Below are 121896 nucleotides of genomic sequence, written 5' to 3' on the forward strand. Positions count from 1 at the left end.
TGTGTATACTCATATGTGCTGTTTGTTAATTTTTTGTTCTTTCTTGTCATTCGCTTGTCAACTTCGCTTTATTTTTAATTTAATTTTTTAGTTATTTTACTTCGTTTCTAGGGCTGTCAAACAACTAATCGCGATTAATTGCATACAAAATAAAAGTTTGAGTTTGCCTAATATATGTGGGTGTACTGTGTGTAATTATTATGTATATATAAATAAATATATAAATACAAATACATTCATGTATATATTTGAGAAATATTTACAAGTATATTTTTATATAATTTATATTATATATAAATAAAAATATTTTGTACATAAATAACATATTTCTCTTAAATGTATACATTAATTTGTGTGTATTTATACATAATAATTACACACACAGTACACCCACATATATTATGCAAACTCAAACTTTTATTTTGTATACGATTAATCGTTTGACAGCCCTATTTGTTTCTACTATGATAAAGAGACATCCACTCTTGCATTGCCTGTTTGTGCATTTTGGGGGCGGAGCATTGAGGAGAGGGGTGTGTTTTAGGGCTGCAACACCTAATTTAGAAGTCAACATGTAATTCAAGTATTTTATTTAGAATAGTTACTGTAAAGGGGTAACAGCATGTAATTGAATATAAATTTAAGATGTTTCTTACATTTACAATAAAGAAATGACAGTAACAGGTTACTGTGTTCAGAGTGAATGTGTGTTCCTGCTGAACATTCCTAACACAGAGTTTGTGTTTTTCTTTGTTATCTTCATTTTTAATGTAGGGATTTAAACTTCTGCTAAATAGCTCTTTTGCATATACCATAGATAGAGATATATTCACTATATATGTTTTCATAGCATTCAGTCAGCACGTTTGTTTAAAGGACATTGGGTAGGATATGGAGTAGTGTGTTTTGTCAATAAAATAAAATTAAAAAGATTTTTTTATCCGATTAATCGAAGAAATAATCAGCCAACTAATTGATTATGAAAATAATCATTAGTTGCAGCCCTAGTGTTTGTTTGAGTTTATTTAAAATATCAACAGTGTTTGCAATGAAACTAAATGGTTGTAAAATTGGGCTTCAATTTTTTATACAACTTTTTTAAAAAATATTCTTGTTTTTTCTTTTGATTCGAAATGAACTGTAATACAGATATAATATCTAATCTAATAAGTGATTTTATAAACATCCACTAAAACTGTTTGATAAAGTTAGAAACTCTTTTGAACTTCTCCAGTGTCTCAGTGTCTACACACACAAAGTAAAAATCCCGTGGCTCTATGCTCACAGCTAGCACAACTCAACAGAGACTTCACTGGATTCACAGATTCATGGTAAACACTCAAAAGGACATTCTCCTTTACTAGCTACTACAAGCTGTAGCCACACTCGAAAACATCAGATGGCTGTTGTCTCTTTTAGTGTAGAGATGAGCATGACATGTTTTCCTGGCAATGTCAGTGTAAGAACTGTGTTTTGAGAGTTGTAGGATGCATGTTTTATGACTGCGTGTTACCTTGCTGCGTTATGACCAGTCAAACAAAGAGTGAACAAGGGCTCTAGTTTCCCACAGTGGTAAATTTAATCATTACAATTGTTATTTTGGTTAGTGGTGGGTAGATTTAAAATCCAAAAGCTGTGAGGTTTGGACTTGTCATCCAAAGAATAGGAAAAAAAAGATTTTCCAATACTCCGAAAGAACTTTGGAACCACTTAAAGCAGCCATACCGGTTTTGATGTCAGAATTTGCAAAAACATTTTCATGCTCTGACACACTAAGTCTGAGAGCCAGTAGTTAAATGCTCTAAAAGTCTCTGGGAGTGTCCAGGACCCTGCTCTATTTATAGCAGCTTGATTACGAAAAGAAAAAAAGGCACAACAACAATACTCTCATGTCTTGAATGCCAAAAATACCAGACAATTCCTGAGGGGTGATTCAAGCGCTGGCCTTTCACAGCCTGGCACTTGAGTCACTTGGTTTTATCTACTCAAGTCTAAAACTGATAAATCACACCCTTTTACCAACTAGTTAGAGAAAAGTAGTATGGCACATCTACAAATATATAAACTAATCCTAAAACACATCCTTGATTTTAAAAAACAGCTCTCTTTAGCTCTTCTCCAAATCCTAGTGAGCTGCCTAGGTAGACAGCACATAAAGCACTACAAACTGTTTTAACAACAAACAATGCTGACTTAAGTTCTAAAGCAGAATCACATATATCTTTCACATGGAAGGCCCGAATGCATTGCAAAAAAGCAGTGAAAAAGTAATTCAGGGGACCTTTTACCACAACTTAAATAAATGCATGGTTGCAAGTTAAAAATTCTAATTTATTGTTTTGATTAAACCTTTTAAGTTGCAAACATTATTTTGTAGAGTTCTGTTAACATAATTATGTTGATCATTACATCAACTTAATATCATCTGAATTTAAACTCAAATTTCTGCTTTAATTGGCTTTTTTTTTTTTAATTAGGTTGAAGTAACTTAATGAAATTGTCTTGATAACTTTGGAAATTAGGCTGTGGATTTCTAGTTCCCAGCATGCTTTGCATAGGACTGGATAAGGAGAATAAATGTTGAAATTAAGTGTTAATTTGTTTGTTTTTAGTGAAGGGAAAGACCTGTTAGTGTTTAATGCTTTTATGTTTGACATTTAAAAGTTTCAGAGTTTCTGTATTGTTGAAGTTTTTGTGGTTACCATTGTGCTGAAGAGTAGATACATGAATGTAAACAATGTAAGACCTTAAAATATGTACAGTCTTCCCTGTCTCATAAATCACTACAGCTTCTTAAAAAAAAAAAAAAAAAAAAAAAAAACCCTCAACCACCAATAATAAAAACTCAATTTGGGTGGATAAAAATTGAAGTATGGATGGAGAAAAGAGGGAGCAAGAGATTTGAGCACAGGAGGAAAGAATGCTTTCAAGACAAGATAAGCACTGCAGCAGGAATGAGACTGTGAACAACCAGAGCTATACTGAATACCAAAATCTCTCAGTTCACGTCTCAGCTATGGAGTAGTTTCCAGGCAACTCCCAGGTCTGTCAGTAGCCTCTATCTCCTCTAGTTGATGGATTTCAGTAGCGCAGACATGTCCCCAGTGCTGTAACACCGGGGGAGGTTGGCTTGTGCACTTTGTTGGGAGAACAAAAACAAAAGGCTGGGCTCAGCAGTTGCTTTTGTCACCGGTTACTTAGTACACTGAAATTTTAACTGGCCCTACAGCTGGGGCCTATTCAGGTATAACAACATACCACTCACTCACTCTCTCTGCTATCTACAATGTTTGATGACAAGGATCACATGTCCACTAGATTTTATGACATTTGCTGAACTTAAAGGGAAGTAATTTTACCCACAGCCACAAGTCTGATTACTACTTTAAATAAATAGTTTAGAAATGGCTTTGACATGATTCAAATATAACTATTAATGATAATCCCAAAGCAATGCTGTTGGAAATACAAAACAGTAACAATGTGTTTCCAGACGAAGATCTTTTGTTGATTCTGGAACATAAATAATGTCAAACAACAATTCTAACCCTAATCCCAAACCCTCATCCAAACACAACCTCTAATACAGAGGTGTCCAATCCGGCTCCTGGAGGACTCAACAATTCCTGCAGAGTTTTGCTCCAATACTAATCAAACACACCTGAACCAGCTATTCAAAGTTTCCAGGATTAACATAAAATTCCAGGCAAGTGATTTTAGGCAGGTTGGAGCTGAACTCTGCAGGACACCGGCCCCTCCAGTAGCAGGATTGGACACTCCTGCCCTAATATCATAGAGAAATTATACAGTTTAAAACAAATGTTGTTCAAAAGCCTCACCTAGCCCTAAGCCTAACCTTAAAATCTGATTGGTTGATGAAAATGTTGGTTTATTGGCTGCCCCCCAAAAAAGTTTTCAATCAATCAGCATTTGATCTCATTTTGGCATGTTTTGACCAGGTCCAAAGTCTATCATTCAAGAATCTTTCTCACATTCCAAAAGTAATTCAACACCATTTTGAATTTCATAATGACAAAACTCATAATGTTGTACTCTGCCATCAAACAGTGAATTCCATTGTGTTTTATTCCATTTCAATTTTAAATGTACAAAAACAAAAATAATTAAAAACATAACTGATCAAAATGCACTGTTCTCACAACCCATGAACACGAAACCGCAAAAGCTGCTCAAACCGAAAGCAAAGATTCATAATGCATTATGATGTCCAGGCAGATGTTGAGCCAAGTCTGAATTCCTGAGTCATTGGAGAGTCCTACAGAGATGGAAAAGGCAGACGTGCCATGGTTCTGTGGCTGGGTTTGGTAATGGTCTGTTGGAGCAGGAAGCAGACGGGCACGGATATTGTGTGGAACGTGGCAGGGTGGAGTGGCCAAGCCCTTCTTATCTCCCTTTCAGAAGCAGATGTTGCCAGCTGTGTGGAGCAGAGATAGTGATCGGGGTGCGCCTCCTGTTGAGATTTGCTCCACTGGACTGGAGAGCGGAGAGATTGGGGGAGAAAGCGGGATGCAGGAATACTAATTTACAGGCTCAACCACAGGTACTGAGAGCAGAGATTCTCCTGGCTTCCAAAAAAGAAAAAGAAAAATCAAGACATCTCCCTCTTTGACAACCAATTCACCCAAACTAAAGTCCGTCCAAACTTTGTTACTTAGGGGCTGTTTACGCATAGGGAGTGTGTGACAACATTGTCAGCTGTACATGAAAAACGCAAAGGAAAAAACATTTTCCATTTTTAGTACATTGTTTTCGTGTAAACGTACCCTTAAAATGTTCAACATGAACCTGGCATTGATTCAAAAACAATCAAATTAAAATGGGCATGCTTGAATATGATATAAATCATATCTCAGCCAATTCCAATCTAAGTGAGATTTTGGCATGGCACTGAGTGATAACTGTTTGAGACTTTTTGGACAGAACTCAACTGTGTATCTGACTGAACCACCAACACTAAGGTACACAACAATCCAACACATCAAACTGACTATATGTCCATGCAGAGTTTTCATTCGAATCAAATGAAATATGTAATCTACCCCTGACCTAAGCCTGTTAAAACGCTACACATTTCTCAGGTAATTACCTGCATGATGTACAACGCACAATGGTTTTAGAATGCAACAACTGCTGTCAACATGATCAAGTGCACTTAAAACTAACTGTACGTCAACACCTCCGGAATGAACAAAAGCACAAAATTTTTCTTCATGTGAAACCAGTTTTTCTGTCTGTGAAACCATGAAATGTCTATCACGAAATGTCTGTCTGTAACGGCAATATAATCTTATTACAGTGACAACCTGTCTGGAGCAACCTGGAGGGCCTTACTCAATGGCACAGCGATGATAATAAGGGATGCATCGATATATCGGCCACCGATATTTATCAGCAGATTTTTGCTCAATTTACAACCATCGTCATATCGGCTGTAGCAGGAAAAAGGCAGACATAACAAACCGATGGTTTATAAATTAACTGACTGAAGGCGCTGAGCCTTATATTGTCTGTTGCGTAATCCTAGCGCTGCTGTCTGAGCTTTAAAGTTAATCAAATAATAAAAGATCGCACACTATTCTTGACTAAATAACTTTTGTAACTTTCATAAGTGTAGCGGACCCCATCCGAATGATGACCAAACCTTTACTGATGTTTTATAAAGTTTATTGCGTCCGTTTTCACTCCAAACAAATCACCACAAAAGCTAAACATTACAGAGCACAAGAAGTGTGCATTAAACTCTCTCTCTCCATTGCATTATCATCAACATATAGCGAACACTTATTACAACTAACAGTAAACAAATACATACAGACCTTATGCCTTATTGGGGGATGCCTAATAAACGGACAAACTTTAAATCTGCAAAAAAACTCTGAAGAACTGCGTGCTCTCCTTGTCCCACCTTAGTAAAGGAGATGCAGATCTCATACATATTTAAACTTACAAAAAAATTGTAAAATGTATACAAAAAAATTATCAAAATACTAACAAATATCGGCATCTGCCAATAATTGTTTGTTAATATCGGTATCGGCCCCAAAAAATCATATCGGTGCATCCCTAATGATAATTTTAGTGGGGATTGAATCAGCAAACTTCCGGTTACCTGCCTGCTTAATGGCATGGTGGATAGTGTTACCAAAGGGCCGGGTATACTTCAAAGTATACTTTGGCCTTAACAGTGTTGACAACACTATCTCCACCAGTGAGGTATACTCCTTTCCCATCAACTTACCCTGGATCACCAGTGCCCTTAAGGCACTACCAAATGGCAAGAGACCCTTAAAGAAGGGGGATTGGAAGGAGATGAATGCATACGAAGAAAACTTAAACCCAAGTTGAGGAGGAGCAGGGACTCCTACAGGAGAAAGGTGAAGTGCAGCTGCAGGACAATAAGGTGAGGGATAGTTTTGGAGGGATAATACAGGAGAATCTGGAGATGGCCAACAAGCAGAACAGGATAGATTCACCATCCAACCCCCCATGGCCACTGGCTCCCTGAGACCTCACAGCTCTAAATGGCTTTTGCCTCCATTCTCTCTGAACCTTCAGCTAGTAAGCAACAGCCTGTCTCACTATCAACCCTGCAGCTGTCAGACTTTCACACCTCTTCCTCTGGCACCGGCAATCCTGACAACTCAGTTCAAGCTGAACGTCACAGCAGACCAGGTTCAGAAGGAACTGGCACCTGTTACCATTAGTCCCTTCCTGGAGAGAGTCCTTGTACTCTGGAAAACAACATATTGGGTCCAGACACCAAAGCACCCCACTGTTAACCAACCAGTCACTGAACTCTTAACATTATGAAGACTATGGAGAGGTACAGTCAGGCATATCTGGTTAACCCGTTTGGCTTGACAATTCTACAGCTTCTTTATTAACCCTGCGATTGTGGGATTTTGGGTGCACAAGTAAATTTGTATCTGAATTCACATTGACAACAACTTAAACAACTTAATTGAAAACACAATTATCTCCCTTAAAAAAATGCAAAAAATGCCCATAGGGACTTCATTTTTTAGTGATGACTCATGAACTGACGAAAGTTACTTCACTGAAAATGTTTTAAACAAACCAACTTCCTAAAATAAATCCGACTTGAGGTTTCTGAAAAAGAATTGCTCATCTGTGCCTCTGCCTGCTTGATGTGTTTTGTGCAATATACGATTTGATATATGATCACAATTTAATACATCACAATGCATTACAATATCATAATTGGTTTGTGATTAAAAATGTTGCAAAAGCACAAAAGAGACCCAGCGTGTCTGCAAGAGAAGAATGTGTGGGTTAAGTTTTAATCTCTCTTGTGCCTCATACAACTGGCTCTGATTGCACCAAGAAACATCAAGTATGCACTTTAGACATTAACATGAATAAATGAAGAGTATGACATGATATGAAAGCAATAAACAACAAAAACTTGGGTCACACTTTATATTAGGGGTCATATTTACTTGCATAAAAAAAAAAAATTGTTAGGTACAACGTACTTACTATGTTCATTTTGCATTGCAAAACATTTTTACTGCTATTGAGGTGAGATACGGGTAAGGTTAGACAGGTTTGGTAATTATGGTTAGGTTTTAAATATACAATATAAGTACAATAAGTACTATGTATATATTTACACAATAAGTGCATTGTATCAAATAATTAATTTCAATGTTAGTAGTATAAGCATAAAGTGGGACCACAAGTTGTTACCAGAAAAATTAAGTTACTCCAAAATCCCTTTCAAGAAAAGTCTGTTCAATCTGTGGCCATATTTGCAACGCCTCCGGGCAGTTATTTTGGGCATCCAAGGCTAGGACCTATCTATTTGAATGGGGGAATCCTGAAATCTCAGAAATTGCTTGGCAAACTCACAATTACATAACATTTCAAATCAGAAATAGAATCTGACATGAACTGTCCCATAAATGTTGTTTCTTATGCTTAAATAGCATTAAAAGAAGCACTTTTTTTCAGGCTAGACCAGGGGTAGGCAAGTTCGGTCCTAGAGAGCCGCTGTCTTGCTGAGTTTAGCTCTAACCTTAATCAAACACACCTGAACAAGCTAATCAAGCACTTCAGGATTACTAAGGCTATAGGCAGCTGAAGGTTTTTCTTCAGGTTTGGAGCTAAACTCTGCAGGACAGCGGCTCTCTAGGACCGAACTTGCCTACCCCTGGGCTAGATGAGCCAATGTGCATGTGCAGTCCTAAGCTCGAGTCTCAGGTTTCTATGGGAACTGGAGATTCTAACAGCAGCTGCAGTGACACGATGACTTTACCAATCAATGATTGGCTCTTTTACTTAGACGGCGGGACGTATTCCGCCATATTACGCGTTGCAGTTTCTCCCATTCATAACTAATAGGAGTGAACTGTCTTTCTATATCTATAGTCTTTAGTTACTACCAAACAATGCACCAAAATTCCTTTAAGTTAGATTAACATTCAACATAGTCGAGTTGCCACTAAAACCAAATCCTCTCATGGTCCTATACCACCAACCAACAGAGCCTGGTCTTGATTTTTCAGAGCATAACAAAACCTTTGTTTTCACAACCTATGGACACTTTTATTTTCATCCAACTGTGTATATCTTCACAGCACAGCTTGCATCAAACTCTACATTGTCTGATATAACAGGCCTCTTTAAACTCCTACAGTAAAAACATTTCCAGGTCACATTATAGCTCAAAAAAGAAAAAGGAAATATATTTTGTAGTAAGAAAGGACCATTTTAGGAAGATGTGTTTAAAAGGTCTTGCTGTTGACAGATCTTCAACTCTTAGGTAACAAGAAAACTGAGGTTTTGACCTCAACTATTAAATTACAGCTAAAACGGCATAATACAGTCAGTCAGTGTCATGACTCATGACTCATTTTGGCGGCATAGTGGCATTTTGAGGCTCTAAAGTCTCTTGGCTTTGGTCTGCACTTTGGTCTCATACAACATGGATGACCTTTGCCAATCCATAAATCCTCTGGCTCCGAGGCTGATGCTTCTAATGAGAAAATTGGCAATTCAAAGCTCATTTCTCGTAAGCTCAATTTTCTCTCATATTTTTCCACACTTACAATCTGTTATAGACAGAGAGGCATCAGATCCTTCTTGAGTGACACACACTGTTGTCTATGCTTTGACAAGACTGATGTAACTGACCTTTCACATGTCTGGCATGCTGAGGGAAAAAATCACAATTGTGAGACAAAGTTGAAGCATGACATGCAAAGATGATGGAAAATAGTATAATAGAAAATACATTTTCCAAGAGGAAAAAAAAAAAAAAAAAAAAAAATCAAGATAATGCTTGAGTAAATGTTAAAAAAGTGAGTTTTTGCAGTGATGTAACTTTTTCCTTCCCAACCCTCACTATAAAGCCCGGGACACACAAAGCCGATGTTAAAGAACTAGCAGCAACAAAAGCAACTGACTGTGTTGTCACTTCTCTGCCAAAACACTGCGCCTGAACGCACCAAAAGGACTAAATGTGACTGTCAACTAGCATGTGCGTTCTGCACTTGCATGCAAATAAATATCTGCCAATAACAGCAGCTCTCAATAGTCTATTTTCATCATTCAGAAAGGGAAACCAAAACTAAGACTCCAGATATACAGACTTTATACCTAGCAACATCGGTGGTGATAGCCTCGTGGAGTGGACAACGCACTGACATATAGTGCTGTTGCGCTTTGGGCAACACGAGTTTGATGGTAAGATGACGTAAAATTATAACAGCCTTCTGTCTTTATCATCTTGACTTTGGTCATGCACTGACTTGTTCGCTAAGCTGAACAGCCAATCAGAGTTCTCTCTCTCACCGACAGAGCTGATTCAACATTCTGAATCGGCCCTAAAAACCCAGACACTATGTGACAAGAGCCAATGGTGCAGAAAACACAGGGAAAAACTAAGCTGACCGACGCTCAAAAACAGCCATTGCCCAACAGCCGACCGTCAGCTTGGTGTCTAAAGATCTAGTGTAGCTGATCACAGATCAGCAGTGAACTTCAACAATCACCTCATCCCGAGGACTTTAGTATGTCAGCAGGTTGTTAAGCTGTATAGACGGCAGTCAGCAGCATGGCAAAAGGTTGGATCTGAGGAGGTTGATTTCTTTCCTAACAGCTAGTCTGGCAAAGGAGGATGGGAAAGCTGCAGCAACATTACTTGCAGTTTCCAAGGTGACGCAGCTGGGAGAGTCAAAGGGCCTGTCACGTGTGTGTAGCATGAGGACTCTGTGTGCTGTTCTGGCCCCAATAACTCCAGCCTCCAAAAGCAGACGGGCTCCCACAGCCACTTCCTACTTTTTCAACACGGGTCTTTAACCCCGTCCCTGTCTCTCTCGTTCACTCTCTCTCCCCAGCCACACTTCCTGTGGGAACTGTAGGCAGCAAAGCCATTTAAGAGATCAACATCCTACAGTCCTTTCAATTTAAACAGGCCTACTGCTTTAGTTATTAAACTAAAATGTTAATTATATAAACACACACTGCCAGTTAGTAGTATGATGTCATTGTGTACTGACCTTACTCATAATAAAGAACATCCAGCTTTATGCAAGTACAAATGGAAAAAGACATTTTCAAAAAAATAGGCCTGTCTACAATTTGATTTTTTTTTTTTTTTGTAACTATGCGTTAGCTGTTTAGCTAAACTATGAAAACATGGGAACAATTCATTCTGAGTGTTATGTTTAAGACCAGCAGCTCTTATTATATAAAGGATCTTATTATATAAAGGACCGCTAAGAAACATGTCCAATCAGGGTCCAGTAAAACCTGAAACCAGCCTATTCGTGGCTTCCATAATGGCAAATAGTCTAATTGTTGTTGAGTTAATGCACTGATTTTGAAAATTTTTAGTTGCTTGAATCACTAGATTGTAACTATTTGCAACTGAAAGGAAAAGGAAAAATAATTTTGGAGGGCAGAAATCCCCTTTCCCAAAGATGTGTTGAAACATGAACTGTTTCAAATATGTTTTTAGTACCTTTATGGATCTTGAGAGGTTCAGTAACATTGCTGGCAATGGAGACCTCACTGAGCCATTGGATTTAATCAACAATATCTTAATTTGTGTTCTGAAGGTCTTACGGGTGTAGAACAACATGAGTGTGAGTATTTTTGGGTGAACTAACTCTTTAATAACAACAACATTGTGTGTGTGTGTGTGTATAGTACATATCCAATGAATACATCAAAGTTTGGGGAGTAAAGGTCTATTCACACCAAGGACAATAACTGAAGATAACGATAACTATATTAGCATCCATACCTACGCATGACAATGTTCTGTTTTTCATCTGTCACTTTCAAAGCTCTTTAAAGCAGGATGGATTCTGATTGGATAACAAAGTTATCAGCTGGAAAAAAATAGTTTAGAAAGTAATTCCAACGATGTCATTCCCCTTTGCCGTTACCATTATATAGTTGTGTTGTGGACTCTGCTATTCTTTTAAATTTAGAAAGATTTTTTTAAAACTATATCTTTATCGTTATAATTATCATCCTTGGTGTGAACAGGCCTTAAATTGCAGTAATGCTTTGCACATATCCCCTTCGACAGTGCAGTCTGAAGAACCGAGGTGTGACATTTATCAGAAATCCCAACTATAATATAGTCTAATATAGTTTAATACAGTATAAATCACCACAACTTTTAAAGCCATGACATTGTGTCACTTCCCAGAGTACTCAAGGTCCGCCCTCCTCTTCTACTTCTGTACCATGATACACTATGACCAGAGTGAGAGTGACATCTCTCTACTTTCTCCCAATTCTTTCCAACAGCCCATGTTTACTCAATCATACTTTATATTTTCAAAAGCCTTCCGAAACACATTTGTTCTTAATTCAAAAATGAAAAACAAAAAGCATTTGTGAGTGAACTCATCTCTTCCAGTGTCTGGCTCACTGGGGTGTCGGCCACGATTGGTACAGGTTTCTATCTGCTCAGCAAGCTGAGGCACGTCAGACGCACTAAGAAGGGCGATTTAATTAAATGTGCCAAAATTACCATGTGGAACTGCTCATATATTACTCATCCTTTCTCATGATATTAGTATTTACTGTAGGTGAAATATTCAAGAATGCAGGTCTATATTATTTATATGGTCATACACAGTCCCAAATGGGGTACAATTACTAACAGGTAGTTCTATCTCCTCCAATACACTGATGCAATAGCTATATTCAGAATACTATATATAAATCCAGTATACTGTTCACAGCAATGTTGTTCAGAATTCTGTTTTTGCAGCAATACAACTCTTTATGCCACAATTCAATGCACCCAGATTGATCTTTCATGAACATTTTATACAAAAAATGGATTAAAAAAGACAAATAAGTAACATTTTTTGTTTCCAAGATGAAAACTGTTAGCATACTACTGTTTGCTGCATAATGCATACTGTTTCACATACATGAAACATGATTTTTTCCCCCAAACCAGTTCAAGGGTTATTTCACCCAAAAAAATGAACATTTTGTCATTATTTACTCACCCTCATGTTGTTCCGAACCCGCAAGACTTTCGTTCATCTTCGAAACACAAATGACGATCTTTTTGATGAAATCTGAAGCTTTCTGTCCCTTATAGACCGCCTTCACAACTAGAACTTTGACGCTTCAAAAAGTTCATAAAGGCTCAGGTTTGGTTTGCTGATCAAAGTTTATATACGAGTAAAAGCCTAAATTAAATCGACTCTCTTCAGAAAATTTGGAGTAAACCACACAATTCATTTGGATTAGTTTTATGATCTCTTTGTGAACTTTTTGAAGCGTCAAAATTCTAGTTGTGAAGGCCGTCAATGGAGAAGCAGAAAGCTGTCAGATTCCATCAAAAAGATCTCCATTTGTGTTCTGAAGATGAACAAAAGTTCGGAACGACGTGAGGGTGAGTAAATGACGACAGAATTTTAATTTTTTGGTGAACTAACTCTTTCAGCGTAAATGTCTGTAACCTTAGATCAAATCTGGATCTTTGCCATTAAAACTGCAAAGAAAAGCTTGAAAAAAAGTGGAAGATTAGATAAGATCAAAAGCACCAAGCAAGAGCTATAAATCATGTCTGTCCCTGAACAAGAAAAATAAAAAAAGATGATCTCATGTCATGGTATTTAAAAAGATCAGCATTACGGCATTATTCAGCACATCTGTTTTTCAAGAATTTCTCAAACTCTCACAGACAAACACGAACACGCTCACACGCATTTTTTGCACAGCCAATGAGAGCGGCACATAAAATGCTGACTAGGGCTGCTGACCATCAGCTGACCAAACAGAGTAAAGCCTGCCGTCCACCAACAAAACCAGCATAGCTGGGAAAAGCTTAGCAGGTCGCCCTGCTCCATACATCTTCCCCATTCACTCATTTTAAATCCATAAAACTAGAAAATAAGGGAGTCTTCCTTTAGGATGAACCAGTTTCACATAATACACTCCCTGCAATCTGTCAAATAGATCTGGTTGGTTATAAGATGTCACATGAACAAGTCTAAAACTGATTTGTCAGACACTAGGTACCAGCAGACTTGCAGGATTAGTGTCAATGTGATTTTATATGGAGCAAGCACCTGTCATCATAGCAGGATGTTCCTGATGGTATCTTTCCCACAATCCTATGTCATGTGCTGAGGGTCTGATCTTTCAGATTCATAGCTAAACATGGCTCCCCTCCAACTGTTTTTCCAAAATGTTGTATTGGTGACAAGTCTAAGACTTATCATCTGATAAAGATCAGAACATACAGTCAAAAGCTAAAATACTGGGTCAAATTCTGGTCTGTGAGGATCATAATCCTGAGTCTAGGTCTTGTACAAGAATTTCATGTGACAATATTATTTAAAAAATAAATAAATGAATATATATATTTATTATTATTATTATTATTTAGTACTACATTTTGAAAAGTGTTTTAATCTATTTAATCTATTCTCTAATTAATAAAGTTTGGCAAAGAGGTAGGCAAAAAATTAAAGTTAATTTACACGTCAATAATGTGGTTTACTATTGAAAAAACTGGGGTTATCAAGCAGAAGTATTGTTAAAAGTGTTTAGCTATAACCCATTTAAAAAAAAAAATAAAAATTGATTTAACAACAGCCTACTGTTTAAGGTGTTACATGACCTTAATGTCAGCTTAAGGCCCCGATATACTTCAAACGAAATCGAAGAACGAACTGATGTGATGTAATTTCAAACAAAATCAGGCCAAAACGAAGTTCGTTTTGTGTTCTTTTTGGAAGTTTGAAACGGGAAAAGTTTGCTCCAGCTGCAAAACACCTTCGTACTACCATTGGTCCGTGACGATAACGTAATAGGTGGTGTGCGCCGAGGCTCCACCTTCATTTCTGACTCATTTCATCTTTAGAGATTGTTGAGGTAAGAGCTCCGCAGGTGAAAACATGAACACACTGGATAGCCGCTTTATAGTACAAAATGAAGTTGTGCTTCTGATGAAATGAGACACTGACACTTTTTCATGTTTGATACTGCTTGCTTTTAAGCAATCTATTGAATAAAGTGCTATACAAATAAACGTGACTGGAGTGCTATTTTGTAGAGCTTGTGCTAACATACCAATGTTGTTATGATCAGACGCTTTTCTTATGCTTTCTATAAAAATGCTTGCAGTTTTCTCATTTTTGTTGTGTTTATTTTATTACTGAGAAGAAAGCATACAGCACGTATTTACATATTCGCTCTCAGCAGTGTGGGCGGCGCAAGATGTCAGATATCGCTGGTCACGCATTTCGAACTTCGTTTTACTTCTAAATGAAGAACGAAAAAGAAGTATATTGGGGCCTAGTATATTTGTAGTGAAGTATATTTGTTTGAAGTATATTGGGGCCTTTAAGCATAATCAATGATTATACATGTAAATGCACTTATTGAGGTTGCAATTTTCTAATACTTTCACATCAAGTTAGAAATTTAGGGTCAAGAATTTTAGATTGTTCTGTTGTTAAACTTGTTTGACTCCATTGACGGATTGATGTCTAAAGAACCAGTCTGTATCTTAAAGAATGAATACTATATATTCTGCTAAACAACAAATATTTGTGCCATTCTCTGCATAACTAAATGTGTTAGTAATGGCTGTATGGAGGAGGCCTGTGCTTCACTGATGTTTTTTTAATAATGAAATGCAGTGGGCTGCGGTGTTTACAGTACTTGCAGGTTCACACTTCTAACTTGATTAATGTAGCAGTTTTATTGGCCTGTTCAGACCCGAGGTTAATCATAAATTAATGAATCCATTATATCTTGCCACAAGGAGCACATTAAAACAGACTCAATATTTTAAGGCAGTTAAAAGCTAAATCTCCTTCTTGGCCTTGTTTCACATGGTAAACGTAATGTGATACGTATACAATCTTATACACAAACTAGAGCTGTTATTAACGATTATTTTGGTAATCGGTCTATTATTATTGATAAATCGAGTAATCTAATTTATTTTTTATGGTAATTAAAATATACCACAGCAAACAATAGCTTTAAAATTACTTAGGCAATCATTTTTGGTTAAAATTAAATATCAAAAGCAAGTAATCATATGGTTTTATAGAACAGCACTGTTAGAATACATAAAATATAAACAATCAATGTATGTACATTATGTATTATAACAAATGCCTGCAGAGGATGACAATGGCCTTCTTGTTGTTACACTTTACAGCAGATCAAATTCTTGTTTAATATTGGCCAAACAACATTTAATTCAAATGTTCACTTAATTTTTAATATTTGGCCACTTCTTTATGATAAAAATGCTACATCCACTGTAATTTCTTGAACAAGAATACGTGGACATCAAAACATGCAAGCTCAGGGCAAGGGTTTGAACTTTTATTTTGCAATCGCGATGAACAGTTCGCATATTTAGAAACATATTGATGTATTCTCCTCTGTTGGCGTAGGTTTATAAATGATTTGTTACAAATCTAATGAATGGTGCACAAGCAACCCAAACTCACAGCATATGCAGAGATAGAGTTTGAGATGCTCTACGCATGTAAATGATAACAGTTCATGTGGAGCAGCATTTACTGTGAACGGAGAATCTCAATTAAAGTGCAGGGCATATATTAATTTAAATGAATTGCTGCTTTTGTGAATTCACAATAGCAGTATGCTACAAATAGTTTTAAATGGTTTTAATACATCGTGCAGCCTTAGAAAATGGTCTAATAATGTGGTTCATGGATTATCGTCCATGGAATGTGCCACTTCTGGTATTTTGCCATTACTCGACACGGTAAAATTGCAATTGAGGATTTTTTTTTAAATTGAGTATTTGAATTTAATTGAGGAATCATGACAGCCCTAATACAAACATACAAATAACATTCCACTAAAGGCCATTTTAAACTGCCAATATGGCTCTCTTATTTGAATTCATACAGAATGGCCATGTCATAAATAAAGTAACAAAGCAGCTCAATTTCTTCCCATGATGCTCTGCTGGTGGCCGGCAGCTCTGTCAGGAAGAGCTTGTGGCCTGGCCCAGTTGACAGACATTGTTTATTAGTGATGTCACCACTTCCCGAGAGGGCCTCGGGGGTTACAAAAAAAAAAAAGGGGGAAAAAAAAGACCACAGATCAGCGAAATAGTGTGACAAAGAGCAGGCTGTATGATACAGCCTTCAGCAAACATTCAGTGCCATGATACTTGCCACATGAATTCAGATACTACAAATAAGGACAAAACATTTTTTGGTGTCTATTTAGTTGGTGTTAGTGTAGTTAGATATCATTTCAGCTATAACCGTCTGGGAGGTTATGAGGACTCAAGATCATGTTTGCAATGTTACGTATATTATTTAGTTGATGTTACAGGATGGAATACAGTATTACCGTAATACTGTATTCTGTACTGTAACATCAACCAAATAGTAATACGCAAACAAGAAGCCCAAAGGGAAACCATTTTTTTTTTTTTTTTCTTATGTTAAGTTCTTATACACATTAGGAACACCATAAAGATGAGTGAGTAAACAATTACAATTTATATATATTAAATAATTCATGAGTAACATTTTCCCTTAAAAGCTACAAACTGTAGCAATAAGTCTGATTTCACAATCTAAACAAAAGTGCTGTACACATCTGAATTTCACAAACAATAAAAATTATGTCCCCATCAAACAAGCATTATCTACATTATCTTCATGAGCTGTAAACAAAAAGTAGGACCCAATCAAGGCACAAGGAAAATGCATTTAGTCATTTAAATGATTAGTTCACTTTAAAATGAAAATTACCCCAAGCTTTACTCACCCTCAAGCCAACCTAGGTGTATATAACTTTCTTCTTTCTGATGAGCACAATTTGAGAAATATTAATAAATATCCTGACGCATCCGAGCTTTATAATGGCAGTGTGTAAGGATCAACAAGTATGAGCTGAAGAAAGCGTTTCTATCCACATCCATCCATCATAAACATACTCCACACAGGTTATTAAAGGCCTTCGGAAGAGAAGCGATGCATTTATTTAAAAAAAATATCCATATTTAACAAGTTATGAAATAAAATATCTAGCTTCCACCAGACTGCCTTCCGTATTCAAATTATGGAAAAAATGGAACTGGCGTCGCGTCAGGTAAGTTTTTTTCGTAAGTTGAATAGGGAAGGTGTAGGACGTAGTGTTTTGAATTGCGAGAATCTTTTTTTTTTTTACACAAATTCATCGCTTTGCTTCAGAAGGCCTATATTAACCCCCCCGGAGCCGTGTAGAGTATGTTTATGATGGATGTGGATGGAGACACTTTCTTCAGCTCGTACTAATTGATCCCGCTCACTGCCATTATAAATCTGGGATGCATCAGGATATTTATTAATATTTCTCCGATTGTGTTCATCAGAAAGAAGAAAGTCATATGCACCTGGGATGGCTTGAGGGTGAGTAAAGCTTGGGGTAATTTTCATTTGAAAGTGAAGTAATCCTTTAAAGTAATTTTTCCATGATTTCTAGTGAGAAATAAGTATTGTAGTCAACATTTGTTTGGATATGACTAATTCTTCAAATTAATTTGTTCTAGATCATTAGACATGCAGTTACGGTGTCTGAACCTAGGTTCCTTATTAGGCGTTTTCACACAAAAACACCACCTGTGAAGTCATCAGGGCAGTGGCCTTATGTTTTGGACACAGCTGTTGTGTTACTATGAAACCCAACAGATACATAACTTGACTTGCTTTTTCACATCTGCACTATTTTTAAAAGCACAAAAAGCTTTTGTGAAGCGTTGAGATTAAAGTGGTGTGGTGACGTACAAAAGCTTTCCAGAAGAAGGCGGCTTCTGACTCACTCGCTACTGCCAGACAGTTATTCAGACAAATGACGAGAGGTGAGCAGAGCTTTGCTTTGGTGAGACGTCTTCAGAAAAGAGCCGGGAGAAATTTTAATATAGCCAGAAGAATAATTCTCTAAAAATGCCAATATGCCCTCTGAACTCACTGCCAAAACAGTCTAGAAATGCAGCAAATAAAAGTCATTGATACAACACCCAACTCACTGTCTGCCCATCAAGTATGTCAGGTCATCTTATTTATACAGCGTAATATATTTATGTGCAACCACCATGCTACCATTTATGTGCATTTAAAATTTATTACTGACTGACCCAGATCTACTATCTTACTGAAGTATAAACACATGGTCCAAAATTATCTAATGAATTTATGCCATTTGGAGGATTGGAGGATTTCTGTCCCTCCATTGACAGCTACGCAACTACCTATTTGATACTTCCAAATTTTCATAAAGAGATCATAAAACTAATCCATATGAATTGAGCAGTTTAGTCCAAATTTTCTGAAGAGACACGATCGCTTTATATGCTGAACAGATTTAAGTTAGGCTTTTATTCACGTATAAACATCACACATTGGTTATGATAAAAAAAAAAAGCTCAAGCATGTTCGCTTGAGGATAAAGTATTTAAGGATAAATTTAACAATAATAATTAAAATATTTATATAATATTTTTATTTTACAGAAACCTTGTATGAAAAAATGTGTGGTTATCTGTTAACATGCAAAGCAGCCTATGACTATAAAAAATTAGAAAGGTCTAAGGATTTATTATAAAATTAAAATTATTACGATAAAAATCTGTGACAGTAAATTCTTTATTTTTTTTTTTAAAGAGGTATGCAAAATCAAAAATAGAGTCAATGTATTTAATATGAAATATGTGCCTCTTATGCATCCACTATAGAGAAAAAGAAATCTCCTGTACACTGGAGAAAAACATACTAATTATATGTTTCCCTCTAAGTGTTATTTTTACACAGAATAGGATGGAGTGAGCATTACTTTTTTTTTTTAATCGCGATTAATCGCACACCTTAATCGCAATTAATCGCTATTATCCCACACTTATCATGAAATTAAGCATACACCATTTTTCTTGTTTAACACATCCATTTTGCCATCACTGTCTATATCCATGCGTGCTTGTGTACGTCACCGCAATCGTCTTTACTTTGATTGCAATCCATCAAAACTTTCATAGCAAGAAGCTGATTTGCTTTATCCAGCCGAGAAACATAGTTTTCATATCATCTGGCCATACAGCGGAGGGATGTTTCGACGTTCCGTTCAGACAGGAACAGCGAGATGCGGGAGGGCTCGCGCTCTTCAGATACAATGACACAATATGACAGTTTGTGTTTTAAAGAGAAACAGACACTGGAATGAATAATTCTCTCTGCCATCTCTGATATAATCAGCATGGACTTTAAGATCATCTAACTGCGTGACGTAAATTATGTTATGACACAATTTCGCATGCTTCTATAATTTTTTCTCGTTAAATGCGTTAAATTTTGAATTAATCACATACGTTAATGCATCAGAATTGACAGCCCTATTTATAATGCAATCCTAATCAAAATGTTTTTTTTCAAACACTCGACTGACGTTATGAAGTGAGTTATGAAGTGAGGTTCATAAATGCTTCTAATGTTTGGAAAGTTTGTATGTTTGACTTGTGTTGCTTTTTCAAATGCAATGCTCTCAGATGGAGCATTATTTACTTATACATATTTATATAATAAAAGGATGCAATATCAATCACACTAAGCCAAATCGTGATTTCGGTTCAATTTCGATTAATCATGCAGCCCTATTACACAGCATGTTTGAGCATCAGCAAGAGGTTTGTTCTCGTGTGTCAAACAAGTTTTGTTGAGCTTCCGTTTATATTCACCGATCAGTGTTTATACATGAATATAAGCCTAAATTCAATCTGTTCATCATATAAAGTGATAAAGTGAACTACCCCTTTAAGATTACTGACTAACTAGCAGGTTATTTACTAGCCAAAGCCTGTTTATACTCACATTCAGTACTTGGCTATAGCGTTATATGTGGATGCTGTGCATAAAGCTTCCATAACAATACAGATCCACATCAATTTATGTCAATTGCTAAAAAAAAAGAAATTTTTTAAGACTACACTATTAGGAAATAACAAAGACATTGATCATTCAACTTGACTACATTTTAATGCTATTGCAACCACACCACAATTTTAAAGGACTCCATCTGTGAATCTGAACCTGTGCAGCCAGTTCAATTTACAATACTCTAGCAAAAACAATACAAAGTTTCAGTGGCAACAAATGTTGCTAACAAGAAGCATCTTTACACATGATGCTTACACACTGATGCTTATCTGAACTTTCCTTTTCAAAATAAATATGAAATAATGCAAATAAACATCCATCTGCAAAATCCTGATAGTAGATGGTAATGTTTAGCTGAGAGCAGGTGGCCAGTTTTTGCCTCTGAAGGAGAAAACCTGTCTCTCCTGTTAACTGTCATTGAACGTCACCTTACAAAACCAGCTAGACCCCGACACATGAACTGAGAGAGCTTCAGCCCTGCTGTGCACTACATCTGTATTCACACAGTTTGCAAGACTGATATAATCAAAAAAGCATGCATTGGTGTCAAAACACAATGTCACACAACATGCACCAAAGCACAACTCTGCACACAGATAAGATGACAACACATTAGATTAACCAGCATCTTGTGCGTTTAGCTCTTTGAAATGTGGCGAATAGCCGAATAATAGAGGTAACAACTCAAAAGGTGGAAAACCACAACACATTGAGTCTTAGGAGTAGCATTAGCAGAACATATCAAGCATATCTAAAGTGTTTCCTGTCACAAGCTGTGTGCTCACAGGCAGTGATAAATGGTCAATCATGAACAAATTGTTCATTTTCATTCCTCTAATGTGGCAATTAAAGGATTACTTCAATTCAAAATTCAAATTTCATGATAATTTACTCACCCCCATGTCATCTAAGATGTTCATGTCTTTCTTTCTTCAGTCAAAAAGAAATTAAGGTTTTTAAGGAAAACATTCCAGGATCCAAGGTCCAAATTGCAGTTTCAGTGCAGCTTCAAGGGGCTCTACACAATCCCAGATGAGTATTAAGGCAGGGTTTCTGCAGGTTTCATCAAATCTAATTTAATGCTTTTTAATGCCATTTTTTTTTTATTTTTAATGCCATATATGTCATTAAATATCGATAGATGACGTCATATGGCAATTGGAATATTCATCATGTCACTGTTGCATTCGCATTCTGCCAAGTGTCAGCCCTTTACATTTGTTTGCTTCTTTGCTGCTACCCCTTTTGCTCGCATAATAGATTTTAATACAGCAAAATTCCCAATAAAATTGTTTCATCTATATATTTTTTCTGTTTTTGCTGTCAGACAATCGACATTAAGCCTTGTCATTCACTTGTACGAGTAAAACAGTTGCGTGTCTGAATTTTTTATTTTTTTTATTTTGTGGTGTAAATATAAATTAAAAAATTTCTGAAGCAATATCCTTTCAGAATATTGCAGCTTGTGATAGATTAGTGAAATCTTTGTGTGATTTGTAAAATGCCTGATTCATTTTTCATTTTAAATTCTTAAATTCAATCAATAAATTGAATTGTTTAAATTTAATGTCCCAGCCCGCCGCTGTCCAAAACGACGTTACGGCAATTTTGCACCGACCGGAGGCAATTACCAATTTGGTTCCATGTGTGTATCACACCAATGTACACATTTTGTGACAGCAATTCAAAGTTATTAATTATGAAGGCTATATTCAATATTTTTATTTTATATATTTTAATTTATATAGAATTATTTTTTCTTTTTTTTAATGATATACTTTTTAACAACAAATGCTCGTCTTGCATTGCTCTGTGATGCGCCACACTGGTTTATAAAGCAAACATGCAAAGACTAAGTCAAAGGCCCTTTACAAAAAAAAGATAAAACAATTACGTCGGAGGAGTTTTTCACCCTACCGCGGTACATCCGTCTACGTCACGCGTGACCTTTCCAACGTGATTATGTAATGTGTGCTCTGCGATGCAAAGAAGTGCAGGATAAGCATTTGATTTTGTGGATAAAAATTATGTAATTTTTTTTATCGTTTCACTAGAAAAGACCCTAATTCCTCGGTTGGGATCGTGTAGAGCTCTTTGAAGCTGCATTTAAACTGCAATTTGGACCTTCCACCCATTGTACCCCACTGACGTCCACTATATGGAGAAAAATCCTGGAATGTTTTCCTCAAAAACTACAATTTCTTTTTGAATAAAGAAAGACATAAACATCTTGGATGACATGGGGGTGAGTACATTATCAGGAAATTTTAATTCTGAAGTGAACTAATCCTTTAGCAACTCAGACCAGTCAAAAGGTGAACTAATCAATTCTGCTTCCTGTACTAGCATATGCGGCTGTGTTGTGACAAAATAAGGAATGACTCAGACCAGAAGACCCTGAATTAATCATAATTTGTCATTGGCTGCATTATGATTTTTCAGAATATGATCAATGTTTGTGTCAGTAGATGTGTTGGGAGAATCTGGCTATTGAAAATGTAACATTTAACTTAATTCAAAAAGATCTTCCCATCACTCACAGTCCTCCGGGTTCTTCTGAGTGACTAATGCATCACCAAACAAACACACAAACCACACACGCAACGAAAAGTGTTTTTGCTTAGAAAAATATTCACATACATTGAGTTTATCTGAAAGGAAAACAAGTAAATTTGAGCTGCAAGGTCATAAGGTCATCAGTTTTCTTATCAACTCGACAATTTTGTGAGAAACAGGTTTGACTGCATGTCTCACACATGAAAGACCAAAGAAAACAACTTCAAACTGGATCATTACACTTGTTACCCATCATGCTCTTTAAGATCGGTTCAGCGTTAAACACTGAACATTAACTTAGGTTTGGCTTCTGTATGGGGATTTCTTGCTCACCCATTTCAACAGGTGACTAACTCGGCTTACATAAAATATACACGTACCATGGTACGTTGATGTGTATCGAGATATTAAATAATTAGCATATTCACGTGATGCTATTTATATAGTATTCAAAGGTATTTCAAAGAACACCATGGTACTACCAAAAACAATGAATATTTGAGTTCTTTACTATAACAACACCCATGCTACAGTTACACCATGGTAATACCATGGCACTTTGATAATAAACCATAGTAGAAAATGACAATTATGTTCATATACCAAAGTTTTACATAGTATCCCAAGATAGTTATAATGAAAAAAATGTTTCTGTGTATTCCCACAAGTACCCATATAGCCTATATTTTGTTGAAGCCTGCCAGATTCGTCTCAACAATAGGCTATAGTGTTTAGGAGATGTATAAACAGTGTTATAAACCTAAGACAGGTCACTATCATTATCATAAACACAACCTTGTAAATATTATGTCATCATTTACCTCTCAGCAAGCGTGGACTGTGTGCCGCTCATTGGGCTTTCCTTTCTTGATTTTCTTCAGCTCTTATCCAATTAGCATTTTACCATGGTAAAACACCTTTGTATTCGAAAGAAAAATAATAAACAACAACAAAAACAACAACCGGGTGGCACTTCTGAATTTTGACAGTTCCGTCTTGATGTTTACGGGAGTGTCTCCTCTTGAATGGAGAGAAACAGAGAGAAACAATCTTATGTTTTATATTTCCACGGTTTGTCTGTGTTGGTTTTAGGACGCTGTGTCATTTGACTGAAGCTCTACAGATCACAAAGAGTTAGCAAAGCAAATCGATGCTAAAAGCAAACACAGATGATCAATGGAGGAAAACTCTTTCTGTCTGTCTGAGACGCTTCATCATTTTCCCAGCCAAAATGCCACCACATAGACCGACAGGCTTCCCCCTCGCCTCCGTCTGGATACAGTCGCCTTTGTCAATCCCAAACCACGACTGGAAGTAAACTCTGAGAAACAATCTTGTTAATATGTTGCCTTACGAATGAAAGAGACTGTCCGGTTGCATTTCGCGTCAGTCCGAAAGCTCTTGGCTCATTTTACAGTCCCAAATGTTACTTCGTACGTCTCGGCGGTTTTCTATCATTTCCCCCACGAAATACTTCCAACTCGGCATTCCTAAACAGAAGCAAATCCCATAGGCGAAATCTTCTCTACTGTAAAAAAAAAACAAGTTTTCAGTACAGTCTACACCACCAATTGAATTGGTACAGTAAAGTAAGTCTGTAAACTAAATATACATCCTTTTTAGGCCCCTTACACGCTGAATGGACTTTTTCTCCATAAGAATGTATCCTGTCCTCTCCAATGTGTTGAAATCTGGGAAATTCACTCAACGGATGGATTAAAACAGCCACACGGTTCAACCTTTCATTGCAATTCCTCTCCAACCTAGTCCAACTTCCAGAATTCCCACATTTTCCACTACAAAATTGGTAGAAAACTTTACAAATCGTTTGATGTTTGCGCTAGAGGCAACGGTATAGTTCCCCAATTCAGGAATTCCGCTCAAAAAAAGCTTCGTTTCAAAGCGGCAATAAAATACAATCCAAACTTGACGGATGTGCAACACATATTTCCTCTCGCGAACAGATTCCCTCTTTTCGTGGAATAGTTTGTTTGGAAACTTTGGTTTAGTCGGGTCCTTCCCTTCTTGTCTCCATGTTTTCCAAAATTCAGTAGTTTTTAGCCGTTCTTTTTCCACCAAAATCTGTACACCAAGAATTCAGTCTCTATACAACCGCGAATAAAGAAAACACACGCATATGTGTTGTCACATGTGTCAGTTTCGCGCTGTACGAAGCTAAAAACGATTAAGAAAAAATCACAAAAATCCAGATAATTCCTGACTTTCAGTAAAATCACATCCCGGATTCCTACGCCTGCTGCGCCGCTTCACCTCCTTTTGCGTATCCTTCCGCAAACAGCAATATCGCCTCCCAAGTGTTGTAGACTAGCCTACTAGTTGTCAGTGGCAAATTAACAACATTACTCACTCACTTAAACGAGTAAATCAAGTAAGCTGGTTTACAGATTAGCCAGAAACTGCAAAGAATAAACAAAGCCACTATGTTAATAATGATACTTTCGAAAGAGCAGATCAATAGTTAAATTAGTGCGGAAATCATAGGCTAACTTTAGATAATATAGGCTACATTCATATGTATCATATATTGTAATGTAATATTCAACAACACCAAAAAAAAAAAAAACATAACCTGCTATTATTCATGGCCATGTTGTCGTGTTGTGTTAAACAATAACAGATGATTTATAGGCTATGATATATTTATGATAAGACCAAATAGTAAGGAGAAAATAAAAGAAGTAAAAAATATGGAATGAAAGACACATACAATAGAGCTTTGATTTATTGGTCAAAAGCGATAAGGAGCATATTTAAATCTTTTGCGCCACCTAGCGGTTAAAATGTTTTGATCATGTCTGAACAGCAGACATGGTTGAGAAGAGGTTGAGGGCAAAATTGTGCGAGCGTGTTAAGAAAAGTTTGGTTTTCTATCCAAAAATTGCACATTTGTTTCAGTATTGGCTCCTTTCTGCCTGCTGAGGAAATACAGTACCAGCTTTTGCAGTAACAGGCTCAAGGACACATTCTGGCTCAATAACATTAGCAGATGAGCACCGTGAGTGGATGTCGTTGTACTTCCGTTTGTTGCACATTCGTGTTTATGTGTAGTTGTGTTTTTGAGCACTTTGCTTTGGTGTTCGTAACACACAGTTCATTAAAATACACATGTATGCGGTAATTTTAAAGGTGTGTTTTCCAGACCTTGGAATGTGTATCAAATATTAATATGTCATGGAAATGAATTATGTGTTAATATGATATGGAATGACAGATGTCACAGAAATAAGTCATGGAATTTAAAATCCTAATATGTCATTGCAAAACTTGTGGACATTAAAGGATTAGTTCACTTTCAAATTAAAATTTCCTGATAATTTACTCGTCACCCCCATGTCATCCAAGATGTTCATGTCTTTCTTTCTTCAGTCGAAAAGAAATGAAGGTTTTTGATGAAAACATTCCAGGATTTTTTTCCATATTATGGACTTCAATGGAGCCCAAACGGTTGAAGGTCAAAATTACAGTTTCAGAGCAGCTTCAAAACATTCTACATGATCCCAGACGAGGAATAAGGGTCTTATCTAGAGAAACCATCACTCATTTTCTCTCTCTCTCTCTCTCTCTCTCTCTCTCTCTATATATATATATATATATATATATATATATATATATAAATTTTAACAGTAAATGCTCATCTTGAACTAGCTATCTTCTTCTTCTCTATTTGAATTCCAGTAGTGTAGACACTGCTAAGTGTATTACTGCCCTCCAGAGGTCAAAGTTTGAACTAATTGTTATATACTTGCACTGGCATATTGTATATGACAATTTAGTTCAAACTTTGACCTGTGGAGGGCAGTAATACACTTAGCAGTGTATACACTACTGGAATTCAAATAGAGAAGAAGACAGATAGTTCAAGATGAGCATTTATGGTTAAAATGTATTAAAAAAATATTTTCTTAGATAATGATCGATGGTTTCTCTAGATAAGACCCTTATTTCTCGTCTGGGATCGCTGTAAACTGTAATTTTGACCTTCAACCGTTTGGGCTCCATTGAAGTCCACTATATGGAGAAAAATCCTGGAATGTTTTCATCAAAAACCTTAATTTCTTTTTGACTGAAGAAAGAAAGACATGAACATCTTGGATGACATGGGGGTGAGTAAATTATCAGGAAATTTTAATTTGAAAGTGAACTAATCCTTTAATTAATATCTTAAAGGTGCAATGTGTAAATTTTAACTGCAACTAACAGCGCACACCCCTCCTTTTCGCAGAAGCTACAGTGGCCATCTGGCCGACACAACACAAAGATATCATCGTCTGAGACAGCAGAGAGTAGCCAGTGTGATGCAGTGAGGTTTCTTCTTACTTCTAACAAAGAACGGTCTGTGCTTCTAATTAACCAGACGACTACTACTACTACTTCAAGTGTATTCAACTAAGTGACGATGCAAGCTGCATCTAGAAACACCAATGTTCATAGAGACAAAACGCACTCTGTAGAGCAGTTTGTCCATTTAGGGTTATTGTAGAAACATGCCAGCACATAATGGTGACTTGACATGGAGGGGGGACCCGTGGTGTATGAGATAGAAATGGCTCATTCTAAGGTAATAAAAACATCACATGTCATTATGTAAGGTCTTTATACACCACTGAAAACATAGTTATGTATATTATATTGCATTTCTGTCAATAGATCCTCCCAAATTTTACACATTGCACCTTTAATATGCCATGAAAAAGTTGCGTAAATTAATAAAATCTTAATATGTCAAGGAGTAATATATTAATGTTATGAAATTAAATGGAAATTAATAAAATCTTAATATGTCAAGGAGTAATATATTAATGTTATGAAATTAAATGGAAATTAATAAAATCTTAATATGTCAGTGAAAAGTCATTAAAAATAAAATCCTAATATGTCATGCAAAAGTTGTATAAATTAAAAACTTAATATGTCAGAAATTCATAATACATTAATATGTTATGGAAAAGTCGTGAAAATTTAAATTGTAATATGTCATGCAAAACTTGTGGAAATTAATATCCTAATATGTGGAAAATAGTAATACATTAATATGTTATGGAAAGCAATGAAAATTAATAAAAAATCTTAATATGTCATGGAAAATTCATTCAAATTAAGTTAATTAAGTCTTGCAAAAGTTGTGGAAATTAATAAAATCTTGACATGTCATGGAAAAGATCTGAAAATGAATACAATCTGTCAATATGTTATGGAAGTTGTGGAAATTAATAAAATCTTAATATGTGGTAGAAATGAACAAAATCCCAATATGGCATAAAATTGAAAAAAAAATCTTTATATGTCATGGAGAATTTGTGTAAGTGAAAGTCTGGAATCTGAAATAGAAAATTTTTCTAGTTATGTTTTAAATATTTCACTTTTTATGAGTGCAACCTATGTAAATGTATCCAGCAAAAAGTAATGAAAATTAATTGTTGAAAAAAAGGTGTAGGAACTGTATTAATTAACCCAATCCTTCGAGCTACATATATCAGCAGTTTAGATTTGCCATTTTTTCACAGAATGGCCTATTTCAGTTTATCAGCACGTCCATTAGAATCCTCCAGCTTGTACTGTTCCTTCCATCGCCTGTATTTGGAGCGGGTTTTCCTGCAGGCAAAACGTGCAATGTCCACCATGAAGATCCAGGAGAGAGTGTAAATAGCCACCCCACAAACTTTCACTATCAGCGATGGCCTTGGAGAGGTTAATTCACAGTACAGCATTCTGCTGCCAACACCGATCCTCACAGAGGCAAACAGAAGAATGAAGAGCAGGTCCACCGCATCTCCAGCTAAACTGTCATAGCGGCCCATGCGCTTGAGGAACCAGCGGGCCTGCAAGAGCGGGTTGGTGATCTCGCTGCCGAAGAGGACAGCGCAGGTCTCGATGCCCGACTCGCCAAGTCCCAGTGCCAGCAGGATTCCAAGGATGCTCATGGTGTGGTGGGCCAACATCACTGGACCCTCAGTGCGGAAATACACACACCAAACCATGTCGAAGAAGAAGTATCCCAAGCTGAGAACAAGAGCCAGGATCTGGAGAGGGGTGTTTTCAGTGCCTATCAACAAGAGGAGAGTCAGAAGTCTAATTCATTATTAAAGACTTCATATTTCTATTATTATTATTTGTATTATTTCCGGAATTTATTTTTAATTATTTAAATTTAACTGATATATTAAAAAAATATTTCATTTGTTTTGGCTCATAGCCTAAAGATACTCAACAAAGGGTTTTTTCCCCCTTTTTCTCTTTCTTTATTTTTTTTTATTTTATTTTATTTTTTTATTTTTTTGGCTAAAGGCTCAATAAACTGTTCCAGAAGATTCAATAAACTGTTCCAAAAGTTGTAGAAATTAATAATATTTCAATATGTTATGGAAAAGTTAAGTTAAATGTTCAGATTTTAAAAAAAAAAATACAGTCTCTGTTTTGACTGTATTAGTTAATAATTTTCCTTGCTTTCATATGTTACCATCAGTTTCCTGTGTTCATATGCTCATCTCATGAATACAGATAATGTCACACAAGGGGTTCTTTTTGCGTTGCTTGTTATCTCTTGTATTTAAGGATACGTTTACACGACAATGACAAAACCAAAAGGTTTTTCCTTTGCATTTTTTGAGTACAGGCAACAACATTGTCCCTGTTCATATGGAACCGCAAAAACAAGTAAAAAATGCTGTATAATGCTGCCAGGCCAGTAGTTGGCGATGTCACTTTGTAAAGAAACACTAAGGGGCCGTTCACACGGAACGCGTTTTTCTATTCCAATGCGCTACTTTCCCATTGTTTTTCTATGTAAACACGCGCTTGACGGATGTGCATGACCGTTACGCTCGCGTCTCGCGTCTTTTGCAGCGCCTCGCACATGAGCGCTGCGTTTTTAAGACGCCGTGTCAAGTTAAAAGAATTTCAACTTTTACACGCAGCGCCGCTCATCAATGTCAGTTCCAAAACAGTGGACCAATCAGAAGAACTTGGAGGCGGGGCAAGCGTTGCGGGTTGGCATGACAACTGGAGGCACTCATTATTATCTTATTTTCTTTTTTTCAATGTCAAAACTTGTATCTGTAAATTCTGCAGTTTGCCTATTTCTATTATTTCCGTTATTGTCGTTATTGCATCACGTCTCAAAGGCGCGTCTCGAGACTCTCGCGTTCTATGCTGCGCTTTTTTTAAAATCACTTCTGAGCGCTGCGTCATGCGTTTTTAGACGCAAAGACGCGTTCTGTGTGAACGGCCCCTAAGGCCTTATAAACCGAACACATAATACACATGTGCATGACATAACCGTTTTCACAAATCCGTGTTTTTGTATTTTACACGGACACGATCAAGGTATCATTTGTAAAAACGTGCACGTTGAAACACGTTTTTCAAAGGTTTGCGTTTTCAGGCCCCCAAAACGCTGTTGTCGTGTACAGCCCAAAGTATACTTCACTTTTTATGTATACGCGAGAGTCAGTGTACAGTGCGCGTGACGCAAATTTTTTGCAGTAATTAATGTATCCACAAAGTGGCAACTGTGCCCTGGGCCTGGGGGCGTCGATTCACAAGGTAGTCAAAGAAAAACTCCATAAACAGAACAGACGGGAACACATGCAAGCTACAATAATGACGGAGGCCTACATAGATAAGGGTTTGTTCAAGTTCCTTGTTTTGTGTTATCTTAGCATATGTGTTTATGTTGTTGCTCTGCTGCTTGGATTTTCTCTTATTTGGATTACCCTTATTTGTTTTATTGTGTTAAATAAAGTATCTTAATTGGGAAGTGATCCATTTCCTCACATCTAATCTCCGAACATAACTGCTGGTAACACTCTTGAAACTTTTAATCCAAAACTATATGAGCCATTAAAGCCTTTCTTTTTTATTTTTTGTCTAAAGGTTCAATAAACTTCCATTAAAAAAAAATTAAAAATCTGAGTATTGTTTCATGCTTTATAGGGTCATGCTTTATAGGGTTCAAATCTGCAAGAAATAAAAACTAAACCTATTTATTTTGTTACCACATGTCTTATGGTGAATAATCTATGCATGCACAGCATTGCCTTCAGGCAAAAGAAAGTTTTCTTAAGCCCTATGTTTAGTAAATTTTTCTTTAAATGATTACAACCAATTAGAAATGTCGAGAAAGTACCAAAGAACAGTCCAGTAAGGTGTGGGAGTGACTCACTATCAAGAACCATTTAAAGGTGGGACATCCTGCTCTGACACATGGTCACATGAGCACATGGTGTGAGAAGGCAAGATTATTTGCTTTAGTAATCTTATTTAAAATGACATGAACTGTACATAAACAAATATGTGTGTGTGTGTGTGTGTGTGTGTGTGTGTGTGTGTGTGTGTGTGTGTGTGTGTGTGTGTGTGTGTGTGTGTGTGTGTGTGTGTGTGTGTGTATAGAGAAGCCTTTTGTCAGGTTTTATGAAGTTTTTGTTCAGAAATTCAGTTTCTCTTTTCGTTGCCTCAGGGCAACGTTGTGTGATAAGGGATACTTTTCGAGGATGTTTTGGACAGTACCTCACATTGGCCATAATGTATTATAAGAAGGGAAGATGCAGGGTTCCTGGGTGTGCAGGAAGGAACACCCAAAGTGATGTGAAAAAATTGTAACATACACCTCTATTTCACAGCAGAGAAGAACTGCTTTTTAAAGTTTTGTACGCAGTGAAATCTTATTACATGAAGTACATTATATGACATGACACACTACATGATACAGACCTATGCATGTCAAATTCAATATATCAATGCCTTTCAAATGTTTTTCCCTTTTTACTTAATGATTTCTTTCATTTTTTTTTATTTTTTATTTGATTTTGATGATAATTTTCTCTATGATTCTGTACCATTGTTGCACAACGTTTCCCTGAGGCAACGAAAAAATATTTTGGGGTGGGAGGAGGGTGGGCCAAAAATGTTTTTTATCAATAAAATGTTCCCAAATTAACCAAAAAAAATATGTGGATTTTTTTTTTTTCACGTGTCATCAACATGTAGAGTAGACGTTCTCAGGAAAAAAAGAACAAAAAAATCAAGTCAAAATCTGAAAAATTTGCTTTCCCTCAAAAATGATGTTCCTTTTTTGACAACATCACTCTGGCATCTTGGGCAGAACATTCTCATCCACCCCCCTCCAATCATCAGTCTGCTGCAAGCTAGATGCACTAAAATCAAGCCTTCTATTTTATTCACATTCAATATTTCATTTCATTCAGAAATACATCATACAAAAAATACAAAAAACAAGGTAGGATAACTTACCTGGGTGTGTGAAAGGCCATGGCCCAGCAATGAACCCGATGTAGGCAGTCACACAGACGCTCAGGATGCCATGGAGCAAAGTTACCAGCCTGCAGTTCCACTCATAATCTCTATCACTGTTCAAGTGACACAGCAACACATACAGAAACAACCAGCCAATCAGGCTGCAACTAGTCTCAACAATCAACAGAGGCATTTCTGCACTGGAAAGACAAAATACATAGAAATGTTAATAAGATATTATCAGCAAATATTAGAAAAAAATAACTTTAACTGAAATAAAATAAAATAACACACACATACTTGTATGTATAGTTTACAGGGACTCTTCATAGACGTAATGGTTTTTATACTGTACAAACTGTATATTCTATCCCCCTACAATACCCCTACCCCTAAACCTACCCATCACACAAAACTTTCTGCATTTTTTTGAATTTCAAAAAAACACAGTTTAGTATGATTTTTTAAGCCATTTGTTTTACATTGTAATATGTCATTATACACATTTGTGTCCTCATAAACCATGTATATAAGAACACACACACACACACACAAACAAAACTTATTTTATTCAAGCAGCATTCCTTTTAAACTGAAATAAAAATGAATAAACACTCTATGACTCTATGACCCCCCCCCCAATTCAAAATATTAATAAGAACTATAATAGTATCTAATCTCAGTAATAATAAAATAACACTGGCATCCAATCAAGACACTTTCTTTCAGAAGATTTGTCTCTATTTTTGTATTTGACAGTGTTTAATACAGAAGAGGATTAGGGCCAAGCAATAATAAAAAAATAAAACCAACTCGAGATTAAAGTTGTTAAATTTCGAGAAAAAAATTGTTAAATTTCGAGAAAAAAGTCATAAAATGTTGAAAATAAACTCATTAAATTACGAGAAAAAACTCGTTAAATTACAAGAAAAATCTCGTTAAATTACGAGAACAAATTTGTTAAATTATGAGAAAAATGTAATTAAATTTCAAGAAAAAGGTTGAGATAAAATGTTGAGAATAAACTTGTTAAATTTCGAGAAAAAAAGTCGAGATAAAATGTTGAGAATAAACTCATTAAATTATAAGAAAAAAAGTCGTTAAATTACGAGAACAAATTTGTTAAATTACGAATTTGTTCTCATAATTTAACGACTTTTTTCTCGTAATTTAACAACATTTTTCTCATAATTTAATGACTTTATTCTCAACATTTTATCTCGACTTTTTTCTCGAAATTCAACAACATTTTTCTCATAATTTAATGAATTTGTTCTCAAAATCGAACGACTTTTTTCTCGAAATTTAACAACTTTAATCTCGAGATGGTTTTATTTTTTTATTATTGTTTGGCCCTCATCCTCTTCCGTAGTTTTACACCTTAAATAAGAGATAAGTTATAAAAAAATCCTAAAGAATATCATCTCAAAATACATATTAAGATATACATAACCTGTTTAGCAAATATATTACTGTCTGCATTAGCATTTGTAGTTATGGTTCTAACCATAAAAATATAGTTTTTTTGTGACTGAAATAAAAATAAACATTAACTGAAATAAAATATTAAAAAAAAATTATTATATATATATATATATATATATATATATATATATATATATATATATACTGTATATATATACATATATATATATATATAAAGCAAAACTAATAAAAATGACAAAAACACAACAAAATTACTAAAGCTTTAATTCACATTTAAATTAAAATAGAAAAAATGAATTAAAAAATATCTATAATAGCATTTTAGTTATACTAAAAAAAACTGGTGTGCATACAACAAAGACACTTTCTGTCAGATCAATTTTTCTCTATTTTTGAATTAGTTATTAAAAAGTGGAGTGACTTAACTGTTCAAATGCATTTTGCATGTACAAACCTCAGATACAACTCAAGCGCATGAGCCTAAACATCCCGGTAAATCCATGAAAGCAGCTCCAGGGTTCTCCTCAACCCACTGCACTCTCAATGCACTGCAGCGTCGTGTCGGGACGCCCAACTGCAAGTGACATCTCCGACAGAAAAATCCTTCCTCTCCCAAGAGTGGTGTGACACGACAGACACAATCAGAGTGTAAAACTACAATACTTCTGGTCCCTCACTTCCTCTTCTCCATGCGGCCTCAAGCAGCTTGAGCCTCTTATGAGATTAGACTCCTTACTCCCAATATACCCATGGATACATTCCAAACTACATGGAGCCATTCATCTGCCCATCCTATGACCTAACATCGGGGTGATGATTTGTGCCCTCATAAACTTCCAACTTTAATTTCACTCAAGATGTACTGTAGTAAGAAGAGAACTGGGCCAACGAGGGAAGTATTGTTCAACGTTTTAATGTCAGGTGCTGGAGGACGTCAATAAAAAGACACAGGATTAGTTTGAGTCACAGTGTCTAATCAGACTGCTAATAGAGAAACACATGAATGCCAATCATGCATGTTGCATTACAGTTTTCTGAACAATGTAGTAGTATTTCATGCATGTCTTTTTTTTATTTTTTTTTATTCAGCATGAAATGGAAGTTGCAATAGTCTTTTCCTCCCAATTGTGACACCTATATGAGTGTAATAGCTTCTCAAACAAGAAAAAATGTTGATTTTGTCCATCAGGAATTGATTGGATGGTTGTGGTTTGCTATTGCTGTGATGTCATGTGAGTGACAGGTCGTCCCGCCCTCGCGCCAGTAAACAAGTCATCAGAGAAGAAGGAGGGGAAGTTATTTTGATTAAAGATTACAAGGCACATGAATTAAAAAAATAATGATGTGCACAGATAAATCATTTATAACAAATACTGCGATGTCCTATTAAGAAACAAGAACTGTCTATTTTGATTTCATGGTGACTGTAAAGGTAAGCATGTTTTTAGGTACTTCCTTGACAGACTTATATTCAGAACACTTGTTTCCGGCATCCTTTCTTTACCCTTGAAGAGTGTCCTGAGGATGGGGACGGGTATCTGAGCCCCAGTATTAACCCACATACAGCTTAGCTATAATCTGAGACCGAGGAAGGTTATTACCTCCCAACAGAGACCTGGAGGAAATAACCTGCAATTCTGAAACTTATATACATACGTTTCGGTCGTATAATGTGAATAAAAACATCAGGATGTAGTCATTTTTCCAAGTTCAAACAAAAAGATTTATAACAATTTATAAACTAAGAAACACATGTACCTATTGAAGTCATGTTAGCATACATTTCTTCTGTTCTCATAAATGAACACTAATTAGCCCTAAGTATCTTCAGTGTCCAGAAAGACATAAATGCTGTGATGATAATAAAACTATTAAACTAAATTCTTCTCTGGGCTGCTCTCATGCACATATATATGAAATTAAAGCATATATTAAACATGATAAAATATTAAATTGGCTATATAGAATTCAGATATTGTTATTAGCGAAACCGGTGGTCATTAAGTGAACTGCAGCCATACTTGTGCTCGCACCCGTGCACATGAAAAGTACAAGAGACTGAATGTGTTTCATGGTTTCTTGGCTCTGCATTTCACTGGATTCATGTCGACAGACAGTTAGGCTAATTAAAATGCTGTTATGATCATTTGACTATAAAGTATATTTGAGACTGTAGATCTGGCTATGTGAGACTAAAGTTTTTAATTAGTAATTAATCACTTTTCTTTGCAAACTGACATTACAGAATGGCTCTTTCGGCATTATTCTGAACATTATATTAGCATTTATTATTGTCATTTAACAGAAGAGAGTCTCTCGGAAGCTTGTGTAAACGTCACATCCTTTGATTTTCCCGGCAAAAACGACCCGAGTTCTTCACATTAAAAAATCAGCCTCTTGAAAATTTAAAGATGTAAATTATATTTGGCATGCTCTCAGGTATTTTGCACTTACTTCTAGAATGTGAAACTTGCAAATTATTATGAATTATTTGTTTGTAGAACATGTACATTTATTTATTTATTGGTTGGAATATTGCCAGAATTGGTAATTCGTTTTATATTGTTGTTGATTTTTCTAGTGTCATTTTCACTTCATGTTAGTCTTTTGTAACGCCTCTTTATTTATTTATTTATTTATTTATTTATCTTTTTCATTAATGCTCAATATACAATATATATAACAGACAGATACAAACAAAATTAAACAAAGGACAAAAAATTATGCAATATAAATTGAGAATATGTAGTTTTGAGAATTAAAACAGGAAAATAATTACAAACAGACTTTAAACAACTCTAAATCATACAATTAGACAATTAATTGACTGGTAACTGCCCTTTATCAAAAACCAGGTCCTTCATCATCATGGAAGTTGTATATTTTTTTAGGAGCCTAAACAAGCAAAAACACTGGATTTTATGAATTCTGTGATGTTTTGTGGTGTTGGTTGGTTGGTTTGTATCAGACACATGACATTAATGACACTAGCACTAGCTAGCCCTCATCAAAAAATATATAGGCTACACTATCAAGAAGCGACACTCAATAGAACGATCCATTGAAACTCCGGCGCCCAGCAGCAGCCCAGCGTTTCCGCCATTTTGTGGTGAAAGTGAGTCAGCAGCAGTGATGTAGTCTACGTGATACGCAGGTATACGCCGTATACCCACTAGGAAAGATCAAGGATTTCCGTATACCCACTTAAAAAAGCACAAGGATACGTAACCATCCAATAAATCACAATAAGATTTGTGGTTTGTTGCTTTTGACATGAAACAAAGTTTCATATTTCAAATTCTGCCCATTTTACAACGAAAAAACAACAACAACATAAATACCGTTTTGGCGCTCTTTGATGTGTAACGCCTTATCAGTTCAAGAGAAGCGGTAGCGTAAAGCACACATGAACTGACCCTCTTCTCCGTTTTCATACCAGTTTCAGAGTTGAATAAACATGAATGAACTTCTAAAGGTATGTTAAAAGATACAGAACAACTTAATGAAATCCATATCATGTCTTGTGTATTCGCATAATCGGTGTTTCAACTGCGGAAAGACGTTAATAACAGCTTGTAAACAATGTCACGTAACGTCAAATTTAGGCTAATGTTCAGGCATGAAAATCGGTGAACTGCGACCTGCGATTCAGTGAACTGTGAACAGATGCGCGTGCCAGAAGGGCGCGCGAGTGCATGGAAATATTAACGCGAAGGGCCTTGCATCACAGACCACCATCAGAAGCTGAAAGCACTCCTGGCCTCGGCGACTTACCTGACTGAATTTGGTGAGTGATAGCAGGGCTCGACAGGACTGCCCGATGGCCCGGGGCCAGTGTGAACGACGCTCGGGACAGTAGACGCACCGGTCACTTGCCCGATCGGGCCAGTGCTGTAGGGTGTGCGTATCGTCTATCGTAGGCTAATTGTTGATTTAACGATCTGAAATTATCGAGTATGTCCCTCACTTTACAAAAACAGTCTTATGTTATAGACACAGCATAGTTACCTACGGTTAAAGTGTACGCTTTCACTGCGTGATTTAGTCTATTAAAATGCCCCCAAAATTCAAGATAAGGGGCAAAAATGGCCCTGTATATATTTCATATATAATTTAATAAAGTTAATCAATATTACACAAAGAGCTCCGTTTTTCTCCAAATATTAGCATGATTACAAATGTGATATTGATTTTATTCAGCATACAATTTAATGAACAAGAACTTAATATCAAGTGACTTACATTTTAGACACCAAATCTTCTGTTTCGCTGTATTTCACCAACGAAAATAGTTCCAAAGTCCACAGAATTGTTTTGCGTCTCTGAGCAACACTTCCTGAATGAATCAGCCGCTTGAATGAATCGGTTGAATCTCAATGATTCGCTCATTAACAGTGATTCGCTGCCACCTACTGGCGGGTTAAATTTCACATTTAAAGTGTCTTCATTTTTAAAAATGTAAAATGACAGTATTTAACGTTTTATATTTTGAACATTAAAAAATGTTTATGCATCTGCAACTGCTCTTGATTAACTTTAATAAAGTTATCTATTCTATAGTTATACATTAGATTACAATTTCTGTACCTGAAAATCTTCTGTTTAAACCTACATAAAAAACTTGAAAAGCACCATTTCATTTATATGTGTGTTCTGTTGTATTTATTTGTGCTATTACTCGTAATTTGATTATTTGTTACTATTTTACTACTTACTGTTTATTTGTCTAATAATATTTAAAATAAATCTAGTAGCTTTTGGTGTCATAACCTTTATGTATTGTGGTTAAATTGATCAAAAACAATGAAAACAATAACTATGCTTATTTTATAGGCCCATTTTCTTGTCTTTTACTTTTATTAATTTTTTTGTTGTGGGGCCCGGAAAATTTCGGCGGGTCAAGTAAAAATTTGAACTACTGGCTCAACTGGGCCAGCAGAAAAAATCCTTAGCGTTGAGCCCTGAATGGTTTCAATAATTTTAATATTTTCTGGTATATAAGTTACCCAAGAGCTCTGTTGACATAGACTTAGCTAACGTTAGCTACAACTTGATGAATTGAGTCATTGAACACAGTAGGAGAGAACACAACGTTAGCCAGCTAGCTAAAGCTCCGGTGGAAATCTATTAGCTAATGCTACCGTTTTTGAGGAGTTAGATTTTGAGGTGAGGGGACTGACAAGGCAGAAGGTAAAGTGGTCCACTGTTCTAATAAGCAGACCTGCCAATCTGTACACAATTTACGTAGCGGATACGCATTTTGACTTCAAAGTACGCTGGTACGATTTGTAACTCTAAACTACGCAAAAACCTGATGACGCCTCTGTGCACGCGCAGTCCTCAAATCAAGCAACAGCAAAAGAAGAAGAGTTCGACCAATCATAGCGTTAGGTTCTTCCCCCAAATATACTGTAAATGTTAGACCCAGTGACAGGCTGGCATGAAATGGCTTGCATAATACTTAGTAAGGAGGCCATAATCATTTTTGACTCATGGCTGAAGTTAAGTTTCTCCAGCTCTCCCCAGGTTGGCAAAAAAAGCATCTCAAAATGCATCAGATTGATGCTTTAAAATGTGGAATATTAAAATTTTTCTTCCAGGGGAGCATGCGCCCAGACCCCCCTAGAGGGGTAATATCCTTCTCACCTTTTTCACCCCTGACCCGTTTTCATGCCTGTAATGTTACCTCAGAACAAATTTCAATATTCAGTGACCATAAACTCGTGACCAAAAATGAACTCTTGAGAGGAGCATTTAGCTAAATGTATGCACCATATTACATATTAATTATAATTTTTAATGTTCTTCAATAGCCTATATAATGACTGTTTGAATAAATCCATCAAGTTGGCAGCCACCATTTAAATGTTTATATTTCAAAAAATACATAAAAAAAAAAAAAAATATTAAGTTAGGCCTATTATAACTTAATTATTACAATATAATATGTTGGGGGTTGGGGGGGGGGGGGGGTGTCACAGTATACTCACTACAAAAAACTAGACTACACCACTGGTCAGCAGTCCACTAGTTTATATGCCAATATCAGCTGCTTTGATAAAACAAAATGTAGGCTACATTAAAGCTGAAATCCAACCTGGATGATGACAACACGTAATACAATAGCCTACTATAACTAGTGATCATCAAATCCTTTTTACAGTTTACTTTACACTTTTTTTTTTTTTTCACAAAACTTTGCTCTCTAGAAACCCAGTCAGTTTGGGTTAAAATTCTTTAAAAGGCTTAGGCCTATAAACACCGAACTATTACCAACATACGAAATTAAATTAAGGATATGCATCAGAAAAATTGGGAATGTTGGATAATAAATATATGAATAGCGCCTATAACAGCTTGATTTTGGAGTGTTGTCTATGTCCTTTAAAGCAAAAGTGTCCAAAAGTGTGAATTATGCGATAATGGACACAGCAATGCATCATGTATTAAAAGATTATTATGTTTGTAGCATGATCCATTAACGTACAATATATATATTTAAATTCAGACCTAGTGATATATTCATATTATTACTCCACTAGGTCTGCTCTATATTGTTTGCTGCAAACATGATGCTCTTAAATGTATTAATTATGAATTTACTATTAATAAATGTACGGTGTTCATATTAGGACTTCCTCACACCTCAGTCATACAACGAAAAGGCGTCATGCCTCAGACTAAAAGGCTTCAGTCATCGGACAAAACGGCATCGCGCCTCAGACTGAAAGGCTTCAGGTCTCAGGAAAAACAACGTCAGGTGTCAGGTCTCATACAATTAGGCATCGAACTAAACAGCCTCAGACCAAAAGGCTTCAGACGAAACGGCCTCAGACTAAAAGGCATCAAACTCAAAGGCATCAGACAAAACGGACTTAGAAAGATGCGAGTTGCCCCGCCTCAATGTGATGTCACGTGCACGCAGTTTTCAGTTAAATATTACACTGAGTTGTATAAAACATATCCCACTGAGATTATTTTGTAAATTTGTATTATTCACTAGTTTTATTTGCATGTAGGCTATAAAAAGTTAGCAAAATAACACATTGCAACTAGCTTGCATTGTGAACACATATGAAAATTAACCATGGTTAAAAGTGTTAACTATGATTTTTTTTTTTTTTTTTGGATTGATAGGCTATTTGTATAACAATAATTTTACTACAAATACCTTAAACTATAGTATAGCAAAACCATGGTTAATTTGTGGTTACCATGGTTAACTACAATAACCATTTTGTTTTATTTGTAGTAAAACCATGGTTCATTTTTATAAGAGAGGTAAAAAAATAATATTTTGAGCTATTTGAATGCGTAGTTATAAGTTAAGCTGCTTTGTGTACGTAGGTTACCAAGGAAACGGCTTTATTTCTGCTGTTCCAGCGGCACCTACTGTCAGAGAATCGATTAGGCAAGGCGATTTTATTTATTTAGCACATTTCATACACAATGGTAATTCAAAGTGCTTTACATAAAAAGGAAACAAATACATAAAAATAAAAATGGAATGCATAAAAGATTACAATAAAAACAGAATACCACTATCTGGTTGGAAGAGTCACATTTACATTTTCATTCAGCCCGTTGCTGTTTTTCTGCAGACCAATGTGAAAATCGGCATGTTCTTTTCTGTTCTTTTCTTTTCTTATTCACATGAATACCATCAACAGATAGATTCTACATAATTAACATGCACACATACACACCTTAAATTAATTTGGGAATAGTAACAGTAAAGAAAAAGACAACTGAAGGACGACATATGATGGGATAAAAGCCAACAGAAAGTTAGGCTATAAAAAAAAAAAAAAAAAAAAAAAAAAATGATGCCTTTTAGTCTGATGCCTTTTCGTCTGAAGCCTTTTGGTCTGAGGCTGTTTAGTTCGATGCCTAATTGTACGAGACCTGACACCTGACGTCGTTTTTCCTGAGACCTGAAGCCTTTAAGTCTGAGGCGCGATGCCGTTTTGTCCGATGATTGAAGCCTTTTAGTCTGAGGCATGACGCCTTTTCGTTGTATGACTGAGGTGTGAGGAAGTCCTAATATGAACACCGTATAAATGTGTAAAGTTGCATCAATAAAGTTGGCTAACTACGTTACCTCAGATGGTTGAGTGATTGGATTCCACAACTGGTAAAATAAAACATATATAAGACAATACAACATTTACTGTGGGAGCCATACAATTTACTTTTTTTTTTTTTTTTTTTTTTAAACTGTTCTATTGCACTTCTGATTTGGCATTGAAATTCGCCGATTTTGGGTGTGTAAGACGAAGGATTCTTTGGCCCAGTTAGTATTTTCACCCCATAATGGCGGCCGCACTACCGGAGCGTCATCTAGTGGCTGTTACCCAAAAAGTATCAAAGTGTGGCCTCTTGGGCTCTTTGCCCTCACGCAAGCTAACTGTCAATCTCGATCATAGGCTAACTCTAGCTTTTATTTAACCTATTTATCCTGTTAATTTTATGACCATAATGAAAATAATCAAGAATCGTTTAAATATCTGGGCTTAATTGCCAGAGCATAATCTGGAAGTCTGCTAAACTCCTTTTAAGGAAAAATTCTTTAAATTACAACACATATTCATTTTTTATTTCCATTTTTGTTAAAATTAGTTTTAAAATGACAGCATAACTGAAATGCAAATGCACGGACGTCTCGAAAATGTTCGCCTCGTGAATCCAAATGAATCCTGATTCAAGACAGCTTGAGCCTTGTGTGTGATTTAAGTGAACTGTAGAGGGCAGACTTCCTCTATTTTTCTTTCAATCTTACCCAGTTAAAAAACTAAGCAAGTCTGAAAAATAAATTAGGTTGAATTACATTTATTTCTTTATTTTGGTGACGTCTTTCAGACATTTCTGATTACTGTTTAAGCAAGAAGTTCTATAATTTTTGTTATCATTTCATTATAACAATTATGTGTCTGGAGTTTGTCTTTTTCAGCACTACAGAATTAAATTGAAATGACACAGTTATTAAGAACAATATATTTAGTGAGTCTGAATGACAAATGTAAATGTGGCCCTTTTCAAGTAGTAATCTCAATAACAGATATCATGGAAACTGTGATTTAAATAAAACCAGGCCAGATTTTGTCGGAAGTGCTGCCGGATGCTTCCCTTCCAGCAGCTGCAGAGACTCCTCTCCGGTTCTGGATTCAGATCTGCCAGAAGAAACACGACTGGACACCTGGAGTAAAGACCAGCTCCTAAATTATCTATCAAAACTGAAGGTTTCCAAGAAGCTGGAAACAAACACTGAATGTAACATATCTTTATTTTTTTTTGGCCAAAATTTATATAAAAAAAAGCAAGCATCAAACGCATCAAACCACAAGTACTTAATTTACATCCAGAAGTGAAATCAAAACATAAAACATTGCGTAACTGTTTGCGAAAAATCTACAATGAGAATGATATTTTGCGCTATTACAACATAATTTGCTCACAAGGACAGGCAGGGAAAAGGTGCCAGTGTAGAATGCAGTGGTTCAACAGTGTTCTGACAGTCTCAAATGGCTCGCACTTATATTTAAACAACGTAAAGATTATTAAAATGCAACTTTTGACACAAAAATCAGCCTACTTTTTAGATTTTTTGATGGTATTTAACTAACACTGAGGCTAAAAGAATGCATGAGTACACACTTGTCCAAGTGTGGTTTAGTGTTTTAACAACAGTCCTGAAGCTATTAGGTTCAGCTTCCTCAAGCACTGATGTAGATAACATGTGTGTGTCATGATGTCCTTACTGAACAAATGTAAAAGCCAAAGCCATCATGTCAGCCACACTCAACAAACATGAAACAAGAAAAACTCTGTACATTAGAACAAATCGCATTGACGACTGAATGATAGTAATAAAAGTCTAAAACCAAACGTTTTCAGGTTAAAACATACTGCGCCTTTTTATAAAACATATAATTATGTGTGGCATTTATGAAAACAACAAAACTTTCCCCTCACCAAATACAGAGACATGCGAAAAAACGAACAGGACATACACAGAGGTTTCAGTGTAACTAACATGGATGTGAAATGAAGACACGTTTCTGCAGGCACTGCAGTAGAGGCAAAAACAGAAGGAGCTGCAATTCCCCTCAGCAGTCAAAACACAAAGAGCTACAATTTCCTTCCCTACGACTATTTACAAACAGTGAATGAGCTCTGCAGTAGTTTGAGTTGGACCGTACACACTATTAAGTGTCAGCTCTGTTTCATTGGCTGAATCCTGGTCATGTTTATCCATTTCCCCGGTTTACTGCCAAGTTGAATGGGGTTTCTTAATATTGTGAAGGGCTGTGTGTATATGAAGACTACACATCTGTTATTCTCAATATCTTTACGTGGGTTTTTTAAGTAACAGCCTTTGAAATGGAATTTGCATTTATTATTTGGTCCATTGGGATTTACTGGAATATCAGAAGACATGAAACTGTTCTGTACTGTACATAGGAAACAAAATTCGCCATATGAAAATCAAATGGTTTTTTTCTTTAGCATTATGCAAGGATTGCAAAACTAAATATTTTCTCAACAGAGCTTAGAAAAGCACAACTAGAATGAAATGGGTCACAAATAGGATCAATAAAACATATTTATAATATATACATTTTTGTGGTCTAAAATCAAGATGTCCTCACTGCAGTCTGTATCGCAAAGATGTAAGTAGTGCAAAGTGGACGTATGATTTTTTTTCCCCCAAACCAGGTTAAGGTTAGGGTGTAGGGTAGGTTTATGTGTTAGTGTTTGTTGTAGTGTTGTGTAGGCTATCAGCACTGTATGTAATGAAATCTTTAGAATTTAGTTTGTGCTAAACTGGTTTGGGAAAAAAAAAAAAATCACAATGGATTTACGTCATTGTCTACTGGCTGCAGCGAGGAAAGTCTCTCTAAAAAATGTCTCATTCGTTAAACAAGCAAAATGAATTTAGTCTGTAAAAGCATTCTTACATTTGCCGCAATCTGTGTCGTGTCGCATCGCAAAAGCTTGAGGCTGTCTACATTGGACGCGCCAATGTGAATGCTCCAAATCCACTTTTCCTGTTGAAACTAGCATAAGGAGTATGCAGCACTAGAACGGGCCAACCGTTTAATGACGGCGACTCTAAGCCCACACTGTCAATTCAAATCTGATTATTTGTATATACAATTGGAATCTGATCTAAAATTATTGACTGTCCACACTGTGTATCGCAACTGTTCAGATACGATTTGTGTGTCCATACCGCTTTTTCGTTTTCCCGAAAATCTGCATTGGTTTCTTTGGCATTGAGGTTGCGTTGGTAGGCATATGTCAAAAACAACAACAGCAACCAAACATGGAGGGGTTTGCAATACAGATGTTGTAAGAGGCTGGTATGCAACTTTATTGTCTGTGTCGGTCTCAAAACATGTCTCCGTTATATTGTCATTTTCTGCATGTCCGGCACTGTGCAACAACACAACCCTGTTTCTGCTGTGACTTTTAGCATGTTTCCTAACAACATCTAATATTTACATTTTACGTGGTGTGAGAAAGTCACATAAATCACACGAAATCCGGATCCGGAAACGGATTTGCAAAAATGTGATTTGAATTTGATTTCAAACGGATTTGTAAAAATCGCATTTCATGTGATTTTTTTTGCCATTCACACTTGCTAAATCTGATTGGATTTCTATCGGCACAAAATTGGAGTTGGACTGACCGTCTGAACATAGCCTAAAGCCTTCAGACTGTCAGTCCAAACTGAAACCTGATCAGATTTAGCAAGTGTGAACAGCAAAACATCACATGAAATGTGACTTTTACAATTGCGTTTCGATCTACATTCATACGTGGTTTGAAATCATATTCAAATCGCATTTCTTGAAATCCGTTTCAGTCTGACTGCTCTGAACGGATTTTGTGTGGTTAATGTGACTTTCGCACACCACGTAAAAAGTAAACGTCAGACGTTGTTATAGGAAACATGCTCAAAGTTGCAGCAGAAACAAGGTTGTGTTGTTGCATAGTGCTGGACAAGCAGAAAATGACAATATAACAGAGACATGTTTTGACGACAGCACGGAACATATCAGCCTCCTACATTTCTACCGCTCCATGTCGCAGTTGTTGTTTTTGGCGTACAAATGCAACGTCATTTCCATAGAAACCAATGCAGATATTCCAGAAAACAAAAGAACGGCATGGACACACAAATCGTATCTGAACTGTTGCGATACATAGTGTGGACAGTCAATCATTTTAGATCAGATTCCAATCGGATACACAAATAATCAGATTTGGACTGACGGTGTGAACGTAGCTGAAGCTTTGCATCCAGTTTAGCCAGCATCAATGTGGACAGGTTGTAAAAATGTTTTTATGAACTTAGAAATTCACTTTGCTTGTTTTTCATGGAAACCTTTAATTGGTCAGTGGTTGAAGAAAAACATTGGAGAAGAGTAGAAAATAGAGAACAATCTTCCTTTATGGATGAGCTCGCTTACGTCCCTTTTATCCAAGCATGAATACTGCTGCTCTCACACAAGATACAAAAGTACAGTCCACTTTATCCAGAGGAGGTGGCTGTTCCACAAGAGGTCCTCCAGCTCTTAAGACTTGATTGTTGGGTCAGCAGGGAGGTACAGACAGCATCTTTAGGCGCCGACAAGCCTCCGTTTATGAGCTAAGGGTGTTGTTCTTTATTCCAGGAAAAAGCGGCATATAATAAAGTTAAAGAGATGTTCCTCATGGTCATTTCATTTTGATAATTGTTATGTATTTTGAATAAGAGTATAAGTGTACATGGTTACCTGGTCATTAAGAGGTTTCTTTTCCCCATTGACGCCCTTCAATAGCACAGACTCCTCTGTCTTTTTTGCCTTCATCTCTACGACAATGTCATCTTTGTTAGTCTTCTCCTTGGTGCTGTAGGCATTAATGCTGTAGAGATTACACACCAAATAACACACCGATACACCAGACTGCACCAATGTGGCTTGACAGATGTTTAACTGCACAAAAAGACCATGCATTATGCTATTTTAAAAAGCCTTATCAAATGACCCCTAAAAAGGTTTGTGATCCCATAGTGAAGTCATGGTACCAGACAATTAGGTCTTGGACAAACTTTGGACAGAATTTGTTTCTTATGATCGTAAAAACTATTTGATCTAAAGCTGCCCGTCACCAGCTCAGATTTCAAGACCTCTGCGATTACGACAGGAATATATGTGGAAAATAGAAGAAAACTAATCGAAGCGCAGAGGAGAGAGAACTTGGCTGCAGCGAGTTTTGGAAATAGTGCTCTTTAGTCTGTTCGTTGGTGTGAGAAAATTAAGCGAAATATGGAAAAAATTGTTTCCAATCTTTTAAAAAGCAATTTCTTTTAACGGTGTAAGCTGTATAACTGTCATTCTTTTCTACACGTTTTCACTCACATACACATTTACTTGTTGTTTTAACTCTTGCCTATATTTTCGTTCATTTCTGGGTGTTCTTGCTTATTAATAAAAATTCACCTTTTGATTTTTACTGTTGCCCATGTTGTTACTCAAGTAATTCTGTGTGTGATTTTAATTTTCAGTGTTTTTTGGGTTCATTTTAAGCCAGCAATATAGTAATTTTTAATCAATAATTGAGTTGAATAAAACAACCCAGCATGTTGGGTCAAACATTTAACCTAACCAGCTGGGCAAAAACAACCCAACGCTGGGTTTTTCCAATTTTGACCCAGTGCTGGGTTGCCAAATGACCCCAATTGGGTTGTTTTTTAACCCAGCATTTTTTAGAGTGAGGGACCACTATCCTAAAAAGGGAGCTATATATTTTCATGTGTAAAACCCAATTTATACTATGAAAAATGTATATTCTAAATATGAGTAAAATATATTATTTGGAAAATATTTAGTTTTATTATGCTACATTATTATATTTTTGGTTCTACTTACTACAATACATTACTGTTTGGTTTATTAATTATTTATTTTAATCACTTTTTTAAAAATTATTTTAATCAAATTATTAATTCATTTGATTGAAAGGGGTCATGAACTGCATTATTTTATTGTTTTATAATGTCATGATGTTGCTTTTTACATAAATAGGCATTTTTGGCTAAATAAAAGGCATTTTTCCCTACCCTGGTTTTAGCCCTCTGATTTGAATGCTCTGTTTGAAGGGGCGTGCCTGCTGTGAGACTTCAGTGTAAAAGCCCACTGCTGTGATTGGCTGACATCTTTGCATATGAAATAGTTAAGTATTACTCTCTTGAAAACTTTTAGCATGTTTTTACTTTCACAGCTCTCAAGGTTAACTAATTGTGAAAAGTGTTGATAATAGCATTGCATTTAAATCTATGGCATTATATTTAGATCGTGGCATGAAAGGTTGCAGTGATGAACATTGTAGCCGATCACAGACATGTTGTTGAGCGCATGAAAGCTGTGATCTCCCACAGTGAAATGTACTGAATACAAATAAATAATGCTCAACTGAGACATTCACATTGTTGAAAATAAATAACCATATTCCTAGCATTAGGATCCTATGAAAGGTAATGTTGCTTTTAGTCCTGTATCGCTCTTCTCTCCTCGTCATCTTACTAACACACCAGTGGGCAGGACTAAAGTTGCAATGATGAAGTAGGCAATGAGTTCTTCTGCGGAGGTGGCGTTTCACCTATCTATGACAGGCACATTCCGGGACAAGTCATTCGCTGGGCCTGGTGTCAGTAAAAGCTTCTATTGGATTAACAAGGAAGTTTTCAGTTCTGAAACTTACAGGATATTCTTACAGAGCTCAGCGTAAATGAGTACACCCCACTGAAAGTCTCTGGAGCAAAGCTTAATTTTAGACTACAAATGTATTTTACTAATTTAACAAGAATTCAACCACAGGTGAGTCTAATTATTCATGACACATGTGTCCAGCAGACAGATGACTATAAAAGGGTGTTAAAACCCCTTCCCATTTCATGCTGTCAGCAATGGCACCACATGGAAGAGAAATGTCACAAGACCTGAGAAAGAAAATAATTTCTTTACTCCAGAAAGGTGAAGGCTACAAGAAGATCAGCAAAGCTTTACTTATCAGTCAGAGTATTCTAGCAAAAGTGGTACAAAAATGTAAAAAAGATGGAACTGCAACCATCTCACAGAGACATCCAGGTTGTCCCTGGAAGTTAACACCTCGACAGGAGCGTCTTCTGATGAGAAGAGTTGAAGAAAATCAGCATGCAAGTTCACTGCAGTTATCTAAAGAAGTAGAAAGCCAAACTGGGATGACTCTTTCCTGTGACACAATACGGCATACACTGCAGAGGAATGGCATGCATAGGTGCTGTCTACGAAAGAAGCCTTTCCTAAAGCCCAGGCACAAAAAGCCCACCTAGAGTTAGCCAGGACCCATGCTGACAAAGATGAAGACTACTGGGACTCTATACTCTGGAGTGAAGAGACCAAGATAAATGTTTCTGGAACTGATGGCTTCAAAACTGTATGGCGTCGCAAAGTTGAGGAATACAAAGAAAAATGCATGGTGCCTACAGTGAAACATGGTGGTGTCAGTGTCCTTATGTGGGGCTGCATGAGTGCTGCTGGTGCATTTCATTGATGGCATCATGAATTCACAGATGTACTGCTCTATACTGAAAGAGAAGATGCTACCATCACTCCGTGCCCTTGGTCGTCGTGCACTTTTCCAACATTTCAATGGTCCTAAACACATTTCTGAAGAAGAACAGTAGTTGTCAAGAAGTTGTCAAGTATGTCTCCTGATCTGAACCCAATCAAACACCTATGGGGAATTCTGAAGAGACAAGTTGAGCATCACTCTCCATCCAGCATCCAGTCTCTAAAAGAGGTCATTCTTGAAGAATGGAAAAAGATAAATGCTGCAAAATGTTGCCAACTTGTTCAGTCCATGCCTAGAAGAGGCATCATGGAGAATCATGGAGGCCATACAAAGTACTAGATGTAGTAGTTTTTGTTGTGGGGTGTACTCATTTTTGCATCACCCTAATTTGAGTAAAACTGAAAAATGTGTAATCTAAGTTATATTTTTAACCTTACTTTCATGTTATAAGTTAAACAGATGTCATATTAAACTTAGTCTTGTCAACATTTTGGAAATTGTTTTTGTGTTCATTGAGATATTGTTTAAAATGTTACTTTTCGAAGGGGGTGTACTCATTTACGCTGAGCACTGTAATATGATCTTATACATCAAAAGCACAAGGAAAAGTTGATTTCTCAATTCATGACCCCTTTAATGCATTTTTTTATTTAATTGTTTTTAAAAAAAATGTTACACTGTTTTCCTCTAAACTTTTCCACAGACCCTCTCGCACTCCAAAGCAGCCAGTTTGAAAATTCCTGTACTAATGTACACGAATAAACTGGATAGAAGGGGGAAAAAAGTATAACATACATTTCTTGCTTCCCTGAGCGTCCACAGGGTAACTTGCCCTTTTTATACAGGAAGTAGAAGACACTGCCCAGGATGGCCAGCAACAGGATGCTCACAATAATCACCACAATGATCACTCCACTGTTATCGACTGCAAAGAGAACAAGAGACGTCAACATTAGCATGACTGACTGATATATAATAACCTATAAATCATTACCCTTTCAACAAGACTGATTAAGACTATATTAATTCATGCTGAAATGCAATAAATGTGCTTTCAGGCAAAATACAAAAGTGAAATACCATACCAGATCACGAAAAGAACATTGAAGGGCACATTACACTGCACTTTTTAACAATGGCTGGAACATTTGGATTCAAAACATGTGGCACATGTCAAGGACGCATTAGAGACGAGTTTGGTATATGAAACATATAATTAGAGTGTTTTAGTAAAATGGAATAAGAGACTCATATTCCTCAGAGTCAAATAAAGGAAATTAAGGAGCGCCATTCAGAGGAAGCGTCATCAAATGCTATAAATAAACACTGAGAGACGACAAACAATTGTCTGGGAATGAATTTTATGAGTTAAATCTACTCAATAAAACAGCAGGCCGCCACCACAATGTTCACCATATTAATTTAACAGTCTCAGTTGCAGCCCAGCACTTCAAAACATTTGTTAAAATATTCACATAGAACTAATTATACATTCATCTTGGAAAACATTCAGCGCTAGATCTGCCCCTGCTATCTGAAGTAATGTCTGCTTCAATTTTTGCTTGCTTTTTTTTTTTTTTTTTTTTGCACTATGACTTTTCTTCACACAGAATTTTAAATATGCCCAGAGGCCGACACGAAGAGCCAAGCTAACCAAGCTGCTGTGGAGGCTTCGCCATATAAAATCTATGAATTATTCAAATAAATTAGATGATCCTTCATTGTTTGGTTGGGATGGATTTTGCATGGATTGAATGGACTGAGTGTTGATTTAAAACTTACGATCTGTTCTGACTGACATACAGAGCGACAGAAGATGAAAAAAAAAAATTGTTACCTGAAGTTTTTCTAGCTGTTGGAGTCTGGGAGAAAGGAACTGGGAGAAAACAAGGGACAACGTTAACATTTTTGATTCCAAACAGCCGGTATTACCAATGAAATCAAACAAGCGACAGTAAAGTCATTTAGAATGTTACAATTGTTTTTAACATAATAAGACATGCACCAAATCAGCATATCAGAATGATTTCTGAAGGATCACGTGACACTGAAGCCTGGAGTAATGATGCTGACAATAAAAATATATTTTATTAATTTATATTTATTAATATATGTCAATATTTTTAAATATATTAAATAGAAAACAATTCTTTTAAATTGTAATAATATTTCACAATATTACTGTTTTTACTGTATTTTTGATAAAATAAAGAGCATAAGAGACTTGTTTTTACTGATCCAAACTTTTGGACGGTAGTGTATGTACAAATTTTATAAATTAATAAAAATTAATAAATTATATTAATCTGAATAAATAATTTTATTAATTTTATATATTTAAGGTAAAAATAATAAATAATGCATGTATATAATTTTACACAATAATGTGTGTATAGATATTACATCTATACATTTATAATTATACAATACATTTAGTCATACAATACTTTTAGTTATATCTAACTACATCAAAGTTAATACAATTAAATATATTATATATAATAATTATCGTCATCATCCTGATTATTTATAGCGATTATGTCTGATGATTATCAGTGTAAACAAGACAAATCGACTCTTACTGCTCCTTATGTTGTAGGTCTTGGTCTCTATTCCAAAGTCATTTGTTGAATTGCAGATAGCAACAGTGTCAGTGGTAACTTTAAGCGTCACAACGCTGTGGATTTGCTCCTCCGTCTCTCTTTTAGCAACCTCACGCCAGCTCTGAGAGTACAACACATACATACAAGACAAAGGCATCAATCCAAGCTCTGTGTAACATGAGCAGAGGGCTGAGAGGAAATCTGTGTGTTACCTGGCTGCCAGTGATGCTCCAGGTGATGGAGGGTCTAGGGTGACCTCTCACCTCACAGCTCAGATTTAACCACCCCCCAACTTTTTCTGTCAGCTCAATTTCCCTCTCAGCATCCTTCATCTGAGGTGGCCCTAGAGGAACAGATATGGTAACAACTTTAGAAATATACTACTACTTAATGTAAAGCTCTTTTCAGCAGTGTATTATGCCCTTTTAGACTTACTTTTGTTTTTGGAGTCTACTAGAATTGGTTTTTAGGACTGAATGTAAAAAAAAAAAAAAAACACACAATTTTTCACATATTTTACATTGTTGCAGCACCTCTCTTCCCAGACTGTCAGTAATGCTCTGGGCTGCATTTCTCAAATGCTTTGTGAGCTAAGTTGATCATAGAGATCATTGGTTGCAATGGTTCTACAATCAACACGTTTCAGGGAGTTCAGAAACAGTCAGGGGTGTCACTAGGTCCATTTTAGGAGGGCTTCAGCCCTCCTAAAACTCCGTGATATGTACACTAATCTGCCACCTTAAAAAAACTCATGTTAAAATGGCGGCAGGCTTTGGCTCCTCCCCATATTTTAGTCTGCCCGTTATTCAGTGTGTTCTTCAGTTCACAACAGCATCAGAAGCATAGAACAACGCGTGTGCTTTTATTCATAGATTCTTATGATATCTGCATCTGTGTAGTTCTTTGTCATAAATGCAGTTTACATAATATGAAGCGGGAGCAATAGGCTACAAGATGGTTTCCCATCCACTGTAAAATCTGGGCTTATTTATTTATTGCTCAAATTGGTCATAATATTCATTTTATAATAAATCCAAACCTTTGAAAAGAACTATAAAAGGGAGAGGAAATGGCAAATGAGCTAATGAGTAGTCCTCTGCAGCCATCTACTGGTTATAGTGGTAATTCCATGTCATTTTCATGTAAAATTGTTTTTGTTTTCCACCAGGTGACAGAAATCCTCCACTAAAGCATGGCACATTTTCTGTTATCTCGATGAATGAAAACTAGAAATTTAGATCTTCTTTAAAGTTAATTTTACTGCACAAATGTAGAGATAAAAATTAGCATTTAAAAAATTACATCTTAAAAAAAAAAAAAAAACACCCTAATATTGCCAATTTAGACAACTACAGTAATACAGTGGGTACGCAAAGTATTCAGACCCCCTTAAATTTTTCACTCTTTGTTATATTGCAGCCATTTGCTAAAATCATTTAAGTTCATTTTTTTCCTCATTAATGTACACACAACACCCCATATTGACAGAAAAACATAGAATTGTTGACATTTTTGCAGATTTATTAAAAAAGAAAAACTGAAATATCACATGGTCCTAAGTATTCAGACCCTTTGCTATGACACTCATATATTTAACTCAGGTGCTGTCCATTTCTTCTGATCATCCTTGAGATGGTTCTAGACCTTCATTTGAGTCCAGCTGTGTTTGATTATACTGTTTGGACTTGATTAGGAAAGCCACACACCTGTCTATATAAGACCTTACAGCTCACAGTGCATGTCAGAGAAAATGAGAATCATGAGGTCAAAGGAACTGCCTGAAGAGCTCAGACACAGAATTGTGGCAAGATCTGGCCAAGGTTACAAAAAAAAATTCTGCTGCACTTAAGGTTCCTAAGAGCACAGTGGCCTCCATAATCCTTAAATGGAAGACGTTTGGGACGACCAGAACCCTTCCTAGAGCTGGCCGTCTGGCCAAAGTGAGCTATCAGGGGACAAGAGACTTGGTGAGAGAGGTAAAGAAGAACCCAAAGATCACTGTGGCTGAGCTCCAGAGATGCAGTCGGGAGATGGGAGAAAGTTGTAGAAAGTCAACCATCACTGCAGCCCTCCACCAGTCACTGAGGAGTGGCCCGAGATAGAACTTCAAGATAGAACTTTTTGGCCTTAATTCTAAGCGGTATGTGTGGAGAAAACCAGGCACTGCTCATCACCTGTCCAATACAGTCCCAACAGTGAAGCATGGTGGTTGCAGCATCATGCTGTGGGGGTGTTTTTCAGCTGCAGGGACAGGACGACTGGTTGCAATCGAGGGAAAGATGAATGCGGCCAAGTACAGGGATATCCTGGACGAAAACCTTCTCCAGAGTGCTCAGGACCTCAGAATGGACCGAAGGTTTACCTTCCAACAAGACAATGACCCTAAGCACACAGCTAAAATAACGAAGGAGTGGTTTCACAACAACTCCGTGACTGTTCTTGAATGGCCCAGCCAGAGCCCTGACTTAAACCCAATTGAGCATCTCTGGAGAGACCTAAAAATGGCTGTCCACCAACGTTTACCATCCAACCTGACAGAACTGGAGAGGATCTGCAAGGAGGAATGTCAGAGGATCCCCAAATCCAGGTGTAAAAAACTTGTTGAATCTTTCCCAAAAAGACTCATGGCTGTATTAGATCAAAAGGGTGCTTCTACTAAATACTGAGCAAAGGGTCTGAATACTGACCATGTGATATTTCAGTTTTTCTTTTTTAATAAATCTGCAAAAATGTCAACAATTCTGTGTTTTTCTGTCAATATGGGGTGTTGTGTGTACATTAATGAGGAAAAAAAATGAACTTAAATGATTTTAGCAAATGGCTGCAATATAACAAAGAGTGAAAAATTTAAGGGGGTCTGAATACTTTCCGTACCCACTGTATAAGGTTTGTCTATATTCTTAATGAATATTAGCTGGTTATTTAAAATGATTAGAAAATAAATTAATATGGGACTGACTTGACAGGTAGTGTGTAACCTTCTGTATTGTTCATGCCTACCTTAGTATACAAACAACATATTAAATGATTTTTACTCTCATACTCTCATTGGGGGTGGAGAATCGCCCCTGGAAACAGCACTTACTGATATAGAGAATAACTATTTTTGCAGTTACTTTGTGCTTCGTAACTTGGCAAACCTTTTTCATGCTCAAAAAGCAACATTACACACTTAAGAAAGTTGAAAATGTAAAAAGACAGCATAACAGGTCCTCTTTAAATACTTGATGAGTTCTTCCTTACCCTGTACGATGATGTGGACAGAACCGCTGGTCAGCAGGCCTGGAAGAGACGGTACAGTCACTTCACAGTCATACTGTCCAGCTGTATCAAATGTGGCGTCCAGCAGCTGCATTGTGTGTCCTCTTCCGACCTCAATCCCATCCTGTACACAAACAAACGCGTGCAAACAAATTTAGCAAGGAACAGATGGGGTGAAAAGAAGCTCTAAACAGAATGTGGAAGACTAAATGAATGTGTCTAGACTGCTGAATGATGCGTGAATCACACTGCAGTGTTACCTTAAACCACACAGTAGAGGTCTCTAAAGACGACAGGGCATTGCAGGTGGCTATCAGACTCTCTCCTTTCAGCATGATCTCTGAGTCCTTGGGCATCACCACAGCTGGGTCCAGATCTGCACACATACACACATAATTATCTTATTGTAGTATTTTTCTTGTAATCTCCACTGGCGTGGCTGAATGCTATTCACGAAAACGAGCTGTGATACGTCCAATCCATAACTTGTGAAAATCTATAGTTACAGCGCCACTTATCAGTCAAGAGCAGAAATGCATATGCTGTACCAGCAGCGGCAAAAGACCCATTCTGGTTGAGTACCATCCTTAATGATCAATAATTCAGAGTAAAAGCTTTGTTGTGAGACTGGCATGAATTATATAGCTTTATTTAATGAGGGTGAGTAAATGATGATGAATTAATTTATGGACGAATCATTTCATTCATACTGCACCAGCATTTTTATTTATTCATTTATTTATTTAATTATTTCTGGATAATATGTATGTATTTTACATTATAGAAAGTATATATAAAATGCAAAATAATGGTCTAGTAACCTTTTTTTAATAAACAGAGTAACTTCATTATTCAACAAAAAGTTCACTGCTAATAAATTTGGCTTCTTTATATTAATTGAATTCTTTTTTCCCTCATTTATAAATCACTTTGGACTAAAGCATTTGCAAAATTAAACAGTTTGGGGATAGTAAGGTTTTTTTTTTTTTTTTTATGTTTTTGAAAAGTATCTTATTCTCACCAAGGCTGCATGTATTTGATCATGAATAGAGTAAAATAGTTATATTGTGAAATATTATTCAAATTTAAAATAACTGTGTTCTATTTTAATATATTTCTGGATTTTTAGCGCTAATTACTCCAGTCTTCAGTGGCACATGATTTGATGAATAGAAAGAACAACATTTATTTGAAATATAATTTTTTGTTAAATTAAGAGTCAAAACATTTGTCAACAGTACATCTCAAGTAAAACTGTAATCTCGTTTTATAACTCATTTATTTAAACAGGCTTATTTATGACTGCACATGTATTGAGCAATACCTTATTCTTCAGTGTCTAATGTATATTATAGTATGATATTGTTGTTATACTAATGTTTTTAGGAAGATTTGTGCGGTGACCTTGAGTGTCGTGAAAGACGCCTATAAATAAAATGTATTGTCTATATTACATATGGATGATAATATTATGGTGGTGGTGTGCAGTTTATTTCTAGATTCATAATCAGGGTGTGAAAAACTGAGAAGCTGGATGTTTTCACTTACAGTGCACAGTGAGCTGTAGGGTGTCCACCACCTCATCATGATTCACTGCATCCAGTTCCAAAGAGTGACATTCATACACACCGCTGTCTGCCCGAGACACCTCCTTCAGGACCAGCAGCCCATGATATGAATCCAGCTCCACATCTGACTGTTATGAGCAGGACAGAGAGAACAATCATACTGACATTACAATTTCCCTTACAACTCATTAAATGATCTTAAGTTTGTTTATAGAATTTCATCTAAATGGTCATATGAAAAGAAAAAAAAAACTCAATGTGTGCATTGGTGGACAAATCCATGAATTATTTTTCAAAACCACTTGTCGTATAGCGTTGCAAGGATTCTGGAGCCTATTTGTATAAAAAATGAACTTTTGAAATGAATGACTTTGATATAAATACAAAATACTATGAATAATTTGCACGAATAATTGTAAGAGCCAGACTGTATGTCAGTATGTTAACGTCTGGAGCTGTGCACAGCTGAATCATCAGACTAGGTAAGCAAGCAAGGACAATAGCGAGAAATGGCAGATGGAGTGATAATAACTGACATGATCCATGATATCATGATATTTTTAGTGATATTTGTAAATTGTCTTTCTAAATGTTTCGTTAGCATGTTGCTAATGTACTGTTAAATGTGGTTAAAGTTACCATCGTTTCTTACTGTATTCACAAACTCATTCAGAATCAAATGTAAATATCCAAATAAATACTATACTTACACGATTAGACATGCTGCATGACGAACACTTTGTAAAGATCCATTTTGAGGGTTATTTTAGCTGCGTGAACTAAGGCAGTCGTGAGCACCAGGGGCGGGGAGCTTGATCATTTAAAGGGGCCGCAGCCTGAATTGGCACATTTTTAATTATGTCCCAAAATAGGCAGTTAAAAAAATGTATTAAAAAAATCTATGGGGTATTTTGAGCTGAAACTTCACAGACACATTCAGGGGACATCTTAGACTTATATTACATCTTTTGAAAAGACGTTCTACGGCACCTTTGGTAATACAATCGTCAAAGTAATTCTTTGTCATTAGTTATTCATTTCTGACTAATGAGTGTTAATTTTCATTGTCTCACTTCAGTAATATAACATTATTAAACAATGACATTTATGCGGTTGTTGTTAGTATGTTAGGGTTCAGTCCAAATGTTTTAAAGCTAGAAAAGAGTCAGATTAATAAGATTCGTTGGCTAAAAGCTGCAAAATAATGACAGAACTGTAACTTGGCAAACTGATAGACTGGCTTTTTAAACATAAACAGCATTGAATAAAGAATATTTTACAAGCTGTTTTGAGGTAGTTGTTAGATTTTCCCTGATTTGAGGTTTTTGCTTTACTGTTTCAGTGGTCTACCACCTTACACATTTGAGAACCACTGTTGTAAAGTAATTTAGTCATACTGGGCCTCATTTGCTTTATAGGTTATTTTATAGCCTATAGACTGTCTTAAGTAATTTACACATGTGGAACCAAAGTATGCATACCAAATAATTGAACTTTAATGCTTTATAATTATGCTAACAGGGTTTTATTATTATTATCATTCCTGTTTAGATTTCCAAATACCTGCAGTACTCCGGCTGCTTAGAACCTGACATGGCACTAAGCACTTTTCCAGGTCAGAGTTGGAGTGGATTTTAGTGTATGCGCACTCTAAGATCAAATCTGTGCATACACATGTTTTATAAATGAGGCTCAATGTTATTAATGCAAATGCATATGTAACACTTACATAAAGCTGGAAGTCAGTAATAGTACTGTTCTGTCTGTGCATATCAAACACATTGTCTGGGCCAGACGTCTGCTATGTCCGCTTCGTCTCAATGCTTTACAGCCTCCCATTCAGAAAAAAAAAAATGGGTCAGAATAAAGAGAGAAAAAAAGAGGCTATTCTCACTTGTTCTCGGTTGAAAATGATGGGTGCTGGGGGGTTCCCATCGCCTTGGCAACGGATCTCCACTGTGTCCCCCTCTTTGACCAAGCCCTCAGGCGATTCTTTCCATATCTCCACGCTGGTTGTTGGATCTATATGACATACGGACATACACAAAGACCAAGGGGCCATGAATCCTAATTTATTCATAAGTATCTCGCCAACGCAACATAAAAGTCACACTTATTTATTTAGTCAAAGCTGACAAAGCAGAGACTTTCATAGCTGTGTCATGACAAACACAACTCACAACTAGAGTTTACCATTACCTCTGACGTATTGAAGCTATCTGAAATATTAAAGGATTGATTCATTTTCAAATAAAATTTTCCTGATAATTTACTCACCCCCCCATGTCATCCAAGATGACCATGTCTTTCTTTCTTCAGTCGAAAAGAAATTAAGGTTTTTGATGAAAACTTTCCAGAATATTTCTCCATATAGTGGACTTCAATGGAGCCCAAACGGTTGAAGGTCAAAATTACAGTGCAGCTTCAAAGGGCTTTAAACAATATCAGATGAGGAATAAGGCTATACTTCCTATGCCTTCTCTGTTCTACTTATGGAATAAAATGGAACTGGCACTGCATTCGTTCCATAAGTAGAACAGGGAAGGCATAGATATAAAGCTTAAGCTTTTTGAAGAATACGGAAATGTGGTTTTGGTCGGTAGCACTTGGAAGGTGATCATTTGTTTATATAAAGCATATCCATTTACATTTTTTTTCGAAAATGACCGACTGTTTCGCTAGATAAGACCCTTATTCCTCATCTAGTATCGTTTAAAGCCCTTTGAAGCTGCACTGAAACTTTGACCTTCAACCATTTGGAGGCCATTGAAGTCCATTATAAGGAGAATAATCCTGGAATGTTTTCATGAAAAACCTCAATTTCTTTTCGACTGAAGAAAGAAAGACATGAACATCTTGGATGACATGGGGGTAAGTAAATTATCAGGAAAATTTTATTTGAAAGTGAACTAATCCTTTAAAAACATGAAACAGGAAAATAAGGGTCCTTTCATCTAAAACCATGTTAGACATATCAGATCTGATGTGATCTTTAAGCCTTGTGTTCTCACCAAGATTGTCATCAGATTCAAATATATGTTTTGTCCACAATGAAAGTGAAAATACTATGTGAAATTATCAAATCAATGCCAGTAAAGTCAAATATGATGTCAAATGTGCAGGTATGTTAAAGTAGGATTTTGGACCAATGAGATTTCACAGTGGGTGGAGCTATCTAGCACAATGCAACCATCAAAATTGTTATGTAGCTTGTTCTATATAGAACATTAAAGGGTTTCATATATATAGAACCTTTCAGGGGTTTCATCATGTGATTATTTTATGGATTTACTTTTAATTTATTTTTCATTTTAATTAAACTTTATGAATTAAACAGCTCATAACCATACTCTATCACTAGAAAAAAATGAAATAACTCATTAAACATGAAAGTATTATTCAATCATTTAAGACATTTTTCCTTATATAGAAACTTTTGGGGCATAAAACTGAGTCAAGAATAAAGAAATCCATTGAATACAGAACCCATTCTATATAGAACCCATTGAACATTTCTTTCTAAGAGTGTGGTTAGAACACAAATTCTGATTGTCATGGAAAAGATTGGATGTATCACATTCTACTTCATCAAAAACTCTCACTTATAATGGGACTTACAGTGAACTGTAATATTGATGCCTTTGGACTCAGATGTCCTGACAGCTGCTGGGACAAAGTAGCTGACTTCACAGGAAAAGTGGGCGTCTTTGTCTTCCTTGGTCACCTTATAATGCAAATCACTCTGTACTGTATATAGACCACTGGATTCCCTTGTCACTAGTGTTACCACATTCACCACTGAGAAGAAACACACACAGCCAGACATATAATACACATTAGTGGCAAATATTTTTCATACTTAGGGCCAGAGTTACTAATAGCTTGCATCAGTGCAAACCCTCTTTTGAGGTTAAAAACTACTGTCGGGAATTACTAAAGACACGCAGTGCAAAATTAGCGCTGAAAAGGCGTGGGCTGAGTTGTTTTTGCGGCTGACCTTATTTCATATGCATATGTAGGAGTTTCCCTTTCAGACGCAACATTTGTGAGAGGAGAGTATTTAAATGAAAAAAAACATACAGACCCCAAACTTCTGAACTGTGGTATAAAAATGCATATTAAAATTATATTAATATTATTATTATTAAAACTTAAAATTCCTGAATTATAAAGAAAAATGAATGTGGACTGATGTATATATTATAATGATGAGGTCCCTGTGGAGCATATTAATCTTACTCACAGCCGTTAGCAGGGTGAATGGGGATGTGATCGCGGTACCATGTGATGTTTGGCTTGGGAAAGCCGTCTCTGGTCTCACAAGATGCAATCTAACCAAATAAGACATGTGTCAGCTAAAACCGAGCATATGTAACTGACACAAACATTACATGTGCACACAGGGAGAATTTGAGAGCATGATGTACCTTAGCTGGGGAATCACTGGACACAGAAACTCCAGAGAGGACACCTTCAATGACAGGAGGCTCTGGGGGGTCTGAAAACAGCAAGTTAACATATTTATATATACAAAATAAGCCATTTAGAGAGGATATTCAACTGACAGGAGGAAAAGACTTACCAAAAACCTTCAGGAGAGTCCTGGCCTCTCCATTGCCTGCCGCAAACCCAGTGACCTGGCAGAAAAACTCTCTCTCATCAGACAGTTTAACGTCCTGAATGGTCAGAGTTTCTCCATCGCTGTTTGACTGCACAGTGATACGATCACTGTAGATTGTGTTCTCATCCACCTTCTGCATGGTCAGATCGCTGTAGGAGATCCTTACCCGATTACCTTCACGTTCCCTCTGAGGATGATGGAAAATAAAACTTAGCAAATGGCCTGTAGATATGACTCGAGTCTCTCGTTCAATGTCAGTCTAAGGGAATTTTTACTCACTTTATTGTAAGCCAGGTAAAAGGCTGAGCACTTGAAAAGTAACAGTACACTTTCAGCACCATTAAAGCGATAGTTTACCAAAAACTCACCAAAAATCATCACCCCCATGTCATCCAAGATGTTTATGTCTTTCTTTCTTCAGTCAAAAAAGAAATTAAGGTTTTTGAGGAAAACATTCCAGGATTTTTCTCCATATAGTGGACACCATATAGTGGTAAAGGTCCAAATTGCAGTTTAAATGCAGCTTCTAAGAGCTCTACACGATCCCACACATTACATAATCATGTTGGAAAGGTCATGCGTGAAGTAGACGGAATCTCCATCTCATTTTCTCCTCAAACTTCAAAATCTGTCAGACATCATTGTTTTACCTTTTCTTTGTAATGGCCGTTTGACTTATTGTTTGCATGTTTGCTTTGTAGACACTGGATCGGTACTTCCGCCTATGTCATGCATGACCTTTCCAACGTGTTTACGTAAAGCGTGGCGCATTTCGCTAGATAAGACCCTTATTCCTCATCTGGAATCGTGTAGAGCACTTTGAAGTTGCATTTAAACTGCAATTTGGACCTTTAACCCATTGTACCCCAGTGAAGTCCACTATATGGAGAAAAATCCTGGAATGTTTTCCTCAAAAAACTTAATTTCTTTTGGACTTAAGAAAAAAAGACAAAAACATTTTGGATTACATGGGGATGAGTAAATTATCAGGAAATTTTAATTCTGAAGTGAACTTATCCTTCAATGCAGGCTTTTGTTCACATATAAACATTGATTAATGTATATACTGTACATAGAGCACATCAAATATGGTAAACGGAACCTCACATGCATGACATGATGCCACACAAACACGTTCGAGCTTCTGAAGAACCAATGAAGTTTGTTCTCACATGTCAAACAAGTACGGCTGAGCTTCAGTTTGCCATATTTGATGTGCTCTAAGTGTGTTTCATATGTGAATAAAAGCCTAAATGAAATCTGTTCATCGATCAGCTATGTTTAGCAATCGTCTCTTTAGAAGACTTGGATTAAATTCAAATCGATGTCCTTGTAAACTTTTTGAAGTGTCAAAGTTTTGGTTTCATGGACTTATAATGGATGGACAAAATCTTCATTTGCGTTTCGAAGATAAGCAAGGCCCAATCCCAATTCTACCCCTTACCCCTTCCCCTTCCCCTTTGTTTCGCGCGTACACGTGAAGGGGTAGAGGTGTCCCAATTCTCATTTGGTTGGAGGGGAAGGGGTAGGGGGAAGGGCCAGGTAGCCCTTCAAACAAAGATTTTTCGGGACCACACTTCAGACGAAGGGGTATGATAAATTTCCAACATGGCCGACCGAGCGAGCAGAGAGACCCATAAATGTAAGTATTTTTAATGGTAAACAGTATTTTAGTAATAAATAATCACTTGTTTTATGTTGCCTTTAATCTTGTGTTCATGTATACAGTTATGTTCTCCGAAAAAAGATTTGTTAAAATCGCTATGAAAAAAGTTCGCTAATGTTTTTTACTTCATGATAGTTCCACAACATATTTTTTTATATTTTATTGAAACCCGCGTTGATTTGACAACATAAATTCAAATCCGGTGGCAGCTAACTTGTCTTTTTGCCGCATGCCTGATTAATGTATTGTTTTGTTACGTCCATAAATACGTGTACGTTACATGATATAAACAAAAAGTGCATTCAGTTTGCGTGCTTATTCATCAGTATTGTATGTTCTGTATCAACCAGGGACTCCTGAGGAAACAAGCAGGTTCGTCTCCTTTGTCTTATGCGAAGAACTGAAGACAAATGCAAAAAAATAGCTGTCGCCCAAGCAACAGAGATCACTACAGCTATTGATGGCATCTTAAGGCTTTTTTAGCGTGACCCTTTTTATTAACGAGACCCATAAGCATATACAACCATGTAGCTAAACAAGCCAAAACGAATTATTAAAAACGAAACTGAAGGTAAACCTGCGTTGCTCTCATAGTGGTTAACGTTACCTCTCTCTTTCGACAGCTGCTCTTGCTGAATGGCACGGATTGCACTATGGACTATTGTACCTTTTGTATATATATTTTTTTTAACAGTATTTTATTTTTTATAATGAACAAGCTGCGATGTCAGGTTTCCACTGCTTTGTTGTGTGTGTGTGAGGCGCGGGCGCAATCAAACAGCTGTCATTGCAGGGGACTTGCCTCATCGTCATGGCAACGGTTCGTGGCCAGGTCAGATTACGTCAGAGTTGGTTGCCGTCTGTTGGAAAACTGTTCACACCGCGCAGACATTCCACGACCCGACAAACGCCGATTAAACATGTTCAGTCGAGTGAAAACCGACTCCAACAGACGCCAACAGGGGTATCACAGCGATCCAACAAACTCCAACAGACGAGTGTTGTCGGTGCGGTGTGAATTGGCCTTTAGAAGTGTGTGATAAACATCGGCGCATCTATGACGTAGGAGCTAGCGACGACTTATGATGACGTGTAACGGTCTAGTAGTGGTGTCCCATTTCTTAGGGGAATATTTTCAGCCCTACCCCTTGACACTCTGTTTCAAGGGGCAAGGGGAAGGGGTAGGCGTAGGGGTAAGGGGAAGGGGTATAAAATAGAATTGGGATTGGGCCCAAATGTCTTATGGATTTGGTATGACATAAAGGTGAGTAATTGATGAAAGAATTTTCATTCTTAAGTTTTAAACTGAAAAAAGTGAGAGTGTGACAGCTTTTGGGACTCACCACAAACCACTGCACCATCACCGTAGAGGGTTTCACGGTGAAGGTGTACAGGCAGGGGATCTCTGCAGACTCGTCCATGTAAACCTCTACAGTGTCCTCCATCTTCAGATCCACCAGCGCCCAAGCTGCCAAAAAAAACACGTTGAGATTGTGTGCTTGAGGCCATGAGAGAACAAAGGCTGCTTTATCAACACATGAAAAAACACATTAACAAGCGTTTAATACATTTTAAATTGTGCAGTAATGTTTACACCACAGCCTTAGAGAAAACTCAATTACACTCCTATTAATGAGGTCAACAACAGTAAAACACTCTCTTTGCTGAAACTCTTCAGGGTCATTTGAAGTCTGTAAATAAAGACTGTTTTTGCATGTCCTGTGCTGATTGTGAAGCGAAATTATTTAGGATGGATTTAATATGGTAAAAAGAGTATAAAGAATACATCTATTAACTATTCAGAACTGAAAATGAAATCATAATAAGTCAAAGCTGATAAACAAACATGGAAGGGGTGACGGATGTGTACAAGCCTGTCAGCTATGTGATTTATCTGTATTGCAAGTGATGCAGTTTTTTCATGTTGTCGTGCTGAAGACGATGTTATCATGGAGTTGATTTTTTTGTCCTTCCAACGACACATTGATTTAAAGTTTTTCCGTAGTCAGTTGTGTACACAAAATATGTCAATGTGACTTCTGCAGAATTCCATGACAGTAGATTGTATGCGGGCAAACTGAGGAAATGAGACAGTCAATGAGTCATTGGACTTTGATGTTATCCTGTTGAGATTGAAGATATATGGACAGTTCACATGTAAACTATGCACATATCTATTTTTCACATTTTTGGCACTGTTTGTGTTGTGTAATTCCAATGCAGATCTATCAGAATGGATTTAAACAGGGTTAAACTGAGAGTATTACACTCTACTGATAGCTGAAAGCATAATCAAATTAGCCAATATATTTAGTAAACTAATACATAAGGGGCAGGGGAGAAGCATAACTTGAATGAAGTATGTTTAAATTCTGCAGAACTTTCTGCATGATTCTGCAGGCAGATTCCGCGCAGATCTTCTGATGACCCATTTGTAGATGCATTGATCTTGCAGAAGTTGAAAGTTAAACCATTCATGGCACAGCTTCACATTGCTGACAATATTACATTATAAATGTTGCTCTAGGCCACCATACCACATCAGCACTGACCGAGTCTCAGGAAAATAGGCAAAATCATTAACTCCATACAAGTTATTCTCCATACAAGCTATTACATGTTATGGCTCTCAAAAGCATTTTCATGGAAATCGAGGGATAAAACATGGCCCATAAACTTGCTTCATTACACCTAAAGTGAACAGTCGGCAGGAATATGAAAAGCTATTAATATGCATTTAAGCTATTTCACAAAAACATGTGTTTCTCAAAAGCAGCGTGAGCCAAGTTGATCGTAGAGAGCATTGGTGGCAATGGTTTCATGATCTACTTGTGATGCTTTTGGGAAACGCAGCCCAGGTTAATTTCACCCAATAATCAAAAGAATGAAAAAAGAAATAATACTTTGCATAATTCAGAATGAAGTGCTTTTTAGGACACATTGTGCCATATTTAACACAATTAAGCTAATTTTCCTCCATATTCTTATTACTGTAATGCATCCAAAACACAAAAAAAGAATTTTTGATTACTTTTTTATTTTTTTAACTGTATTACATTGTTTTTTGTTATTTAAATCACAACAAACATACTACATATATTACTACAAATATACTACAATACATCAATGTATGACAACAGTTACTGAAAAGTTTTGTGGCTTTCACCATTAAATGGATAGTTCACCCCAAAAATATTCTGAAAAATCCAGTCATCATTTTACATTACTACGGAGCCCTGCACATGACATGCAAGAAAAAAAATTAAATCGTGCACACGATTTACTAATTCGTTCCCTTGATTTACTAAATCGTGTGCAAGATTTACTATTTTGTTCCCTCAATTTACTACATTGTGCACACGATTTACTATTTTGTTCCCTCAATTTATAAATCATGCGCATGATTATATAAATATATAAATCTATAATACTTGCATTAACACTGTTCTTTTGAACGGATATAGTTTCCACAAAAAAATATTAAGCAGCAAAACTATTTTCAACATCGTTAATAAGAAAAGTTTCTTGAGCACCAAATCAGCAAGTATTTCTGAAGGACACTGGAGACTGGAGTAATGATGCTGAAAACTCAGCTTCACCATCACAGGAACAAATTATAATTCAAATTAAAGCTGCAAGCAGCGATGAAAGGGCCCTCGCAGCCGGGCCATGTAGATTTTTTCAGGCCAGGACTATTATCAAATATATGAAGTTTGGGGAAGATCGGACATTGTATGCCTGAGTCGGCATCAATCGCATACATTACCACTTAGCCAAGAGTTGCATGATTTAACCTGTTTCTAACATGTTTGGTACTTCATGGCATATTTAACTGTGTTTCTGGAAGTGAATTACAGTGTAAAGCATGCCATTTCCTGTCGCCATGACTAACTGAATATTGGCATATAGACGTCTTCAGGCCATGACTCTTATCACACATGTGAAATTTGGGGCAGATTGGACACTGTATGCCTGAGTGATAACAGCTTACTCTTTTGATGGTGAAACATCAGATTTTCTCAGGCCACCACGGACACGCCCTGCAACGAAAACTCAAGATCTTCGCAATTTAACAGAGTAATTTATAATTTTTGAGATATGACCATATATGACGCTGATCCGGTTAAATCTCTACGAGGAGTTAATCACTGTGTAAAACATGACATTTCATGTTGTCCACAGGTGGCGCTATGACTGTAACTGAATATTGCCATATAGATGTCTTCAGGTCAGGACGCTAATAAAACATGTGAAGTCTGGGGCAGATCGGACATTGTATGCCCGAGTTACAACAGCTTCCTGTTTCATGGCGTTAATCGCATACATTAGCACTTAGCCAAGTGTTGCATGATTTAACGTGTTTCTAACATGTTTGGTACTTCATAAAGTACTTCATAAACATGAATTTAAATGTGTTTCTGGAAGTGAATTACAGTGTAAAGCATGCCATTTCCTGTTGCCAGCAGGTGACGCTATGACTAACTGAATATTGGCATATAGACGTCTACAGGCCATGACTCTTATCACACATGTGAAATTTGTGGCAGATCGGACATTGTATGCCCTAGTTACAATAACTTCCTGTTTCATGGCGACAGATCAGACTTTGTCAGACTGCAACGGACACACAATTTAACGTCTCAAAGGCCTTTAGATTAGACTGACCAAATATGATGTTTATCTGAAAAAAACTCTAGGAGGAGTTCGTTAAAGTACAACGTCTGTAAATGGCTAAAACTAAAAATTTTGCAGAGAACATTCAAAATATCTCACTTCCTGTTGGGTTTTCAGATTTTGCACCCAGGGACCTTTTTGTAGGTATTGGTATGTTACATCTGCCTACCGAATTTCATAAGTGTATGTGAAACTTAGTGCAAAGGGCGTTTAATTGAAATTTTTGTTGTTGAAATTATGTGTAGGCCCTCAAAAATGCGAATCATTTTGGAGAAGAAGAAGAATTGACTGAGCAATTACAATGGGGTCCTCACACCATCAATTCTCTTAAACCATCATTGTACTTAAATCAAATAAATAAACTTTTTTTTTTTTTTTTAAAAAAACATTAATAAATCTTAAATGTATGAATATAAATATATTCCAAGTCTTCTGAACTCAGACAATACCTTAGTGTGAGGAACAGACCAAAATATGAGGGTGAGTAAATGAAGATTTTTTTAAAGACATTTTCTCTTTACTTTCTGGCTGTCTCTATTGTGGTAACATTGAGGTTTTGAGTGGCAAACCCAGACCTGCCGGCGGCTGCCACCACACCAACTGAAAAAATACAGACCATGTGTCTTTTGTGTGTGATGATTATATTTGGCGGCCCACCCTAAGTAAAACAGAGAGAAAGAACAGCATTTTTAAAAACAAGGCCAGATTTTGTGACCACAGGCTTGATTTTAATCTAAAAATCTTTGTCTGACTCAGACATGAGCGATACCATTCATCTTCTCATCTTCCATTCCTCAGATATCTGCGATCAAAACAAGAGTCCAGCCACTGTGACTTTTCAAATGTCACTCTCTGGCCTCAACGGCCTTTTTGTCTTAGAAGAAAGTCATTTTTCTTCCCTTTAGCCCGTCTATCTCTCTGCAACCTGCTCTCTGTCTCTCTCTTGCTCTTTCTCTCAGCATGCAGAAAATAGGCTCGGACTGAAAGGCCTCCTTTTTAATTGGAAACATCTGGGAAGCAGGGAGCTGGACTGGTGGGGTGCCGTGGAGACGGGTTATTATGGGATTTCCACGTCCTTGGCGAGTGACTGGTGGAGGAGAGAGACGTTGGCGAGGGTTCAGGGGTGAAGCGGCTACACAACAGCCTCATCACTCGTCTCCCTCCCCTCAGCAGTATGAGGTCAGTGGCACAGCTACTGCTGGGAAGGACGGGGTCTAGCTGTGTCAACAACATCCGAGCCGGCTTGTGTGTGTGTGTGTGTGTGCGTGTTTGTGATTGAGTGATCAACGAGACTTATGCTTGGTGCAATTTCAGCTCAACACTGCAAAAATCCTATGATTAATCAGTATCTTTGTCCAATAAAAATGACTAAACTATACTTAAAATAAGATGAATTACTACATTTAATGAGGTTTGGGCAAGTGCAGATGCAAATGCTTGGCCAAAGATTTTGCAGTACACTGTAAAAAATTATTTTCATGATGACAACATTTTTTCTTCTGCCAAATCAACTTAATTAATGTGGTTCAGATAACAATTTTAAGTTTCTGTTCATTAAACCAATCACCTTCATTGTATTAACTCAATTTTTTAGAATTTAATTTCCTACCACATTGGATTAAAATGTAGCAGCACGTTAATCTGCCAGTCGTGGGTCTTTCATGTGGAGAACTCTACTTATGTGTTTGCCTAATGATGCATTTAAAAGTTAATGACCAAACGTATCTTTATAAAAGTTCACAATGTTGTTGCAGATGAAATACAATGTGGATAACATTGAATAAATATCCTTTTGTCAGGTTAGAGACTGATTAATTGAGCCCATCTCTACTCAAAACCTCTCTACTTCACTGTCGGTTTCATACATCTGCCATGTTTGTAGTTTTTTAACACTTTTTATTTGTGTTTGTAGTTCTAATCGAATCCTCTTCAAAGGTACAATGGGTTGTGGGCAATATTAGCCTTTAGAGTGTGCACAGATCTGCACTACCGATTCTAACCGGAAAAGTAGACCATTCGGGAATTTTTGGAATATTCATTATTATTATTATATGATTAAATGAATTGACCAAAAAGAGAAAACTGACCATAGAAGAAGACAGTTAGCGCTAATGCCTACTATAGCTCCCCTTGTGGCAAGGCTGAGAATGCAACTTATAAGCAATGTGCTGCATTGTGAATTGCGCTCTGACATGTTCCGAATATGAATCCAAAAATTTGTGAAATTGAGCTTGCATTTGTGTTTATGTACATGCATAGAGGACGTTTCAGGCCTTACTTTTAAAATGTGAAAAAAATATATATATATTGTCAAATAACCAAAATAAAATATACTGATTATACTATTTTATATAAAACATTTAAATATATAAATATTATATGCAATTTTGCTTCTTTAATTAAATATTTTTTAAAAGATGATTTAAAGATGTTTTGATATGTTTGTTGCAAATCAAGAAAAAAGTAATGATGTATTTAGGGGTATTTCACAATATATCTGAAATTTAGCCACAGTTGTCGCTTACAGGACAAATGAAAACTATGAAAACATAATTTCAAAAAAACCTTGGTTTACATAAATTATGAAAAACCTGTATCTGTAATAATATGGATAATTCTAGTAACATCTTAAGACTTAGACACACACAGTTATCTAAATGTAGACATACCATAATCATAGTTTTTAGCCTATATAAAGCGGAGCTTATTTACTACAGACTAACCCCAACCCACATCCTGCTCCCAGAAAAGAATGTTTTACATTATTAGAATAAAAATAAATAGTGTTTCCTTTATTTATAACGCGTTTTAACCTTTGAGGATGTCCTAAAAGAGGGTTTTGTCAGATTTCGCTAACTTCTGTGGACAATTTGTTCCCCTAAGGTACAGCAAAGTGAACCTCCACACCCACACAAAGCCTTATTAAACTCACAGTCACATCCCGCTGGTCCCATTCTACATTCGCACCCCATTTTCAGGGTTGCTGCCTTTCACTCTCACCCCCTCCCTCAACCTCCCCACCCCAGCCGAGAGCAGCCGCCCCACTTATTGTGACCAAGACGCTGGCCCTATTTGCTTAGACCTTTCTGTCCTCTAGCACAGCTTCACTGAGGCCCCCCGACTGCGTCCATCCACCCATGGCCTTTAGATACAAGCCATTGTTCCCACACCTGGGGAGCAAATCTCTTCTTTTCTCTTATCTAAGCTTTGAACATCCTCAAGCATCTCACATTTGTCCTTATTTAAGTCTTCAGGTAAACACAAAGGTGAATAGAAGTTCATTGTGTGCCCCAAGTTAGGCTTTCTTTATCTTCTCCAACAAACATTTTGAAATAGCCTGGCACAAACAAGTTAACAATGATTTTGTTCTTTAACATGGCCAGATAACAGGATTAGCAAAGGTGCAGAATATCTTGTCAGAGGAGATTTGAGGCAAAGACCTGCATGATGTTTTCTTAACTGAGAGAAAGAGAAAGAGAGGGGTCAATGAGAGTGTACACAATAAAGAAAAAGAAAAAGCTTTTAAAATCATCTTCTAAGTTCTTGTATTCATGTTGGATTCATATGGTTATTAATTCATAAATATGATTACAGTTTATACATTCTACAACCTGAACTAACCTTGCCTTGTCATAAAAAGTTGATATTACCAAATCTTTTATTTATGATTTATTTTTAAAAAACAAAATATGATAAAAACAGGGTGGGATAGAAATCTAAATTCCAAAGATAATTGTGACTTTTTTCCACAATTCTGACTTTTTTTCTCACAACTGCAAGTTTTTTTTTTCAGAATTGCGAGATACAAACTAACAATTGCGTGATATAAAGTCAGAATTGCGAGTTATAAAGTCAGAATTTTGTTATATAAAGTCAGAATTGGAGATATAAACTCATAATTGCGAGTTATAAAGTCAGAATTATGAGATATAAACTCGTAATTGCACGTTATAATGTCCAATTGTGAGGGGAAAAAAGACTGACATTTTTAAACTTGCAATTCTGAGAAAAACAGTCAGAATTGTGAGCAGCAAATTCGCAATTGTGAAAAAAAAAAAAAAATTGTGAGATAAAAAGTCAGAAACAAGCTTCCATAGAAAAAAAAAATGAAACAAGAAAAATGAAACAAAACAAAAACACCAAAACTTAAAAAAAAAAAAAAAAAAAAGGACAATAAAAATATAAAATATAATATAATCAGTTTAGTACATGAAAGTAAAGTACTAAAATGTACAAAGATAGATCAACAAAATTATAGGCACACAAGCAAAATATGCAATATACTGTTCCGATGGTGATGCAGTAGCAAAATAATCTGTCTACAGAGTTAATCAGCCAAATCAAGTATGAAATAATTTTATATTTTAAGAGACTTATTGACCTTAACAGACTCATGAGGGTCTGCTAGGGCAAAATCAAGTCTTGCCCTACATTTCTTCTTGTTCGAGAAGTCTTTCACTCAGATATATATCACAATAGGGAAAAGACAATCGCAACTTCCATTTCATGCCAACTCTAATAAGCAGTTTTGTCAAAACAAGAAAAAATAACAAAAGATTATGCTGAACTACCTTTTCAAATTACTAAGAATTTCATACATAACCAACAATTTCCAAAATCCTGATGTGAAAGGGTATATTCAAGTTATTGTATGTAGGAAACCTGAATGTATTTTTGAATCAGTTAACAGATCTGGATCAAAACAAATGTGTGTCATGTCACTGACCCAATGAAACACTCAGAGAAGAGACAGATACCTAAAGCCCACGTATGTCAAACCACTGCTCTGTGTTATTAACAATCGGGGCAGTTGGCCTACCCTGCACAAACCCACGTCTGGAAACCACTGGTGAATATTTGGACGTGCTGACAGAGTTTCAAATAACAAGAGTAAGGATGCCTGAAACCACATTGTTTTCACAGGATGATGACTAGCTAGTGTGTGCCTGTGTGTGTATAAGAACGCAGGGGTGGTGGAATTGTGGGCCACGAGCTGAAACTGAGTTCCTCTAAAAACCAAGATATTATCTTAACAATGGGGTACGTCACCATTATTATACTGCCACATATACATTGTGTCCCTGTTAACCACTCAAAAGTGGACAGTAGTCACAACATCAGTCTGTCTGCTCAGCAACAAAGAAGATCAGCTTCTGTTTCAGCCCCAGCTGAGATGAATTACATCTCCAGCTGTTTTTTATTCTTGCAATGTGACTCCCTAAACTTAAAGACAAATGCAAAACCCAGCAAGCAAACAAAAACTCCCTCCCTCTTGAGTCTCGAGTCAGTCAGACCTCAGTAATCTGTGATAAGTAAATGGGCCTTACCTATCTTTTGAATAGAAAGGGCTTTGTCTTGCCAATATGATAAACATTTCAAAACAATAGAGTAGCTAAAGAAGTATCTGACCCTAAAATGAAGCTATTTACTGACCATTGGAAATTCATTTTTATTTTTGTAATTTTTCTGAGGCTGCAGCATCCCCATGACCCTACACAGGACAAGTGGTTTGTAGAATGGATGGATGGGTAATAATAATAATAATAATAATAATTGCAATCATTATTATATTATTATATAAACTATTTCATTTAATCGTGCAGTCATACCTATATAAAACACAAAAGTAATGTACAATAATGTACAATGTGAAAAATAATGAAGATGAATTTTCATTCTTGGCTGAACTATCGTTTAACTACATCTCTGGGTTGTGTTCTGTTAGCCTATGCTGTGAACAGGCTGGTTTTCAACACGGTGCCCACCCTCCCCCTCTGGCACTAATGTGTCACAACAGACCTCCCATATAGATCAAATTAGTATGACCGGGCTCCAAATGAACCTCTGTATTCAACTGTTTTCTCAAAGATAACCTGCCCATTGAAGAATTCACTAATCTTGGACTATCTTTGTGTCAATAGATGGCGTTTGATCTTGAAATCCGAGTAAAGTTTGCTAATCTATACCTTCAGACTTTCTAAATCAAGGCTCTTTCACCTGGTTCTTTAAAGTGTGTTGGGTTGGGAATCCGTAAGCCTTGCGAGAGAAAGGTTGGAGAGTGCTGGAGAAAGGCAAGCGTGACCAGCTCTGTGACAGGGAGGGAATCACCTATCACACACAAGATGCACCTGGGATCAAAGAGGCCACACACAATGGCTGTGTCCAAAACCGAAGGCCGCTGCCTTAAGCCCAAAGTATACTTCGGTCCGCACACCACGTCCGTGTACAGCCCAATTTCTGAGACCGCACGGACGGTGCGCATACACCAGCGCATGTGTGAGAGACTTGAGCACTTGAAAAAAAATCCACTAGACATTGTGCACATGCCAAACGCGTCTTTCCGCACTAACAGCAAAAGGAGTACTTTGAAAGGATCGCACGCTAAACTGTGCGCGAGACGGAACGGAACGAAGAAAATTAAGTATACCGGGGCCTTTACTGCCTCATTGCCCACTGATTCAGTAATTTAATGGGAAATGCAAACAAAATCACAAACTGTCAATGTACTGCATTTGATTAAGAACTTACTTTCTGATGATATAAACACTGAAATTCAAACTCCATTGTTTCCTCCTTTGTTTAAAGACCTCAGAAGAACAGGCGAATTGCAACATAATACCGACTGTTACGTAACAGTCGGGGTGTTCGCACCCAATATTTGCATATGCCAGCCCATGTTCCCAACATTATGAAAGGCATTAGACAAGGGCAGGACGTCTGGATCTGCACAGCTGAATAATCAGACTAGGTAAGCAAGCAAGAACAACAGCGAAAAATGGCAGATGGAGTGATAATAACTGACATGATCCATGATTACATGATATTTTTAGTGATATTTGTAAATTGTCTTTCTAAATGTTTCGTTAGCATGTTGCTAATGTAGACTATTGTTGGCTAAAGTTACCATCGTTTATTACTGTATTCACAGAGACGAGCCGTCGCTATTTTCATTATTAAACACTTGCAGTCAGTATAATTCATAAACACAACTTCATTCTTTATAAATCTCTCCAACAGTGTGTAATGTTAGCTTTAGCCACGGAGCACTATCAAACTCATTCAGAATCAAATATAAACACCCAAATAAATACTATACTCACATGACCCGAAGCATGCATGCAGCATACATGACGAACATCTTGTAAAGATCCATTTGAGGGATATATTAGCTGTGTGAACTTTGTAAATGCACTGTATTATAGAGTCGCGAGCTCGATGGGCAGGGAGCACGAGATTTAAAGAGCCAGCAGCCCCTGAATCGATGCTTAGTTAATGATGCCCCAAAATAGGCAGTTAAAAAAATTAATTAAAAAACATCTATGGGGTATTTTGAGCTGAAACTTCACAGACACATTCAGGGGACACCTTAGACTTATATTACATCTTGTAAAAAAACGTTTGATGGCACCTTTAGGTGAAAAAAAGAAATATCCATTTTTCAAAATGTACATTATAATGTTGTGATGCCTAAATTCACATGTAAAACAACTGATTTTACTTTTTAATGTTTTAGTTTTTATGCATTTAGACAAAATAACAGAATTGTAATATCAGCCATTTATCTGTTATTGGTCATAACAAGAAAATTATTACTGGCTTATTATCAATCAGTATGTTATTTAATCTGTTAATGATTGTTTATTTCTCAGTAGAAATACAATCAAATATTAAAAAAAAAAATAAAAATAAAAAATGTATGTATATATATATATAAACTTACATTTTAAAAATAATGTACTTTTGTCAACAAGTAAATTATCCAAGAACAGCATGCATCAGATTTTTAAATATCATTGGCAGTCAAGGTTACAAAAATCAAACAAAGCATATTAGAAATCAGGATGTTAAACAAAAACATATTCTCCACCAGTGCATCTATTATAACACACAACAAACTTTTAGATAAGCTTGTAAATACACACAATCAGATCTAACATTAGTACATCTAACAAACTTCCCACAATGCAACGCACTTGCATGCACATATGCACACACATTGAGCTGTGAGGCCTCCTGATCGGATCTCTTTTTGTGAAGCAAGAACTGGCACAAATCCTTCACGATCGAGCTTCCAGAGTGAGACGGCCATTCAGAGTTTGCCGCCTCCCTTCTCGGTCAAACACAAATCCGTCTGAGCGGCCCACTGCCAGGTCAGATCCTCTAAACCCTGAACAGTGCATCACTTCACATCTCCCGTTTACGTGCACAAGCAAAAATCAAAGATTTGAAAAGTGCACAGTCACACAAACGCTTTGCTTTAAATCTATCCTTTTTTAAAGGATAAAATTATGCCCCTTTACACAAGATGTAATATAAGTCTCTGGCATCCCCTGAATGTGTCTGTGAAGTTTCAGCTCAAAATACCCCATAGATCATTTATTATAGCTTGTGAAATTTGCCCCTATTTGGGTGTAAGCAAAAACATGCCGTTTTTGTGTGTCCCTTTAAATGCAAATGAGCTGCTGCTCCCGGTCCCCTTTCCAGAAGAGGATGGAGCTTTAACAGCTCGCGCTTCGGATGCACAACAACAACAAAGCTGAAGAATCTCACGCAGCCAAAATGAGGATTGTCAGTAATGGTGTTCAGCTTACATTATTCAAACCAGAGTCGGACACTGATGGAGAGACTCAGGAAGAAGTTACAACTTTTAGAATGAAACTGAATGTTTCTGAAGTTTAGTGGATAAATTTATGTAGTTTCTGTGGAGTTGATTCAACTCATCGACTAGCATGTGCCATCATGTTAATATTTTGTGCAAAACCCATATTGACGCCCACAATACATAGCGTACCTGTTTGCCAAACAGAGCCATACACACCAGGCTAACATTTATGTTTGCTATCAAATGCTGTGAATGGTCTAATATTTTTTTCCAAAATATCGCTCGGACAGAAACTCCTTTTTTTAGCAATCGAGCTTGCCATGGTCAACTGCCCATTTAATAATACAAAGATCTATGAAACATTCACAGTATTTCTGCTAGCAACAGGGCAGTTTGCCTCATCATCATTAGCATTTTGAATTCCTGTCATAACAAGCCAGACTTAATGCATCGCTAATTTGCTGTTTGTTACGACAAGTTTTGCACAAATATTGCTGAGGGTGCTGTTTTTAAAAGCGCAAAATTACTCCCTCTGGTGCAGCACGCCTCCTCATGAATATTTCAGCAGCCTGCATTCAAGCTGAGGCCCCTTCAAGAGCTAAATTAATGTTTTATTTACAGACAACACACTGTAAATATGCTGCAAGATCAATATTCTCTCCACTGAGTGTCCGTTGAGACACATAGCAGATTTATAGCAATCTTCATTCAGTGAACATTGTGCATTCAAGCCAAAATCATTACGGTGCAAACGTTTGAAGCACGATAAAATCAAGTTGGCTCCAGAATGTTTTGTGATCTCTACATGCTATTATTCAATACAATGTCAGGTTCTGGGGCGATGCTCTGCGCCGTTATAGGCTGATCCAGTTGAACACCACGTCTGATCCCAAGAGGCCAATCAAAACCTAATTAACATAACAAAGAGGGCCAATCAGGAATAACCCCCCAGGCACATTAAATAATAACTGCTCTATTACAAGCCCCTGATGAGGGTGTAGCTATTTGCCCAATGGGGTAGAACCACAAGTGAGAATTCCATGTTAAAATGCATTTCCACTTTTCTGTCCCACGGCACATGTGTGAGCCATTTAGACTCAAGGCGTCTTCATTTAATGTGAAAGAAGAAAGTAATGTAGTGCAAAACGAGATGGTCCCACTTTATATTAGGTATTTTTAACTATTATATACTAACAATTAAACTTATCATTTGATACAATGCACTTATTGTGTACGTTTTTACATTGTACTTATATTTTTAAAAAATGTAATTATTAACTCTTAACCCACCAAACCTATCCTTAACGTTACCTATATTCACCTCAGCAGCAAAAGTGCTTTGCAATACAATATGAACACATTAAGTACATAGTACTTATGTTTTAATGTAACTACAATGTAGTTAAGGACACCCATTGTAAGGTGTGACCAACTAGATTTGTATATTTCATATCCTTAAATGTACTTAAATTAATCAAAAGTGACAGCACAAACATTTACAATGGTACAAAAGATTTCTATTTCAAATAAATATGTTCTTTTGAACTATTCCTGAAACCTGGATCCACAAAAATATTAAGCATCACAACTATTTTCAACATTGATAATAATAAGGAATGTTTCTTGAGCACCAAATTGGCATATCAGAATGATATCTGAAGGATCATGTGACACTGAAGACTGGAGAATATTGTACAAATATATTACAATAATATATATATATATATATATATATATATATATATATATATATATATATATATATATATATATATATATATATATATATATATTTTTTTTTTTTTTTATTGTAATATATTTGTACAATATTCTCCAGTCTTCAGTGTATATATATATATATATATATATATATATATATATATATATATATATATATATATATATATATATATATATATATATATATACACACACACACTGTAATAATATTTCACAATATTACTGTTTTTACAGTATCTTTGATCCAATAAATGCAGCCTTGATTAACATAAGAGACTTCTTTCAAAAACTGGCCCCAAACATTTGAATGGTAATGTAAATAATTTAAATATACACTTCAAAAAAATGTTATGCCTTTTTTTAAAAGATTTATGCAACTGAATCAATATTTTATCAATATTTTTCTATATAAGTACAGTTCATTTAACATTTACATTGAAATCATGGCTAACTATTCAAAAATAAAACAGTAAAATGACAAAAGCAGTCATCAGAAAAGAAGTATTGTATCTTCAGTTCTGTGAAGACATTCAAAAACAAACAAACTTGGCATTTCAGAGGAAAGTGGTGGTGTTTTTCATGTTATCTTGTCTTAAAAATCACACCATGGAGGATAAGCTCTGCTGACATTAAACAGAGAAGGTCAGGTAAAATGAGACTTAAGACAAAACCTATATCTGCCGCTCTGGCCCTCTGTTATTACAGCTCTATAAATAGCGGCCCTGTATCGCATCAACTCTCGTGATGAGCGGGACTTTAACAAAGGGCCCCCTTGTCTGAAAGAGTGTGCTTAAAAGGGTGATGGATTGGCAACCAGTAAGAAAGGAAAAGGGTGTGAGGAACCCTCCACTGGCAGAGACATTCGGTCCAAAAATAACAGAATACCACGTTCACAGCGTGAAAAAAAATCAATGCTTATGTTCTACTGTATATTTCATAACAACCCTAGTGCGACTTTTATGGGTTGCAGCTTTCATGTGGAATAGCTTTATGAAGTTGAAAGTGACTAGAAGATAAAAAAAAAAAAAAAATGTGGAATTGGGGCCAAATATAGTTCTTGTACACCTCAGCCCAGTCAATCATTAGGCTCTCCGTCGCTCGAGGTATCAAGATGAACGCGTGTGCGTTAACCCCCAATCCTCTTCTATATTCTGACAAATATTAACAAGCCCACAACAAAGCCAGATCCGTATTCCATCATGCCTTTCATCACACCCTTCAGAGAGCTCCGGCCGGGATGGGGGTTTAAGTGCACCCCATACTGTACCGAAGCGGGCGAGCGCTGTGCCGGGCTGCTGCCACCCCCTGCAGAGCCAGTCTAATGCCCTCAAAGAGAATTACAGAGTGATCACAGGTTCACTCCATCCCTAATGAGCTCACGGCTGCTCCACCCTCCCATCCTGGAACTCATCCACGGCCCTGCCAGACCCTCTCACTGAGAGTCTCCTTCACTACTTCTGACTCTAGTCTTTCATTCTATGTTATATTAATAGGTTTGAGCTGGCTTCAGTTTTTTTACACTCCAATTAATTCAGAAAAAAAATGAGTTCGACAGCATTCCTTGACTTATTATTACTCATACTTAGGGATTGTTCAAAACCTTTAACCTCAAGTATTTAAAGGGTTAGTTCACCCAAAAATGAAATTTCTGTCATTAAGTACTCATTTTCATGTCGTTACAAATCTGCAAGACCTTCGTTCTTCTTCAGAACACAAATTGATATTTTTGATGAAATCTAAGGTTTTTTTTATCCCCCATAGAAAGCAACGTAATTACCATCATTCAAGGTACAGAGAAGTAGTAAAGACATCGTTAAAATAGTCCATGTGACAGTGGTTCAACTTTAATGTTATGAAGTGACAAGAATACTTTTTATGCGCAAAAACAAAACAAAAATAATGACTTTATTCAACAATTTCTTCTCTGTCAGACTCTTACGCAGTTGATACAGTGAACACAGTTCATCGCTTGCGTGTTTACGTCTGAATGGCGGAAAATTCATTTAAAATTGAGCAGTTAAGTTGTTTGCACCCCTACATATTACTGTTGATCGTTTATTAAATATTAAATGTTTAGCAATGTACATTTTACATCTAATTTTTTGACAGTAAAAACTGAAACGTTGTGCCAGAATTCACACTCGATACACTTCTGTAAAAAGTAATGGTAATGCCCGCCTTTTCTGATTTGACTGACTCATTTGATTAAGTCATTTTGACATAGACAAGCGCTGATCAGCTCATGAGAAAAATTGTTATCTTGCGGTTGTGTCATAACTGTGTTTAGTCCTGAGGTGCGTTCCAATTTGCGTACTTGTGCACTATTCTATGACGTTTTTAAGTATAAATAGTGCGAGTAGTGCGTTCACACAGAAAATTCCAAAAAGAAAAAGTGCACTTTAAATACGCGAATGATGCACTAAATTAAAAGGAAAAAAACAAAGTGTGGAATGATGGACACTTCATGCACTCAACTGTCGCAGCTTTAATTACGTAGTGGAGGGGAAGGGAGGATCGGACTCCGTTGTTAAATGACAAAATAACCTTATACAATTCACGCACTACATGGATAAGTGCATAGAGCACAAGTGCATAGTGTATAGTGCATCATTTGGGATGCAACTCTGGTTTCCTTAGTTTCCATAGTAACTCATTTGTTAATAGATTAGTTCCATCTGTTCCATGTTTTCTCCACTTATTCAGTCTGTAGCTGTGTTCAACATCACCCTTACACCCTCATTCACTCTTCCCTACATTACTTCACTAATATAGTCCACTTGAAGGAGTGAATGAAAAGGAGTAAAAAGACCCTCTTAGTGCATTATGGGTCTTCTCTAATTGTTGAGTGCATAGATATACATAGATGCCTCTTTAGTGGTTGTTTCTATGGGCCGCTATACATAAGCCTTCCACCATATTGGAACCGTCAATGCCGGTGCGTGAACTTTCGAGAGCAGGTTGACTGAGGGTCTGCAACCATAGTTAGATGCATGTATGAATATCTATATCAGCTAGGGCTGCACGATATTGTAGAACTGACATTGTGATATTTTGTTTTTCTGCTATATATATTGCGATATGAAATAAATTCACCAGATTACTAGAAAAGCTTTATTTGGAAAGGATTAACATTTCTAGAATGATTGGGGTGATTTAAATCAAATAAAAAGTGCTTTATATATTTCAGGTAAGCATTCAGGTACAGAAAATGAATAATCAAATGTAAAATAACACTGCATAGTCTTCACTGTATAAACTGAATTTAATGAATCTGTGTTAAAGCTGCAAAAGGATTTTCTTTTTTTTTATTTTGTTGTTTGTTAACATTAATGAGACAGAAAGCAGCAAACCTACTGTCACCTTAAGACCGAAAGCGCGGATCCATTATGATACACATCCATTTTCTTTGTTTGCAATTGCATTACCATAAGCAACCGTTTACAAGGATATTTGGCTCGCAGAGTCAGACATTTTGACATAATTCTGCATGTATGTGTCCATTCAAGCACAAACAGATGAGGAAGTGAACGGAATTTGGTGTTCACGTGCAACATTCTTTAAAATATCTTCTTTTGTGTTCTGCAGAAGGAAGAAAATCATTCAGGTTTGGAATGACATGATGGTGAGAAAATAATGAGAGAATTTTCATTTTTGGTTGACTACCTAAAGATTAGCATTTTTAAAGATTAACATTCAGGTGAGTGTTAGTCGACAAAGGTATTCATGTAAAATATAGGGGAAATGAGCATGCACAATTACATATCCAATATGATGCTTTGCAGTCTAAATTTTTTTGGGTAATTGTTTGGAACTTACAATATATCAGTATCATCAGTTATTCGACAATATTACACATTTTAATTAATAAGTATAAGCCAAGAACTGATTTGGTAAAAATATATAGTGTATATAGTGTAATATATATCCCTAATTTATCAAAAAGTTGGGGCAGAACAGCAACAGCCTGACAATCAATAACATTTTTGTAGTTGTGAGTTTTGCACATGCAAAAACCATTTATATTTCTTGCTTCTTGAAACTGTGCCCTAACCATACTTAATTTGATAAAGTGACAAGCTAAAAACACCTTAGCAACTGCATAGCAATGACCTGACAAGCACCTTATCATCATGGCTGCAAGTTTTGCACAGGCAAACCAATCACAATGTCTTTAGAAATATAAATATCTAGTTCTATGTGATATTAATTGGTTTGAGCTGGCTTCAACAGTAAGATTATTCAGTCTGCCTGATTTTTGACAGTGTCCCTGGTTTGTGTTATTTTCTAGTGCAAGTTCAGACAAATCATAGCTTCTGGGAAGAGGCAGGATTGGGAGTAATTGTGATGAAGGTAATCACTGAGGGTTCTCATTGCAATGGTCACATTCATACAAAAACAAACCAGTCGAAACAGGAAACATTATGACTTTTTCCGGCTTCTGCTCCCAGTGCCCCGCAGGTTAGTCTGGGACAAACAGGGATTTCAGGGTGATCTCTATACATTAACTCAGTGCCCCAAAGTGAGAGCAACAAGATAAATGATTGTTTTTTTCTTAATGCTGCTCTTCCCCGAGCTAAGTTCATTTCATTAAACACCCACACAGTGAACTCTTGTCCCCTCCAGCTCAGTGCGCAACAGACTTCAGCAACACGCTGATAAAACAAGAGCAGAGCCCCATCTGTACTCACAACAAACTCACACTGTGTTTTTCATTACAACACAGACTTACACAGAAACCACATCTCATTTCTCATTGTTCTGACAGTCTGTAATAACTGCAAAAACACAGGATATACTCACACAACATGCATTTCAGCACTTAAAACTGATAAACTGAGCATAACATAATGAAACTGAACACAGGGGTCTCAAGAAGCATTGAAAAGTCAAATTATTTCAAACTTGATAAGCCACCTTAAAAAACATGATGCTCCTTACCTTGAATTCTTTTGCTTTATAATACAATAATACTTATATATATATAGACACACTGACTATATATTTATTATCACAGATTATATAAATATACACACACACACACACCGATCAGGCATAACATTATGACCACCTTCCTAATATTGTGTTAGTCCCCTTTTTGCTGCCAAAACAGCCCTGACTCATCAAGGTATGGACCCCACTAGACCCTTGAAGGTATGCTGTGGTATTTGGCAACAAGATGTTAGCAGCAGATCCTTTAAGTTCTGTAAGTTGCGAGGTGGGACCTCCATGGATCGGACTTGTTTGTTCAGCAAATTCAGCTCAATTGGATTCAGATCTGGGGAATTTGGAGGCCAAGTCAACACCTCAAACTCGTTGTTGAGCTCCTCAAACCATTCCTGAACCATTTTTGCTTTGCGGCAGGCCGCATTATCCTGCTGAAAGAGGCCACAGCCACCAGGGAATACTGTTTCCATGAAAGGGTGTACATGGTCTGCAACAATGCTTAGGTAGGTGGCATGTGTCAAAGTAACATCCACGTGGATGGCAGGACCCAATGTTTCCAAGGCATCACACTGTGTCCGTCAGCTTGTCTTCTTCCCATAGTGCATCCTCGTGTCATGTATTCCCCAGGTAAGTGACGCACCCGGCCATCCATGTGATGTAAAAGAAAATATGATTCATCAGACCAGGCCACCTTCTTCCATTGCTCCGTTGTCTAGTTCTGATGCTCACGTGCCCAATGTTGGCACTTTCGGAGGTGGACAGGGGTCAGCATGGGCACCCTGACTGGTCTGTAGCTGTGCAGCCCCATACACAACAAACTGTGATGCACTGTGTATTCTGATACCTTTCTATCAGAACCAGCATTAACTTCTTGAGCAATTTGAGCTACAGTAGCTCGTCTGTTTGATCGGACCACACGGGCCAGCCTTCGCTCCCCACGTGCATCAATGAGCCTATTTCACTTTAATTTTATTCAGAATTATTTTCTGTAAAAGTAAAAATTAACATCAAACTAATTAAAAATCTACAAACATTCATACTAATCACTAACATCAGCAGTGCTTGTCTTCTCTCAAAGTCACACTGAGGCATCATAGCCTTGAGAAAAGCTTCTGTTTGGGCTTCACCGTGTTTACTGCATTTCATACTCACTGTGAAAGAGGTTTATAAGGATAAACACAGCATTTAAGCTCTGAGCACCAGAGGCAGGGTGACCCTGACATGACACACAGTGGCAAACAATGGCCTCATCCTTCTGATTCCCATGTAAAGGACAGTCACAGCTGGGCAAAAGGAGTTTCCTTTGTGACACCTGTTGCTTGTCCATTTGTCAAGTGATTTGTGGGATTGGTGAGAAAGCCAGTGGACAGGCAGGGGGTGGGACCACACACCATGAGTGACAAGCACAGCTCCGATATTTCCCGCTATTATCTTTATTTCTCTTACAAAGCTGTAGCCAAAGGAAGACCCATGTGTCCTCTGGCCAGTGGAGGCCCGCAAACTTCCATCTCATTTTTTATGGTCTCTCTCACGGCACTGCTGTCCTGGAATCCGGAACTGCCCCGGTGTCCCCACTGGGCTCATAGCAGCAGGTGTTTAGCACTAGAAACAAAGTTTTAACAATTTGGCTGCTCTCCAGCTCATGCTTCCATCCTGCTTAACTGGATGTGGCACCATCATGGAAAAAGGGTTCATACTGGTAAAGGCTGTTTGTGAATTCTACCTGCATCACACTGATTACATCTTATTGTCAACCATTTTTTTTCAAACATTCAGAAAAGCTCTAGCTTGATCCTTATCCTTTTACCTGGCAAAGGATAAAACAGGCAACAACAACAACAACAACAAAATTCCCATCAACTTACATTGCAGGAGGAACCCCAGGCAACCCCACACATTGCAACCACTATTATCTCAATAGCAACACCTTTAGCGATGCCTTAGCAACCCAGAACAACCTAACAACAACATTGCAACCACCCTTAACTCTATAGCAACACCTTAGCAATGCCCTAACAACCACCCCACACATCCTAGCCACAACTTTGCACCCCCCTAACTGTATAATAAGCAGATTTTTAATTGACAGTATATGCCTGGCATACATAGCATCTTAACATAACATCTTATTTTTCAACACCTATAAAGATAGATGAATAAAATTATGAAAATAACCATGTTATAACTCTATAACATCTCATGAGCAATGCCCTACCAAAACCAAGCACATCCTAGAAACAACCTAGCAACCACCCTTAACTCTATAGTAACACCTTTAGCAACAACAATGCAACCACCCTTAACTTAATAGCAACACCTTTAGCAATGCCCTAGCAACCCAGAACACCTTAGCAACAACAATGCAACCACCCTTAACTCAATAGCAACACTTTTAGCAAAGCCCTAGAAACCCAGAACACCCTAGCAACAACAATGCAACCACCCTTAACTCTATAGCAACACCTTAGCAATGCCCTAGCAACCACCCCACACATCCTAGCCACATAGACAGATGAATAAAATTATGCAAATAACCAGAAAACCACCCATAACTCTATAACAACTCATTAGCAATGCCCTAGCAAACACCCAGCACATTCTAGCAACAACCAAGCAACCACCCAGCATATCCTGGCAACAACCTTGAAAATAAATCTTATCTCAATAGCAACATCTCAGCAACACCCTAGAAGCCACCAGAACACCCTGGCCTATAGCAACAACCAAGCAATGCCCTAGTAACCAGCCAGAACACTTGACATGCACTAAGATGTTCTGGGTGGTTGCTAGGGTGTTTCTAGTTTTGTTGTTGCCACGGCAACAACCTTATAACCACCCTTAACTCCATAACAACACAATAACAACTACCCAGAACATCCTAGCAACAACCTAGCAATTACCCTTAACTTAATAGCAACCAACAACCTTCAGTTTTGGCTTTAAACTATTATGAAAGCGATAATTGTGCCACATTCCGTTCCTTTCCTTTAAAGCAGTGCGCTTTCAGCCCTCCTTAATGTCCAGTCAGTCAAATCATGTAATGTAACTGACATTAAAAGCAGTCAACTGCAGGATGTGCTTGATATTAAAAGTCTTATTGAACTGCGCATTAAAGTGAAAGAGAACTCGCCCTGTTCCCCTGGTGGCTTTCTGCACGCACGCTCCAAGATGGAGCAAAAACATGGACAAGCAAAGTATACATACTTTGGACTTCAGATACGTTCTGTCAAATACAGTTGCAAGAAAAAGTAAGTGAACCATTTGCACAATCTGTGAAAATGTGAATAATTATACAAAATGCATGTTATTTTTTATTTCGTACTGTCCTGAGTAAGATATTTTACATAAAAGATGTTTATATATAGTCAACAAGAAAAAAAAAGCTGAATTTATTAAAATGACCCCGTTCAAAAGTATGTGAACCATTGGTTCTTAATACTGTGTGTGGTTACCTGGATGATCTATGACTGTTTGTTGACTGATCTATTAACTTGTTGTTTTGTGATGGTTGTTCATGAGTCTCTTGTTTGTTCTGAGCAGTTAAACTGAGCTCTGTTCTTCAGAAAAATCCTCCAGATCCTGCAAATTCTTCAGTTTTCCAGCATCTTTTGCATATTTGAACCCTTTCCAGCAGTGACTGAATGATTTTGAGATCCATTTTTTCACACTGTGGACAACTGAGGGACTCAAACTCAACTATTAAAAAAGGTTCAAACATTCACTGATGCTCCAGAAGGAAACACGATGCATTAAGAGCTGAGGGGTGAACATGAAAATATGGTGAGTGCATTCTCATAAACACAGTTGGTTCTGTCTTAAAGGGATAGTTCAGCCAAAAATGAAAATTGTCATCATTTATCACCCTCAAGCTGCTGCAAACCTTTATGAATTTCTTTCTTCTGCGGAACACAAAAGATGATATTTTGAAGAATATGGTAAACAAAACAGTTGATGGGCCCCACTGACTTCCATACTATGGAAATCAATGGGGCCCATCAACTGTTTGATTATTCAAAATATTCATTCTTTAAAATACCTTCTTTTGTGTTCAGCAGAAGAAAGATATTCATAGGTTATTTCATTAAGGCAACCCAGACTGTGTATACATGTTAAGAAACAGAAAACTGAACATTTTTATTCTATATTATATCAACATACATCACAAACATACAGTAATTTGCACATAATTGCATTTGCAATCTGTACAATTTCATGTCACTTCGCTCAATAGCTGATCTTTTAACACCAGCTAATACTGTGAGAATGGAGAGGCATGTGATATTTAGTTATCTCTTTCAAACGTCAAGTTCAAAGATAACACCAATCACCTTGATCTGTGGGCCAAACCGACCCATGCAGAAAAAAAACCCACTTCATATCGTGTCTATGTGTGTGGCTGAAAGCTGAAAAATGTCCTTCAAAATTCAAATTCAGATGTCTTTCTAAAGAGCAGTGCCAATTTTATCTTAAGGTAGAAGCTGTTTAGAAACTTAAAAAAAATTTGCATGGTGTCCTGGTGGTATCAGAGTACCCATGCAGAAAGAGTGGTCAATTTCTCTTTCAGATATATTTTTAGTACATCAGGGTTATTCTGAAAGGCGGTTTGCTCTGTTAGCAGCTTGTGCCAGAGCTGGTGGATTATAATGAATCTCCTACAGTCCTGCAAAATATATCCTCAGCTATGTGGTTTGGTGCCATTCAAAACCTTTATAAAATATGGCTGGCATTTGTCTTTGAGATCTTCCTGTGAAGTCTTGCCAGTTCATTTAGACTCTGTCAGTCCCAGTGTCAAATTCATTTGCCACCCTGCTGAAATTGAGTGAATCCAAAGAGCTGTTTGGGATTTGGCTGAAAGACATCTTTTTCTTCTTTGGGACATTCTCAGTGTTTCATTCTCCAAGAGGTGTGGACTTTGGAATTTTAATTACTGTATATTTATATAAATTTGATTAATTATTCACTAACAATACACCTTAAATATGATTTGTTTTAATGGCAAATGCTTATCAAAAAGAGTCAAATACTTACTCTAAATAGGTCATTGAAATTCAGACATAAAGATTTAGCTTTTGCTTTAGTGATTCAGCGGGGAGTTATGTGGCAGAAGAAACCATCAGGGTTTGTAATGTTATGCAATGGGGCCTGCACAGTCCTCTAACTGCAAAAAATAACATTTTAACCTGCGAGATTATTATGGGCCTGTTTACACTTGGTCACTTTGTGAGTCTTTCTGATCAGATAGCTGTCCAAACTGTTCCATTTACACTTTGCCACATAAACCTGTCCGCAAAATGATTATAAATCCGATATTCAATTCTTGCACTATATGGAAATCTAATGGAGTTCATGGCAACGTAAGGAACAGACATGAGCTGTATTTTATTTATCATCAGTTAATTTTAGTTTTATTTGAGTTTCCGGATGCTACGGTGAACTTTTAGTTTAATTTGCGACAGTGTGTCGGCTTGCTGAAGAGATACTCATCTGCGGCTTGCCGTATCTGTGGCGATGCGTGTTGCAGTAGCCCTGTCATATGAGACTACCGGGAGCCAGTATTACATGCTTTCACATTTTTTTACTGTTTTGGGAGTAAAATTTACATATGATTCAGGAGGAAATGTTAAATGTGGTTGCTGTTTTGGTTGTGGTGCTCCTGATTTGCATCTGTCTTAACTCTGCATAGCATGAAACATACTGATGACGTATGATGTCTGCACAAACAGAATGCACAACAGTATGTAAAAACATACTTTGACAGGCAGGGATATGATTGGACGAATATTTTATGGTCCTACACCTTCCAAAGACGTTATATAAATACATATAAATACATTTAGACCATTAAACTTAGTGATTTCTATCAGGATGTGAAGAGACTTTCAACCAGCATAACAAAAAATGTTTTTGAAGCAAATCACCTACCCTACCTTTAAGCAGCACAACTGTTTTCAACATTGATAATTATTAGAAATGTTTCTTGAGCACCAAATCAGCATATTAGAATGATTTCTGAAGGATCATGTGACACTGAAGACCAGAGTAAAGGCTGCTGAAAATTCAGCTTTGCCATCACAGGAATAAATACATTTTAAAATATATTTAAACAGAAACAGTTTTGAATTATAATAATATTTCACAGTATCACTTTTACTGTATTCTTAAACAAATATAAAAATCAAACCCAAAAAAGTGGGGACACTGTACAAATTGTGAATAAAAAAGGAGTGCAATAATTTACAAATCTCATAAACTTATATTTTATTCACAATAGAATATAGATAACATATCAAATGTTGAAAGTGAGACATTTTGAAATGTCATGCCAAATATTGGCTCATTTTGGATTTCATGAGAGCTACACATTCCAAAAAAGTTGGGACAGGTAGCAATAAGAAGCTGGAAAAGTTAAATGTACACATAAGGAACAGCTGGAGGACCAATTTGCAACTTATTAGGCCAATTGGCAACATGTTTGGGTATAAAAAGAGCCTCTAAGAGTGTCAGTGTCTCTCAGAAGTCAAGATGGGCAGAGGATCACCATTTCCCCCAATGCTGCGGCGAAAAATAGTGGAGCAATATCAGAAAGGAGTTTCTCAGAGAAAAATTGCAAAGAGTTTGTTCTCATCATCTACAGTGCATAATATCATCCAAAGATTCAGAGAATCTGGAACAATCTCTGTGCGTAAAGGCCAGAAAACCATACTGGATGCCCATGATTTTCGGGCCCTTATAGACGGCACTGCATCACATACAGGAATGCTACTGTAATGGAAATCACAACATGGGCTCAGGAATACTTCCAGAAAACATTGTCGGTGAACACAATCCACCGTGCCATTCTAAAAAACTCTATAGGTCAAAAAAGAAGCCATATCTAAACATGATCCAGAAGTGCAGGCATTTTCTCTGGGCCAAGGCTCATTTAAAATGGACTGTGGCAAAGTGGAAAACTGTTCTGTGGTCAGACGAATCAAAATTTGAAGTTCTTTTTAGAAAACTGGGACGCCATGTCATCCGGACTAAAGAGGACAAGGACAACCCAAGTTGTTATCAGCGCTCAGTTCAGAAGCCTGCATCTCTGATGGTATGGGGTTGCATGAGTGCATGTGCATGGGCAGCTTACACATCTGGAAAGGCACCAGCAATGCTGAAAGGTATATCCAAGTTCTAGAACAACATATGCTCCCATCCAGATGTTGTCTCTTTCAGGGAAAACCTTGCATTTTCCAACATGACAATGCCAGACCACATACTGCATCAATTATAACATCATGGCTGCGTAGAAGAAGGATCCGGGAACTGAAATGGCCAGCCTGCAGTCCAGATATTTCACCCATAGAAAACATTTGGCGCATCATAAAGAGGAAGATGTGATAAAGAAGACCTAAGGCAGTTGAGCAACTAGAAGCCTGTATTAGACAAGAATGGGACAACATTCCTATTCCTAAACTTGAGCAACTTGTCTCCTCAGTCCCCAGACGTTTGCAGACTGTTATAAAAAGAAGAGGGGATGCCACACAGTGGTAAACATGGCCTTGTCCCAACTTTTTTGAGAATTGTTGATGCCATGAAATTTAAAATCAACTTATTTGTCCCTTAAAATTATACATTTTCTCAGTTTAAACATTTGATATGCCATCTATGTTGTATTCTGAATAAAATATTGAAATCTGAAACTTCCACATCATTGCATTCTGTTTTTATTCTCAATTTGTACAGTGTCACAACTTTTTTGGAATCAGGTTTGTAAATGCAGCCTTGGTGTGCATAAGAGACTAGTAAAAGACAGCAGGCTATAGATGATTGAGCTGTTTCTAACCATCCAGTAAACATCCAGGGAAGTTTCCACAATAAAGTGGCTTAAAAAGAGATGTTAGTCCTTCAAATGAGTTCCACTCCAATTTCCCACAAAAGAGTGCTTTCCTGTACCTGTTTCCCTCATCTCAATAATTAAATGCCTTATCATGTTGTGTGTTTGTTTTGGTTATGTTGGCTTGTCGGTGTTAGAGTTCCTGGCGTCAGCTGTGAGAGCAGATGCCAGTCGGTTGGAGGCGGACCCGGCTTGCTGTGCAGTGAGTACTCCCACACTGAAGGGGGGACACTGACTCATCATCCAGACCAACTTGTTGGCCTTTACAAAAATCTATACGCCATGGCCCAGGGTATAGCAAAAATGCTTTTTGTCTTTATGATCATGCATCGGGAATAGCTCAGGACTTAATTTCCACTTCTGCAGACACTCTAACAGAGAAAAAGAAAGGATGTTTTTTATTTAAATACTAAACTGTGTCCGAACAACCACAGGATAAAATTCTTCATGTGTCAGGGATCAGCAGTTACTAGCTGTGCTCCCTCCAGAAAAATGAATAATTAATCAAGTGTTAATCATGACTGATATGGAGGGTGCTCTCTTATGTCAATACTGTTACCCTTGACAGTCTTAACAAGGTTCTTCAGAGCCTGCATGAGACTCTGAATGATTTATTCATAAAGAATGCAATACACTTAGCTAAGTGATGCTGAGCATTACTGATGTTAAGGCCCACATGAAATCTGAACACTTCATTCACATTTTATGCACTAATTGTAGGTGAAAAATCAGTGGAAGAGTATCAAATATGGTTGGATATTTTAAACAAAGGTAAAAGCTGACCTACTATAGTAATGCAGCTGAAAGCATAGTCAAAATTAGCTAATATAATAAACATTTTTACCTTTTTTTAACTTTATTTTAAAGTAGTGTAATTATTGATAATTACTGTGTAATTATTCTAAATTATTTTATAAGTATATTTTATAATATTTTTATTAATTTAAAACATTTTTAATATGCAGATAATACTATAAATAAGCCATTTATAGGTTGATTTCAATGAAAATTGTAAACATTGTTTGGCAGGAAAATGGCAGAGTCTGGGGCGGGACAATCATATGTCTGACTAATGGTAGAATGGTGGAGTGTTTAGAAACAGTCACAATATTTGCAATTTTATTTTATGCTGTTATATACTGGAAAATTTTAAAACTGGTTTTATTCAAGTCTAAAATATTATTAAACTTCACTGAATCTACATAAATACATTAATTTATAGCAACAAAACTCAATAAATCAAGTAGAAATAGTGGTTACTTCTTTTTATGGTGTAGTGGCATAAATGATTAAACAACGTCAACCCCAAAAAAATCTAAATTAAACATTAACAACAAATACACAAACACACGTCTGGTGGACGTGTTTTGTGAAAACTTCTGGAACTTTGCCGCAGATTCCATACAGGCCTAAGGACTACTTAAATAAATTCTTCATGCAATTCAGATTTAACAGATAGTCGGATTCAGACTGGAAAGAGTGTATGTGACAACAATTGCCTCTCTTTACTAAATATACAACACTGAGAGAGATTTCATACATATCTTGAGTCAAGAAAGACGCAGCTGCTATAACATTATCATTGTAATCAATCTTTGAATCCAAGCCATTTGTGTTGACCTTTATGATGAATTAATGGCTATGGAACGGTCTTTGGAATAATTAAATATTGCCTTCAGTTGGGTTAAGGGTAGCAATTTGTAAGAAACATTGGAGATTTCAACAATATACAGGCCAAAATGCCACAATTTCTCACTTTATCCTTACTTAATGCTAATACAACAAATCAAAAAAGCATTTAATTTGTACTCTCATTTACACATCAGAAATTTGCAATCATTTGAATATAGGATTTGAAAGCACTTTAAAGTCTTTGTCTTACATTTATGAGCAACCTTAATGAAATGAAACAGGATGCAGACCACAAAGGTTACAGCCTGTTTAGCATGCAAAAAAAGAAGAAGGTAAAACCTCAAAAGCCAGATGAGAAGGTTTTAATAGACTTTGCTCTTTCAGTGCTGATTTGTGATCAGTTAAGTTTTCACAATAACCCTCTATGGTCTGTACATGTGGCAGTGCTCCAACCAAACCAAGAGGAAAAGCACTAGTGCAGCACAATGATAAATACTGCTATAGTGGGAATGGGATAGCTGGGCTCTATAGAGGGCAGATATCACAACCACCCCATTTGTGACACACTGGGACCTTGTCATTTACTAAAGAAATATGCCTTTGTGAGAGCAGAACCAGACAGCTCTGTCCAGCATATTATATATCAAGCAGATAGTAGTACCTGATAGTAAAGGTGTGAGGTCATATTCCAGCCAAGACATACAATATGCACATACTTTCGAGTTGTAATAGAGTGTCAGGTGATATCTGTTCAATGACATGTCACATGCTCATTTTTTATTTTGTCAGGATCTATTAATTCATCAAAAATACCTTAAAATGTGATTCATATGACTTGAATACGCCTCTTCTATGATGAGATTTTTTTTTAGTTTTTAATTTTTGGGGCATTCAAAAATGTTCTGACATCATAATGAAGAAAAAAAAGTCTCATTAACTCTTTCACCGCCAGCGTTTTTTTTTTTTTTTTTTTTTTTTTTTTAAGTTGCGAGTCAGCCAGCCTTTTTGATCATTTTCACAAAAATTTCATGGCCCCCAGATGAATATGTGACCATGCAATATATCAAAAGAAAGAACAGAGCCTCTACTTTTCAATTTTTATTCTAGCTTCATGTATTCTTTTTTAACACTTGAATGTGGGTTTCATTAAAAAAAAAAAAAAGCATTTTGATCAAAAAGGTGAGAAAATGTCGATCAGAACTGCAGAATGAGAGATGGGACACAATACAAAAGAGCTCAAAAGAATATCACTGGAATGAAGGTTTATGACTGGGCAAGCACTTTAGGAACCGTGTTTATATTAGAAAACTTTTCAAACAGCCAAGTGGGAAGGCCAGAAAACAGACACGGAGGCTGCTTTGATCCCTGTTTGCGACTAACAATGAACGCTTTGTATTTAGTCTTGTAAACTGTACGTTCATTTTTTGCCCTTCCTTGTCATTCGTTCATCAACTGTGCTTTAATTTTCGTGAAGCATTTTGTTGCGCATCAGCTGTAATAAACAGACATAAACTCTCTCATTGCGTGTATAAAAGTGGCCAGATAGTGAGAGTTTTGCAGTTAAACCACTGCACACTGACAACCGCTAGAGAATGCCGTGTTTAGCGTCATTGTTAGTGCACTCGCCTCGCATGCCAGCAGCGATCTATGAGTATATCATAGAGAAGACCCAGCAGACCACCATGATTGTGTCAAGGACAATAAGTACATATCATCTGGTGCGACTCCTTAAAAACTTAATTAAATGAATGAATTATAACTCAATGTATTTGTAAAATATATATATTTTGAATAATTTTTGAAAATAATGATTGTGTACACTCACATTTATTCAAGGTATAAAGCAAATATATAACTACTTTTGACTTGATGGTTACACCATATGACATTTTCAAGTCAAACACTTTTCTAAGAACTAGGCACACAGGTTTTTTTTTAACTACAATTAAACAAGATTTTTTTTTTTTTTTTATTCTTTATCATGGAAAGTCTTGTATGCTATTAATTTAGTAAGCTGGTATCCATAAAGTTTGTATGAAGAATGAAATCACACTACACTCAATCCAGTAGAAATTGAACCTATGCAAACATAAAGTGTGTATGTGATAAGGAAGAGTCCAGACTCTTAAGGCAAATTTTGGGGTAAATTCCACAAGGCAGATCATAAATCTGGCCCCAGGGGACAAAAAAGGGCCCATGAGAGCGACTCTGTAAGCAGACACTTATAGGGTGAGAGGTTAAAGACATAAGACATCAGACATAAATACAGGCCCCACGACCCACCAAGAAGGCTTCCCACTCATGAAGACCTGCGCCTAGTGTCTGTATAATTTGTGAGGGAAAAGATATACTCCCAACGACTGCACTTATTCACTATCAACAAGTATTTATACAGCTCTCTATTCCACTGATAGACCTAATATGTTATTGTAACATATTCCCAGCCCATATAAACTATTCACAGATTTACTGAGTTACTCTTCTAAAATGAATTCTGTCAACATGGGTGAGCTCAGCTCAGTGCTCCCTGTTGTCCAGAGTCATATATTTGATTAAGTCTGACATGAAGATTTGAAATGCATTCACGAGTGTTTGACACTATCCGGTTGAGGTAGCGTAAAGATGAACAGTATATTAGTGTCTTAAAAACAAGGGTCTCCTTCAAGGTTGAGGAGGGAAACATGTGACAGCTGGGGGGCAGCTGCATCTGGTGATTTTTGTCATTCATCTCTTCTGCTAATACTCAATTTCACTTCTATCAATGATCTTTCTTGATCTTACTTTTGTTTGATGTTCATGAAGTTCATTTAGAAGGAATCAGCTAATTCGGCTCTTTAAAATATTAAAACTGTTGCAGCAATTGCCTTGTGGGTAAAGTTCAGACAGAGTTTTTGTCCCACTTGTAGTCTTTTCCCGATTCTGTTTCTCTCCCTCTTCTCCTATTGCTTTCTGTCTCTCCATAAACTATTCTGTCAAAGGCTCAAAAATATAACTTTAAAAAAATGTGTGTAAAAAGCGTGGCTTATTATAAGATCACCATCTGAGGAATAACTGCTGCTGTAAACAAACAAACTGTATTTTAAATAACATAAGCCTAATTTCCATAAAAAGTAGGCATGCTCGAAAGGAATGACACATTGATTTTATGCTGTTCTTTGAAAATTTTAATTATTTCAGTGCATTTAGCTCCTAGTTAAACTGGATTGTGGGTGGTTAATGAATATGCAGGTTTTTGCACTGATATGTTGAGCAGTTTGAAGAGAAATCTTAACTGGAATTTAATTCCAATTTATACACTACCGTTCAAAAGTTTGGGGTCAGTATGATGTGTTTTTTTTTTTTTTTTTTTTTATTTCAACATCAACATCAGATATTTTTCCTAAAACTCCTAATGAGAAATATAGAGCTATAAAATTAATGTGGACAGCATTTCATATTGACATTTCAAACTTTTCTTCTGATACTCTAGAGGAGACTACTGGGGTCTTTTTCTCTGTAGAAGAATCTAAATTTGCTATTGGTATAGTCTCATTTGAGACAATAAAGACGTCTCAGTTGTGATTTTTCTTTCTTAGAAGCAGAGCTAAAATGTTTGAGCTGTCAGTTATGATCAGCATAAGTTGCACTGAATAATCTGAACAGTCTGATATGTACATGGAAACTCAATTCTTAGCAATGGCTTTGACATAATTCTGCATGTCATGTCTGGTCTGATAGGCTCACAGTGAATAAAAGGTTTGAGTAAGATGTCTCCTTTGGCTGAATCCAGCTGTTCTGACCCGTAACCATTTCCATGTGAGTAATACTGCTTGGTGCCTAGCTTATGAAATGTTAACATTGTCTGTCTTTCTGTGTTATAAATGGCACCTTAGCTCATATTAACAGTCCAGAAGACCAGGAATTTTAGGGTACACAACTTTTAAATAAATTACTGTGAAACCATCAAGCAGAATAGTACAAATGTTCACACACACTTTTTTTTAAAAATTACTTCACCACAAAGATTATCCCTGGCCTAAGTGTAAAATATTTGTTGTATAATGTTACCTTTTAGTGTCAGATAAAATGATAATGTCAACAAAGGATCAAATAACAAAAGTGGCATCCAGAATCCAGGGGGAACCTTGGAAGCAAAATGCCCACTGTCAAGTACTGATATATAGGCTTGCTGCAACCATCCAGTTTTTGGTGGTTTGAGGTTGCTGCTGTAAAATATAGCATGCTGTCATTAATGATCCTTTTGCTCTTTGTCTGATTTCTGCTTGCGTACTTTTTAAATATACTCAGACAGCTGGTCACAGTACATTCCCTACATTTAACCACCATGCAGAAATAACTACCATGTATACTGGTACAATTTTGCCACTAGCTACTAGTTTCCAAGCAAAAATCTTGTATCCAGCTTGAAGTGTTCTTTAAGCTACTGTATATATGAACTACACTGTAAAAAATATTATTCTACGAAGTTATAAAAAAACAAAAACAAAGCTTAAGCAGAACGTTTTCCAAGAAAATACCTATTCAGTCTTTCTACTTCAAAATTTCACATTTAATTAAATGTATTACATGTCTTTTCTTTGTAATTATTTGAGAAATTCACTAGCAATTTCTAAAAAAATCCAACTTAGGTCACATCATGGGGTGCATTTCCCAAAAGTATCATTAGCCAACTATAGTCGCATAGTTGAACGATTTGCCGTTTCCTGAAAGCATAGTTCCAACAACCATTCGCAAACGACATTGCAAACTTATGTGGTTGGAACTACAGCTCTCGAGCTGTGGACAGAAGCATAGTTTCTTGTTAATGACGTGGACTCAAATAGATCATGCTATTGAGTACAATGCAGCTATCATTCATTACATTCTATATCCTTCATCCCATTTATATACACTGTAAACCTGAAGAAGTTGGGCTAACTCAAAAAAAATTAGGTGTTTTGAGTTTGTAGTACTCATGTATGGTAATTGCTCCTAACTTGAAGTACTGAGTTAGCTAACTCATACATTTTGATAGCAATTAATATAAAATATTTAGTTACTTTTTTTTTTTTTTTTACTTTTTTTTTTTTGAGTTCTTGCAAATCAAATGAGTTCCCTTTCGATACTTCACTCGTACTGCGTATGGGGAAAGGTCTCCCTTTTTCCCCGCTGCTGAAGCCTTTTTCAATAACGCAGTGTAACTGCACCGTCATTGGTTCACTCATAGACAAGTTGTTGAACCAATGACGGCGCGGCATAGCTGCGCGGCCTATGGCGACAAAGCGCACGAATATTCCCGCCGAAATGGGCGGGGTTAAGGGCTATATAAGCAGGCGTTTCGCCATAGGATTTCAGTGTTTTCTCCTTCAGCGACGACCTCATCATCTCCTCGCTGATCTCCGCCTGAAGCCGAGAAGCTCGCCGCCTTCCTGACTGCTCTCGCCGCCGTCTGAAGAGGCTCCCGCAGCGGACTCGCCTGGACTCGCCGGACTGAGGACAGCGCCGGCGCCCTCTCCGACTGCAGCGTCAGCGCCGTCGCCGAGTCGCCGCCTCCCGCTTCCCGCTCCCGGCCGCTTCCTGTGTGTCCCCTGCCGCCATCCGGCGCGCCGTCTTGAGAGCTTCACCGCGGCTTAAAGCCGCTCTAAAAGAGCGTATTTCAGCGGTTTTCACCGCTTCTAGAGCTTCCGCGGCCCTCGCCGCTCTAAAAGAGCCACCCAAGTGCCGTTTTCACGGCAACGGCGTCTTCTCAGATGCCCCGCCACTCGTGTGGCACGTGCAGGGCCCCCCTGCACGGCGGTGATGGTCACAGCGAGTGCGTCGCTTGCCTGGGCAAGCCCCATGCAGACGAGCGCGCTCGCTGGGGACTCATGCCCGCACTGCGAGTGCATGGTCTCAGTTCCCTGCGCTCGCGGGTCGCCTTCTTCACAGAGGGTGATCTCGCCGCTCGCGCCCTCCCGTCTCCTTCCTCCCGCGAGCCGGCTAGGAAGAGACAGCGGGGCAGAGCGACCCAGCGCCAGGAGATAGGCGAGCTCACGCCGGCCCAGTTCCCGCGTGCCTCGCCCTCTCCCCCGAGGGAACCCTCTCCCGTCCTGTTCTCTCGGCCTGAGCAGCGTCCCTCTGCGGAAGCGAGTGACCTTGTCTCATTCGGTGGAACAGACGACGAGCAAGACGACTCCATGTCTCTTGCGGCTTCCGAAGCAGAAGTGTGGGCTGGCGAATCGGACGATCCCGCCCCCCCGCCTCCCGTGGAGCCCCTTGTACCTGGCCAGGGCATGGATGCCGAGCTCCTCCGCATCCTATCCAGAGCCGTAGAAGAGCTGGACCTCGACTGGGCCCCACCTGAGGAGCCGTCGCGCAGTCGCCTTGACGAGTGGTTCCTGCCTGGCCGCCGCCAAGCCCCTCGCCAGCGAGCAGCGCCCTTTTTTCCCGAGGTCCACGAGGAGCTGACGAAGTCGTGGCGCGCTCCGTACTCCGCCCGCCTTCATACCACGCACCGCTCCGCCCTCACTGCCGTCGACGGCGCCGAGGAAAAGGGATACGAGCACCTGCCACCCCTTGACGAAGCAGTGGCTGCTTACCTCTGCCCTCCCGCGGCTGTGGGATGGAAAGCTAAGAGGTCACTCCCTTCCAAGCCCTGCCGGACTACTTCCACCTTAGCTGGTAGAGCTTACACTTCGGCAGGACAAGCCGCTTCTGCACTACACTCCATGGCCATATTCCAAGTCTTCCAGGCCAAACTCCTCCGCTCTCTGGACGAGTCTGGGATTGACGCGCCGGCTTTCAAGGACCTTCGCAGCGCTACTGACCTTGCCCTGCGAGCCACGAAGGCTACGGCTCAGGCCATCGGCCGTTCCATGGCCAGCCTGGTAGTGTTGGAGCGCCACCTGTGGCTTAACTTGACGGAGATCAAGGACAATGACAAGACGGCCTTCTTAGACGCCCCGGTCTCTCCCTCTGGTCTCTTCGGCCCTGCAGTGGATGGCTTCACTGAACGCTTCACAGCGGCACAGAAATCGTCTCAGGCCATGAGACATTTCCTGCCCAAGCGCTCCAGCTCTGCTTCCAGCCGCCCCAGGACTGCGTCGGCTCAGCAGCACAAGCCCGCTCCACCTGCAGCACCGCAGTCAGCGCCACCTAAGGAGCAACGCGCCAGCGCTCGCGCTCTGCCAAGCGCCATCCCTTCCCGAGACGCCAGGGACCCCGGCCCAAGATTGTGCTGGACCCGGTGCCTCCGAAGTCATCCTGATCTGCCAGGAAGGAAGAGGATGGGGAATCGTCCCGTCACGACTGGACCACCCCAAAAGCTCCCACGAACATTTTCCCCTCTCCGCCTCGTTTTAAATCCGGGCGTGGGAAACATGTTTCAAGTGACAACTGGGCCCACAACTGTTGCGCCCACTCCAAACGCCGTTTTCACGGCGAACAAATTTTTATATCATCTAAAAGAGAGCAAATTTCCTCTTCCGCTACTCTCGGTGTACAACCCCCTCAGCGGCGGTCTGTCACACGATATCATTCAACCCCTTGCCACTCGGGCCGAGGCTTGGCAGGCCATCCCCGATGTGTCAGATTGGGTCATGGGGATCGTAACTCAGGGTTACTCGCTCCAGTTTGCACGCCGGCCCCCTCGCTTCGGCGGGGTGCTTCAAACTTTGGTCAATCCGGACGACGCCCATGTCCTCCGAGCCGAAGTCATGACGTTGCTAAGAAAAGGAGCTGTGGAAATAGTTCCCCCCGCGGAAAGCAAGTCAGGCTTCTACAGCCGCTATTTTCTGGTCCCCAAGAAAGATGGTGGTCTCAGACCCATCCTGGATCTCAGACTTTTGAATCATTCCCTCATGAGACGGAAGTTCAAAATGCTGACACTGAAACAGATCCTCGCGCACATCTGCCCCGAGGACTGGTTCGGCTCGCTGGACCTGAAGGATGCGTATTTTCACATCCAGATAGCCCCTCGTCACAGACGATTCTTGAGATTCGCATACGAGGGAGTGGCATACCAATATACGGTCCTGCCCCTCGGGCTGTCTCCGGCTCCTCGCACTTTCACCAAGTGCATGGACGCGGCACTTTCCCCTCTCAGACAGGCGGGAATCCGAGTCCTGAATTATCTCGACGACTGGCTCATTCTAGCCCGTTCGCGAGTCGAGCTGGAACACCACAGATCCGTGCTCCTCAGCCATTTACAATGCCTGGGTCTCAGGGTCAACGCAACCAAGAGCTTGCTGTGCCCCACTCAACGAATATCGTTTCTGGGAGCAGTTTTCGACTCAGTCCATATGACGGCAGTAGTCTCGCCAGAGCGCGCTCTGACGATTCAGCAGCTCACAGCCTCAGTCAAGAACAGAGCCTGCCTCCCTCTGAAGTTTTTCAGAGGCTGCTAGGGCTAATGGCTTCCGCCTCTCCGGTACTACAGCTCGGCCTTCTTCGGATGCGGCCTCTTCAGTACTGGTTGAAGTTCCGGGTTCCTCCCAGCGCTTGGCGGCACGGCCGCCTTCGCCTCAAGGTCAATCAGGCCTGTCTTCTAGCCCTGAAACCTTGGACGAACCCTGTATGGTTCAAGCGCGGAGTGCCCTTACAGGCGGTCTCACGAAGGACGGTGCTAGCAACAGACGCCTCCAACTCGGGTTGGGGCGCTGTGTGCGACGGCAGACCGGCCTTCGGCTCATGGAGCCAAGAGGAAAGCCTTCTGCACATCAACTGTCTAGAGATGCTAGCAGTGATGAAGGCCCTTCAGTTCTTTCAGGCTCATTTGACAGGGCGTCACGTTCTAGTCCAATCGGACAGTATGACAGTGGTGTCATATTTAAACCACCAGGGCGGTCTCTCGTCCAGCCGCTTATGCGCTCTGGCGAAACGTCTACTGGAATGGGCTCTTCCGAGGCTTCAGTCGCTCAGAGCGACTCATGTTCCTGGCAGGAACAATCTGGGTGCAGATATGCTGTCACGGAGCAACGTCCCCTCCGACGAGTGGACGCTCCATCCCCAGGTTGTCCTCAGGATTTGGGAGCTCTTCGGGAAGGCAAAGATAGACCTCTTCGCCTCAGAAGACAACTCTCATTGCCCAACATTTTTCTCGAAGGAGGTCGACGCTCTGGCCCATTCATGGCCCAGCACGCTCCTTTACGCTTTTCCTCCGATCGCCCTGATCCCTCAGGTCATCAGGCGCATCAGAGAAGACCAACACAGAGTCCTTCTAGTGGCCCCGCTCTGGAGGAACCAGATTTGGTCCTCGGAGCTGTTCAAGCTCTCTCTGAGAGCCCCGTGGCCGATCCCCTGAGACGGGACCTCCTCTCTCAGGCGAACAGGGCAATCTGGCACCCACAGCCGGAGCTCTGGGCTCTGCACCTCTGGTCCCTCGATGGGAGCCTACTAACCTCCCCAGGGACGTCCTAAATACCATTTCTCAGGCTAGAGCGCCGTCCACGAGACGCCTCTACGACCAGAAATGGTCGGTCTTTGCTGACTGGTGTTCGTCACGCAACATAGACCCAATGGAGAGTGACGTATCTTCTATACTGTCTTTCCTCCAAGAACGCTTGGAAATGGGGCGCACCCCTTCCACGCTCAAGGTTTACGTAGCAGCCATTGCAGCGTTCCATGCTCCTATTGCTGGCCAATCAGTGGGACGAAACGGACTTGTCATCCGTTTCCTGAGGGGCGCTAGGCGATTGAATCCTCCTCGCCCCCTCACCGTTCCCTCCTGGGACCTGTCTTTGGTCCTCAGGGCCTTAAAAGGAGCCCCATTTGAACCAATGGGCTCAGTCGACCTCAGGCCATTGACGCTAAAAACCGCCTTGCTGTTAGCACTGGCCTCGGTTAAGCGTGTTGGCGATTTGCAGGCCCTCTCTGTGAGCCCTGCATGCCTCGAAGTCGGGCCTGGAGACTCTAAGGTCGTTCTGAAACCCAGGCATGGCTACGTCCCTAAGGTGCTCTCAACGCCGTTTAGAGCTCAGGTCATCTCGCTCTCTGCTCTGCCCCCTTCGACGGAAGAGCAAGGGCTGGAGTTACTCTGCCCTGTCAGGGCATTGAGGACCTACATAGAGCGATCGCAGTCTTTCAGACAGTCAGATCAGCTCTTTGTCTGTTTTGGAGGCCGCACCAAAGGATCTCCGGTCTCAAAACAGCGCATTTCTCGTTGGATAGTGGACGCTATTACGCTGTGCTACTCCTCACTGGGAGCCAAATGCCCCATAGGAGTCAGAGCCCCCTCCACTAGAGGATGGCCTCCTCATGGGCTTGGTCCAACGGAGTTTCCATCCAAGACATCTGTGTGGCGGCCGGCTGGTCTTCGCCGTCCACCTTTGTCAGGTTTTACCATCTCGATGTCCCGACCTTACAGGCTCGAGTCCTTTCAGTGTGATTAGCGGCCTCAGATGAGCTCCGCCTCACGCTATCATGGAAATAAATTTCCTCTAAGTGTAACGCAAGGGTTCGGTAAGGGCTTGCCCTCTCGCTTGTCTCTTGGGCCCCCTCTCAGGTGTCCAAGCTTCCAAGCTATATCGTTCCCAGCCGTGGCACGGCGTGGTTGAATTCGTTCCCCATACGCAGTACGAGTGAAGTATCGAAAGGGAAACGTACTCGGTTACTAACGTAACCTCGGTTCCCTGAGATACGGAACGAGTACTGCGATACTTGCCGTGCCACGAGGCTGCGGCTCAGGGTCGTCGCTTCAGTCGAATGACACTGAAATCCTATGGCGAAACGCCTGCTTATATAGCCCTTAACCCCGCCCATTTCGGCGGGAATATTCGCGCGCTTTGTCGCCATAGGCCGCGCAGCTATGCCGCGCCGTCATTGGTTCAACAACTTGTCTATGAGTGAACCAATGACGGTGCAGTTACACTGCGTTATTGAAAAAGGCTTCAGCAGCGGGGAAAAAGGGAGACCTTTCCCCATACGCAGTACTCGTTCCGTATCTCAGGGAACCGAGGTTACGTTAGTAACCGAGTACGTTATTTATTTCAATGTAAACCCTAATAAGAAAATTTGAAAAATGCTAACTTGCTAATTTTCTAACATGTTAGCAAGAGCATGGTATAACACTTACTGAATGTGTAAAGCAACTTAAAACATGTAACTTACCTGCTCTCAAACCAAGCCACATTCACCATTTGTCATCATGATGGTTACTCTCCAAACACCCACATTAACAGAAACTCTTCTAAATTAGCAAAGTAAAACATTAATCACTACTAAGGCCCAATCCCAATTCTACCCCTTCCCCTTTCCCCTTCCCCTTTGTTTCGCGCGTTCACGTGAAGGGGTAGGGGTGTCCCAGTTCTTATTTGGTTGAAGGGGTAGGGGGAAGGGCCAGGTAGCCCTTCAAACAAAGATTTTTCGGGACCACACTTCAGACGAAGGGGTATGATAAATTTCCAATATGGCCAACCGAGCGAGCAGAGAGACCCATAAACAGTATTTTTTTACGGTAAACAGTATTTTAGTAATAAATAATCACTTGTTTTATGTTGCCTTTAATCTTGTGTTCATGTATACGGTTATGTTCTCCGAAAAAAAACTAGTTAAAATCACTATGAAAAAAGTTCGCTAATGTTTTTTACTTCATGATAGTTCCACAACATATTTTTTTATATTTTATTAAAACCCGCGTTGATTTGACAACATAAATTCAAATCCGGTGGCAGCTAACTTGTCTTTTTGCCGCTTGCCTGATTAATGTATTGTTTTGTTGTGGTTACGTCCATAAATACGTGTACGTTACATAATATAAACAAAAAGTGCATTCAGTTTGCGTGCTTATTCATCAGTATTGTATGTTCTGTATCAACCAGGGACTCCTGAGGAAACACGCAGGCTCATACGTTTTCGTGCAGAATAGCTGTCGCCCAAGCAACAGAGATCACTACAGCTATCGATGGCATCTTAGAAGTGTGTGATAAACATCGGCACATCTATGACGTAGGAGCTAGCGACGACTTATGATGACGTGTAACGGTCTAGTAGTGGTGTCCCATTTCTTAGAGGAATATTTTCAGCCCTACCCCTTGACACTGTTTCAAGGGGAAGGGGTATAAAATAGAATTGGGATTGGGCCTAAATCTCCCTTACCATTAATATTGTACAAAAAACATTATATAACACTTAATTTTAGCATTTACTCTTCCTTTCGAGTGTCACGGGCAAAGCATGATGGGATAGAAATCCGGGCCCAGTTTCAGTTAAACTTAAGTTTGTCTACTAAATCACTACTAAATCTTACTTACTAAAGTTTGTCTAAATTAAAAAAAAATGAGTTCATACAGCTCAAAACAATGAAACAGTTCAGTTTACTTAAAATATATCAGTTCTGTAAACTCAAAAGAAAAAGAAAGTTCTAAATACTCATAACAGTTAATTTAACTGAATTAATTTGTTCAATTTAAGTTTGCCCGACTCAAACCAATTAAGTATTTTGAGTGTTAGGGTTTACATTGTATATATATATATATATATATATATATATATATATATACATACATACATACATACATTTTAAATTATGTAATTTAGCGTGTCATTCTAACAGTGGCGAGTGGGCACTGCAGTGAAGTTTTGTGTAGAATACATGTAATGCATATGTAAATAAATATGTGAATAAGATTGCAAAGTTCAGGGTTCATACAAAAATGAATGAATGTTACATTTGGATGAAACTACTAGTTTGCCCAACCAATTACTGATGGAAATTAAATGTTTTAGCTTTAAACTTTACAATAGAATGTAAAAAAATTTGTTTTACAGATTTGTTACAGATTTGTGAATATACAATCACTATATCAAAACTCACAACACAATGGCTATGGCAATCTTTGCTATGGGCTTTACTTAATGACTCTGTTCCTGAAGAATGTCTATAAATTACAGTCCAATGGCACCATATTACATACAGGCCTTCATTACCAGTCATATTCCCAGCTGAGAGTAACTACAAAGACCTGCATTAGCACAACAGCAGGGTTTGAGTGGGGCTATGAATTGTGGGAGTACATTATTGAATATGCATGTGCATATGCACACACTCATATCTAGGTACTGGATCTGCCAGTATCAACCCACTATGCTTGATTATCAGATCTACGGGGAGTATGAGAAAGAATGAAAAGAGGACTGCTGATGGCAGGATGTTGGCTCAGTGCCCACCACTGTGGGTGTTGGGTGATATTACCCCTTCAACAGATCTCTGATCAGTTATACAGTTTCTTCTACAGTATTTTGTTAAGAGTTTGAATATGAGGCGCTGAGCATGAATCATTGCACTGCTGTAGAGCATCTGGGCTTTCAATATGGCAATGTTCTGATCAGAAAAGAGCAGTTTATCCCAGACAGGGAACAGCCGTGTTGATATTTTTGATGGAAGAAACTATAGCCTACTTTTGAGCCCCTGCACACCCTCCAAAAGCCAACTCCAACAAGATGCATCTCTAGGAGAGAAAGGGCAAACTGTTCATGTGGTTCTGGATGACATTTCAAAGATGAAGAACATTCTGTTTACTTCTGTTTCACTGATTTGACTGAAATAAGGGAGCGCTAACCTTTACCACCATGATATTTATCAGACTGTGTACTCATCAAAAAAATAACACATTATTAGTGATGCTCTAAAATAAATATTCTTTAAAAATACTGTATAACAAAAGGTGAAAATTCTTGAAAAACTGGACAAAAAAAAACAAGACTTCACATTTAAAATGGAGTTTTGTTTAGTTTCTTTTATTCGAAGATAAGTTCAAATGTTCCATATTTTGTGGACTATTTTTATATTCTTTTAATTTTTTTCTGCTGTAAAGTTTGCATTCCTGCATATTTCTTAATAATGAAATTACTTTTTTTATAAATGAAAAGGAAAGAAAGAAGAAAGTATGGACAAGATGGTAACAGAGTAAAACATGCTGGAGGATAAAGAGATGTGAAGGGTGTGGTGCTTCTGGAGGAATTTTTGCCTTCAGTAACCAGCAGAAGAGCACAATGAATGTCTCGACAGCTCTTTTGTCAAGAAAGATACTCGTATAGAGACACAAGATGACATATGTCTTGATCAAATTTCAAAAAGCACTGAAATACATCTTGTGCCATTCAACCACATAATAGGACGTGTGCAGGATCACATGCCACTAACACCTGAAGAGCTTATGATGACATATCTAGTATATTTAAAGGTGTGTCATTTCTGCCACGCTAAAAGCACCAAACAGAACTGCAAAATATTTGTTTCAGAAGAAATTAAGGGTGTCCACAATAAAGAAAAGTATTTTAAAAATCCAGTTTAAAACACATGTACTAATTCACTGCCTTTTTAGTCTGCACTATGTGCACTTGTGTATACAAAAAACCTGCTTAAATAAAATTTACAACAAAAAAAAACTCAAGTTTTTACTACTTAATTTTTTAAATAAAATTCTCATCGTTTTATTTATTTATTTTTTCTGCAATGTTTGCCAAACTACTTAAGGTTTTCTTTAAGAATTTCATTTATAAATGAGAAATTTTTCTTCATTATTATAATATAAGGACAGATATATCACCCTGACAATTTTCATATTTATATGAATACCAAAATAAATTTTAATGCTCAAATTTAAACAATGCTCATCATAGATTATGTGTATTCAGGTCGTTTTATGCATAAATAGCATTTATAATTTATTTTTTAATTCATCACTAACTTGTCTCATTCGCTCCAGTTGAATAGTGCTTGTATTGAGCATAATTTTAGTCATTCCCGCAGGCTTTTTTTTTTTTTTGACTTATTGCACTTAAACGGTCAAATACATACAAAATTGTGTCAAAATGCCCGTCTTAGCGAGTATTCAGGTAAATAAAGTCAATTTTGTAACGTAAATAGTTGAGAGAAAACACATATTGTGTAACAGTATACACAGGATTCATGCATAAGCTCTTAAAGTGATAGCAGCCTAACAAACCTGCTGCTGTCTGTCATGTTAATCAAAGAACAAAAGACGAAGAGAAAATCTCTCCCTGCTCTTGACTGAGTAACTTTTGTAACTTTAATTGTAAGCATTAATCTGCATTTAATTTTTTCAATGAAAACCATACAGTGTTATTTTACATTACTTTGATTACTTTCATTTCTTTGCTGAATACTACTTTTAGACCCAACTGAAAAACTTAAAGCCATGTTTGTCATTTGTCTCTTTATTCTATTGTATTTATTTGTGCTATTGTTACAATTTGTTTATTTGTTCTTATTTTATTACTGATTGTTTACTTCTCATCTTTTTTTGTAAATGTAGTTCAGTGATACAAATATGCGCTGTGTCTGTGTGTAAGCTATTAAAACAAAATTACTCAAATTATCCAAAAAATATGAGATAAAAACAAATTATCATTATGGCGGTATATATGGCAATTTTCCCAGTGGTATTGAAAATGGTATTGAATATCGATATTTTTTCATGGTATAGTATCGAAGTTGGAAATTCCAGTATTGTGACAACACTACTACACACTCTAACACAACATTAACACTAGACAAGGAACTGACCAAAACCAAGGGCTTAAACACACAAGTGAGGAAAAAGGAACTAGAACTAAACCAAATTTAAACACATTGAAACCAACATACATATGACAGTATGTTTGGAAACATTCATAGGTGGTTCTTCTTAAAGGACCCAAAAATGACATCTAAATAGTTTTGGTTCCCACTGAAATTATATGGACAAAAAAGTGAGTAAATGATGACAGAATTTTCATTTTGGGGGTTGACTGTCCCTTTAAGGCAAGCAAAATATTAAACATATAAAAAAAAAAAAAACACTGAAGACACCTTAGTAACGGCTTAACAATGCCCTGGCAAAACCCCACTCACAGTTTCTTCCAAAAATACAAAAATCAAGTTAACTAATAACATTACTCAAAAGTAAACAGTCTTCAGGTTATTTGGCAGGACTTGGCCACTGAGAAAGACCTTGCAACCACCTGAAACACAAACACAGCAACTGCAGGTATGTCTGCAAAAATCAATAAAGATTTTGGAGAAAGTAAAACATATTAAGGGCCTGAAGCCCTTGGCTCCCTCCGAATGGGCCGGCAGCCAAGCCTGAGTGAAGGGCATGTGAGCATGAGGGAGATGTGGGAGGAGGCATCCAAGACCATGGGGGATGGGGGTAGACAGCAAGACTGGAGGTGCTACTATTGTGGTGTATGATTTCTGTAACATGAGCAACCTACTAACTCACACGCATGCACACACATCTAGAAAAAAATATCCACATCTGCCTCCTCAAAAATGAGTTGGCCACCAGGTGTTTGCAGCTGTCTGCAGATTTTACGGTAAACAGAGAGAGAAAGAGAGATGGAAAGCGATAAAGACGGACAGGTTTGGGGGGGGGGGGGGAGTGAGAGGCAGTGATTTAGAGGGAGATTTTGGAGAAAACATTATCCGAGGACTTCCGAAATCCCCCTCGCATTGTGAGGATTTCTGCCAGATCCCGAATCGGTTCCTGGCCAGTGACGTGTCCCACAGATGGGGCTCTCCAAAAGTGACGGGCTGCGTTCAACCAATTAAATAGTGCATTTTGGAAGGGTGCGCTAAGCTGGTTATAAGTCTGGAGAATAATAATGAGATAAAGCCAAAGAATCACAAGGGACATGGTCTGCAAAATTAAGCCTTTTATCAGAACATACTATGTATATCCCATTTTATTTTAATGGCATTAGAAAAACTGTCTACAGCTGTGTCCTTAACACTGTTGCATGAAGCGTATAATTGCTATTGATCCAAAAAGAGATTATTTATGAATGGTATTGAGGGAAAAATTTTAATGTCCTTGTACCTTCCATGTCAAATAAAGGAATAGAGAAAGTATTAGTCAGCAGTCTAATAATTACATATTTCAATGTCAAAGGGATAGCTCACCTAGAAATTAATCTACTCAATCATATGCACTACCATCAGAAGTTTTAATGTTTTTTGTGTTTGTTTTTTTTTAAACATTTCTAATTATTATCAGTGTAGAAAACAGTTGTGCTGCTAAATATTTTTGTGGAAGCCATGATTTAGAAAGTCCAAAACAACAGATTTTTTTTTAATTCAACTTTTTGTAAGCATTAATATTTTTACTGTCAGTTTTGATCAGTTTAATGCATTGCAGAACAAATGTAAAGATCGTACTGACTGAAAATTTTGAATGTTAGTGTAGAAATTTTGCCCAAAAAAACATCATATGGGAAACATAAGCATCCATATCACTTGTTCCGTATATTAAGTCACAAATTATATGTAATAATTAATGTAATAATTTAGACAAATATTATAATTTTACAATTTGTTTAGAAAATCCGAAAAAAAGTGTAATTTAAAACAATCATTTTCAGTAGTGATTTTCATCCCAACGTGTCCATAATTTTCAGTTATAGACATATAGACAAGTCATATGACCCACTTCTTGTTTCTGGAGCTTGATGTCATCCGTCCTCATTCACTTTCATTTTATGTAAAGCAGCAGCCGGGACATTCAGCAAAATGTGTGACAGTTCCAACAAAATTAAGTAAGTCAAATAAATTAGTATGTGTAAGTTTAATTTTCAGATAAACTGTGTCTTTAAAGGGTTAGTTCAACCAAAAATGAAAATTCTGTCATTAAGTACTCACCCTCATGTCGTTCCACACTTTGTTCATTTTCAGAACACAAATTAAGATATTTTTTAATGAAATCCGAGAGCTCTCTGACCCCTCCATAGACAGCAATTTAATTACCACTTTCAAGGCCCAGAAAGGTAGTAAAGACATCATTAAAATAGTCCATGTGGCTACAGTTGTTCAACCTTAATGTTCTGAAGTGACGAGAATACTTTTTGTGTGCAAAAACAAAACAAAAATAATTACTTTATTCAACAATATCTTCTCTTCTGTCATTCTCCTACGCTGTTTACATGCAGTGCTTCAAGTTTCTACGTCAGAACGCCGGCTCAGTATTGGCCGACGCTGTACACGTGAGCAGCACGACGCATGCGTGTGATGCTGACACAGGAGCCGGCCAATAATGAGTCGGCGTTCTGACGTATACGGAAGCTCTGTGCTGTCTATACAACCTCAACAACGTAGGAGACTGACACGGAAAATAAGAAATTGTTGAATTAAAGTCGTTATTTTTGTTTTGTTTTTGTGCAAAAAAGTATTCTCATCGCTTCATAAAATTTAGGTTGAACCAATGTAGTCACATGGACTATTTTAATGATGCCTTTACTACCTTTCTGGGCTTTGAAAGTTGTAGTTAAATTGCTGTCTATGGAGAAGTGAGAGCTCTCGGATTTCATCAAAAATATCTTAATTTGTGATCTGAAGATGAACGAAGGTCATTCAAACGATATAAGGGTGATTAGTTAAAGGGGTACTTCACCCCTGGAAAGATGAATGTGTATTTAAAATTGGTCATTTATGTAGTAGAAATGTGAAATTATTTTTGAATTTGGAGCTTTCTAGACTGAGAAAATGCAGAAAATGTATTTTTGACTAATGTGGATGAAAGACAACAACTCCCAGAATGCACTTGTTTTGCTGCCCTTGCGAGGCCACGGCCAAACCACGCCTATCGGTTACAGGCGGCATTCAGGAAAATTCAAACAAATAAATCATGAGTTAGCTCATACATTTACAGCGAAATGGTGCTAAATTGCTTTGTTTGTTTGGATGTACACCCAAAACCAGGAAAGGACAAGTAAGTTTCCATCATTTTCCGATTAAGTTAAAGATTTGGAGCGATGTAAACAGTGACTGCGGGCCATCAAACACCCAAAGTTTGGAGATGACACCGTTATAGAAAACCTAAAAAAACGCAGAATATGTAGTCTCCATTTCAAGCACGAGGACTACGAACCAAATATCTTTGCAATGAAGAGAACCATTCTGAAGGACACCGCGATACGATCTATATTCACTTTCCCAGAGGACGAACAGCCTGGCCTGATCTATGTCCGTGAGTAACCTCAAACGCGCATATGTATGGCCGTGGTGAAAAAATGCGGAACTACTTGCTATTACTGGCTGTAGTTTTAAGCCTCTGGCCAAAAAAGCCTCCGATGACGCAAAATGACGATTTTTGCGTCATTGGAGGCTTTTTTACAGAATAAAAATGCATAAATCTCTCATCTCGGGCTGATATGAAGGGGGAAAGCACGCTAATTCGAAAATACTAGTGGTATTCTACTAATACAAAGCTTAATGCTAAATCCTGAAGTAACCCTTTAATGACAGCATTTTCATTATTGGGTGAACTAACCCTTTAAGAGTAATTGCTCTTTTATTATTGAATAGACTGTAAGAAAAAAATTGGGACAATTTTAGTGTGACAAATCTAATTTTGGATTCCTTTTACAGCTTTCTAAAATTAAACAAAAAAACAGTCTGTGAGAAAGTGAGGGAGAGGGGCAAAAAGAGCTGGCATCCGTCCACCGTAAATTCTTCACCCCCTTCGTTGCACTTGGATGATTGTTATTCATTCTCACGCTTCATTAATGTGGTCAGTCTCCACATCTGACTTTGATAAACATGCCATCACTATATCCCAAGTAAGCCCAGGGTTTTACACATTTATTCTTTAGTTGGATCAAAATGTTGCTACGATGGCAGATTGTGCCACTCAGAACTTCCCTGAAAATACAAGAATCTCCACAGATCATTGAATAAAGTAACATAAGACACGCTGGCAGCTCCGACGGCCTCATGGCCACAGCAAGTTTGACACATTTCCCAGACCACACTAATATTGTAAAATGTAAGCCAACAAAAAATGTAGAGCAGCCAGACTGAGCCGAGCTGGATTCCTTCACAAAATGACACAGTTTTCTTCATTCTTGAAACAGTCAGTGCTTTTAAGGTATCCCCTTGTTCAAATACATCTCAGATGAAGACTAGATGACAAACACAGAGCCTTTTCTTGTCAACAACACAATTAGTAAGCCACAAAAGGCTTTGATAAGAGCAATCTCTATCAGATAGTGATCTAACCCCGTAAACTCACCTGTGGATCTTAGGCGTGCACATCTCCAACTACCATCCCCCATTCTGCTTCCTACCGATAGATACAGCATTTAACTGAGGAATCTCACGCCATTGTTTTGTCTGAACTCAAAGTGGGTGACTTCAAGGATCGCCCCGCGGTGCTGTCGTCTAGCCTGTCTGAGCTCATCACTTTAGGGAAATCTAAGCATAAGGATCAAAACCTTGACTTCAGGGATGTGATCAAAAGAGATCTAATACTGAATTATGTTTGAAAGTAAAGGGCTGTTCTTTGAATGAGAACCAAAGTGTCTAGTGGATTTGATGGGAAGAATCTTTTGTTAACAGGTGTAAATATTTCATTATGCGTGAAATGGTCACCATAGTTACTGCCTGACCTTTCATATACTGTGTATTTTTGTGGTTTACAACAGGGTAAACTGTACAAATACCATATGAATGACTCATTAGTGTTGGATTGGATGCATCCAAGTACTTTTTATGTACTCCCATTCTATTTGTATAATACTGACCGTTCAAAAGTTTGGCGTCTGATTTTTTTAAATGTTAAGTAAAAACTGTAATATTGGGAAATAATATTACAATGTAAAATAACTGTTTTCTATTTGACTAAATGTAATTTATTCCTGTGATGGCAAAGCTGAATTTTCAGCATCATTACGCCCGTCTTCAGTGTCACATGATCCTTCAGAAATCATTCTATTATGCTAATTGGCTGCTCAAGCAACATTCCTTATTATATTATTTATTATATTATATTATTACTTTTTTTCAGGATTCTTTGACTAAGGACAGCATTTATTTGAAATAGAAATCTTTAGGATTAGAAATGTATTTACAGTCACCTAAAAAAAATAGTCTGCTTAAACCCTGCCCCTTTCTTACAGTTGACTGCAAGCTTGCGTTCAGATCCGCCTCAACCAATCAACAAGAACTAAGTCCCGCCCAAAAACTTTCTTGAGGAAGAAATTATCTGACTTAGATTCAAAAATTGAATTTACCTCGGCATAGTTGAATAACAAGAGTTCAGTACATGGAAAAGACATACAGTGAGTCTCAAACTCCATTGTTTCCTCCTTCTTATATAAATCTCATTTGTTTAAAAGACCTCTGAAGAACAGGCGAATCTCAACATAACACCGACTGTTACGTAACAGTCAGGATCATTAATATGTACGCCCCCAATATTTTCATTTGCCAGCCCATGTTCCCAACATTATGAGAGGCATTAGACAAGGGCAGAACGTCTGGATCTGTACACAGCTGAATCAACAGACTAGGTAAACAAGCAAGGACAATAGCAAAAATGGCAGATGGAGCAATAATAACTGACATGATTCATGATAACATGATATTTTTAGTGATATTTGTAAATTGTCTTTCTAAATGTTTCGTTAGCATGTTGCTAATGTACTGTTAAATGTGGTTAAAGTTACCATCGTTTCTTACTGTATTCACGGAGACAAGAGCCATCGCTATTTTCATTTTTAAACACTTGCAGTCTGTATAATTCATAAACACAACTTCATTCTTTACAAATCTCTCCAACAGTGTAGCATTAGCCGTTAGCCACGGAGCACAGCCTCAAATTCATTCAGAATCAATGTAAACATCGAAATAAACACTATACTTAAGCGATTAGACATGCTGCATGACGAACACTTTGTAAAGATCCATTTTGAGGGTTATATTAGCTGTTTGAACTTTTTTTATGTTGTTAAAGGCAAGCGCGAGCTCTTGGGGCGTGGAGCACCAGATTTAAAGGGCCACACACCCTGAATCGGCTCATTTCTAATTATGCCCCAAAATAGGCAGTTAAAAAAATGTATTTAAAAAAAAATCTATGGGGTATTTTGAGCTGAAACTTCACAGACATCTTTCATTGGACACCTTAGACTTATATTACATCTTTTAAAAAAGGTTCTAGGGCACCTTTAAGGACTAAGGTAAAGGAAACTAGATGAGTTAATCCAAAATACACATTAATATCTTTTTGACTAATGGTATAAAGGTGATACTGACAAGATATATAATCTACAGCTAGCTATACACTACGAATTAGCACTGCATACTTCAAACTAAACCACAAAAGGTAAATATGTGCATTAATAGTGCAGTAAATGTGAATATGAGATAATGATGTACTAAAAGAAACAAGACTTGTAGCATGGAATCAAACAGACATTCTACAAATGCAATGCTTATTTGTTGTATGCATACACATTTAAAAATCAATAACACAAGTGTTTAGTTTTGTTCAGGTAATTGCCTTCTTGCTGCCCCCTGCTGGTAAGAGTCATTAAAGGCTCAGTGTGATTGGATTAGAGTGAAGATTAACTCTTAAACTCAAGATGAACCTTCCCATCAGTCAGATTCAATATACATCAGTGATGTTTCATATTGCATTGTTTACATTACACATAACTGTGCATAAACTTTGGATCAAAACAATACTCAGCACGACATAGTTGCAAATAATGACAGTTTAAACCCAATTATGTAAGGATCTAATCCACATGTTGTTGCTCACTGAAGCTGAAAAGCAAAACAACAATGCAGATTATCCTTATAGAGGTCTTCACTGATTTCCACCTTCTGCCAGGCCAAAACAATAAGCCCACAGGCTTTTACATGACATTCGCTGTCAAGAGTGACAGACAGGGGCTCAACCCAAGATTGTGAGCATAGAAACCCCCTCAAACCAGAAACAGCCACTCAATTGTATATCGCCTCTACTGTGGGTCATGGGCTGCTATGGGAAGCAGGAAGTGTAAGGCAAGGCATCTTTGTTGCTGGCACACAATGCAGCTCATACGAACTTAAGGGAATGAGTACGGACATCTGGGATAAAAAATGCATATTTTGGCGGATGTCCTATATTAGGATTTTTCACTCAAGCTCCGGTTTTCACTTTTGATTGACAGGGCCTTGATATGAAGATATGTCTCATTGTCTTTTGCTGTGGCCATGAAAATAGCCCAATATGTTGGTTAGTTTCATGAATGATAACAATAATATTATTAAAAATAAAATAAAATTAATATTAATAATATGATATTACTATCTGATACTGTTTTCATATTGGGTTGTTTGTATATATATATATATATATATATATATATATATTATATTATATTATATTATATTATATTATATTATATATATATATATATATATATATATATATATATATATATATATATATATATATATGTATGTGTAATATTAAAGGGGTCCTTGATTATGATTTCACTTTTTTAACTTTAGTTAGAGTGTAATGTTGCTGTTTGAGCATAAACATCTGCAAAGTGACGATGCTCAAAGTTTCAATGCAAACGGAGATATTTTCTTTTACAGAAAACACTTTTTAGGGACCACAACAAACGACTGGTATGGACAACAGTGAGCTTCTTCCCAGGTTGGTGACATCATAAACCCAAAAATTTACATAAACCCTGCCTCGGGAACACACAACAAAGGGGGTGAGGCCGTGCTGTTACCATGCCATCATTTTACGCTGAACTGCTTCACAAACAAGGGTCAATTCAATGCTGGATTTGCACAAAAGATTAAAATGACGCCACATGCTTTTTGATGATTTGAATCAACTCCACAGCAACTACATACATTTATCCACTAACCATTCAGAAATGTCCAGATGCATTCTTATTTGTAACTTCTTCCTGAAGCCCCGGGTATACTTCACTTTCCGCGCCCGGACGCGTCACGCGTGCAGTCGCGTCCGCGCATCTTTCAAAGTATGCTAAACCAAGGATGCGTGCAGATGACCGAGTTCAACACATGCGCAGTGCAATTTTTTCTACACTATTACCAGACATCGTGTCATCAAACGGACATTCGCTGGTCAGGATCGGAGAAGAAAAATAGTGCATTGATTGGTTGATTGATTTACTTTATTAATCCCCAAAGGGGAAATTCCATCATTGCATCATAGTTCAGAAGATCCACCAAGAAAACAGGAATCAAAAACAATGGAGAAGGCATGCTTTTGAGTTTATTCGTCTTATTTTTGAATCACTCTTCTTCGATGACTGCACATTGTGCTCAGTACTGTGCATATTGCCACCTAGTGGACTGTTCTTTCCTGCTTGTGCATGCACTGTTGCACGTCCACGCGGTCTCGAAATTTGGGCTGCACGCGGACAGGGTGTGCAACGGTGGATGGTGCACGGACGGCTGAAGTATACCCGGGGCTTGAGTCTCTCCATCAGTGTCCGATTCCGGTTTGAACAATGTAAGGCTGAACACCATTACTGACAATCGTCATTTTGGCTGTGTGAGATTCTCCAGCTTTGTTGTTGTTGAGCAACCCAAAGCGCGAGCTGTTAAAGCTCCACCCTCTTCTAGAAAGGGGACCAGGAGCAGCAGCTCATTTGCTATTAAAGGGGCACACACAAAAACGGCGTGTTTTTGCTCACACCTAAATAGGGGCAAATTTGACAAGCTATAATAAATGATCTGTGGGGTATTTTGAGCTTAAACTCTAAGACACATTCTGGGGATGCCAGAGACTTGTATTACATCTTGTAAAGGGGCATTATTGGTCACTTTTAATATATAATATATTAATATATAATTATATATTAAACTACAATTTGATACTGCTTTAATGTTTTTTATGGATAATTAAAATGAACAGGATATTAGTGTGACAATTTACACAAAAAGGTAAAAAAAAAATAATAATAATAATAAATGAATAATAATTTAATAATAATAATTTACTTTTCGAAGCTTTTTTTCAGTATATATTCTATCATACACATCATAGTCACTATAATTTGCAAGGATGTCACTTTCAATGTCAAGTTCTTGGATGAAAAATAGCCCCCTCACATTGAGGGATCAAGGTGACCCCTCTTAATCATAGGGGCAGTTATCTAACGGGGTGTTCAGTAATCCCAGGACAGACAGCTTTGGTTCATCTGCTGGGGAACTGGAGGGACCTTATTAACACAAGGATGAACAGAAGGTAACAGGAAAGGGGCTTGTTAAGAATCTTTTGATGAACCATTAAAGGAGAGTCCTGATCCGCATTGAACAAATATATTGGGAGAGAAAGAGAAAAGGCGGTGAGGGTGAAAAACAGTGTAAAAGGATGGACAAAATAAGTAGTCGGATGTCTCGGACAACACAACAGGGGATAGATATAGATGGACAAGGAGAGGATTATGCAGTGGGGGTCCATCATCTGTTCCCTAATGAGAAGGGCTGGTTTGGTAGTCGTCTAGGTCATGTACAAGAGACCTACAGGGCAATTTGCACACATATAAGCATGATCAGGGTTGTTTTGAGGCTCTATGTCTACAAACGTATGATTATACTGCCAAATATTGCACATTGTGAACAGCTTACTTATCACAGTGAAAATCTCATATCATCACATTTTTGAGCGCCCTATAATAGAGTTCCTCAGACTGTGTCTGAGAACAGACACACAAAGCCTGTATTTGTAACCAGTCCCATGATCTGTACCACTTTAGTCATAAAAATAACACCAGAGGAAACAGCAAATTGGCTAGTTATTAACAGGAAACCTTCGTTTTAAATATTTGCTTTGCTAAATACATATTTACTTTGCATTACTAGATAAAATGGAGTAATTAGATTAATTTTTTTTTTTAATGCCAATTTTAAGATGTTTTACGGAAAAAAAAACACCATTTTGAAGCAATTAGTCCACCTGCTGTTTGTCTATCAAGGCATGCCAGTTTTAACAGTTTTCTGCAAATTCAGCATATGAAAATGAAAATTAATTTTTACTTCTGCTTATTTAAAAGTAATATTGCGTTACTGTACAAAGAAGTGCTATGTATTTGTTGTATAAAGTGCCTACGTTTGAACAAGCTGAACGTATACGAGCTCACGTGCAGTGTGTTTTGATGACAAACTTCAGTCTTTTCTCACGCGAATAACAAAGCCAAAAGGTAAAAACGCTTTACAGTTGTGGCCTAAGTAACTTTAAACAGTCGATATCACTGTATTACACACAGAACGTTCTAAACACCGCAGTTTAAACACAATAATGGTACAGTATAACTGCAGCATCCTAAAACATCCGCATGCATCCCATTCAAACGCTCCAAAAGTTTCTCATAAAATCAAACCACAAAAAAAGAAAGAAAAAAAAACAGCACCGCAAGGAAAGATGAGCTGAACTTGTCTTACCTTGCCACGCAACAGCGCACATTTGAAGAACAAACAGTAAAAGTGAAGTGTTTGGTAGAGCCATGTTTCTGAAGTTATCCATCTGAATGAAGCGCACTAGAGGAGCACAGCAGTTTTGGCCAGGAGGAGCGCGAGAGAGGGAGGGAGGGAGATGGAGTCGAGTTGCACAAATGCTCCCAGTCTGTTCGCTATTGTACTGTCCTGCTGCGAGTGGGAGGAAATTTGGGACATTCAATTAATGCTCCCCACCCTAACACAATAAATCTGGATAAAATCTTATTTTTTGGTCTAATTAGGTTTTTTTTTACCCGCGCGTGAAAGAGTGTTAGGCTACGCCTTCATGTTTGATCATGTGATAATACTAACAAAAAGTGTCTTTCTAGCATGTTTTGGACATGGTACTATGTTAATAGCATGTTTATGGACATGTTCCTTAATAATACCATCGTATTTTTAAAAATAATTTCAAAGTAAATACCATTGTATTTGGTATATATCGTCAGTACCATGGTAGCCTATTAATAATTACCACGTGATTACTTTTACACAGTACACAGTACTTTTGTGTAAGGGTCATTATATAATTGATTATGTTATATTTGTGTTTTTTCTCGTTTATAATTTATGAATAGTTAGCAAGTGCAAGTTCTAATAGATAATATTGCTCAGATATCAGATTGTAGCATTTGATGTCAGATATGCCAGTTAAACAATGACTTAAAGCCACAATTAAACCACTTATAATACACAAAATAGCTGTCTAATTTAAATTATTTTAATTTTCTGGCAAGTCACTGGTTAGGAATTTCTCCTGGAGCCAGATTTTTCTCTTTTTTCTCTTCATGAGAGAGAGATGTTTTACATTGTTCTGGAAGGAGGTGTTGTTAATGGTTGTGTGTGTTGGTTTAGGAGAGGGACTTCTTCCAATTCAATGTGTCAGCATGCAGGTTGTTAACAACCTCTACTGTTATCACCGCTCCTCTATCACCTTTGCTAACAGCTGCTGGAGGGAGGGGTGTGTGTATGTGTGTGTGTGTGTGTGTGTGTGTGTGTGTGTGTGTGTGTGTGTGTGTGTGTGTGTGTGTGGAGAGAGAGAGACAGACAGAGAGAGCGGGCCAGAGGAGGGCTGTCACTCCAGCTGTCTACCCTGCCTCCTGCCATCATTCCATGCGCCTTTTACTCGAAACTGGGCTATATAATAACACAACATTCATTCATGAGCTCAAGTGCTCGTATAGTTCTTGAGGGTGAATAAGGTAAACAGATTTGTCTTTTTTCCACAATATAAAAGCTCAAGGATGAGAATACGACATAAAAGGAGCAGCAATAAAACAGATTTTTATTAAGAACTTCAATAACCTATAAGGGAAAGATGATTTAAAAAATGAAAAATGAAAATTATGTCATTGTTTACTCACCCTGATGCTGTTCAGTATCTTCAGTAAAATACAAAGGAGACATTTTGTATAATATCCATGCTGCTTTTTCATACATTGAAATCATATTGTGACCAGGGCATGCTATTTCAAATCTTTTAAGGTCATATGCATAACTGTAAGAAACAGACCGAAATTGAAAGGAATTGACTCACTTTCATGTTGTTCCAAATCTGACTTGAAGAATGATTTAACTGTTTTTGTCCATATTATGGTAATGAGACGCAAAATTTTCAAGCTCCAAAAAGGACATAAAGGTAACATGAAATTAATCCATACAACTCAACTGACATATTCTTCTGAAGGAAAACAATCATTCTATGATTTTTTTTTTTTTTAAGTAAAAAAAAAAAAAAAAAAACAGACATAAGAAATATAACTGTTTCATATCAAACCAAAACATTTGTTAATAACGCACACATAGACAAAATACGTCACATAATGCAAGATGAGCATCAAAATCATGACATTTGGTCAAGAACCAGTGAGGTTTGAGATGGTTGACTTTTGAGGTTTGTGTTTTCACATTATGCTTATGTTCTTTTCTGAGAATTTTGGTCCCCTTCACTCTTATAATACAGAAAAAAATAGTTTAATTATTCCTTGAAATATCTACGGAAGAGGATTAGGGCCAAGCAATAATAAAAAAATAAAACCATCTCGAGATAAAAGTTGTTACATTTCGAGAAAAAACTCGTTAAATGTCGAGAAAAAAGTCGAGATAAAATGTTGAGTATAAACTCGTTAAATTACGAGAAAAAAATCGTTAAATTACGAGAAAAAAATCGTTAAATTTCGAGAAAAAAATCTTTAAATTTCGAGAAAAAAGTCGAGATAAAATGTTGTGAATAAACTCATTAAATTACGAGAAAAAAACTCATTTTTTTTGTTCTCATAATTTAATGACTTTTTTCTCGTAATTTAATGACTTTATTCTCAATAATTTAATGAGTTTATTCTCAACATTTTATCTTGACTTTTTTCTTGAAATTTAACGAAATTTTTCTCATAATTGAATGAATTTGTTCTCGTAATTTAACGACTTTTTTCTCGTAATTTAATTACTTTATTCTCAACATTTTATCTCGACTTTTTTCTTGAAATATAATGAGTTTTTTCTCGTAATTTAATGAGTTTATTCTTAACATTTTATCTCAACTTTTTTCTTGAAATTTAACGAGTTTTTTTCTCGTAATTTAATGAGTTTATTCTCAACCTTTTATTTCAACTTTTTTCATGAAATTTAACAACATTTCGAGATGGTTTTATTTTTTTATTATTGCTTGGCCCTAGTCCTCTTCCGTAAATATCTTCTTTTGAGTTCTATAGAAGAACAAAAAATCATACAGGTTTCGAATGACATAAGAGTGAGTAAATGATGACAAAATTTTCAATTTTTAGTAAAATTTCCACTGAAATCTTCTCCTCTGCTTTAGCTCTTCAATCTTATTCAGAAGAGCACCGGAAAGGGAACGATTATGAATGAATCGGCTTGAATTTCGCTCCTCACACAAAGCTACTAACTTTAGAAGATTTGTAATATAACAAATCATGAATCATATGAACTATTTTTATGGTGGTTTGATGGTCCTTTTTGGAGCTTGACACCTTAAGCCAAAAGTAGCTATAGCTCACTTTTTACGCATACGCGAGGGTCAGCGTATACGCGAAAAGTGTATGCGCACTTCTGGATTTTCGTAACCACGCCTACTTGTTCGCACTGGTAGCACGTGCGCATTTAATGTTTTTTGCAGTAATTAGTTTATCCACAAGGGGGCATCGATTCATACTATTGGAGAAAAAAA

General features: G+C 37.5%; 3 protein-coding genes across 5 annotated transcripts in view; all 3 read right to left on the reverse strand.

Annotated features, from left to right (window-relative positions):
• The window catches only part of arhgef12b (Rho guanine nucleotide exchange factor (GEF) 12b), a 101202-nt gene extending 75914 nt beyond the window's left edge, over positions 1 to 25288 (reverse strand). For 2 of the 3 annotated variants that reach the window (XM_067405490.1, XM_067405488.1), the window contains exon 1: positions 23819 to 25288. In XM_067405490.1, coding sequence (XP_067261591.1) covers positions 23819 to 23850 — 32 coding nt within the window. In that variant the 5' untranslated portion in view covers positions 23851 to 25288. The remainder of the gene's footprint in view (positions 1 to 23818) is intronic. The other variant, XM_067405489.1, reaches the window with a different exon arrangement.
• Positions 25289 to 28528: 3240 nt separating this feature from the next.
• On the reverse strand, positions 28529 to 32463 carry tlcd5b (TLC domain containing 5b). The gene is made up of 2 exons (XM_067408128.1): positions 32268 to 32463; positions 28529 to 29061 (listed from the first exon to the last, which is right to left on the reverse strand). Exons 1-2 carry the CDS (start codon positions 32461 to 32463, stop codon positions 28529 to 28531), a joined length of 729 nt encoding a protein of 242 aa, XP_067264229.1.
• A 13191-nt stretch (positions 32464 to 45654) lies between these two features.
• mcama (melanoma cell adhesion molecule a) lies at positions 45655 to 118720 on the reverse strand. Its single transcript, XM_067407019.1, has 16 exons — positions 118656 to 118720; positions 64385 to 64509; positions 61337 to 61562; positions 61182 to 61252; positions 60998 to 61085; positions 60373 to 60552; positions 58649 to 58776; positions 56735 to 56882; positions 55447 to 55562; positions 55169 to 55310; positions 52138 to 52268; positions 51905 to 52046; positions 51160 to 51198; positions 50118 to 50247; positions 46502 to 46631; positions 45655 to 45720 (listed from the first exon to the last, which is right to left on the reverse strand). Exons 1-16 carry the CDS (start codon positions 118717 to 118719, stop codon positions 45655 to 45657), a joined length of 1926 nt encoding a protein of 641 aa, XP_067263120.1. The 5' UTR covers position 118720.
• Positions 118721 to 121896: the final 3176 nt, after the last annotated feature.

The sequence above is a fragment of the Chanodichthys erythropterus genome, chromosome 13 (genome assembly GCF_024489055.1).
Source record: "Chanodichthys erythropterus isolate Z2021 chromosome 13, ASM2448905v1, whole genome shotgun sequence".
Taxonomy (NCBI): Eukaryota; Metazoa; Chordata; class Actinopteri; order Cypriniformes; family Xenocyprididae; genus Chanodichthys; species Chanodichthys erythropterus.

Excerpts from the sequence above, each read along its gene's own strand:
- tlcd5b (XM_067408128.1), bottom strand. The coding sequence starts at position 32,463 with ATGCCTCTGTTGATTGTTGAGACTAGTTGCAGCCTGATTGGCTGGTTG. Across the intron at positions 29,062-32,267 it reads ATGGCCTTTCACACACCCAG|GCACTGAAAACACCCCTCTC; the intron begins GTAAGTTATCCT and ends TCTTGTTGATAG.
- mcama (XM_067407019.1), bottom strand. The coding sequence starts at position 118,719 with ATGGCTCTACCAAACACTTCACTTTTACTGTTTGTTCTTCAAATGTGC. Across the intron at positions 64,510-118,655 it reads GTGCGCTGTTGCGTGGCAAG|CTTGGGCGCTGGTGGATCTG; the intron begins GTAAGACAAGTT and ends TTTTTTTGGCAG. Across the intron at positions 51,199-51,904 it reads GACCTACAACATAAGGAGCA|TTCCTTTCTCCCAGACTCCA; the intron begins GTAAGAGTCGAT and ends GTTTTCTCCCAG.